At 39.6% G+C, this 118325-nt stretch overlaps 1 protein-coding gene and 1 long non-coding RNA gene across 2 annotated transcripts in view; one reads left to right on the top strand and one right to left on the bottom strand.

The window, feature by feature from the left end:
- LOC122564048 (protein ABHD15-like) overlaps positions 1-886 on the bottom strand; it is a 40083-nt gene extending 39197 nt beyond the window's left edge. The window contains exon 1 of the mRNA XM_043718521.1: positions 89-886. Coding sequence (XP_043574456.1) covers positions 89-541 — 453 coding nt within the window. The 5' untranslated portion in view covers positions 542-886. The remainder of the gene's footprint in view (positions 1-88) is intronic.
- A 16313-nt stretch (positions 887-17199) lies between these two features.
- LOC122564049 lies at positions 17200-90361 on the top strand. Its single transcript, XR_006315804.1, has 6 exons — positions 17200-17616; positions 67534-67650; positions 70460-70508; positions 78824-79014; positions 80928-82699; positions 86811-90361. It is a non-coding gene; the product is annotated as an uncharacterized LOC122564049 (long non-coding RNA).
- Positions 90362-118325: the final 27964 nt, after the last annotated feature.

Raw genomic sequence — 118325 nt, forward strand, 5'->3', positions numbered from 1 at the left:
GAGAAGGGAGAGAGAGTGGGAGAGGGGAGGGAGAGAAGGGAGACAGCAAGGAGAGAAGGGATAACAATATTTTTAGCTGGAGTCTCACCTCGACCACGTTCCTGGTGATCTTGCCGAAGGAGTTGGGGATGACGAGGACGATGGGCGCCGGCGAGTTACTGGAGGCTCTTCTCCTGCCCGATGTGGCGGGCACTGCCCAGTCCAGTGCCACCAGCCCCTCGTCGGCCAACTGCAGGTAATCCCGGACGAAGTGGACGGCAGTGCCCGGCGGCCAGATCACATTCCAGACGGTCTGCAGGTGAGGCAGTTTGCTCCAGAGACAGCGGCACGGCGCCCCCGCGCTGAAGCTCAGGCAGCTCCTGAGCAGGTACTTGGCCAGGGCGGAGGGCTTGTGGACTAGCCTCGGCACATCACTGTCCCCCGGGCTCTGGGCTCCCTTCAGCAAACACCTCTTGGTCAAACTCCATCCGAAATACAGCCTGGCCACCAGGTACAGCACGGCCAGGAACACAATGCCCACTGTGGGAGTCCACCATGGCATTGCCAAGTGCCAACTGGCTGCCAAGCAGTTCCCCAAACGACAGCAAAACAAATCAAACGGCAATAACAACTCAGTGGGTCCGTTCCCCTCGTATTAGCACAGCAACTGCTAGGAGCTCTGAATGCTAGCTTTACAAAGCAGACTCTCTCAGTCACTGAAACGACTGAACTGTGAGACACTGTTTACTAATGTGCGCCGCTCTAAGTACATCAAAGACACTGAAAAGGATAAACCCTTTTACATGCCCTCTCCCCTCCACCTCCCCGTTCAGCCGTCAGAAAGGAAGTTGATGTGATCGCATCGTCTTCCTATTCAACGCTGAGCATCTCGTCCCTTCACATTTAAAAAAAAACCCTCTCGCCTTGTCGTCAAATCATCACATTCGCAGCTCCCAGGAGCTCTTACTCCCCCCTCCCCCGCCCCTTTACACACAGTCTTCACATACTTCGTATCAGCAAGCTTTAAAAAAAAACGCAACCGTTCAGGCTACCCCTGGTTATGTAACCTCTGACTGTGGTTCAGCGTTTTAAGGAGGCAAATATTAATTCTGCGGCTAAAACCTATGACAGTACCAGATCCTCAGTGCTTCACATTCTCCTCCTCATCGGGATAGGGAAGTCTGTCTTTTGCTGAACTTTGGCATTTTGATTGAACCAAGCCCTGTTGGACAGACATTCCACTCCATCATCCTTTTGGCTGCCAGCTGTGATGAGAGTTACTTGGTCAGGTGCTGCCCTGTACAGAGCTTGACCCTATGGTTCTCATCCACAGAAAATAGTTCTGAGGTGGAGTCACTATCAGACATGTTAACTCTGATTTCTCTCCACCCATGCTGCCAGATCTGCTGAGCTTTTCCACCAGTTTTGTTTTTGTTTCTGATTTCCAGCATTCACAGTTATATCATTTTTAATTTTGTAACCTTATGACCTTGAGGAAAAATTATCATAAAATGGGATAACAAACGACACACACCAACACTGGTAATAAGTTTAAGAAGGCAAAGGCATCCATCTCTTAAATATCCTTGATCTCTTATATCCTGCTCCCTTATATACATTTACGTTCATGTCTTGGCAGTTGGTTGAAGACAAGATGAATGTGACTTCCAAGTGGCTGTTCATTACCATTTCTCCTCACATTCTCTGTGACCATATCTTTCTAAACCTCAGCAATCAAGAGAAGTCCATATGAAATTCCCTCTTCAGACTTTCAGCCATTTTCCTCCCACCACTTCATCTCAGCAAACCCTTTGTGTCCACATTGAAGCTGGTCCATGTCTCTCCTCCTGCAATGCTTCTAGACTGCCTCCCCATTTCTTCTCCAATTCCTAGTCAAGCCCATTTCCTCCAAGAAGCCAGCTGTTTCCTTTAATATAACTCCTGGCTGCTTACCATCCTCCTTCTCTACACAATGCTCATGGCCATTGTCAAGCTGTTACATTGAGCACTGCCCTATCTCTTTGATGGAACCAAAGGGTAATTGTGTTTATTTTTTTGTAGAGAGAAAGTATAAGAAATAGCTTACCCTTTGCACAATGATGTGATAGTTAATATGTGAGTCATTCAAAGAAAAAGGGCTAAAATACTGCAATTGCAACAGAAAGAGAGAGAAAGCAGTTCGAATGAGAGAATCCTTAATATGCAGAAAGCGAGTTACAAAGACTTTGTTTTCTATTTTTGCCTGAACAGTTCTATAGCTGAAAATGAGTAACCATTATTAATGTCTATTGTTGTTTTATATGATCAGGTAATGAAAGTTAATAAACTACACATCAAAAGGATGCAAACAATACATGTATAAACTTTTCTAAATGTTGATTAATACTTAGTAAGGAATAATGGGTTCTTATTTAACTGAATCAAACTGCTGTATCCACAAAGGCTTGAGTGATCTATGGATCATGTTTGAACCATGAAGTTAATGTATAACCTTTAATTTTGTTTCACCAGTTCATTATTTAAAAGTGTATATTATGTTTTTATAAAACGCAAGCAATGTTAATGGATGCATTGTGATGCTCTTATAAATTGGAATTTTTGTTGTGAAATAACTTCAGAACATATTTTTGCAGCAGAGCATAACAAGTATTATTTTTCAGATCAAAAAGCAAATTTGTCAGGTAAATCCAAATCTATTAATTATTAGGAAAAATATGTTTCTGTGCAAAGGTGACTGTACAGGAAATATTGTGTAAAGCAACATTATTGCCATTAGATGGACCCTAGGGTGTGATAATGAATTTGTTTGGGTGAAACCATGGCAATATTTCAAAATCATGGGATAAGCAGAAGTTTTATTGTTTGTGTGAAGTAGAGAATTTTGGAATATATGGTTTATTATCTGTGGCCCATAATTACATAACTCATGAGACCAGATTCATAGAGGCATTATTTATTTTACATGATACTGCTATCTAACAGATATTCATATGTCGCTTTTGAGATAAAATATATTTGAGGAATTAATGTCAGGAATTTAAGTAATTTTAGGTTGTCACAAATATAGGTTTTCTTGCATGTACAGCTTATAAGAGGCCGGGGCATAACAGACTTAGTAATGTCATGGAAAGTAATCCAAAACCAACAATATAAAAAAAGAATTTTTCAAAAATATGCTGTGGAAAAAGGATTGAAATAAACAGATGTTAAAGTTAAAAGCAAAAGCAACATACTGTGGATGCTGTAAATCTGAAATAGAAACAGAAAATGTTGGGAACATGCCTCTCTTACCTCCAGACAAAACTATTCCAATGCACTTCTGGCTGGCCTTCTACATTCTACTCTCCATAAACATGTTGTCCTCCAGAACACTGTTGACCATGTCCTTGTTTATGCCAAATCCCATTTGTCCTTTGCCCTGTACTTGCTGTCGTACACTAGATAATCAAGAAATGCCTTGATTCTAATGATCTCATCCTTGTTTTCAAGTTATTCCATGGTCTCACCTCTTATCTCTCAAATTTCCTCCACCTGTACAACCGTTACCCCAGAGATACCTGGCATCTTGAGCATCTCCAATCACTGTGTTATTGATAACTGTTCTATTCTGCTGAGGTCCTTGGTTGTGAAATTCTCTCTCTAAGTCTCCCTTCCTCTCTTTGATCATATTCCCCAGTACTACTGTAGGAGGCTTAGCGCCAAATTTTGCTTCATAACTCTCCTGTGAAGTTATTGGGATTAACTCGCTTGGAAAACCAAACTATTTGCTCGAGGTGCTACATGAACATATATTGTTGTTTTATAAACACTTATTAGATTAGGCAGTATATATGAACAGGGAATAAAGGTTAATTGATCATTTTGATGACATTCCAACAAATCTGAAAAGTTGTTTTTCTGAAAAAAGTAAAAACAGTCAAGTTTGCTCTAGTCTTGATGATGGCTTAGTGAAGGCATAATGGCTAGAAAAGAAAGACACCAGTCTGCAGCTCACATGTTTGGCAAAACAAATGATCTTTTTGAGGAGTCAGCATAAAATCTTTTTGCTGATATATTTTTGCGGATGATACAAAACCTGAAAACATTGTAAGCTGTGAATAGGACAGCAAGAAACTTCAAAAGAATATAGACAAGTCAGTGGAGTGGGCAGACAAATGGCAAGTGATGTTTAATGTGGAGAAATGTAAAGTGATGCATTTTGGCACAAAGAACATGTAAAACCAGTGTAAACTAAAGGGTGCACAGAAGCAGATACCTGGTTATTATAGTTAAGTTACTAAAGGTAGCAGGAAAGGTAAAGTGAGCAGTTAATAAACGATGCTGCATCCTCGGCTTTATTAATAGGGATGTTGAATAAAAGGGCGGGGAGGACGTGCTGAACCTGTATGAGACACTGATTAGACATTAGCTGGAGTATTGTGTACAATTTCAGGTGTCATAATTTAGGAAGGAAAGAATTTTATGAATGAATTGGTTAGAATCCAGCAGAGGTTTACAGAAATGATTCCAGATCTGGGAAACTACTGTTAGTTGATAGGAAGGAGAAGTTGAGACTGTTCATCTTGGAGAGGAGATTTGATCAAAGTTTTCAAAATCATCAGGGTGATAGGCAGAGTAAATGAGGAGAAACTGTTCTCTCACATCAAAGGATCAAGACTGAGAGGTCACAGATACAAGATAATTTGCCAAAGAGAAAATTGTAACTGGAAAAGCGCAGTTGGTCAGGCAGCATCTGAGGAACAAGAGAGTCAAAGATTTGAGCCTAAGCTCTTCATCATAAATGAGAGCTTATGCTTGAAACGTCGGTTCTCCTGCTCTTCGGATGCTGCCTGTCTGGCTGTGCTTTTCCAGCACTACACTTTTTTTGACTCTGATCTGCAGCATCTGCAGTCCTCACTTTCCCCTGTGGAATGTAACTGACTGGGAGTGAGATAGAGGCAGATTCAATTGAAGCATTTTGATTTTTTTAATTATCAGATAATTGTTTAAACAGAAGCAACAATCAGAGTTATGGAGAAAAAGCAGGAGAATGGCACAAAGACATAATGCTCATTTTGAGATGGTCTTCTTCTGCACAATAATAAAGCTGTGGTTCAGTGAGAGCACACCATGGACAGCTCAGATGGCTAACTCATTAGTTATACTTTATCCATTTTATATTTGTTTATTTTTTATAGAGTCAGAGTTATACAGCACTGAAACAGACCCTTCATTCCAACTCGTCCATGCCGATCAGATATCCAAACCTAATCTAGTCCCATCTGCCAGCACTTGGCCCATATCTCTCTCAACCCTTCTTATTCATATACCCATCCAGATGCCTTTAATGTTGTAATTGTACCAGCCTCCACCACTTCCCCTGGCAGCTCATTCCACCCTCTGTGCAAAAAGGTTGCTCTTTAGGGTCCTTTCAAATTTTTCCCCTCTCATAATAAACTTATGCCCTCAAGTTCCAGACTCCCGTGCCCCAGGGAAAACACCTTATCTATTTACCCTATCCATGCCCCTCATGATTTTATAAACATGTTTGTGTCAAAAGATTAGTCAAACAATTTTGTCCATATTACCTGAGATTTACAATTAGCTTCAATCCTAGGGGTTTTTTAAATGATCTGGGAAGACGGAAACAAATTTGATTTCAAACTTGAATTGCAATCAATGTAATCCTTACTGTTGTTGATATTCAATTGAGAGTATTAATCATTCCTGCTGGCTTATGAAAATATTCGTTTAACATGAAAATTTGGTCTTTCTGTCTATCTCCTACTTCAGTAAGGCAATGTAGAATGATTGGTGCTATTTCTTGCACTTTTTTCAGTTTAGTCCACTGCAAAGACCGTGCACAAGGGGCCTGGTGATGGGTGAAAATTGCAGTATGTCTCTGGAAGGAGTTCCTCAGCTTTGGGAAGAAGGGGCTGAGGAGGCAGTGACTGTCACATGGCAGACATCGGAGAATCTACTTTGTAGTTACCATAATTGTACACGTCTCCCTTCTTGGAGGCCACAATCACAGTGTACCCAACAAGCATCAACATGTGCTCTTCTTCTCTGATGAGGGATATGACATTGTGCAGCCATGGCAAGAGCATATCTTCACAATGTTTCAACAAGGATTCTATCTGCTCCAGAAGTTTTGTTGTATTTTAGCTGCTGGATGACCTTTTCAACAACTATACATGCCTTTTATGATCTCACAAAGGCCTTTAACTTTGTCAGTTGTCAAGTATATTCCTCAAATTTGGCTGCGTTCAGAAATTTGTCATCATTGTCTGCTTACTCCATGACCATGTGCAACAAGTGATCCTCACCAATGGCACCACCACAAGCCCTCCTAAGACATATACCATTGCACCAGTTCTCTTCTCCATTTGCCTTGCTGCAATTCTATATCTCTACAATAACAAATTACCTGCAGGCAGGGGATAATCTAAAGAATAGACAGAAAACTGTTCACACTGTGCTGCCTCCAATCCAAAGCCAAAACCACTCCAACTCTGTCTTAGAGCTTAAATACATAGAAACCTTTGTGCATGCATTCATTCAGAAATTGAACTCTGGGTCAGTGTAGATTCCTTCTTCAAAGCAATTGAGAAAATGAACCTTTACTAAACAGATGGAAAACTTAGGTCCTTTTCCAGCAGTTCCCACAGCAAAACCTTTCTTCCCATTGATTAAGATTAACAGTAAGATCCTGAAAAATATAGACCATTTTTCATACTTTGGGAGCTCATCTAACAGAGATTACAAAATCCATTATCATCTCTAAATGCCACCTCAGATTTTGGCCAACTGAGACAAAACTAAGATTGGGTTTTGCTGGGAAATAATGATCCCCTGCTTCTATGTGCTTTAGAGAATAAAAGGCAACCTACAGTTGGCACCTCAAAGCACCCTGGAAGCAAAGCCAACTGTACCTTCACAAGACACTCAAAATTCAGCATCACAAAAGGTATCCAACTGCAGCAGCATCTCCCAATCCAGTTTGGCCACATTTGAGGCATCAATCACTCAAAAACAGCTTGGCTGGACAGAACATGACTTTCATATACTTGACACCAGATTCATGAAGCACCTACTCTTCTTAGAGCTCATGGTCACTGGAGTATACTCCCAGAAGGATAGTGGAAATGTTTAGGGACATCCTCAGAGCATCTCTGAAGAGGTCAAAACGTGCCCTCTGACTCATAGGAAACCCTGTCTAATGACTAACCATATTGGAGTATGGTCATTTGAGTGGCACCAAATGTGTTGAGTAACCTCATCAGGAAAATGTATTGTAGTAATTGCAGACACCTCCAAACAACCCATCTACCCAACTCTTCAAATATCACTGTGCTCCATCACTTTGAAATGTTAAATTAATATTTTATTGTCAAGCATTTTACTGTTAATAATGTTCAGCTATATTTAGATTGATACATGTTTAATTCAATATTAACACTTTGTTCCAATAAATTATGGTCATATTCCATCCTTTCATATGTTTGAAAATGATTTTGTTGATTATCAAAATGAGAAATATCAATGCTAGGAAATGAGGGATTTTCCACATAAAACTCACAATATCAACATCAGCCACTGCTAGATCAGATTTGGTGAAAATTTGATCAAAAAATATTCACACTATTCAACCCAAAAATGTTTGTTTGTCTCAATCATTGACGAATAAGAACCTCCTGGGCATTAATATTCCACTATGATGTTTCCATTTCCAAAGTGATTATCGCTGTGCTTTTTTGAGTTGGATTGTCACTTTAGTGCTGTGTGTAGCTATTATGGACTTGCTTGCTTGTTAGGCTGCCAGCAGCATAAAGTAAAAATAAAGTAAGGTCATATATTTAATGGGATGGGAGGGGGGAGGGAGGAGGGGTTGTGGAGGTGGTGGAGGTGGTGGTGGTGGTCAATTGAATAGGTGTATTCAAGTAATGAAAAGATGAGGAAGATGGCAAATAATTAGGGAGACTAAGGGTTCAAATACATGATTGTTTGAAAGTGTGAGCACTGTTTTATAGAGTTATGAAAAAGGCTAATAGTATTTTGCATGGAATAAATGGAGACATAATGTACTAGAGAAAAGTAATGAGGATAACATTGGATTAGGCAACAATTCAACATATTTAGATCCGATGCAGTTTTGGGAGCTCCATTTCATTTATTACAAATGTCTTCAGGATAAAAAGACGAGTAGTATAAAGTACTTGAACGAATTCCACTGGAGCAGACGGGTTACAAGGCAATTTAACAGCGATTTTTAAATAAAGACTTTTAACAGGATATATAGAAAAGGAAGCATTTTTAAAATTTGCAGTATATAGTTCCTTAACTAATGACATCTGAAAACTCTTCTGGCCAATTCATTACTTTTGAAATATCAATACATCAACAAACATTAACACAAAATCTGTATATTACAACATCCAGAAAAAACACAAAATTAATGTTTAAAACAAAATCAAAGAACTACAGATGCTTAATTATCTGAAACAAAAACAGAAATTGTTGGAGGAACTCAGCAGTTCTGGCAGCATCTCTGGAGGGAATGCAGAGTTAACGTTTTGGGTCCAGAGAAGCTTCTTCAGAATGAATGAAGATAAATGGACAGTTACTTTATTTAGTTGCATTATGGATGCCGAAAGGGCTACAGGGAGAACTGATCTTCTCTGAATATCATTATAATATTTTTATATCCCACTGAAAATTCAGTAAAGAAGGACCTTAATTAATACCTTTTCTGAAATATGGCATCTCTGGCAAGGTAGCACGCAATACTGTATCAAAGTGTCAGCCAAGATTATGCAGTTAATCCTGGTTCAAAGGTGAGAGTGACACCATGAAGCCAGGATATGACTGGGAAATTCCTTAAAGAGATAACACAATGATTTTGACAGATTTGTGGCAGAGACGTACATGCAAAAATGAAGTTCCTTAACACAACAGGTATGGCAATAGTTTAGGAACTGATCCAAGCTTTTTTGACAAGTTCACAATGATGGGTCATCAATGTGATATTGTCTTCAAGAAAGTGATGAAATGAATGTAAGAGATTTTATTTTTACACAGAGTGGGGAGCAGAAGATGGATTTTTTTTTCCAAAGGGAATGGTTAAGACAAAAGTAATTGCATCTTAAGGAAACAGCACATAAATATTTACAGCAGAGAAGTTATTGAGTGAAGCGGAAAAATCAGGGGACTGGTTCAGTTTAGGATTGATCTAGTTAAGAATCGGAACAGACATGTTTGGGATGGACTAAGTTAAAAATCACACAACACTACGTTGTAGTCCAACATGTTTATTGGAAAATACAAGCTTTCGGAGCGCTGCTTCTTTATCATGATTTGGAGATGCCGGTGTTGGACTGGGGTGTACAAAGTTAAAAATCACACAACACCAGGTTATAGTCCAACTCGGTGTTGTGTGATTTTTAACTTTGCTTCTTTATCAGGTAGCTACCTGACTAAGGAGCAGTGCTCCGAAAGCTTGTACTTTCAAATAAACCTGTTGGACTGTAACCTGGTGTTGTGTGATTTTTAACTTGGTCCAGCTCAATTCAACACCGGCACCTCTACATCATTTTTGGGATGAACAGTTGACTTTAGATCCATGATTCCCTGGCCTTCCAGCGCTGAAAGTTTTTTTTGCTAGAATAAGTGATTGATATTGATTACTATGATAATCAACAATTCCAATTTCATTATATAGAGTGGTCAAAGATGTTTCTTCTGGGGGAGCACAAACAGCCTGAGCGTATGGTCCATATTAGTATTTACAGCAAAGATAGAAAGGTGGGGATGTGGTCCTGCAATTGGAATTTAGTGTGGTTGGTATAAAATTGATAAGCAGGAGTCTAAAGTAGTAATCTCTGGATTACTCCCAGTGTCACATGCAAGTGAGTACAGAAATAGGAAGATAAAGACAAGTAAATGTGTGACTGGAATGATGGCATGGTAGGGGGAGGGCTTTAGATCCTTGGTAGACTGGGACTAGCTGTGGGGGAGATGGCACCTGCACAATCTAGATGACATCCTTGTGAAGTATTTTGCTAGTGCTATTAGGGAGACTTTAAACTTATTCAGTAGAGATGTGGGAACCAGGAAAGAATATTAGAAGGTAATACTAGTCGGATGAAATGCACAGAGAGGCAAATGGCACTAAAGTAGAGAATAGTAATTTAATGGGTGAAGTTAAATTAAAGAGGAAGAAATTAAAGCTAAATCATACTGTATACATATGAAAACACAGAGTACATTTAATAAGATTAGGGAGTTACAGGCACGATTTTCTTGTAGGATTATGATGTTGTAGTGATAACAGTGACCTGACTTAAGGAAGGCTGGATCTGGGTGTTTAGTATTCCTGGTTAGAAGGTATTCAGAAAAGATTCGAAAGGAAGAAAAAGAGGGTGGAGCCATTAAGTGGGAGTATTGCATTACTGGAAAAAAAGAATGTTTTAGAGAACATAAGGAAAGAATCAATTCAGCTTGAGCTGAGGAATAGGAAGGCTGCAATTTCATTGTTCAGTGTAATATATACACCACCAGCTTGTGGGAAGAATAGAGAAAAACAAATCAAGAAAATTAATGAGACTATAATAGTCTATAAACATTATAGACTAATTATGATGGAGAACTTTATATATTCAAGTATAAACTGAGATAGTGGTAGTGTAAGATACAGCGAGGGACAAGTGTTCCAAGATGTGTACAGGAGAATTTTCTATGCATCCAGTTCAACAAGAAAGGAGGACTGAGAGACCTGGATCTTTGAATGAGGTGGGCTAAGTGGTACAACTGACAGAGAAATAGCATTTAGGGGACAGTGATTACTATATTACAAGGTTTAAGATGATGGTAGAAAATGACGTTGGTCAATCCAGAGTTAACTGGCAGAAAGCACACTTCAATGGGGAAAGATTGGGATGGACTGGACAGACTGCAACCAAAGCTTAATGAGAGAAACAGTAGCTGAACAATTAACTACCTTCAAAGATGACATGGGTTTGGAATTGTTGAGGTATGTTCCCTCAAAAAGAAAATTCAGGACAAACAAATTCACACCTCCATTTCTGACAGAGAAAATAGAAAATAAGTTAAAAGAAGAAAGTATGCTCAGGACGGTGTCAGGTTGGAAATACTGTTGATAACCAAATTGAATATAAAATTTTCAGAAGGAAAGTGAAAAAGCAAATATGAATAGCAAAGAGGGAATTTTGGAAAAAAAGCATTCCCAAAGTCTCCTCTGAGTACATAAATCGTAAACATATGGCAAAAGGAGGAGTAGAGCCAATTAAATATCAAAAGAGGCATGGTTGAGGTGTTAAATTAATTCTTTGTAGCTTTGTAAATTAATTAATTTGTCATCCATATTGGATGGGGAAACTCAGTCACTGGAAGGGTTTTAAATTAACGAGGAAGGTGTATAGAATAGGTTGCCAGTAACTAAAGTTGACAAGCCACTGGCACTAGATGAGATGCATGCAGAGATATTAAAGGAAGTGAAAATAGTAATTGCAGAGGCACTGGTAATCATCTTTCAGACTTCTCTGGATTTGGGAATGGTGCTGAAAGATCAGAGAAGTGCAAACATTATACCCTTGTTCAAACAGAGTTGTAAATAGAGTTGCAGCAGTTAGAGATCTCTGTGATGGGAATGCTTCAAGAAATAATTACTCATTATCAAATTAATAATCACGAAAAGATGTAGCTTATTTGGAAGACTCAGCATAGATTTGTTAAGGAATAAACATGTCTAACTAACTTGCTGAGGTTTTTAAAGATGTGGTAGAGACAGTTGATGATGGCAAGGCTGTTGATTTGATGTATGTGGACTTCAAGAAGATATTCAGTATAGTGCTACACAAAAGATTTGTGAGGAAACTAATAGGTTATGGAATAAAAAAAGTATCAACATGGATACAAAATTGGCTGGTGAGTTGGAAATACAGAGGAATGCGTAATGGGTATTTTCAGGCTGGGAGAAAGTTTGTCATGGAAATTCCCAGATGTTAATATTTGTTACTTTATCTAGATTTTGCTGTGCATGGGACAGTTGCAAAGTTTGTGGATGACTGCAAGCTTCAGAAAAGGTTAAACACTGACGAAGGCAGTGTAGAATTTCAAAAAGACATTGGCACATTGGTGGAGTTGGCAGATGGGTGGTAGATGAAGTTCAATCCAGGCAAGTGTAAAGTGATGTTCTTTGGAACAAAGAACATGGAAAGACCATATAAAACACAGTACTATACTAAATGGTGGACAGGAGCAGAGAGCTGTATGTGTACATAAATCATTAGACTGTCAAGACAAGTAGAGAGAGCTGTTAACAAGGCATATACATATTTAAGCTTCATAAAAAGGGGCAAAATTTAGATAAACAAGGAGGATATGATGAATTTACATAAAACATTAGTTAGACCTCAGTTGGAATATTACATACAGTCTCAGCAGTAATTTTAGGAAAGATGTGAATGAATTGAGAAAGTACAGAAAAGGTTTAGAAAAATATTCCTGGGAGGAAATATTTCAGTTAAAAGGATTGATTTTAGAATTGGGATAATTTTCCTTGGAGAGGAGACCACTGATAGGTGATTTGACAGAAGTTTTCAAAATCATGAGGCATCTGGACAGATCGTATTTGGAGAAATTGTTCCCATTTACAAATGGATGGAGAACCAAAAGGCACTGTTTTAGAGTTTTGCAAAAAGAAAATGCACCTCTTTTTCACACAGCGAGTAGCTAGGACATGAGGTAGTAGTTGGAAATTCACTGCTTGGAATTGTGGTGGAAGCAGTTTCAATTGAAGGATATGGGGTGTATACTTAAATTGAAACAATGTACAGGGTTATAGGGAAAAGGTAAGAGAGTTGTCACAAAGTTGAAACACCCTGAGGGCCAGTGCAGACCCAATGGGCCAAGTGGACTCCTGCATTGTAACAATTCTGTGATATCATGTGTTCATCTGGATCATCAAAGGAAAATGGACAGACATTGGTCTTTATTCATCTAGTAATTTCTACATTCCTGTGACACAATAGACTGAAAGACCTCCTTCTGTGCATCAGCACTAGAAGTTCTATTGTGACAAACCAAACATTTTGGCCTAATGCCATCACAGTCAGCAAACAGAGACTTTTATCCAAGTTGCTAACACAGGATTCGAAGCCAGTTCCCAGGGTTACTAATCCAGTGCATCATCCCACCATCAAAATTATCATATTTTATTATAGTAGCATACCATCTTAGCAATTGTTCAGTTTGATTGTGGGTGAATCCTGGAAAAATCACTTCTATTGATCTAATGTTTAAATCTGTGTGTAATGTCACAACATTTGCCTACATTTTTATGCATACTTACATGCATCTACATTTGTCCATTTTATTGTGGTTCTGTAGTTCCATTTTTCTATTACTCATAATGCATTTACATCAAATTTGACTAGAAGTTGCTACAGGCAACAAAAGAAACATGACAAAACAGTTCAATTTAGTTATTCTGCCATTTTGTCTATTTTCTTATTGTTACTAAGAGTGATATTGACAATTAAATAGGATTTACCATAAGTAAATGAATTGGAATGGTTTAAAAGATTGAGTTCCATGAAACTGCAGGGTAATATCTTATTGATTTGATGCAGTGATGCTTATTTAATTCTTTCAATCGAAACATAAAACTGAAATGTGCTTTCCCTGTTGTGTCAACTCGGAGAAAGTGTGGACAGGAGATCAGAGTCAGGTAGCATCCGAGGAGCAGGAGAATCAACGTTTCAGGCATAAACCTTCATCAGGAATGACTCACTCCTGATGAAGGGTTTATGCCTGAAATGTCGATTCTCCTGCTCCTTGGATGCTGCTGGACCTGCTGTGCTTTTCCAGCGAAACACTCTTAACTCTTTCCATGTTGTGTGTTTGATCCGTATCACCAGCTATGGCTTTCTTATCTGTAAAGTAAATGTACTTGTGTAATAATTTTCCCAAAATTATTTTCTGTAAATAGATGAAATTGGCGAATGTTAATTGGTGAATGTAAAATGAAACAAAATATAAATGTAAATGTGTCCAACCTGCAACCTTTGCCACTTACCTGAGCAGTTGTTGGGACCCTGGTTTGCTCCCTTCCTCATCGAAAGAGAAAGTGTTGTCCTCAATGACTCCTATGTTTCCTAAAAATAATTTGTGTAAAATATCAAACGTTATATGCCAGATAAATTGATTCCAGGCATATACTTTTCCAGTTATAGTTTGATTTCTATTCATATTCACAGAGTTTGACTACACTGATTATTTGTGCCCCCACCCCCCACCCTTACACCCAGTCAGGCGCTCTCTAAACATTTAGTCATTAACTATTCCCTAGTTCCATTCAGTCTTGGGCATCCTGGCCAGACATTACTAGATGAAAGCGATTTGCACATCAATTTTTAGTGGACTAGGGCCAGATTTTGTCATGACTTCCCAGATAGTCACCAAATCGACCTTTATCAAGAAGGTCCTGTTTCCACACTGTTAGTAATCTAATCTAATCTAATCAAGGTAGATCTTTGGAACTTCCAATGCAGACTTTGAGCAGAACACAAGAACATCTTGTAAATTCTGTCTTAGAAAATCTGATGGATTAAAGTTTTCATGTTGTTTCTGGGAGCTGACTATAACATTTATGCATTCTTGATCCCTAGGTTTCAGGGCAGAACAAAATGGATAGACATCATGTGTATAAGTTTGAGTGACAACTCATGGAACCTATGCAATTAATTCATAGTTCAATATCTCATGATAATCTCTCATATAGTTTGAAAAATAATGACATAGTATATGTCAATAACAAACACAACAATCACTGGAAAAGCTCAGTGGGACCGGCAGCCTTTGTGAAGAAAAATTAGAGTTAATGTTTTGGGTCCGGTGACCCTTCTTTAGACATCATCTATGTGTTGTGACAAAGAATGATATTAATGTTCATTATATTGCTGTGTCTGTGAGAAAACTGCATCCTATGTTATACAGAGAATAACAAATGACTGGCAATGAATGATAAGGCAGCAATGTAAACAAACTGTGTGGTTAATGTCATGAACCAGCTGAATCACTTAAAATAGTGCATACGGCACAGCTTTTAATTATAAATTTGAATAATATTTAATTAATGTTTTGTCTGTTTCTACTGCATCTTCTATTGGGTCAATCATATCAACAGCATTGACAAAAAAACAAAAATTGACTTATTGATCCAATTCCTCCTTCTCTAAGCAAAGCTGTTGAGCAACAATGAGAGACAGAGACTGGAGGAGGAGAGGAGCTGAAGTAGTTTGTTAAATCAGTACAAAACAGGAATTCTTGGTATTTGTCATAAAGATTATGGACTTTGAAATATTTGGTCCGCCCACGTAATGAGTTTTTTGGACCAAGTGTGTTATAGCACTATAAATAATAGCTTACTTCTTATTTTCATATTTAAATATTTACACATATTGTTGGTTTTCAGAGTTAGTTAAAAGTCATTTTCTATAGTTACTTAGGCTACAGGTGTGTACCAAAAGCATTTCCTCAGTCTGCTGAGAAAAGCCGTTGAAGAGAAACACTTTTTTTTAAAACCAACAAATATGATTATAAATATTAGCTTATTTTTGTATGAATTAGTCCAGTTGGTTTGATCTGGTTCTTTCCCTTATCAGTTAATAATAACCATGATGGATGCAGTAAAACATTTATGGGAGACAGTTAGGTATCTGGCATATGCGTTAAACCATATTTAAGCATCTTCAAATCTTCTACATCAGTACAAAGTGCATACTATTTCTCCACTGACAAAAACACTTAATTAGTCCAAAGAGATTAGATGCAGGTTGACAGAGCCAGGTTTTAGGGATCCCCAAATGTGCACAGTGGTGCTGATTTTGTTTAAAATGTTAAAGCTCTGCAGTTTAAAAGTATAAAGCTACTAAAAGTACAAAGTTTCCATATACTTACATTTGAAGCTGAGTAGGTAGAAGCCAATTCCTAGGAAAGTGCTGCATTTGTAGCATCTTCAGATTGGCTAAGTCACTTATCAACAATGTCATTAGTGTACTGTAGACATGCCAATTTCTCAACTATCATTAGCAGATTTGTCATTTTGGTGTTGCATCAAGATCAAAGAAATCTGAGTCAAACCTACCCCTCCCATAAGGAGTCACAAGATGACTTCAGTGTTCACTGAATGTAAAACTGAAATGATGGCTGGTGAACATGACAGTTCATTGTAATATTATGAAAATATTCCTAATCATGGCATGGAAATATATCATATCCTACAGAGTGATGGCTTTAACAGTTGATGGTATGGATTTTATGTAGTAGCTGTTTACCTCTCACTGAAGCACAATAATGATTTTCATTAATCTCAATTCGTAAAACTGCATATTTTCATATTTAGCCTCCATGTAATAGAATCAAGTTTCCATTTGTTTACATCAGCAATGTCAGTGTAATCAATGCAGTTTTAGCTGAAAGAGAGCAAAATATTTTAGGTTGTTGGTAATGACTGGCTTATGCTCGAAGTCAGTTATATTTGTGTTTTTATTTAACCTATTTTTCTAATCAACCTTTTCAGAGATGTTATTACAGATCTGTTGAGCAGGTGGGACTTGAACCCACTCTTGGTCTATGGGGTAGCGTCACTACCTTTGTGCCACTAGAGGGCTCTATATTTGTGTCTTGCACTACATCAAAATTCATTTCACCTGGTTCAGATCTTGACTACAAAATGGGCCATTTCCCCAGATCAAACTGTGAGTATCCACAAATTATATTTATTAGGGAAGGCTCTTCAAATTCTGTTTATTGTCGTAGATGCATAGGGATTAGCAGGCATTTTTAGGAAGTGCTTTTCATTTTAAAAGAATTTAAGTTAGTGAGAAACACATTAGTAAAACCTATGTAGCTATGAAATGGGCTAGTTTTTTAAAAATGGTTTTAGATTACTTACACACAGATGCATACCCTTATTTAAAAGGCTTCTATTAAGCACTAAATCCATTTTCAGCTTATTAAGAAAACTATGATTGGTTACCTCCCTTAAATATGTCAAAATATATTTCTTTATTGAACAGAAAAAAGCAGTTGTCTGGTTGCCATGTTTAGATCCTCCTGACCTTGGGCAAATCAGTGGCTCCCAGACTTGTCAATCATTGACAGTCTGGAAAAAAAAATCTCATTCATTACTGACAGTAGACTTTAGCCAATACAAAATTGACTGAGGATCATTTCTGTAATTGAGCATCCTCGCAGATGAACAGAACATAATGATCCTGGTTCATCTCCCTAATGATGTTCTCAGCCTCATAACATAATGCATCATAATCTAACATTAACATTTGCAGCTGCTCCTGACTGCACCAGACTGATTTTGAATACTACTTTAAAGACCTGTGTTTTCACTGTCCAGTTCAACTTCCTCTTGCAGTTCTGAAAGGTCTTCTTAGTGGATGAGCAGCCAACAACCTGTATTGCCCAGGTTGTTTCTGACTTTATAGATGTTGAGGTAAGGAAATTGATCTGCCAACAAACCCATTTACTTCACCGACCAGCTCTGGAAACTACCCTGGCAACGGTGAAATGAGATCCTGTAATAGTTGGCTCCTTTCAGGCTGAGGTCCAAGGAAGGAGGTATGTGACCTGCGGGACTAATCAGGGATGGAGTGGAAAATCTGCATGGGGCATGTGGTGTCTTGCCCAGCAATTAAATTGGGGAGCTAGGCATGCAATGACTGTCTAGTGTACTCTGTAAATAAGTGTTATTAGTTGCATTAAATCATTGTGTTTTCTAAGTTATCAGGCAGAGCCAAGCTTTGAAGCTATTATATTGACAATGAGGTAGAAGTCAGCAGCTCAAATTGCTTAAAAAAAGACCAGACAAGTCCAGCCTACAAATAAGATAACAGTCAAATGCCTCTTTTCAGAACATTAAAGCTGTTTAATCTAGCAACAGAAGGTTGGATATAGTATGTTGAATGCTTCAAAATCTTGTCATGCTAATGAATTAGAAGGGGAGAAGAAACAGGGATTTGTCCAACTGCATGTGGCACAAACATATAGTCTGATCTGAAACTTAACGTTCCCTGATGGCCTGGATAACAAAACAATCATAGATACTGTAGAATTACTCAAAGGGCACTCCCACCCTAAGCTCCTGGTAATTTGATTTATTATTGTCAAATATGCAAGAGTACAGAAAAAGGTTCTGTATTGCATGCAGTACTGCAGATCATAACATACAAAGACATTGGATGATTGAACAGAGCGAGGAATACAAAGTTATGGCTGCAATGAAGGTGTACAAAAAGCAAGATTAACATTAGATTTGAAATTTGAGAAGCCCATTCAGAAGTTTAATAACAGCTGAGAAGAAGATTATCTTGAATCTGTCGGTATGTGTGTTTAAGCTTCTCTATCTTCTGCCCAACAGAAGAGGTTGGAAGATATTATAACAGGGTGGAAGGGGTCTTTGATGATGTTGGCTGCCTCTCCATGGCAACGAGAAATGTAGAATGAGTCAATGGATGGAAGGTTGGCTTGTGTGATGGTATGGGCTGTGTTCACAACTCTGTAGTTTCTTATGTTTGTTGCCAGAGCAGTTGTTGCTGTATCAAGCTGTGATGCATCCAGATAGAATACCTTCTGTGGTGCATTTGTAAATGTTGGTGCAGGTCTTTATGTACATACTGAATTTCCTTAGCTTCCTGAGGTGGAAGTGGAATTGTTGTGCCTTCTTGATTGTTGCATTGATGCAGGTGGTCCAGGGCAGATTGTTGGTGATTGTCACTGCTAGGAACTTGACATTCTCAGCAACCTCCACCTCAGCTCCATTGATGTAGAAGGGAGCATGACCCCCTTTTGCTTCCTGAAGTCAATGATCAGTTTTGTTGACATTGAGGGAGAGATTTGCACCATGTCATCAAGCATTTTAACTCTTTCCTATATTCTGTCTTGTCATTGTTTGATATCTGGCCTACAATGGTCATTGATTTGTAGGGGGAGTTTGGATGAAATTTGGCAACACAGTCATCGGTGTACGGGGAGTACAATAGGGGACTGAGTACATATCCTTTCAGGATGCCGGTGTTGAGGATTGACATGGAGGAGGTGCTGTCTGATTGCGATTTGTGAGTCAGGAAATTGAGATCCAGGTGCAGAGGGTGGAGTAGAGACCTAGATCTTGAAGTTTGGAGATTAGTTTAGTTATGATTTTAGCATTGAAAGCAGAGTTGTAATCAATAAGTGGAAGCCTGACATAGTTTTACAACATTACAAGTTTAATTTGAACAGGAGAGCCTCAGGAGAGACTATTGCAGCCTTTGTAAAGATTTTTAGAGAGATTGAAAAGCCTTATGATTTTGAGTCTGCATTCAACGACATGCTAAGAGATCATTTAGTAATTGTCAATAATAAGGAAGCCACACAAAAGAAATTTTGACAAAATTAGAAATAGATCTTTAAAAAAAGTCCCTATGGAAAGCATGGAGAAAGGGCACCCAGGAGTACAAAATGCTCTGAGCAGTGCAATCCAGTTAGGGTAGGAAACCGCAAACAGGAGTGGCACCTGGAGTGAAGATGCTGGTCCAGCAAGGAAATGAATATGGGAATTGGAAGAGCAAGAAATATAAAAGATTAAATCAACAAGCTTGGATACAGCCTGTGTGCACAAAGTGTTTTAAATTCAGGAAGCCCCCAGCAGAAAAGGACACTTGAGGCATAAGTGCAAGTATAAGCAAAGCCTACCCAGCACAAGTAAATCGACAGGATCAGTCCCATATAGAAACTGGTTCTGAGGTGAAGTGGACAGTTATGTCTGTCAACAATGTAAAAATGAGAAATCTCACCCTGATCACAGTGGAGCCATTGGTAAACAGAAAGTTTTTATGAATGGAACAGACATTGGAGTTTCTACTATCATTGTGGAGGAGTAACCAGTATCTTCCCCTGAGGTTGAGGACCACTGGGTCCAGACTGATGACATATATGGAGAAGATATTAAGAGAACGGGTACAACACTGGCTCCAGTGACTAATCTGCTCAACTGCCTTTAGTCATGGTGGCTGATCAGAGACTGCGTTTAATAGAGCAGGACTGGCAGCAAGAAATCAAATCAGATTGGCTAAAGATTCTCAACATCTAAGAAGGATCGTATCAGTATACCCACTTGCCTTTTGGAGTTTCATCAGCATGTGCTATATTCTAAACCACCATGAAGAGTTTACGACGTGACTTGCTGGGTGTTATTGTATTGGTAACAGGTCAGATGGTAGAAGAACACTTGTTGAATTTGGAAGAAGTATTAAAGAGATTCCAAGATGTAGGAGCGTGCTTCAAGACAGAGAATTGCACCTTCCAGTCTAAAGAGGTGGTTTTCTTGGACTGTTGTGTGGATGCACTGGGGTACCCCATGGAGCACAATATGAATGCAATCAAGGATACTGGCCAGACTGATATCCACAGGAACCTTGGAAATAGAGGAAGTGAAGGAATGATACAAAGTTCATTATGAAATAAATCCAACAGTAACAATCTCATTAGACATACCTCAGTCAGTTGAACTACATCACTATAAGACAAAAGAGACTTACAGTTTAAAAGACATTTGGATAAGTACGTGAATAAGAAAGACTTGGAAGGATGTAGGCCAAGCACAGGGCAGGTGGAATTAGTTTGTTTGGGATTATAGTCGGTGTGGACTGCTTGGACTGAAGGGTCTGTTTTTGTACTACTGTATGACTCTATCATTCCTGTGGGAGGCATATTCTCAATTATTTAGACCCAAGGACTGGAATTCTATGAACAACCCCTTACCCCGCTCCACCTCTTTGGCTCTTCATCTTGCTCCTCCTTAAAGAAGCTTCTGAGGAATGTCTTTGGTCCCGTGTCAGGTTTCACTTGGTTATACTTCTGTTAAACACCGAGGGATGATTTACTATACTATGTGATTTCCATTTAGTGTTGTTGATTCTATAAATCCTCTAACTCATGTTGAAATAATTTTGCCAATCAAAATTTTAGACATCAAAATGCATGATATTTGAGACACCAGATTGCAAAGAAAATAGTAAGTAAGAAATTGATGTTTGTGTTTGTTTTTAATGGTTTCAAGGTTTAGTGTTTAATTATTAAAAGATTGGAGATCACAATGTGCTAATCCACCACATCGCATTCAAACAATTACTGAACATCACTGTCTGCACTGGTCAGTCAGGATCCTGTCATGCTGGCAGGATCAGACATATTGAGCTGTTTAGCTTAATTTTGGCATCTAAGCCAGAACTCATGCGTCAAACTGCTGTGCAATCTCATGCGAATTACATGTTCTTTCATCTGTTAATTGAACAGCGAAAACTCAATTCGTGTGCCAAAGTTCAACCAACCGAGTTCTGGGAATATTTCAGTAATGCTGCATCAAATGTAAATATACTTATTTACCCAGAGGATTCTGATCTCTCAAACTGACCATGTATAAAAACTATATTTGTAACATTTTAATTAGTTTACCTTGCTACTTGAAATCGGATAAGATCATAACATATTGAACCTTTTCATATATCAACATAATCAATGAACATCATTAGCTTGCTTTGTAATTCCTATTTATCCCCCAAAATTAAAAAGAAATTGCCTCTCATCTCTGCAGAACAATACAAAAGAAAATGATATCAAAACTAGAAATTTATAAAACAAGCAAGTAAATGTTAAATGTGGACGCAGCTTTTTAGTAAGTAATATTTTTATGCCGCAGAGCACAATCATTGTAATTCAAATGGACCCAAACCTATCTCTAAATATAATGTTTAATACTGTATTAGTATTGGAAAGTAACACAGTATTTAATCCACCAATACTTCTCTACTGCCCCATTTTTATAGAGGTTGGGCTGATTCTGAGGATGCAGCAAAATAACATTTAACCTGCGTTTGTTTCCAGAGCTTGAAATAATGAGTGGTAAATGTAGTACTTCTCATGAAAGACAATATTAGATAGGAGTTTTTGTTATTATCCCCTCAAAAATAATTTCTCAGATAATAATCAGCTTCCAGGTGAGCTGTGAATATATTATTACCCTCAAGGCTGGTAATTCAAACAACAGGTACACTTATTGGTTGTTGGGGAAATGGAGACAGTGGGGATTCAGGGATGAGGTTGAGGGGTAGTGAGAGGGATATGGGCAGTTAGGGAGATAAGTGGGAAAGGATGTTGGGGTAGTGAGAATGGGGTGAATGCAGAGGGAAAAGGAGGTACCAGAAAAGTGAGCACACCTTACATTATGATGACCAGTGGGATTAACTTGTATTTCATTGTTTAGAAGGACGAGGAGTGATATGATTAAGGCAGCTAAAATGTTAAGAAGTCTTTAAGAAACTAGTCTGAAGAAATTATTTGCTCTGAGGGAATTGAAAACAAGGAGGCCATAACTTTAAAATGTAGGCTAGGAAAGAGCAGTGGAATTTTGAAATATAAACAGCGTTAAATTATTGGAATTACCAGGATTCAGATTAACAAATATTTTGTGAAGTATGGATTAAATGTTAGTAAATAATGAGTTGATGTACAAATCACCCACAATCTATGAGTGATGAAGCAGGCTTAATGGGCTAAATAGCCAACACACTTTTTCTTATGGTAGAAGAAAGGGGGAGGAGATTGAAAATATTGGTAAAAGAATATAAAAAGGTCAGGAAGGAGTGACAATAACAGAAGGGGGTGACAGAAAAAGCATCATCATAGGATCATAGGGTCCAGAACAGGCACTCCGGCCCATCAAGTCCAAACCACCAAAACTACACTAAATCTATGCTTGTCCCACCTTCCAGCATTAGGCCCATTGCCTTGAATGTTATCAAAGTATTTTTTAAAGTTTGTGAGGTTGCCTGCCTCAGGTCAGAGGCAGAACAGAAGGGATGAGTAGGGCTAGGAACAGGAAGAGTAGAGGAAATGGAGGAGATTGGAAGGACAATCCACAGCTGAAGTATTTCCATTAATTAGTTTTGAAAGGCAGTGATGTGGCAATTCAGGTTGCCATCACCAAAAATGTGTGCACAATATAATTAGGGAGAAGGTTTTCTCACTCAATTTTAACTTAAAACATGTGAATGCTTCATGACTATTTAAGGATAAAAACATTACTTGATGCTTGGAGTCTGATTGGGACTGGGGAAATGGGGGAGTGCTCTATAGCCAGGACAATGTAAGCAACACATCTGTAGCACACAAGTTGAACTCATAACAAGACTTTTGGCTTCTCTTGTTAGTAAAATGGTTTCACTCAGATTGTGTTATCTGGTGTGATAGGGATGCAATCACATTATACTGATCCAGTATCCATTTCTGTACATGTTTAGTTATTGCATGTTTGGTAAAAGAAGAATTGTCATTTTTGCACTAACCCATACCTAAAGATGATGGGGTACCCACTGTTTAAGTTTTGATCATTTAGGATAACTTATGTCCTAAGACCTGAATGATTGGAAGGAATAAATCAATTCTGATAGAATCCTTCTTAATGTCTCAAGAGCAATGAAGAGTGCTGCCACAGGATACACCAGCTTTCCAATGAAATGAGAGCAATTTGCCATTTTGTGCAGTGGGAAAACTTTGGAGTTCAGCAAAACATGGTTAACTGCTCCCTTTCCTGATTGACTTGGCCCTTGAAAATTGTGCAAACATTAGTTCTTCCATTGTTAACACAGAGATAAGCCAAACATACAGCTACGCACTGGTTTGAGTACAACTTTTATCTTTGTCCAGGACTAAAGAAACATTTTACAGTGATGTATAGACTGTGCCAGTGATCAGTCTTACCTAACATGAAGTCATACATAATAAATTTAGTCTAACTACTCCACCAATTGACATGTCAAAAATGTTGAGTTTAGAATTGTGATTTAGCTGTCATCCAATAAATGGATGAGTTTTGGTCAAATTCGGGTTGGTTGAGCATTTTGACCCTTCGAATTATATGGGGATTTTCCCAAGCTCCTATTGTATATGGTGGATTCAGAGATATCCCTTCCTCAGCTGCTGAAATTCTCAATCATGCTTTTGTTACTTCCAGCGTTCTAACTTTCCATTCTTTTCCTGGAGGTTTCCATTGGTCCATTGTTGTTTCTGTCAAGGCACTGAGAGAACGTCAACAGAATTTCAAGATCATTAAATATGAGTGGCAATAATTTCCATCATTAACAGATGTTTAACAATAGGAAAAGAAAATGTTTGCTTTGTACTAATAGTGGAGTTAAAGGAGCTGATCCAAGGCACTTTTTTTTTACGGAAGATTTGAAGGTGAGGACAGAGGTGTTAACACAGAAAGACATGAGGAATTCCAGAGGTATTTGAAGACTCCACTATCAAACATGAAGTGAAGGGAGGGATTTTGGATTTTAGGCCTTGGCCAAGAGAAAACCACATATTGACACTTGCAGGGGGAGAAAATTGTGAAAATAAGTAGGGATTTGCAAATAAGGTAAAAATTTGAGGTCAATGTGGATCAGTAAGGACAGAATGAGACTTAGGTGTAAACTAGAACTCTGGAAGTAGAATTGTGTGACAAATTGTAGAGTGTTTAGATGGGAAACAATTAAAGCAAACATTACAGTAGTGATGACTGGAATAACACATTGAAATGATTACCAAATGTTCTTCCTAAGCTGAATGGTTATGCAGCAGCCTGTAAATTCCTGCACATGCAGCACACTAATTGGCCTCTTTAAGTTACCTGATGTATCTTCAAGGCAAAAATGCTTAAAAAGGATCATACACATAATCAAATCAGAGAATACATTGATGAGCATACTGGTAATGATTAGATTGAGGTAAAAGTGTTGAGTAAATGGATGTATATCTTTATCCTTGGCATAACTACTGAACATGTAGCTAATGAAACTGTTATAATTGTGACATGATGGTGTTTGGGTCAGTCCAACTTCAGATAAGATTTCCTCTCCTGTTATCTTTTATCTAAAATTGTGTTCAATTAAGCCAATTAATGCTCACTCAGATGAGTGGCTACGACATGTTGGCAATAGGGATAAGACTCACCAGAGAAAAAGTGTCAAACAACATTATTCAAGGTTAATCTAGATACCAATACACAATGGAAAAAAACATGATGGAAAAGCATATATTAAGGAACATTGTTGAACGAAGAAATGGTTCTGAAAGAGCTGATGTTAAAGTTACACAATATACAATCCAATTTGATATGTTACACCGTCTTTAGATGGACAATCTGACAGACTTGCACAAGATTCCAATGGGTCAAAGGTGACATTCCTGTCTCCTGCATTATAGGTAATTATGTCTAACTAGTCAATATAAATAGAACCTTATGTTATCATGCAGTAAGCTATCTTTTGTTGTATACGACCAATCCCTCCTCTTGTTCAGACTAAACAGTGGTATATCCTTTACAATTGATAAGTAAACAGGCCCTGAGACTCAGCATAGAGAACAGAGCTGAGAACTTTGATGACACAGTTGTAGGATCCCTACCCCTGGGCCAAAAGGCCTGGGATCAGAGGTTTGTCATAATAAGTCCATACAAGTTGACTAAAGATTGGTGGCAGCACTACAGCAACTGTTTGGTACAACAAATACAGTAACTAGTGTCTGGAAAAGGCCTATGATAACCATGTGATGTGTCCAAGCACTTTGGGTGATCAATTGGCATCCAGGTGAGCTACGAATCCTATCTTGGCCCACCCATAGCCTTATGCAGAACTATAGATGGGCCAACTAGTGGCAGAACTGCTATAGATGGTACACTATTGAAAATGTGGTGTGGCACAAACAGGGAAACTGCACAAAAGATGTTGGGCATTATTTTACTTCTCAAAACAGCATGAAGAAGCACTACTTTGGGGAAAAGGCTCTGCCCACACCACAGAAAGCTAACTGCCTTCCATCCTTTGACTCCATCGATACTTCCCACCGATTTAGAAAAGCACAACATTATTAAAGACCCCTCCCACCCTGTTTATATTCTCTTTCACCCTCTTCTGTCAGGCAGACGATATCAAAGTTTGAATACACGTACAAATAGATTCAACAACAGCTCCTTCCCAGCTGCTGTCAGACTTTTGAACAAACCTCTCAAATGTGAATTCTGATCTCTCTCTCTGCACCTTCTCCGCAGCTGTAACACTGTATTGTACAATCAGTTCTGGTACCCTGACGCACTTCATATGATGCGATCTGCCTGTGTATAGTATGCAAGACAACAATTTTCACTCTGCCTCTGTACATGTGATAACAATAAATCAAACTCCAACTCAGTGTTCCTTGTTCATCATAGAAACTCCTATTAAGAGCAAACAAGACATTTGTTTTCAAAAGCACATCTGTGCAGTAGTATTTCACTGTTGGATAAATTATGGATGTGGATGGTTATTATTGGAGCATGGAAATCATTGCTAATGGCTACCATACACAATTTTAAGTGAGACATAGAGGCAGAAATTATTATTTTGTCAGATAGCCTTAGATGACCAAATGAAGTCACCCTACAACCTCATCCATTAAATTATCTATAGCGGGAAGAACCAGCTTCTCAGTAAAAGGCTAGTTTTAAGCAACATTATGATACAGATATAAACAGATTGTTTAAGCACCATATGACCACCCATATTTATTGTTCAGTGCGAAAGCTTTCACAGGCCTCAGTCTCATCCTTAAGGCAGACAAAGTTTATCAGTCAGACACCGACAAGTGAGTTTAAACAACAGATCCTCTGACTTTTTAACAGATCCAGGGAAGTTCCATGTAGCACATCAAAAAAAAAGGCACCTGCATCTTCCAACTGTTGGTTTACACACAGGAAGGTCCTGAACCCAATAGCATTAAGAGGAGACTGAGATAATGTGCTGGAAAGGCATTTCTAAAGTCATACAGCTGACTACATGATGCTAGTTCCTAAACTGAACAACTCCATTAAAAATTGTGTCAATTTAATACATTTAATCAAGGCAGTGCATTAATACCTCAAAATGCATCTGAAAACAAGAACTTGACTAGACTCACAAACAAAAGTCAGACGTTCTTCACCAAGCTAGATGTGACTAGTGGCTTTTTGGCAACTTTCCTTGGACATGGACCCTAAAATGTTTGTAAGAGCCATGCACAAGTACCACAGGAGGGACAGTATAGGATAGGCAGCATCCAAGGAGCAGGAAAATCGACGTTTCGGGCAAAGCTCTTCATCAGGAATGAGCGATGAAGGGCTTTTGCCAGAAAAGTTGATTTTCCTGCTTCTCGGATGCTGTCTGGCCTGTTGTGCTTTTCCAGCATCATTCTAATCTCCAGCATCTGCAGTACCCACTTTCGCTTCAGTGTAGGATAGGCCAAGCTCAAACCCTTTAGAGTGATGTAGAATTGGCTTCCATTGCAAAAAGGATCCCATGACTCCGGAGAGCACCATGTGAAGGGGCATTGTACCCACATGGCTGCATAAGCCAAGATCAGACCTTGTTTACACACAAAATGTATTGATCGATAGAACAGCAGGGCTTTAATTTTGTTTTAAAGGAGAAACAGGTAGCTAGATGGCTTTCACAATTCAATCCTCAGAAAGATATTGTTACAACACAGTCACCAAGGTCTGAAATAAATGTTGAGAAAGCCTCACAAAGCAGTTTTCCATGATCTTTCACAACCCCCAATAGAATTCCAAAACGTTTCAAGGACATTGGTGAAACCAGGGAGTAGGCTTTTTCTGTAAAGCACAGAGACTTTAACAAGTGAAACAGGCGGTATGCAGTGCAGGAGCCAAGATAATGCTTGAGGATAAAGAATAATTGGAATCATAATGTTATATCCGATCATAAGGACCTGGTATTTGGATCTGTAGGGCTTCTCAAAAGGTTACATTTCTTGCTATTCTCTATGTATAATGATGACCAATAAGGCTTGTTCACCCTGATGAGAATGGACATGTTCTTACAAATAGAGCAATGATAATCTAGTAAATATAGAGACTGGTGATGACGCTGACAAATTTGCACCAAAGGTAAAAAGGTGAAAGTAAGTAATACAAAATAATGGCTCTGTGGGAGTGGGTTGGCAGAGATACAGGAAGGAGACATTATACGTTTATGAACTATTAATACTGGAGACTGTCAAAGAATCATAGAATCACAGAGTTGTCACAGTGCAGAAAGAGACTATTCAGCCCAACATGTCTACATCAGATCTGACAGTCTCCAATGAACAATATGACTTTAAGCCATTCATCTGTCTTTTCCCCATATCTTTGCACATTGTTTTTATTCAAATTATCAGCTAATATCATATTGAATGGCCTCAATTGATTCTGACTCCAGTAGAACTTCAGGCAGTGCATTTTAGACCCAGGCAACTCATTGTGTGAAGACGTTATTTCATACATCAAATTTGCTATGTTTGCAAATCACATTAAATTCGCACCCTATCATTCTCATACTCCCTATCATTTAACAAACAATTTATCCCTCTCTACTCTATCCATACCCCTCATGAACTTGAAAATTTCCACCAGATCTGCTTTTAGTCTTCTGCTCTTCAAGGAGAACAGCCCCAACTTAGTCATAGATTAGAGAGTCTTACAACATGCAGACAGGTCATTCGGACCAACTCATCCATGCCAACCAAGTTTCCTAAACTGGATTCATCTCATTTGCCTGCATCTAGCCCATAGCCCTCTAAAGCTTTCCTATCCATATATCTGAGAGAAAGTGAATACTGCAGATGCTGGAAAATGAGATGAAAAGTTTGGTGCTGGAAAAGCACAGCAAGTCATGCAGCATCCGTGGAGCAAGAGAATGAACATTTTGGGCATAAGCCCTTCATAAGAATGTGGAGGGGAATGAGAGATAAATAGGGGGATGGAGGGTGGGGCTAGTGGGAAGGTAGGTGCAAAGGTGGATGCAGGTGGGAGGTGATTGTGATAGGTCGGTGGAAAGGTAGGACAGGTCAAGATGGCTGTGCCACATTGGAGAGTTGAATCTGGGATGAGGTATGTGGAGGGGAGTTATGGAAACTAGTGAAGTTGATATTGATGTCACGTAGTTGAAGGATCCCAAGGTAGAAAATGAGGTGTTCTTCCTCCAGTTGGCTGATGGCTTTGATTTGGTGGTGCAGGATTTGCGTGTCCTTGGGGGAGTAGGAGGGGACATTGAAGTGGTTGGCCACAGGGCAGTGGGATTGTTTGGTGTGTGTGTGTTCCAGACATGTTCCCTAAAATGCTACTCCTGGTTGGTGTCCTGTCTCCCCAATGTAGGGGAGACCACGTACCTGTCCAAATTTCTTTTAAATTTTGTAATTGTACCCATCTCTATCACTTCTTCTGGCAGGTCATTCCATATATGCACCATCATCTGTGTGAAAAGTTTACCCTCCTGTCCCTATTAAATCTTTCCCCTTTTACCTTAAACCTATGCTGTCTTGTTTTGGACTCCCCTATCCTGGGGAAAATACCTTGGCTACTCAGCTTATGTATTCCTCTCATGATTTTATAAACATCTACAAGGTCACCTACATCTACACACCCACACCCAGCCTCCTACTCTCCAGGCAACAAGTTCCCAGCCTATCCAGCCTCTCCCTATAACTCAAACCTTCCAGTCTCAGTGACATCCTTGAAAATCCTTTTTGCACCCTTTTCCATTTAATTAATATTCTTCCTATAGCAGGGTAACCAGAATTGTATGCAGTACTCCAAATGTGGTCTTACCAATGTCTTGCACAACCATAGCATAATGGCCCAATTCCTGTACTCAAGGCTCTGACCAATGAATTCAAATGCCAAATGTCTTCTTCACCATCCTGTCTACCTGTGATGCCACTTTCAAGGAACTATGTGCCTGCATCCATAGGTTTCTCTGTTTGATGATACACTCCAAGGCCCAACCATGAACTATAAGTCCTCCCCTGGTTTGTCTTAGCATAATGCAACACTTTGCTTTTATCTGAGTTAAAATCCATCTGCTATTCCTTGGCCAACTGTTCCAGTTGATCAAGATTCCATTCTACTTTTAGATAAGCTTCTTCAGCATCCACTAACCACCATTTCTTGTGTTATCTGCAAACTTACTAACCAAGCTTCCTATATTCTCATCTAAATTGTTCATATAAATCATGAACAACAGTGGACCTTGAACCAATCCTTGCAGCACACCACTGGTTACAGATGTCCAGTCTGAACAACAATTCTATACCACCATCCTCTGTCTCCTATTGTCAAGCCAATTTTGTAACCAATTGGCTAACTCTCCCTGGATCCCAAGTGATCTAATCTTATTAAACAGTCTACAATGTGGAACCTTGTTGAAAGCCTTGCTAAAGTCCATGTCGACAATGTCAACTACTCTGCCTTCATCTATCTTTGTGGTCACCTCTTCAAAAAAACACAATCAAATTTTTGAGACTTCCCCAATCTTGGATGTTATACCAAACCCCAGGAACTCCACTACAAACCATCCTTTAGCCCAAAAAAACATCCTGTTTCCTATCATTCAGCCAATTTTGTAACCATGCTGCTACTGTCCTTTTCATTTCATGAGCTATAACTGTATGGCAGTGTATCAGAAGGCATTCTGAAAATCTTGTATGTCACATCAATGGGCATTACCCTTACCCTTTCTGTTACTTCTTCAAAAAGCTTCAAGTTAGTCAAACACACAATTCCTTTAGAAATCCAACGGCAGTCATGATTTGGAAGTGCCGGTGTTGGACTGGGGTGTACAAAGTTAAAAATCACACAACACCAGGTTATAGTCCAACAGGTTTATTTGGAAGTACGAGCTTTTGGAGTGTTGCTCTGATGAACCACCTGATGAAAGACTAGCGCTCTGAAAGCTTGTGCTTCCAAATAAACCTGTTGGATTATAACCTGGTGTTGTGTGATTTTTAACTTTAGAAATCCATGTTGACTGTTCCTAAATAGCCCACCTTTTTTCAATGTGCTTCCTAACTCTATTCCTCTAATTATTCCTTTAAGTTTTGTCACCACTGAAGTTAAACTGACTGGTCTGTAATTGTTCGGCTTGTCCTTACTACCTATTTTGAACAAGCTCTAAGGTGAGATATGTAAGTAGAAATGGATCGGAAGGGTCAGTACAAATGTTTTATCTTCTTACAGAAAGGACCATGGGGCCAATGTTTAATTGAAAAGAACCATGTTTAAACCAGTTATATTAATGAGTCTGAATAATGTGTTCCATGAAAGACTACAGAATGACTATGCTGGGTAGGTTAAAAAGATGCAACAATGCTAATTTCTGACCTTATCCCATTTACACTTGATAACCAGGCCAGGAAATAAATTGGCTAACTGACTTAAATGAACAGTTCCTAAAATATCATGTGCAGAAGGGAATTGATTTAGTCGATAACTGAAGAACTTGAGGCAAGTTAGAAACTGGAAAATAGCATGGCCTGCATGTAATCACATCAGAACAAGCTTTTGGCTTGGATGGTAGCAATTGGATCATAAATACTACAGTTGTTGGAGAAAGGACTGAAGGATATATGATTATAGATAAATGACTTATTAAGGATTGCTTATTGCAAATCAAATTGACAAAGCAAACCCTCAGTGAGGAGGCCAAAATTATGAGACCAAAAAAACCACTAAAACATTTGTTTATAAACTCATTAATTACGGACAACTGTAAGTCATAAAAATGTCAGTAAAGGATGTTAACAATTTTGTTTTAAAGTGATAAAGAAAAAAAACATTGTTAATTGCAGCAGAGCCACAAAAGTATATATTTCAAGATCAGACAAATCTTTAATGGAATGGGATTGGAATGGATAGAATAGACATGGACTGAGATGGCCAACTGTCTCATGGAATACAATGGTTCTTGTTGGTAGTGGTGTCTTCCTCTGCAGGGCAAGCAGACCAGTGCTTAATAACATAGACATGCAATTCATGAGATAAGTGACTGTCTGTGTGCACAATGTGTCCTTGCAACAGCATTGCAATGAAAAGTAATGGTGTACTTCAAAGTGCAGCATTAAAATGCAGACGCATACCGTAAATGAGTTAGAGATGTACCATAATGATGCAATGAGGCTAAAACATGTCAGCTGCCAACATCCATAGACATGTAGTGTGTGTAACCATTACCTATTGAGTGTTCCTTATGATGTTGGTGGGTAGGTGTCCAGGATGGAAATCCAGAGGAAGAAGAAGTGAACTAGAGGTTTCAGGTACCCAGTCTTCACATTAGGAATTCTCAGCATCTAGTTTTTATCTGGTGATTAGTAGAATAGGTGACTGCATAATAATGAAACAAAATTCTGTAATCATAAGGGTGATAGGCAGTGATAATACCCAAATAGGCCTCTTGCTGCTCACAAGCAAGAAGATTATATCAACACTTGGGACTTTGTTAAAAAATGCAACTTGTCAGTCTCAATGTTGAGAAAGGCCTCACTCAGTTTCTCAAATGATTCTGCCAAATTTCTTGCCGTTATTGTTGAGGGCCTAGTAAGATTTCACCCAGCTATTTTTCTGGAATCTCTCAAAGTCTCCTTGACAACATCAGTCACTCTTGTCTTGGATCAATCATCATTTGTCTTTTCAAATAAAGTTTCCAAAATAGGTTCACACAAAACCTATGACTGCTCAGAAAATGTAGTTCTCATTGCTGATCAAGTAAAATTCTGATGCAATTTATCAGGATAGCTTGGAATGGACACACACACAAACAACCTGCTGCAGTGATGTTGGCAGAAGAAGCAACTACCCATGAATCTGAGTCAACCCTACCCTAGTTCAAATGTTCTTTTTGCACATGGGATCAAAACCGGTAGATCTCAGTTCAGTTCAAAAAGTATATCCGTTTACCACAGTTCTGTGAATATCTGCATAGATAGAATTTCGGGAACCTATAAAGATTGGATTACTTTGGGATGTTATGAAATAGCAGATGTCTTGCATTAGCTTCACGCTGAAAACTGGGCAAAATCCAAATTCAGTCAAACTGACTGGAATCTATAACATATATGGAAGCCAGTTACAAATGTGTTGTGAAGAAGTGAAAATACTAAATGTCCACAGAGACTGTTGACCAGACGGCACGCAGTTGAACATTCCCAGGAAAGCAAGTAATGGAATACATGAGATTCAAATTAATGTTTCCTCAAGTTCTATTTATATGATACCAGAGGTCTACAGAGTTACATATGAATTTACACTATTCAAAGTAATTAATAGTCACATTGTAGAAGATTAAGTACCATGTTCATGTGTATTTTTTTACAATGTTCTCATGTCTAATTAAAGTGCCATTTTACTAATTGTTTCAATAGGCTCTGTATAGGGAAAATGACCTCTGAATGGCTCTTGCCCCTTCTTTTAATCTATGTCATACTGTAAAATCCCTACGGTCTTGGTGTTATAAATGACCTAACCACCAATTTAATCAACTATTTTTTGCATTTACTTTAAACCAAAAGCAGATTCAGAGACCCAAATTTCCATTGGTCCACACTTCGATCAGTTCCGTAAATAGAAAGCCATTATAAAATGGACTATATGGAGAAGGGAAGCATGTCTACTGTCGGCTGAAAAATGTAAAAGTGCTTTTAAACTGCTTAGTATTACAAAACATAATGTTGTTTCATCAATCTGCATTGAGAGGGTGTATGACTGACAGAGGCTTTTAATAGTGTCTTTTGAAAAAGGGAAATTTACATTGAGGAAATGAGTTAGAATGTATTTGAAATGTAAATTAGTTTCACAATAGCATGCATTGGAGAGTATTTATAGGCTAAAATCTCCTTTGTGTCATGGATACTTTACCTGATTATAAACCCTTAATGGAGAAAGTGAGGTCTGCAGATGCTGGAGATCAGAGCTGAAAATGTGTTGCTGGAACAGCGCAGCAGGTCAGACAGCATCCAGGGAACAGGAGAATCGACGTTTCGGGCATAAGCCTGAAGAAGGGCTTATGCCCGAAACGTCGATTCTCCTGTTCCCTGGATGCTGTCTGACCTGCTGCGCTGTTCCAGCAACACATTTTCAACTATAAACCCTTAATTACATGTTTTGGTTGTCACTTATTTAAATGGGCGTGTAGAGATCATTTTATAATATATATATATATATATATATATATATAATCAGAATGGGATAAATTGATGTAATACTATATAAGGGTTTTGTTAAATAAATATTTCTTAACACTTTCCTTGTGTCTGCTGTGGTTCACATTGTAGCATTATTGTCTCTGAGTCACTAGCTTCTATACATAAGGCCCTATCCAGGCTTGAGCCCAAAAATCAAGGCTGAAACTCGGTGCACTACTACACAGCTGGAACCTTTTGGTTAAGGTAATAAATCAGACTCCATCTGCCTGCTTAGTGGATGTAAAAAAAATCGCATGGCACTATTTCCATAAAACTATTGGATTGAGATCAATACTTATTATTAAATTTCATCTAAAAACAGGTTACCTGCTCATTACCACTTTGATGTGTATGGACGTTTGCTGTGCGCAACTGCATTTTCTGTATTGCAACACATATATAAATGTATTTCTTTGGATGTAAGATTGCTTTGAGTAATCTAGTGATCATGTAAAGTGCTATATAAATAAAATGTCCTTTCTTGTTGTTGGGATACAATTCAAATGCCCACAATACCTGAGACCATAGAGACTTTAGTAAGACTTAAAGTTAAGTTTATTCGTATCAATTATATCATCAGGACATGACTTTGCCATTTAATTTTGGACCAGTTCCTTTCTGACAAAAACATTTCTATTCCAAATTTAAGAGAAATTGAGATGAGCAAGTTGAAATTGCATCAAGAATACAGGAGAATCTTCCAACAATTTAAATCCCATATTTGCACTGTTTCTGTACAATTGGTATTGATGGTTGTGGGTAATCAGAGGAAATTAGGTTTTTAAAAAATACATTTACTTCTACAGCGAGAGAATTTTCTATCAATAGGCAGCAAACGCCCTACAATACATTTTTCAGCTGCACCAATAAAGATAAAACAAAAATCTTTGGATGTTGGATATCTGAAACAAAGAAAAACAAAGTGCTGGAAAAACTCAGCAGGTTTGGCAGGATCTGCGGAGAGAAAGAAAAGAGTTAACATTTTGAGTCCAGTGTTCTGATGAAGTTTTTTTTCTCTCACTCCACAAATGCTGCCAGACCTGCTGTATACATGCAACATTTTTTGTTTTATTTCATAATGACGTGTTATGGACCAGATAAAAACCCCTCACCATATTTTAAGAAGGTAGCTGAGACCCTAACTTATTTTAAATGTAGATATGAAGGGTTATGTTTCAGATGTGATGCAACTGGTCAAACTACTCAACATTAAACAAAACACAAATTATTTAAACACTATAGGTAAAATACAAACAAAAGAAAGAGGAATTTAGCATAACTTAACAATTACTAACAAACTGATCCCATGTAGTAATATCTTATAAACACACTCTTTGGCAAAAAAACCCAAATCAGACACAGATTTTCATATACAGTTCTTCAATCCAGAAGGGAAAAAACATCAAGAGAAAATTCAGAGAAAGTAGTAGCTAAGAGACATTCCCTGAAGCTCCAACACTTTTGAGACCCCAAAGATTTCCGCTTTAAACTAAAAAAAACTTCTCAAAACTCACTAAAAAAATAGAAAGGCTGGTCTGTGAGAGATGGCCATAACCAGGCTGCTTCCACTCCAACTTTTAAGAACCCATAAGGCCTCATAAATTGTTTACTTTCTTAGAGACAGCTTGCTACCTCTGTCTTATAATCTCTCTCTCTCAAAAAAACTGTACAAAATAATCTCTTAAAGTGACAGCATCACCACAGATGAGAAAGCTTAAGGTCTTGAGACATGGCTAATAATAAAAAGGTATGCTGTTAATTTATCATTTTCCTAAAAAGTTCAATCCTAAGTTACCTTACCCATTTATAGCAATCTCAGATACTGATCTTAGTTTGTAACCAGCAAGCAGTTAATGCTCAATTACTTTGACATAACTCAACTGCTTGTTATTTATTTGTCTGCTAGCCCACTGCATTAATTCTGTCTTACTCAGCATTTAAGTTTAAACTAAACTTGCAACAATTCAAAAATGAAAAAATAATATATTGCACTGACATTATCTATTATCCCTGAAACTGTCCATAAAATACTCATTCTTTGGTTTGTCATTTATATAAATTATTTGGATGAGAATATAGATGGCATGGTTAGTAAGTTTGTGGACAACACCAAAGTAGGCGGCATTGTAGACAGTGAAGAAGGCTTTCTAAAATTACAAAGGGATCTTGATAAGTAGGTCATTGGGCTGAAAAATGGCAGGTGGAGTTCAATCTGGATAAGTGCAAGGTATTACATTTTGATATATCAAGCAAGGGTAGGGCTTACACAATGATGGTAGGGCTTTGGGTAGCATTGTAAAACAGAGGGACCTAAGGATGCAGGTACACAATTCTTTGAAGCATCACAGGATGGTTAAAAAAGCATTTGACACGCTTGCCTTCATTGCTCAGTCCTTTGAGTATAGGAGTTGGAAATGATGTTGAAGTTGTACAGGACATTGGTGAGGCTTCTTCTGGAATACTGTGTCCAGTTCTAGTCATCCAGTTACAGGAAGGATTTTATCAAGCTGGAGAGGGTTCTGAAGAGATTTACCAGGATGATGCCAGATATGGAAGGTTTGAGTTATTTAAAAAAGACTGGATAAGCTGGGATTTTACTCACTAGGGTGTAGGAGATTGAGAGATGATCTGACAGAAGATTATAAAATAAGGAAAGGGATAGTTAGAGTTAATGGTAGTTGTCTTTTGTCTATGTTGGGGAATTTCAAGACTGGAGGCATATTTTTAAGGTGAGAAAAGACAGATTTACAAAAGGCATAAAAGGCAAATATTTTATACATAGGTTTGCATGTGGAATGAACTTCCTGATAAAATGGTGGATGTGGGTACAATTACAACATTTAAAAGACATTTGGATAGATACATGAATAGGAAAGGTTTGAAAGAATATAGGCCAGAAGTAGGCAGATGGGACTCGTTTAGTTTGGGATTATGTTCAGCATGGACTGGTTGGACTGAAGCGTCTGTTTCCATGCTGTATGACTCTATGATTCTATGACTTTGCTTAATATTTTCTTTGATAATTGGAGAAAAGATTCAGGGAATTGGTAGAAACTTTATTTTAGCATTCTAACCCCCATGACTCAACGTTTGTGGGTACAAATCCAAACACAGGAACTTGCGCATAAAATTAATCAGAATATAAACAAGGGAATTCTCCACAGTATCCTGATCAATAGTCACCCCTCAAACACCACCTACAATTAGATGACTATCAAATTGTTGTTTTGGTACCTGAATGCGAGTTGTCTCCTGCATTTTCTAAATTACGCATGTCAAAATTCAAAAGAAAAAGGTATCTCATTGGCTGCAAATTGCATGAGACAATCTGAGGCTGAAGAAGATGCTTATGAAAATGCAAACTTTTTTTGTCCTTTTTCTGTGGTAACAGCCAGATACAATGCACGTGGAATTAACATAGTTAACTATATATGCTACAATTGATGGAATATATTAAGTCTACATTTTTCAACTGTGTATGGATAGATTTTCCTTTTCACTGCATTTGAAAATTTGGCATTCCCCAATTACAGTAAAGAGGAAGAGATTTGAGATCTGTCATGACTGGTATCTGCTCTTTCCCTTGCACTGATCTCAGATTTCCTGTTGAGGTCAGATTTCTGGTTGATGTTAACCAGCACATGCTCATTGTTCTTATTTTGCTGAAGTGTGAGAGTGTTTTACCAGTCTCAAGTTGAGCATGCATTTTATAGGAGCTTGATCTATACATAATCTGTTCAGCCCATATATGCAGAAAAAAAGTAAAAGAATTGTTGGCTATCAAATCTTACATTCAAGGGGTTAGATGATAATAACCAAATTCATTTTACAAAGGAAGAACTTGCTTTTAACAACTCTTAATAGTCATTAGAAGGAAGAAAATTATGATCCTATCGTTCTGGGCTGATTCTGAACTAAATAAATATTTTCATCAAATTATGCAAGCAGTCTCTTAAGAAATGTGTTTTAAAAGTATGGCTTTTGTCAATTATGATGGTTAATTTGAAAGATTTGACATTAAAGGGCATAAATACCATTCATGCCTCCGGGTAGCACATTGTTCATTTTGTTTTGTATGTTATAATTTCTACTGGTTGCAAAACCTTGAAATAGAATTGTAACAAAAGTGTAAATGCTCTTTTCAACTGTATTCTGTCAAGATACAATAACACTTGTAGTTTTATACATGTAATGCACACATTTTAAGAACAATGATATATGCCTGCATCAGTCTTACATTATAAATCCTGCTTCATTCAACAGCTTAACTAAAGGTCAGGCAAGTTAACTTGGTTATTTCATCACCAGAACAACTTGTTCTGCTCTTCAGTATCAGGTCATGGATATTTTGCTTAGCTTTGCTAATGGTGGCATAGTGGCTCAGTGGTTAGCACTGCTGCCTAACAGTGCCAGGGACCTGGGTTTGATTCCCACCTTGAGTGACTGTCTGTCTGTGTAGAGTTTACACATTCTCCTGGTGTCTGCGTGGGTTTCTTCCTGGTGCTCTGGTTTCCTCCCACAATGCAAAGATGTGCAGGTCAGGTGAATTGGCCATGGGAAATTGCCCATCGTGTTAGATGCATTAGTCAGGGGTAAATGTAGGGGAATGCGTCTGTGTGAGTTGATCTTTGGAGGATTGGTGTAGACTTGTTGAGCCGAATGGCCTGTTTCCATACTGTAGGTAATCTAATCTTTACTGTAATGATGTAGACGAATTATCATTTTGTAAAACATAGCACTGATATGAGTGAATTATCTTTTAATTTACTTTATATTATGCTTTACAACAGCTTGCTATCTATACGGCGTCTTTTCATTTGACTTCTTTGAAAAAGAAAATCTAATTTATTTATTATAAATAGTGTCACTCATAAGATACCAGTGAAACAGTGTAATATATACAAACACAAATAATATTAAGTGTTATCAACAATGGTTGCAATGACATGTCAAGTGGGGAATTTTAACTGCTAGGGTGGGAGGGTTTCAGTGGATCTGTCAGGTCAGAAAAGCAAAAACTGCCAGCGTGTCAGGAACCCAACATTAAACCCTCTGCCTTCTGGATTTAACTTGAGCATATTTGGTTACATTCGAGGAATCCTGTGGGACAGACTGTTTTTTTGTTCTCAATGTGTGCTAATAGGCAGTTGAGTGCATTTTCTTTACCCTCAGTACTGGCTTTAATTGTCAGTGCAAGGATTTCACAGGCTTCCTGGAACTTAGTAGGTAGAGCAAGAATTGACAGACCTTGGATATTGACAGGCTGGAAAGCTTTATAAACTAAGAAATGCAAGCTGTTTTCTTCCCTTAGTGAGAGGCTTTTACTCACAGGATGTGTTCTAAGAGTCTGCCTTCACTACTTTGGAGGTGATTTCTGAGACTAATCCATTTTATTCCTGCTGCTTTGCAGGTGTTTTTTTTTTGCTTTTAATCCATACTTTCCAGCTGTCAGCCTTCTCAGCAGCATAGAGATAGCTTTTGCAGCTCGAACTAAGACCTCGATTGAGGAACAAAATGAAGAACAAAACCAACACCAGTTGCAACAGCAGCACCAATGGCAGGAAGAGGAGCAGCCTTCTCCTTCCTCACCTGTCACCCCAAAGGACAGAGGAAAAGAAAACAGAGTTGCAGCTTGCGGGAGGTGATACCTTCAACACAGGTTATGCTAGCCTCCTTCCTGCACCAGTCTATAAGGAACACTTACTGGTCTTGTGGAAAGTGAATTGAGATGGGTTGGACAAAGCTTTGACAAAGGGTCAGTTAGACTCTAAACGTCAGCTCTTTTCTCTCCTTACAGATGCTGCCAGATCCGCTGAGATTTTCCAGCATTTTCTCTTTTGGTTTGAGATGGGTTGGATTTTAGTCAATGTTCAGATCCCAACTCCAGACTGTGTTCTGGGTGAGGAACACATTTGGTGGGATCTTGAAGTTATTTTCAGGGGCGAGGGGAATTAAGAGGGGGTGTTTACAGGCCCCATCAGTGCAGAGGGAGAAACTAGTAATACTGGACTAATGAAAGATCAGTGTACTATCAGCAAGTTTTGAGAAGATTTGTAGCTCAGGTTGAGGTTCCAGATGTAGGTTTGCTCACTGAACTGGAATCCAGTTCAGCAAGTAAACCTACATACAGTGTACTATCAGTTTTCAGACCAGCAGATAAAACTGGTCCTGATACCTGTCATACAGGTCATTATAGAGACAGAAAAACTGTAGATGCTGGAATCCAAAGTAGACAGGTAGGAGGGGCTGGAAGAACACAGCAAGCCCGGCAGCATCAGGAGGTGCAGTCCTGAAGAAAGGTTACATCCAAAACATCGGCTTATGCACCTCCTAATGCTGCCTGGCTTGCTGTGTTCTTCCAGCCTCCTGCCTGTCTACTGTCTACAGGTCATTATGACAGAAATATTGCTCTTGTAGCCAGTTACATTGGTCAAGGTACTTGTCGCAATGTACCACACTGTAAATATGTATGAATTACACGTTACTGTCTCTGGTGCAGCCCAAATATATTCTTCATGTTTTCCCAGAGTCTAACAAACTATATATAAAAGTCTGTAATTGTGCTGCTGAGGGTATATATGGCAATATCAAATGCAACATCATTTAACAGTTTGAAAGAACTTTTATTGAGAATGCCTTCTCTTTACTTTCCTAATGTCTTTTTTTAAGCAACATCCTGTACTTTCTATACTCATCTAGGGCACGTACTGCTTTGAGTCTTTGATGCCTACTATATTCCTTTCTTGCTTCTAGCTTCCTTTCTTTTCCTTATCCAATACTCTATTTCTCTTGAAGTCCATGAACGTGATGTGCTTATTACCATCATGATTCTGCTTAAGTAAGGGGCAACATCAGCATTCTCTCATGCAACTCAATTATCCCAAATGGGAAATTACAGCAGCTTTAACCCTCTCCTCCCTTAATTCTTTGGGAAGACTCAATCTAGACATGGGATACACAACAAGTTTAATCAGTGGCCTTACGATTGACACACACTGGTATGTTGAATGCAAGCAATATGAGCTTTGCTTGGAGATAGTCCATGTTCCACATTTATCCCATAAAGTCATAATCATCAAATTTGCCAATGTTTTCTTGGAGTCATCAAAGCGGACACACTGCCAGGATGGTGAGACTGCAGTTTATATTTTTTAATGTTCTTCAGTGGTCATTATCCTGAATAACCCTACTATTGACTTTGACCATTATATCTGAGCAAAGTGAATATATGAGATTACATCACTGCAAATAATTAATTGGCCCAATTAAAAGGATTTAAACCCCAGTGTTATCACCTTCCAATTCCCAGTGGTTTATCTAACTGTGGAGTTCAATGCAGCAACAGGCAAAGTCAAGGAGAAATAACTTCACGTTCATACAGCCAGACTTTGAAAGTCCATATATGAAAGTATGTAAACTAGCCGGTCATTGAACAGTATAGATTGTTGTTGACCAATCAGAATGATGGCTAGGTGTAACTCTGGTCTTAAACTTCTTGTGGAGGTGAGTAAGGCACCAAAAGGTCATTGTCCTTATCTGCAGCCAGCACCAGTTTTTGGGGGCTCAGAGACGATAAAAGTCATTTTTTTCGAACTGCAGCCTTTATTGTATCTTGATGGACCCAGGCAAATGTGAGGGAAGATTGTATAAACTTCTTTTTGCCTCCCCTTGTAACATTTTAATCAAGGAGCAATAACTTTAGTCCTCCACTTAGCAGTTAATTTCAAAAGCCCATATTCAACATCTTTCTCCGTCTTTGTTCATTTCCGTGTGTTCAATGTGACTGTTGGCATCAACTCGCTGCAGAACAGCACTCATCATATCAGTTTAAAGGGTGATGGACAAGTCCAACCGCTGAGAGGGGCTATTGGTGTAACCTAGACCTTGGTCTGATTGGGAGAGGTGTATGCAGAAGGAAATCAAAAGATGCCACAAAGGAGACATGCCCAATGATGACTTTAGAAAGTCTAAAATGCAAAGTGGCTACGGCTGCCAGGTCTCTGCAGGGTAGATTGCCTGTGGGCCAGAGCTATGACCCTCAGGCTACTGCAGTGCTAGGGCATAATGATGGAATTAAAGGAGACACTGCTGCTCCTCCCATCAGCCTGGAGGCCACCTCGCAGGGACCTGTCAGCCATCTGGAAAATTCAAGAGGTTTACAGTTCATGCAGTCAATAGGTAGTGTGTTTTAATGGTTTCCCACCATTGATAAGTAAGTCGTGGACATTTCCCAGAAGCAGCTAGTAACACAAAAGAACTTCACACCTTTTCAGAATGAAATTTTAATCCTAAGAGAGTTCTTTGTCATCATTGTGCAGATAACATTTGTTTTTAATTCCTGCTGATAGCTAGTCAATATGAGTGAGTATTACATTTTATATGGCAATATCCACTTCAGGTAGCTGTGAGACCTGATCTCTCAATCACCAATGACATTCATACTGATACTCTGCTTGTCCCATCCTTCTCTGCAAATATCAGGTGGCAATGGCTGGAGGATTGCCCACAGTTCTCTGCTCTACATGGTGTCCCATGTTCTAAAGCCCTGCAAGGAGAGAGAGAAGAGAGTTGTGAGCATGAGAAATGAAATTACAATGAAATCGTAATGGGTGGAGGGTGACTAAGAGAGTTGGGTGTGACAAGTCAATACAATGAGGGTGAGTGGTGGTTGGTCAGGTGTGATCTGAAGCAATGCCTCAAAGAAAGGACCGAATGGAGCTACAAGGTGTTTTAGTTTGAGGAATGCCGTCTGGGCAAGTTTGCGTAGTTAGAGTGACAGAGTTTGCACTTCCTATCCTGATGAGCCATTGAACCTTTTGAAAGACTATCCAGGACCAAGGCAACACATTACTGCTGCTCACTTCCTTGGCCAATTCCAGCCATGCATATGTCACCTCCAGGACTCTCAATCACAGAAAACAGGATCTCCGTGTGGGCCCAGCTAGAAGAGCATCACTAGGAGCTAAGTCTCTCTTGACAGTTACAGAATGCTTCCATTCAGGGCCTCACTGGGTGCTTTAAATACTGAAGATTCAACAGTGATGTACAGTTTGTCATCACAAATTCTCCCCTTCATACCCCTACACCCTCTCTGATTTGTCCAGAGTTCCGCAATTAGGACACTAATTCCAATGTTCTATTTTAAAACAAAATCACTGACTAACCTACTACTCACACACCTTCAGATTCGGAAATGCCGGTGTTGGACTGGGGTGTACAAAGTTAAAAATCACACAACACCAGGTTATAATCCAACAGGTTTAATTGGAAGCACACTAGCTTTCGGAGCGATGCTCCTTCATCAGGTGACTACCACCTGGTGTTGTGATTTTTAACCTTTCAGATTCCTTACCCACTGCCAGCCTCCCTTATTGTGAGTGATCAACGTCATAATCTTCAGCCCAGAGTGTTCAGTGTCATCAGTGAGTGAAGCTGCAGGAGGTAGATGCCATTTTCCTTTCAATCCTCTCCGAGAATGCATATTTCCTTTTCTTTTGCTACAGACATGGCTGCTATGCTGGTGTCCTCCCACTTCTGAATTTGCAGTAAATCTAATCTTAATATCATTGTGTCATTTGAATGTACAGGAGTCTCAACTGTAAGAAAAATGAATGGAAGCAAATTGTGAGCAAAACTTGTGTTCAAACTTTGTTCCCATGACCTTGTCCGGCTGCCATGTTAAACATTTGAAAGCGTATTTGGACGATTATGAAATTTATAGAGCCCCGGATTTCAGAATTTAGACCCCATTTGCTTGACTTCCTCAGAAAGAAAACATTCAGAAAATGAATTTTCTATGAGAACAACAAATATAAGAAAAATGAATGACAATATATTTTCTCAGAGCTCAAATTGTGAAAACTCCTTAATAAGATCCTTGTTCAATGTGTTCGGAATCTGAAAGTTGAATATTAGTCTTAGGAAGGGTTAATACTGAGGAGTATTATAAGTACCAAGCAATATGTTGATACAATTTAGACTTATGGCAGAACCGCTTGGGATTTCAAAGAATCCCTACAGTGTGGAAGCAGGTCATTCAGCTTTTTGAGTCCATATCACCCCTCTGATGAGCATCCCACCTATATTTCACCCCCCAACCTATTCCTGTAACCCTGCATTTCCCAGGGCTAATACACCTAACCTGCAAATCCCTGGACATTATGGTCAATTTACCATGGACAATCCACATAACCTGCACAACTGCCTGTGAGAGGAAACCAGAGCACCCGGAGGATATAGCATCTCAGAGGAGTAAGATCAAACATCCAGCTCTTATATTGTTTCACTGTAGTCTGTAACTAATCACTAGCATTCAATAAACTAGTTCTTGTTCAATGTTAGGTGTCTCTTCTAGTTGTATCAATAATTGAGTTTCTGCACCACAACAGCTCAAGCAAGCCGAGTAGATTCCTACACTTAAAGATGATGCTGGAAGCCTACCACATGGTGAGATGCTAAAGATAGATCGCCGCACATAAGACATGGCTGTCAGTGGGACAAATTTTATTTAGTGCGCCTCATACAACATGGTAGCAGTGACAAACATCTTAAGATTTTCCAGTATCTTCAGACTCAGCTTTAAGTCACTTTACCATGCAGTTAGCAGCATGGAACAGCTAAGCAATTAACACCTTATAAATAAAATCTTCAAATTATGACTCAAGAAGGAAAAATCTAGAGTCCCATTTCTACAAAATAAAAGCCTTCAAAACAAGGAAAGTAAATAATTCAAGGAGAATTGAGGAGAAATAATATTGGTCAGAAAATTTCATTTCGGAGATAGACCAAATACAGTCCAAAATTAAGCATTTTTATGAGATGGAATTCTTTCCAAAATAGATACTAAATCAGAAGCTTAGCAATTTAATCCACTTCTGTATGTAATTGAGAATATAGTTGATGACATTTACCGATCAAAAAAGTGTAAAAGAAGCAACAGATAATTTTGAAGAAACACAAAAAAGTTTTGACAATTACTTTTATCTCAGAATAAATGCATTTTTTTAAAAGAACAGATTTAAAAGAAGAGTTCAACATTCAGGAGAATCCATTAATAATATAAATGATTTCTATGGTATTAATGAAAAAAATGTAGCAATACTGATTTAAAGTCTGAATTCATAAAAAAAGACTGTTATAGGAATTGCTGATGAGACTTGGCAGGATATATTACAATCCATAGAAGATCTGACTGTAGAGAAAGCTATTCAGGTGTTACAAAAGCAGAAGTCTGGTTCAATACAAATTAATCCTACGAGAAGAAGTCCAATTTGGCACAGAAGACCAACAGATTCCATTCAGTTCTTAAGATATAAAACAAATGATACATATGAAAAACCAGTGCAATGCGGAGGTCAGACAGGAAATACTAAAAGTCCTTGTCAGCACTGTGGAGCAAAGAAACCTCATGGACACAAGCTTTGAGATGCAAAGGTAGTTTATTAAAACTGAATGTTTTATCTGTCATACAATAGGTCATTCTCAAAAAATGTGCCAAGTGGGAGACAGTTTCAGAAAGGCAAGAAGTCAATGATCAAACTAAATGAATAGGTTATTGAGGTAGAGCAGTATAAAAGAGAAGAAAAATATAAACAATCCTTGGAGGAAATATGAAATGTACACTTTACATTTTGGTAAGCTGGTAGTAATGCTAATAGCCATCTCACTTAAATGTAGGCAATAAAACGAGTATCACTATAGAATCATTGACTACAAAAAACACCTTTGGCACATTGGGTCTGCATCAATAAAACTAGTCTAAATCTACACTAGTCACACTTTCCAGCACTGGAAGCAAGCCTACCACATGGTGAGATACAAAGGTAGATCGCCGCACATATGGCATGGCGGTCAGTGGGACAAATTTTATTTAGCACATTCATACAACATGGTGCACTTCCTTATCCTTGAATATTATGACTTTTCAAGTGCCCATTCAAATACTTTTTAAAAGTTGTGAGGTTTCCTATCTCAACTGTCCTCCCAGACAGTGCATACCAGATTCTCACAATCCTCTGGGTGAAAAGATTTTCTTCAAATCCCTTCTAATCCTCCTGCCCTTCACCTTCACCCGCTTGTTATTGACCTTTCAACTAAAGGGAACAGCTACTTCTTATCCAACTGCCTATGCCTCTCGTAATCTTATGCACCTCAACCAAGTCCCCACCTCATTCTTCTCTGCTCTAAATAAAATACTATATCATCAGATAGTGAGCCATTGTTAAGAAAATATGGTCTACAGCCAATAACCGTGCAACTACATGGTGCAACAGGCATAGCACTTTCAATTAAAGGGTTATTATGAGCTAACTCTCCATCATAGGTGTTGCCAAATAGCAGAAAACCTATACTTAATTCATAATGAAGAATTCACATTCATTGACACCCATGCCACAAGGACGCCCTCAAAATGTTGTTTGTTTCTTTTCCTGCATCTCAATGTACTCACTCGTTCTACAGTTGGGGTGGAGGAAGCCTGCTCAGACGGCTCAGACGTACAAAGGATCTTCTTACTGAGGGCAAGGAGACTTTCCTCAGCTTCAATTTCCAAGGATTGGAGGGAAGCAGGCAGGGTGGAAGTGAGGGCCTGGCCTGAAGTGCCGTGGCAGGTGATTCCTGAGAGGTCTGTGTGTGGTGCTTCCTTGGCTTTATCCCTCCTGTTCCCTATTTCTTTGTTGCCATGAGGGTGGAGTATAGGTGTTTGCGCCTCTCCAGCAGAACCTGAGTATTGACCTGGCTCTCACGGCAACTACCAACCTCTCCATGGAGGCAGACAGACAATCAGATATTTGAGGCATCTGGGTCTCCACAGTGTAGCTGCACTACTGCAGCCTCTGTACTCTGAGGGTCATTGCCTGCCGCATCCATGTCTGCTACTTCTGTTTCTCCCCGTGCATGTGGATAAACTCCTTGATTACCGACACCTTAGATTCCTCTTTCTTGTTGGAGGCCAAGGAGGTGCCTAGTCCCCGACAGTACTCAGAGTGACAGAGGCCTGGGGGGGCTTTCTTCCTCAGTCAGTTGCAGAGGTGTTGGAGTGAGATGCTGACCAGCTTGTGCTCCCAAACGTTCTAAGGCTAACATTCTACCAGGGTGCCAGTATCTGAGCTGTTGTGGGTTGCAGGAAGCAGCCTTCACAATGTTTTCACTGAGGTCTCGGTATTCATGTCCTCAAAGAGTTGACTTCTGGCAGAGCAACCCATTTCTCTATTGAGGTCATAGCCACCCCATTGGTACTTGCAAGACATGAGGGAGAGAAAGAATAATGGCCTGGCTCAGAGTGGTGTGCAGTGAATGACACTGAGAACAGTATTAATTTCTGTACCAAATAAAATAATAAAATTTCAAAAATAATGAACTGTGCTTATATCTGTCATGCTTGGTAATGAATAATGGAGTGGAATGCATAATGGTATTTACGTTGTTGGTGTGACATGGATGTCTCATCATCCCCTTGGATCTCAGTCTTCTACGAGGGAAAGGAATCTCTCTGCATAGGTAAGTGTTTGTGTCAGATTTCGGGTACTCCTTCAGTCTGTTCTTCTCTCCTATAGTGTGCTGTCTTCTCCTGTAATGAGAAAAAAAAGAAGGATTGAGTGAGATGAAACTGAGTGGTACATCTATTAATGCTGATGCAGGTGGTCTAAAGGTGGTGAGGAGTCCCAGGTGAGTGAGGCGGTAACGCAGAATCCCAGCAGGATTAGTGTTGTGGAGGGGAGCTGGGCGCAAACAAAAGCAATTAAGTGACCACGTAGCAGCCAATAGTAAGAATAGTCAGCACTAACCTTACTGTGAGATAGGTGCAGTAGCAGAGAATGAATGGGTGCGAGGGAGCAGAGAGAAGAGTATGGCACTTGCCCTGGCACAGTGGAAAAGTCATTGATCTTCTTGTGTCACTACCATCTATTCCTCCAGACTGTGGAGACCAAATTGACTGGAGTGGTGACCTTGGTTCAGGCTGCCAAGATCTGGTGGTGTGACTTCATCTGCTGGTCCTCAGGGAGGAGGGCATCCTCATTAGGACTATCTTATCCATCAGGGTACCTGTCTGAGAATCAGGTACCGATTTCATCTTCTCCAACATCTTCTTCTGCATGAATGTCCGTCAATGAGTAAGGCCACATCAGACTGTCAGCCATTGAGGCAGGATGGATATTTAATGAGGCAAATTGGTCCTATAAGGCTAGAGAACTCACTAAACCTTCCAGTAGGATGCCCTCAAAAACATGACCACACTGATTTTTGCCCCCCAAAATTTTTTTTGCCCCATTTGTGTCAATCTGCGTTATCAAAGACATGTTCCTTTCAACTTTTCATCAGTTCATCAAAATGTATCTTGTCTCGTTTCTCAGAAATTTCCTTGTCCTGTAATGTTTTCCTTTTTTCACATATATTGGTGAGTAGTTCAGCCTTACGTCCAACAGTAAGTTTGACTTCAGTCTGCAAAGTGAACCCATCTGGAACAGTGTTAAGAGCATTACAGCTGATCCGAGGTTGGAGAGAGATTGTTTTTCCTCAGCTTGGCAGAGGACGTTGCAAGGAATAAGGCAATCATTAATTGCCCATTTAAAGGCCTCTATTTGTAGCAGGTCAGGAACATTGTCCAGGGGCCTTCCCATCACAGATTTAATTGGAGCTTGAATAGCAGGCTCCATACCCCTGCTCTCCCATCTGATTAAAGGCCCTCTCTTCACCACCAAACACTCGGAGAAGAAAGCATTGTGTTCCACTGATTTTGTGGAATATTGTATGACCAATATATTCTGTTACTTTTCCTAATATACAGATAATAATAAAATCAGTTGAACAAGATATAATGAGAAGAATCATATGTAATTTTCAATCTTTTATCTCATTCATCCCATTGACTTTGCCATGAAACATAGAGTTTGAAAGAAACAATCAGTAAATAGGATACCACAGCACTTAGCATATTCAGGCACTGCTCTATTTTAATATGAATTGCTTAAACTTTCAAAATTGACAAAATGTAAGACATAGCAGAAGATAACCTTGTTTTATACATCATAGAATCCCTACAGTGTGGAAACAGGCCCTTCAGCCCAACAGGTCCACATCAACCCTTTGAAGAGTAACCCAGCCAGACCCATTCCCCTACTACTCTGCCTTTACCCCAGACAAATGCACCTAACCTTCACATCCCAAAACACTATGGGCAATTTAGCATGGCCAATTCACCTAACGTGCACATCTTTGGATTGTGGGAGGAAATCCACGCAGACACAGGGAGAACATGCAAACTTCACACAGACAGACACCTGAGGTGGGAATCAAACCTGGGGGCCTGGCGCTGTGAGGCTGCAGTGCTAACCACTGAGCCACTGTGCTGCTTTATATTCACACTATTCAAAAAAACTTGTTTCAAAATTATTGGTAAAAATCACACAACACCAGGTTATAGTCCAACAGGTCTATTTGGAATCACCAGCTTTCAAAGTGCTGCTTCTTCACAACCACCACTTTGAAAGCTAGTGATTCCAAATAGACCTGTTGGACAATAACCTGGTGTTGTCATTTTTAACCTTGTCCACCAGTCTAACACTGACATCTCCAAATTCAAAATTATACAACAGTTTGCAGATTATAACTTGGTCTCATGATAGGTTTGATGTTCTGAGGTTTTAATAGCAATCATAAATTTTTCAGATATTTTTGGAGTAAGGCACTCCCAGTGCTCTCTGTTCTGTGTGATGACAACATTTTAACTGCTTTCTGTTCATTATAAAAGTCCTCGATTTAGCAGTCCTGGTAAAATATAGCCATGAACTTTAAAGAAATTATTGTTTTCAGTCACACATTAAAGTTTCCTTTGTGCTGTCATATTGCGTCACATTAATAAATTCTGGGATTCTCAACTATTTTGTTTCAGAGGCATACTTCTCTTTTTAAAAAATATAGTGCAACTATTCAGTAAAACTATTACTTTCTGTATCAAATAAAGTACTAAAATTGCAAAAATAACGAACTGTGCTTATGTCTGTCATGCTTGGTAATTGGAACATTTCAAAGATTGGTTGGACAATACTACAGTGGTTGAGGTACATTTCCATGTTCTGTACAAATAAAACTAAAATTGAAATAGCTATCTTCATAATTGCTCAATTTTGTAGGTGCGTGGTAGTGTTACATTATTCACACAGCCAACATCTTTTCTTTTATTTGCTGATGGGATGTGGTCATCACTGACTGGCCAGCATTTATTTCCTGTCCCTAATTTCCCTTGAGAAGATGGTGATGAGCTGCCTTCTTCTACTGCCACAGTCCATGTGCTGTTGGTAGACTTTAGTGAAGGAATTCCAGGATTCTTGTCCCAGTTACAGTGAAGGAACAGTGATATATTTCCAAGTATGGATGGTGTGTGCCTTAGAGAGAACTTGTAAGTGGTGATTTTCTCATGTCTCTGCTGCCCTTGTCTTTCCAGATGGAAATGGTTGTGGGCTTGGAAGGTACTGTCTAATGATCTTTCTGCAGTGCATCTTGTAGATAATATACACTGCTGCTACTGAACATTGTGGTGAAGGGAATGGATGTTTGTGGATGTGGTTCCAATCAGGCGGGCTGCTTTCACTTGCTTATTCAGTGTTGTTAGAGCTGCACCCATCTAGGCAAGTGGGAAGTATTCCATCACAGTCCTGACTTGTGCCTTGTAGATTATGACTAGGCTTCGGAGAGTCAGAATGTCAATTACTCATCACAGCATTCCTAGGCTCTGACTTGCTTTTGTAGACACTGTTTATGTGGCGAGTCCAGTTAAGTTTCAGTTCAATGGTAACCATCCAGGATATTAACAGCAGGGGATTCAATGATGGTAATACCATTAAATGTCAAAGGGCAGTGGTTACATTGTCTCTTATTGGAGATAGTCATTGCCTGGCTTTTGTGTGGAGCGAATGTTTCCACTTATCAACCCAAGCCTGGATATTGTCCAGACCTTGTTGCACTTGAATATGGACTGCTTCAGTATCTGAGGAATCACAAATGGTACTTAACATTGTGCATTCATCAGCGATCATCCCCAGTTCTGACTTTATACTGGAGGGAAGCTCACCTGACAAAGCAGCTGATGATGATTGGGCATAAGACAATATCCTAAGGGACTTCTGCAGAGATGTCCTGGAGTTGAAATGACTTATGACTTCTGCAGAAAGTCTGCTGCCTGATTACCATTGATTCCAGTTTTGATGGGGATTCCTGGTTAAATATGATTGGTCAAAATGTGGCTTTGATGTCAAGGGCTGTCATTGTCACTTTACCTCTGGAATTCACTTTTTTTGTCCATGTTTGAACCAAGGCTGGAATAGATCAGGAGCTGGTGGATCCCAAATTGGGCTTCATTGAGCAGGTTATCACTGACCAGGTGCTACTTGATAGCACTGTTGATGAAACCACACTTTTCATCACCTTACTGATGATCGACAGTAGACTGATGGGTGGTAATTGGCGGGGTTGAATTTGGACTCCTTTTTGTGTACACGACATATCTGGGCAATTTTTCACATTTGTTGGTAGAGAGCAGTACTGGAATAGCTTGGCTAGAGGAATGGAAAGTTCTGGAGCACAAATCTTCAGTACTATTGCTGGCATATTGTCAAGGCCCTTTGCAGTATTCAATACTTCCAACTATTTCTTGATATCACATGGAGTGAATTGAATTGACTAAAGACTGGCATATGTGATGCTGGAGGAGACTTAGATAGATCATCCACTTGGCACTTCTAGCTGAAGATTGTTGTGAAAGATTCAGCTTTATCTTTTGCAAGATGCACTGGGATTTTCCATCATTAAGGATGGGGATATTTGTGGTGCCTCCTCCTCCAGTGAGCTGTTTAATTATCCACCACCATTCACAACTGGATGTGGCAGGACTGCAGAGGTTAGATGTGACCCGTATGTTGCAGGATTGCTTAGCTTTGTCTATCATTGCTGCTTATGTTACTTAGCATTTAAATGGTTCTGTGTGGTAGCTTCACCGCATTACAACTCATTTTTGGCCATAATGCTGCTCCCCCCAGTATGCCCTCCTGCACTTTCCATTGAATCAAGATTGACCCCTGGCTTGATGGAGATGGTTGAGTGGGGGTTATGCCAGGCCATGAGGTTGCAGATTGTGTACTACAGTTCTGCTGCTATTAATGGCTCACAGCACCTGATGGATCCCCAGTCTTGAGTTGCTAGATATATTCAAAGTCTGCCCCATGTAGGACAGTGACAGTGCCGCACCACATGATGGAGGGTGTTCTCAATGTGAAGGTGGGACTTCATCTCTACAAGGACTATGTGGTGGTCACTCTTACCAATACTGTCATCGACAAATGCATCTGCAGTCAGCAGATTGGCAAGGATGAGGTCAACATGTTTTTCCCTCTTGTTGGTTCTACACCATCTCCCGTGGACCCAGTCTAGCAGCTATGTCCTTTAGAGTCCAACCAGCTCAATCAGTAGTACTGCTGCTGAGTCACTCTTGGTGACATTGAAATCCCCCATCCAGAATACATTTGTGTCCTTGCCACCCTCAGTGCTTTCTCCAAGTGTTGTTCAACATTGAGAAGTACAGATTCATCAAACAAAGGGAGGTCAATATGTGGTAATCAGCAAGAGATTTCTTTGCCCATTTTTAACCTGAAACAATGAGACTTCTGGGGGCTGGGAGTCAATTTTGAGGACGCTCACGGCAACTCCCAGGTGATAGTGGTGTCTGAGACATTGTCAGTGAGGTATGATTCTGGAGTATAACCATGTCAGGCTGTGGCTTGACTAGTCTATGAGACAGCTCTCCCAATTTTGGCACTATCCTCCAGCTGTTCGTAAGGAGAACTTTGTGGGGTCAACAGGTGCTTTAAATTCTTTGCTGAAACTTTGCAGTGCTTGATACAACTGAATGGTTGCTTGGCCATTTCAGAGGACAGTTGAGAATCAGCCACGTTTGCTGTGGCTCCAGAGTCACATACAGGGCACACTAGGTGAGGATGATAGATTTCCTTCCCTGAAGGATATTAGTGAACCAGATGGGATTTCCTGATAATCAACAATCGTTTCTTGGTCATTCGTAAATTCTTAATTCCAGATGTTTGTTGAATTGAAATTCCACCGTCTACCGTGCTGGGATTTGATCTTGGATTCCCAGTACATAGGCTAAATTTCTGGATTAATAGTCCAGATTTAATAATACTACTAGGCCATTCTTAAGCCTGATGGTTGAACCTGATAAAGGAATCATATTGAATTAAAAGCCAAATACTGCAAATGTTGGATATCTGAAATTAAAACAATAGGAAATATTAAGAGAAGCGAAGTTAACATTTTGAGTTGAATATGACTCATATTTTGAAGTACAAAGGAGTTTCAGGGTGGAATCTTCCTGGTCCCATGAGAAAAGTCAATTATTTTAGTGTTGGATCATGACGTGGCAGTGACTATCTGTTTGAATCATTAACTACCTATTTTGAGTTGATTGAAAATGCTGCCAAGATCTTTCCTGCTGCAAATCGGTTCCCTGCAATAACAAGACTGACAGGTGTCTAAGGGGGCTCAGCAACAAGGCTTCTTATTCTAACTCCCCCTATCAGGGCTGCATTGATCAACTGGCTACAGAAAGTTTCTCCTCCACAGAATTGGCCTGTCAACTATGGCCAAAGTTCATTTTATTTTAAATCCCATTTTTGCTTACACATTGCTAATGGCTTATAACTTTCTCCTTGACCCTTGGGGTTGATGAATTCCTGGCTGTGTACTTCTGAATTAACTGGCAGTTAGTAGTTAGAAAACTCAATGTTTTCCAAATTTATCCAGGGAGCATAAATACAGTACATATTCTTAATTAGTTTGACATTTGCAACTGTATTGTCCCATTCCACGACTATGAATATTGCTATGCAGACATGTAAATAGGGAAAATATTATGACAGAATGCTGTCAGAATCTTTCACATATAACTTTTGCAATCTTTTGTTTAGTCATTTGCTTATTTTTTAAAAACAAATTTCAATCTCAGATTTCAATATTTTCAGCTCTTGATGGAACATTTGCTTTTACTTTTATGGTTTTGTTCCTTTGATAAACTGAGTTTGAATTGCATCATTGCTATCTGGCTACATTCCAGCCTTTCACTAGGTTTCTGTACATTGTGTTGCTTTAGTTGCACTTAACTAGAAAGGGAACATTGGGCATCTCTGGATAGCTTGTCATGATGCAAGAAGCTTCAGGTTATGATTCTTTATTGAGGCTGACTGATAGTGGTATAATGTCAGCGCATTAAAACTTAATGTGCAGGATACAGGCTGCTTGTCTCTCTGTATTGAATGACATTTAAGTATACTAAAGCTTAATGTGTTTTTGTATAAAATTCCTTTCCCATTTTAATAGAAGCACCAACTTATTTTTTCAAGCTGTATTGTTTTTCATTTTGCCTCAATATCCATTATGATTGTCAACAATAGACAAATGTTAACATGCTGTATTTGCAAATTTAACACCACAAAAACTGTAATGCAGTTCTGTGGTCAGATATAAAGTCAGCATTTGGCTGGAGCAAAGTTGGAGAATGAATTTCCTTCATCTCTTCTCTTTGCTGTTAACAATTTATGCTGCTTCAGTTCCACACAACAAGTTGGCTCATGTGGATGTATCAGCTACTCTCAGGGAGTCAACCTATGAAAGAGTAATGAGCCTGGAGAATAAGCAAGGCAAGCCTCTAGTAATGGTTCTCAGTACTAGGTCCACAGTGAAAAAATGCGGTGCTGGAAAAGCACAGCCAGTCAGGCAGCATCCAAGGAGCGGGAAAGTCGGACGTTTCGAGCATAAGCTCTTCATTGGGAATGTGGGTAGGAGTGCCCAATTGGGCTGAGAGATAAATGGGAGGGGGGTAGGGCTAGGGGAGAGGTAGCTAGGAATGCGATATGTGGATGAAGGTGGGGGTGATGGTGATAGGTCGGAGTAGAGGGTAGAGCAGATATGTGCGAACAAAGATGGACAGGCAGAACAGTTAAAGATGGCAGTGCCAAGTTGGAGGGTTGGATCTTGGATAAGGTGGGGGAGGGGAGATGAGGAAACTGCTGAAATCAACATTGATTCCGTGTAGTTGGCAGAAGATGAGTTGTTCTTTCTGCTCCTCAGAACCTATCGCCAACACCCTCCCATCTTCATCCACCTATCACATTCCTAGCTACATTCCCCCCACCCCAACCCCTCCCATTTATCTCTCAGCCCTATTGAGCACTCCTACCCACATTCCTGATGAAGAGCTTATGCTCAAAATGTCGACCCTGCTGCTCCTTCGCATGTTGCCTGACCGAATGTGCTTTTCCAGCGCCACATTTTTTTACTCTTGCCTCCAGCATCAGCAGTCCTCACTTTCTCGTAGTACTAAGTCCACAGACATACAAGTAACCTCATTCTTTGACTATTTAGGGCATACACATATTTTATTTTTTGTTTACTTACATCAATTTAATTAATTTTCAAATAGAATGACTATACGCAAAGCCTACCCTGCATTACTTGATATCTACCTCATTTGTAATTGCAAATCTGATAACAACAAGAAGTTTTTCTTTGACTATGGAAGGTGGGTATTACTTGAAAGTAAGGTCCCCAGTTCATCATGTTTTCCTCAGGATCAATACACTCTGTCTATAATGAGCAACAGTTTCCAACTACTGACACTTGACCGGAAAGAGAAATTGCAAGTTTGAAAATATCCAGAATGTGGAAATGTGTTGCTGGAAAAGCGCAGCAGGTCACGCAGCATCCAGGGAACAGGAGAATCGACGTTTCGGGCATGATTCCTGAAGAAGGGCTTATGCTCAAAATGTCGATTCTCCTGTTCCCTGGATGCTGCCTGACCTGCTGCGCTTTTCCAGCAACACATTTTCAGCTCTGATCTCCAGCATCTGCAGACCTCACTTTCTCCTCAATATCCAGAATGTCACATGGGAACAGCTCCTCAATTTTCCGTTGGGATTCTCTTTTGTCCCTTAAGTGTACTTTTTATGAACTGCTCGACAAAAGAGGAACATATAGTGTGCAACACACTGGATTACCGCCTGAGCCACAAGCTAATTGGCACAGGTTCAATAAGATGAAGCAAGTAAATGCATGGCTCAAAGTTTGGTGAGAGAGAAATGGGTTTGAATTCATGGGACATTGGCACCAGTACTAGGGGAAAAAGGGACCTGTTCTGATGGATTGGTCTTCATCTGAACTGTGCTGGGGCTAGAGACCTAGCGAATCGCATAACTAGAGCTGTAGATAGAGCTTTAAACTAAATGGTGATGGGGGTGGGGGGTGAAGGGTTCACTTACAGGGGAAATTAGAAAACCCAAATTAAAGGAGGGGGTAAGAGTACAGAACTCAAGAGAGGTTATCAAAATCTTTAGCACAGACATAAATACGACTGAATGTTTGGAAAGGGTTAGCGATCAAACTTCAAGCACACTGGACAAATGAACAACAATGAGAAGCAGGACCGTTAATACAGGACTGAAGGTGTTACATCTGAATGCACGCAGTAGAACGAATAAGGTAAATGAGCTTGTGGCACAGATCAAAATTGGCAGGTTTGACGTGGTAGGCATCATGGAGGTGTGGCTGCATGGGAATCAGGATTGGGAGCTGAATATTCAAGGATATACATCTTATCAAAAAGCTAGGCAGGTGGGCAGAGGGAGTGGGATTGTCTTCATAGAAAGAAATGAAATTAGCCAATAGTAAGAAACAAAGTAGGATCAGATGGTGTAGAATCTGTGTGGGTAGAATTGAGGAACTGCAAAGGTAAAGAAACCATAACTGGAGTCACGTATAGGCCTAGCAGGAAAGATAATGAAACAGCAATGGCAGGAGTTTCTGGGAGTAATTCAGGAGACACAGCAGAGATTCATCCTGAGGGAAAAGAAACATGGTAAGGGAGGATGAGGCAAGCATGGCTGACTAATGAAGTCGGGGATAGCATAAAAGCAAAATAAAAAGCACATAATGTGGCAAAGGGCAGTGGGAAACCAGAGGATTGGGAAGCTTACAAAGACCAACAGTGGACAACAGAAAAAAAATAAGGAGGGAGAAGATTAAGTATGAGGGTAAGCTAGCCAGTAATATAAAGGAAGACTGTAAGAGTTTCTTTAGATATGTAAAAGGCAAAAGAAAAACAAAAGTGGACATTCAGCTGCTGGAAAATGATGCTGGAGAGATAGTGGTGGGGAACAAGGAAATGGCCGAGGAACTGAATAATTATTTCACATCGGTTTTCACGGTGGAAGACACGAGTAATATCCCAAAATTTCAAGAGAGTGAGGGGGCAGAGTTGTGTATATTGGCCATCACTTGAGAAGGTGCTAGAAAAACTGAATGACCTGAAGGTGGGTAAATTACCTGGAGCAGATGGACTACATCCCAGAGTTCTAAGGGCGATAGCTGAAAAGACAGTGTAGGTGTTAGTGGTGATCTTTTAGGAATCGGTAGAATCAGGAAGGGTCCCAGAGGACCGGAAAATCATTAACATGACACCCCTGTTTAAAAAGGGAGTAAAGCAAAAGACAGAAAACTACAGACTGATGAGCCTAACTTTGGTCATGGGTAAGATCCTGGAATCCATTGTGAACAATGAGATTTCTGAATACTTGGTAGTGTATGGTAAAATAGCACAAAGTCAGCTTGGTTTCATCAAGGGGAGGGCATGTCTGACAAATATTCTAGAATTCTTTGAGGAAGTAATGAGCAGGTTAGACCAAGGAGAGCCAATGGATGTTATCTACCTGGATTTCAAGAAGGTCTTTGACAAGGTACCGCACAGGAAGCTACTGAGTAAGGGGTCTAGATCAGAGTGGTGCTGGAAAAACACAGCAGGTCAGTCAGCATCCAAGGAGCAGGAAAATCAATGTTTCAGGCAAATGCCCTTCATCAGGAATGAAGGGCTACTGAGTAAGATAAGGACCCATGGTGTTAGAGGCAAGGTGCTAGCAAAGGACAGAAGCATGGCTGTCTGGCAGGAAGTAGAGAGTGGGGATAAAAGGGTGCTTCTCAGCTGATGACAAATAGTGTTTTGCAAAGCTCTGTATTGGGACCACAACTTTTCAATTTATACATTAACAATCTGAGGGCATTCTAGCTAAGTTTGCAGATGATAAAAAGATAGATTGAGGGACAGGTAGCATTGAGGAGGAGGGGAGGCTGCAGAAGGATTTGGACAAGTTAGAAGAGTGGGAAAAGAAGTGGCAGATGGAGTACAATGTGGGAAAGTGTGGGGTCATGCACTTTGTTAGGAAGAATAGAAACATTTACAAAATACCCTGCAAGACCTGTAACAAATGTGACATTGGACAAACAGGCAGAAACTAGACACCAGGATACATGAACATCAACTAGCCACAAAAAGATGTGACCCATTCTCACTAGTATCTTTACAAACAGATGAGAAGGACACCACTTCAACTGGGACAATACATCCATCCTAGGGCATGCCAAACAGAGACATGTGTGAGAATTCCTAGAAGCATGGCATTCCAAACGGAACTCTATCAACAAAGACATTGACTTGAATCCCATTTACCACCTTCTGAGAAAAAGAACAGTAAATGACATCACCACAGGAAATGACATCACCAACCCAAAGAAGCCTAAACACATAAATAAAAAGTGGGCCATACCACTAGTGCTTCATCCAGAGGCTTGCTGATGATGTTACCTAGTTTGATGATGAAATGTCTGAAACCGAACCTTCCAGATCAAGGAGCAAACCTAAATCCAGAATAGAAACATGGACTATTTTCTAAATGAGGAGAAAATTCAGAAGTCTTAAGTGCAAAGAGATTTGGGAGTTCTAGTCCAGGATTCTCTCAAGGTAAGCTTGTTGGTTGAGTCAGTGGTTAGGAAGGCAAATGCAATGATGGCACTTATTTTGAGAAGACATGAACATAAAAGCAGGGATATACTTCTGAGGCTTTATAAGACTCTGATCAGACCACATATGGAGTATTGTGTGCAGTTTTGAGCCCCATATCTTGGAAAGGATGCACTGGCCTTGGAGCATGTTTAAAGGAGATTCATGAGAATGGTCCCAGGAATGAATAGCTTAACATGTGAGGAATGTTTGAGGACTCTGGGTTTGTATTTGATGGAGTTTAGAAGGATGAATGGCCTGGACAGTGTAGAAGATGTTTCCTTTAGTGGGAGAGACTAGGACCCAAGAGCACAGCCTTAGAGTAAAGGGAAGATGTTTTAGAATGGAGATAAGGAGAAACTTCTTCAGCCAGAGAGTGGTGAATCTATAGAATTCATTGCCTCAGAAGGTGGTGGAGGCCAGGTTATTGAATATATTTAAGACTGAGATTGAATAAATTCTTGAGTATCAAGGATTATGGGGAGAAAGAGCATCTAGATATTTGAATTTTAGGCCTGTGTATTCACTGGTGTGTGTTACTCACCCAGGGAATGGGGGTGGTTAAGTCTGGGATGTGAACCCCAGGAGCTGGGCAAATTAGACAACACCACTTGGTGTAGAGTTGGACCCTGATTGGTCCCCCAACTGGGGAAAGCTTGGCAGGCTTCATTTCCAGTCAGGCAAGAAGCTCACAGCCAGGTAACCCAATTTTCAACCCAGTGTTCTGATCCTCGCTCTGAAGGGGCTGAGAGCTGGGACAAGCGATGCATCTGATCTGCTAACACAGGGAATCCCATCTAGAGGTGGAGTGTGTTTCTAATACCAGCTTACAGTTCAATCTCTAACCTTTGGGGTCTTTTTTTAATGAGAGAATGGTCTGATGTACAGGGAGCATTGAGCTGAGGTCTAAGCATTCCTCCACCTCCTGGCCCATAAGCAGTTCTGTGAAGGTAAATACCTTCTCCCCATATTACTTACTCTGGAAATACAGGCTCATCCCTGCAAAGTCAAACCAACCTCTGTAGAGACTGTAATGAGGTCAGCCAGGTGGACCTCATAGAATATGAGTTCGCTGTTTGTGGGGCTCTCAATTTGGTCCAATTAGGGAGTTCTGGCTGGCAGATGTAAACAGGAGTGTGTGAGGTTCTGTTCACTCTGACAGCTGGTTCTGAGGAAGCCAGATTAGTGTCAAGTACTATGCATGAGTAAATAAAGAGTGACTTGGCAATAAGATACAGGCCTCTGTGGATTTATTATAATCGCCTTCTACACTGTTACAAATCTGTGATTCCATGATCCATAATTGGAGGTCTGATAATTGCTGAAGGGTCAGCAGTTCAAAGTTTTCAAACAGTTTTTCTGAAGTTTGGAACATACTCAATACGGGGCAGCATAGTGGCACAGTGGTCAGCACTGCTGCCTCACAGTGCCAGGCACCCGGGTTTGAGTCCAGACTTGTCTGGGTGGGTTTCCTCCGGGGTGCTCTGGTTTCCTCCCAAACATGTGCAGGTTAGGCGAATTAGCCATGCTAAATTCCCCATAGTGTTCAGGGATATGTAGGTTAGGTGCATTAGTCAGGGGTAAATATAGAGTAATGTGGTCTGGGTCTTGGTGGGTTACGCTTCAGAGGGTCGGTGTGGACTTGTTGGGCTGAATGGCCTGTTTTCACACTATAGGGATTCTATGACTGGTTCAATACTTCTGCTAACTCCATTGAACTCAGTCCCTGCAACGTTTGATGTTTTGCAGTCCTCCACAGGATCATTTCTTCCTTTGAGCATTCCTGCACTATTTTTGGTTCATATTAAAGCCACTGGACTTGCAACTCTTTCCAGTTGGCAAGATGTTAAAAATATGCAGTCAGCTCCTCAACAGCATGACAAAAATTCATGGTCAATCCTTCGTCCAAGTCCTTTGAACAAGAAGTGAATTTGCACCAAATTTCTTCTGCCAGTGGAGCCAGGCATTTCAAAGTCTGTCTCTTTGGCAGATGTAATTAAAATGCAATTGGTTTGGTCAATTAATTTTATCTTAGAAACTTCAAGAATTGAAGCTCTATGTTTTAGTATATTAACTGCTGAGACTAATGCTAACCATAATCATACTTCATTCCTGGCATATAAGTAAATGTTAACAAAACAGATAATCATTTTTCTTTTGCTAGGAGCTTGTCCAATTCCAGTTCTTCATTAATCATTAACTGGTGATAAAGAGCAATTGCTAGAACATTGGCTTGCACCATTGACACACTGATGACATTAATCAGTATAACAGAAAACTCAAGCTCACAACATTCTTGCTGGGAATCTCTGGTGTTCTTCCAATTGACAGTTATTTGTGAAAGATCGGAGGAAAGTTGAGGTATAGAGTTATAGTCAATTTAGAGAATCCTCAAAGAAATTCCTGCTATCTAGTTCATTTTGCTTTTGTCAGTAATTGATCATCAGTGGTACAATATCACTTGTGATACAATATTTGCTTTGGACCCAACTTCAATGTCTAACAATATAAAACAGAGGTGCAAGGATATTCTCAACTCCAATTATCTTTGTACAAACCAATAGTTTTGTTCCTTTTTTCTCCTCTCATTTGTTCCCAATTTTCACTCTTCCTTTCTGGAACATACTGAACCTCTGCTGGAGTTTAACTCTTAGAGTGCCAACTTGTACATGGAGAAATTCATCCATAAAAGCATAACAAATAGGAGCAGAATTAGACCACATGGCCCATCGAGTCTGCTCCACCATTTGATCATGGCTGATATGTTTCTTGATCCCATTCTCCTGCCTTCACCCTATAACCTTTGATCCCCTTACCAATCAAGAACCTATCTATCTCTGTCTTAAATAAACTCAATGACTCGGGTACCACAGTCTCTGCAGCAATGAGTTCCACAGATTAACCATTTTCTCGTTGAAGAAATTCTTCCTCATCTTCATTCTAAAGGATCTCCCTTTCACCCTGAAGCTGTGCCATTGGATCCTAGTCTCTCCTATTAGTGGAAACATCTTCTTGATGTCCACTGTACCCAGGCCTCTCAGAATCATCTATGCTATCATCTATATTAGCTTTGACAGATTGCCTGGATTTTACTATGAAATGAAGGCTGGTTTTAGTGCTGGTGAGGCATAAACTGAAACATGGTTTATCACAATTACCCCAACAAGATAATTACCACCAATGTTTTCCACCACCAGTTGGAACTGCTGTCCACATACCCTATATAATAGAGGCAGATGACTATAGCCAATGTTCTAACGCCATTCCTCTCTTCAAGAAAGGAAATAGGGAAATCCCCGGCAATTACAGACCAGTCAGTCTCACGTCTGTCGTCTGCAAGGTGTTAGAAAGGTTTCTAAGGGATAGGGTTTATGACCATCTGGAAGAGCAAGGCTTGATTAAATGCAGTCAGCACAGCTTTGTGAGGGGCAGGTCATGCCTCACAAATCTTATTGAGTTCTTTGAGGATGTTACTAGACAAGTTGATGAGGGTCGGGTGGTGGATGTGGCGTATATGGAATTCAGCAAGGCATTTGATAAGGTTCCCCATGGTAGGCTTGTTCAGAAGGTCCGGAGGATTGGGATACAGGGAAATTTAGCTGTCTGGATACAGAATTGGCTGGTCGACAGAAGACAGTGAATGGTAGTGGAAGGAAAGTATTCTGCCTGGAAGTCAGTGGTGAGTGGTGTTCCACAGGGCTCTGTTCTTGGGCCTCTACTCCTTGTGATTTTTATTAATGACTTGGATGAGGAGATTGAAGGATGGGTTAGCAAGTTTGCAGACGTCACAAAGGTTGGAGGTGTCGTTGGCAGTATAGAGGACTGTTGTAGGCTGCAGCATGACATTGACAGGATGCAGAGATGGGCTGAGAGGTGGCAGATGGAGTTCAACCTGGATAAATGTGAAGTGATGCATTTTGGAAGGTCGAACTTGAAAGTTGAGTACAGGATTAAAGATAGGATTCTTAGCAGTGTGGAGGAACAGTGGGATCTTGGTGTGCAGGTACATAGATCCCTTAAAATTGCCACCCAAGTGTACAGGGTTGTTAAGAAAGCATATGGTGTTTTGGCTTTCATTAACAGGGGATTGAGTTTAAAAGCCATGAGATCTTGTTGCAGCTCTATAAAACTTTGGTTAGACCGCACTTGGAATACTGTGTCCAGTTCTGTTTGCCCTATTATAGGAAAGATGTGGATGCTTTGGAGAGGGTTTAGAGGAGGTTTACCTGCCTGGAATGGAGGGCTTCTCTTACGAAGAGAGGTTGACTGAGCTCGGGCTTTTTTCATTGGAAAAAAGAAGGAAGAGAGGACCTAATTGAGGTGTACAAGATAATGAGAGGCATAGATAGAGTTGATAGCCAGAGACTTTTCCCAGGGCAGAAATTGCTAACACGAGGGGTCATAGTTTTAAGCTGTGTGGCGGAAAGTATAGAGGGGATGTCAGAGGCGGGTTCTTTACGCAGAGAGTTGTGGAAGCATGGAATGCGTTGCCAGCAGCAGTTGTGGAAGCGAGGTCATTGGGGATATTTAAGAGGCTGCTGGACATGCATATGGTCACAGAAATTTGAGGGTTCATACATTAGGTTTACCTTACTTGAGGATCAATGGTCGGCACAACATCATGGGCTGAAGGGCCTGTTCTGTCCCGTACTGTTCTATGTTCTCTATGTTCTATTTTCCTAAATTTCTGACCTAAAGAATGCCATGTTAAAATGTTGATATGAACAGCACTGCATCCATGTCGCTAGTGTATTATTCATGATTCATGTTGCTGTAACTGATCACATGATAGACATCAGTAAGAGGGAAGTCAGCAGTCTAGATGCACTGATGAAGAGACTTCTCCAGAGCTATATTGGATAATCCACTGTCTTCAGATAGTGTTACACAACGAGTGCTACAGGACATAAGGAGTTGAAGAGCTGGCTTTGAGCTGAGCAGCCTCATAGATATTGCATGTTGACATCCACAGCCTGTGATATTTTCAACCAATACCTCTAATAGCATGATTGGGTTAAACTACAAGGTGAAACATGGCAGCTGCCACCCCCCACCACCACCCCCTCAAATAGGCATCCCTCTATCTACCCACTCAGGGCCCTCAATTCACATGGAGAAAGGAAGGCCATTCACAAATCTTCCCACCATGACCTATTCAGGGTGGAAGTTGGTAAGCAGCAGAATTCCCATCCCTCTCCCTCCTGCCTAATTAAGTACCCTCTTGCCACAGAGAAAGGCACAAAATTGTACCAAGAGTCTCTTGCAAGTCCCCTTACTGCATGTTAGTTTAAGAGAAATAGGCTCTAACAGTATACATGCTTTAGTTAAATCAGCTAAGTGCTTTGCTTAAGTTCACAATCCGACTTGCAATCCCAGGTTCAGTTGACTCCACCATTTGAAAGGAGTCAATTTTTGCAGCTTTTTGGGATTGTCACGTGCTTGGCATGATGTCTTTTGTGTATCATCACTCACTTCATATTCCTTGCCAAAGAGGACAGTATGAATGAGGGAAGTTAGAGAAACTAACTGATGAAAATAGGGAAAAAGATCAAACCACAAGTTAACAAAAGCTTGAAAAATTGAACCCTTTCAGATGGTGGAGTCAGCTGAGCCTGGGATTGCAAACTGGACCATGACCTTAAAAAAAAAAGGTCTATGCTTTAAAACATACTTTACAATAAATTGCATTTTTGTAGATTGTAGATTATTGTGTAAATAGTTTCAGGATGGCTCAATGTTATTCATACCAACAGATTGATTTTGAACTTTGGCTGTTATTATATTGGTAAACATACCAGACAATTTTCACACAGAACAGTCTCACAAACAATAAGTGAATACATAATAAGAGAACCTGGATTTGGTGGGTGTTGGCTCAAAGAGGAATGTTGACCAGAACAACAAAGAATATACCTATTCAGGCAGCCAGCTGATTGAGCTGGCATGTCTAATAAGGGTATAATGTTTCATTTGAACACCTCCAACAGTGCAGCACACAATAAGATATTGAAAGTATTGAACTGCATAGAGATAATGCGCTGAAAGGTCACAGTAGAGAACCTTCTGATTTAGAGAGAAAAGCGAAGATATCACTTCATTTTCATTTGTTTTTGTGTTGTGGGTGATGCTGGCAATTCCGCAGTTACCTTGAAAAGGTGATGGTGTGTTTTCTCCCAGAAATGCTGCTGTTTTTATGTTGATGATGCCTTTATGATGAAACTAGATAGGATATACAAAGAATTTGACTCAGCAACAATGAGAAAACAATGGTTTTCATCAAAGTCAAGATGTTGTGGGCTCTAGAGAAATTTAGATGTGATGGTGTTTCAATTGCATCAGTGATCCTGTCCTCCTCAGTGGTGGGGGTCAAAGCAATGGGAGGCACTGACCAAGTAATCTAAGTTGCCATAGTGCCCTCTGTATACAACTGCAGAAACAGTGCACTGATGACGGGAGTGGGTAGCAAGTCTAGTGACAGCGATACCAATTCAACAAATTCTAATAACACAAAGCAGCAATTACTTCGCTTCAAATAGTTACACAAATGTCATTTTCTGATAGTGTGTCAGACTACCTACTCATTAAATGTTTTGAAATCCTGTCATATAATCACAAATTAATCTTCTTAGCACTTCGCTTGTTGCTTTTTATTAGCTTAAAAAAGGATTATTAAACGCTGGATATTTCTGTATAATTTTGTTGTGTAGAGATTAACATTTCAATACTCTATAGTGAAATCTTTTTTTTGTTATTGACACAATTACATGCGTGTCTGGTATGCAGCTCAGGCTCTCTGATATTCTCTTTTGTAACCATGGCAGCCTGAGCTAACCAAGCCAGTTCAACTTTGCTTCAAAGCGGTGAATGAATAAGATCTATTTGATTGGTTTTCCTTGCAACTATCTATAAAACTGAAAGTCCTGCATGTGGCACATGTAGGACAAAAATGTCAGTATAACTTAGGAACTACTCACAGGGTGTAAAATATTCCTGAGGGCCTGATTGTTCAAAATGCTCCTTGCAAACATTTGTTTCTGCTATTTCTATTCTATTTCTATTATTAAAATTCACCAACAGATTGCCATGTAAGAATCAATTAAAAAACAGATAATGATTTTTTTAAAAATTGTAATGTTTTAAGTTGGTGGCAGTTGGGGGCTGTGCATAGATATGAAGCTTCTGGAGCAGTGGGTGACCAAGCATTAGCATGAGCTTGGCTACATCAGTTGTGACCTGGGGCTTTCGATGTCTCAGTTATCTCCAACATCACAATCCTCCTGGCACAGCTTGATGTCTGGTCATCACAGAACAGTGACTCACTACGCAGGAGATGAAATTCGCTGTGTTGGAGCCATTGCCACGAAGTGATGACTTTGGACCAGGATTCCTCTCCACTTGAGCAGGCTGGATCAGCTCATATGGGCAGCTTCTCCCTCCTGCAGTTGTCTGCTTCAGACAAAATACAGGCTTGTAAGGGTTATCATATGTATTTTCCAATGGACTGTGTCCACCCTCCCAAAGCTGGAATGTTCCCACAACTCTACATTTTGCCTCATCTCCATTCTCCCCAACTCTTCAATTCAGCATTTATGATGAAGAGACATTTTTGGAAAGCATAAACAAATTACCTTTCCATTGTAGTAGCAATCCTAGAGATGATCATGAAGAGCACATATTCTATTCTTCCAAATCTTTTTTTTTAGTTGTGAATGTTAATGTCATTTGTAGTCTAAGAAGTTATAGAAAAGATTTTGAATGAGCGATATCTCGTACTATGATGATGTCAGGGATCACATGCTAAGGACTACTTGCCCAGCTTTAATGGAGAAAGGCACGTTTCATATGCCACATATGAACATTTAAAAGCTGGTAATAAAACTGTTACTATATAAATACAGAAGCGTCAGCATTTTTATGGATTAGATGGAAGTTTAGGGGCATCAGCCTTGGATCCAAGTCTTACCAGAATAATTGGCTAGTTGCAAAGATGGCCAACAAAATGGCACCTATGCATGCACATACACATGCAATAATGTCAGTTACTAGTGAAATATGACCCTCAGCCAGAATGTAATTGCACATGCATGGTCGATAGTACATATACAAGAATAGATGTATAGTTTAATTTCTAATGCTGTGCATGGAATGTGAATCATTCAGATGCTATCAGAGCTCATTTGGATGCAGATTTGGTGAATGCTGTTCCACTGCTTTGTAGTGGTGTGGCCCTGCATACCTGTGCTTTTATGCATGCACATTGGCTGCACATCCTAGTGGTGGCATTGATAATAAATGCAGCAAACGTTACAACATGGAGGTCTGAAACAAAAACAGCAGTTGCTGGGAAAGCTCAGCAGATCTGGCAGCATCTATGCAGAGAAATCAAAGTTAATGTTTTGGGTCTGGTGACCCTTCTTCAGAAGTGGTCAGCATGGAATCTGAAGATTTTATATTTAGATGTCATTTACAACATAACAACACTGGTAAAGTTTGCTAAAGAAAGCTGTTAACAAGAGCAATGACATTTTTTCTTTCAATCACAGAACCTACTGAAAAGAAGAAAACAAAAACCGACCTGAAGAGCAAAAGACAGAAAACAAAAAATTACCAGGATTGTTCCCACTCCAGATTGAGTTGGTGAGCCAGATGTTGAGGACTGGGTAAGAAAATTCAAATAGGCTTAAATAACAGAAAGACTGAAGTAATTGTACAAAGCTTGGAAAATGGCACAGAATACCTAGGCTGAATCATTTTATCCCAACAGAGCAATGAGACAAAATGGGCTGAATGAGACATAAAGGTGACAGTTTAGAATATGTTTTATGAAACCAACAGTTTAAAGTACCACAAACAATGACAGTTTGGAATATTGCTGGGAATGTGGAGGAAAAGTTAAGTAGTATTTACAGCCCTTTTGAGTGCAGAACAATTCTAACTATTAAAACAAAATTAAAAAATCTAAGTTATAGTGAAGCTCAGAGACAATGAAAAAGGTCTATTACTGAAAAACACTTTACAGAAGTAAACAGACAAAACTAGCAACGTTAATAAAGAACAATAAATTTAAACGTTTCTCAGCTAGAAGCTTTGAACAGAGCAATGGATCAAATCTGACACAATATTGGGCATGTTGAAGAAAGAATTTCTTAAAATATAAAATTGTTTCAAGACTAGACAATAAATGTGAAGCATCACATTAGCATATTTATTTATTCTTTCAGAGAAACAGCAGATGAAATGAGTGCAGGCAAAGGAATTAAGGAAGAACTGGACAAATTTGAGGATATTTGAAGGCCTTTGATAATCACTGCAATCTCAAAACAAATATGTAAATAAGACTTTGTAAAGATCCAAGCCTACCAAAAAATCTAGCAACCAGACAGTTAATAGAATATTGCATCAATGATTTATATATGTTGAGGCAAGTGACTACAGAGATTTGAAAACCAAATTGATTAGATACATCATTGCTGTTGAAATAGCTGATGAATCTCCATCAGATTAATCAGTCATCAATATATTTCCTATGGTGCAAATTAGTGAAAAACACCATAGAAATGAGACACCCAAAGGTAAAGTGTAAGATGCTGTAAACTCCTAGTGCTATAATTCAAAAAAGGCTTTATAGGTGAAATCAGTGTTCTGCAAGTAATGGAGAATGCTTCCCACATTCAAAAAAATGTGCCAAAATAAATGTCTAATCGTTAAAATTTCTAAAGGCATAGTCTTCAAAATATAACTGTCAAAGAAGTACAGAAATCTTTAGTGGAAGACAAGCCAAAATACTTACAAGAAGTATGAGAACATAATAAGGGAGAGACACCTCCTGACAGATTAAATTTGTGAAGTTAGAGCTTTGATGGAAGATGGAACAGTATTTAAATGTAAATACTAAAATGAATGTGTGTTAATAATAACCTGAACAAAGCACTGGGGGGAGGGAGTTTAAAAAGGTTTCAAAGGATTAATATATGAATGACATCACCCAATGTGATAATGTCAAAGATCACATGGTACAGACACCTTGCCAAACCTTTGTTAGAGAAGGTATAGGTCAAGTATCTTGTATAAATTAACAGTTGCTTTTCCTATCTGCTGCAATATCTGGATTCTTGTAAAGCTCCACAAATTCTTTGCCCATTCCCAACCCCATGTCCACATTGGGCTGGTTTTTATGATGTCCAATTCTGCTCCCCTATGGTCTGGGTCGAGATTCTTCTCATGTCTTCCATTCCACACAAACCAGCAGAGGTTCTTAAGTCCTCTTTTTTTATTCATTGGTAACAATGGCAAAAAAATGTTTACGTTAATGGGACAATCCTCTGATTTGTGTTGCCTATGAATGCATTCCAATCCTGTATCAGTGTGTGAAATCTAAATCATTCAAGAGACAGTGTTAAAATAGTTTATTTTTCAATGTATGCTAGATTTCTCAGTCCTCAAACTCTAGCCCACTCCTTTCCTCAAATGCTCCAAATTCTGACATTTTGTAATACTATATATCCCACAATCCCATGCCACTACATACCAAAATCCCATTTTTTCATTTTTCCCCTTCCATTTGCACTGTCAGATACTAGTATTTCTGGCCCTAACTGCTGCCAGGTTTCAGTAACTCCTCAAGAGCTGAAAACTACTCATAAAGGACTAACACCAGAATTTTACATTCCCTCCCAACTGTCCCAGATCACTAATCATTAGTTTTAGCTTCAAAAGTATATCATGAGGCACTTTTTGCCATCTGTTTTTCATCTTATCACCATCCAACACTGTTACCCAATTCCATTAATAATATATTCATGACTATCTTCATTATTTCTATTCAGGATATTAACAAGGTTAAGATTGAATGCATCTGGAAAGGAACATATATGATAGTCAGTGAGAGAGATTGGAAAACATACAAGAATGTAGGAGAGATAAAGCTACATGAGTTTAACTAAGACAAAGTAAATGCATTGCACATCGAGTGTATCAATAAGGAAAACAATTGTTGAAAAACAATTTAACTATAAAAGGAATGTTAAATTCAGAGATCTTGAAAAATGCTCCTTCTCTGAATCTACGGTGATAAGTTTATTCTCCCAATTTATCGAAGCTTGCAATAATACAACTTACATCACCTGAACACATTTGCACTATCACAATGCTGCTCCTTTGTTCTTACATGCTAGTGGTTCTTACTTGGTTGGCACTTAAATGTATTCATCAGTGCAATTAGCCAAACGTTACTCTATGAACTCATTCTTCAAGTTACCTTTGTCAATTTGATTTCTTCAATAATATTAAGATTAAGATGGCCCATGATGATTTCAGTACTTTTTGCATAAACTCCAATGTATTCTAGACTTATGCTCCATTCATCAATGTAGCTACTATTAGAAGATTTATAGTTATCTTCCATCAGTGGCTTCTTTCTCTTGCTATTGCTAAACTCTACACATAAAGATTCTTCATTTAACCTTCCAGGTCAACACCACTTCCTATTCTGAACCAATCCCATCTTTTATTAACAAAGGTAATTCACTTTATCTTCATTTCTTCATATCCTCTCAATTGTTCTTGAATATTCAATTTTTACTGTTTGTTAACTTGCAACCATGTCTCTGTAATGGATATCATACTATACACATTTATCAATATTTGTGCCAACAATTCGTCTATCTTTAATTTGTTTTATTCACCTTTTCTTTCTTCTGTGACCCTACTGGCTAGCACATTCTAGTGTTTGTATGCTTTGTCCCTTTCTGTCACTCCCTGGTTAATTTAATCAATATCATTTTTGTGTTCAACTGTCTTGTCTTTTATCTTTAACTTGCCAAACATTTCCTCAGCTGATCCATCTTGTAAAAAAAATGTGTAAAGTAATCACTTTACACATCAAAGCTACATGTGATGTTGCACGAATACCATTTTGGTTAATAACTGCTCCAACGTACAGCTCTGAGACTTGAAATGACTATGTATTGACACAAGAATCTTTAAGATATATATTAAATGAGCAGTGAGCAATTATCAATTTTATACACAGCCTTTACGACAGTTCGTTTAGTTTTACTTCAGTCCCTTTACTTCCATTTGTCCTATGTTGTTGACCATGCAGCTGCTCTATTCACTCAGAACATGCCAATCTTGATTAGGGATTCAAAAATCTTACCTACAATATTCAATTCTATCTTCACTTCTTTATTCTAGATGCAGCTTTTGTCTAAGCGAAGAGATTTAGGACAATCTGAAAACAACTACCCCCCTCTCAGAGCTCAATATTATGGTGGCAAATAGCCAAGGTAGCGCAGGAAAGTTATGTCAGAACTTTCTTCTCTCTGTACCTGGAAAAATCTCACAGAGATTGTGACTTTTAAAAGATGGCACCTTATTTAGAGAACCTACCTAATGTGAGATCATCAACCAAAGCCAGCCTAAACAAGCGAGCATTTACAGTATTATTGGTGAATGTTAGGAACACAGTGTAGTGTTGTCAGACCTTAAGAGAGAACTGATCAGATTAGCACTTTAACTATCTTCATTAGAATTGTGGAGTCTGTTCTTTCCAATATGTTCTGCTCCAAGTTTGCTATCAAACATATAAAGTTGCCTTATTTTCATCTCAGTTGCAGAGAAACTATTTGGGTATTTCTAAAATTTCCAAGCAAGTTTTAGATTTTCAAACATTCTGCATTTTTAGTCATTACCTTTAAGGATGAAAATAAAGCCTGTTCTTGTTTTCAATGGCTATTGTTCACCTATGAATTTTTACTCTGTGCCTCAATGTGCTACTTTACTGCAAGTTAGGGGAATTTGGAAAGATATGTTCCCAAAAAAACCTGACCCTGTATTCAGTTGACATCCATAATTATACAATTTCAAGATGAAGTTATTAAATGGTAATTGTGAGAAGATGGATTCATTTTCGTCCCATTATTTAAGGGCACTGAGGCCAACTGTTGTGCCTCCTATTGAAACAATTGAAGTTGTACACAGGCAGGGGTCAAACTGGATCCTCATGGAACATGATGGTTTTGCTGTTCAGTGAACTGTCAGCTTGTGACTTGCTTTTCTTTACTTCTCCTTATGCTAATTCTATGCAAACAGAATAAAATGTCATAAGTAGGTAACCAAATTCCCTTACAACTCTGGTGAAGTCGTTCCTGGTTGCAAAGTGGGCATCAGGAACATCTATAGTTTGGATGCTTGCAGATCTTAGCTCTCCAAAGTGGTGTCCATGGTATCCAGGCATATTTGTGACATATAATGCATTTGACACATTCTTGACCTATGTATTGGTGATAGTCATAGAGTCATAGAGATGTACAGCATCTCTATGGTCCAACCCATCCATGCCGACCAGATATCCCAACCCAATCTAGTCCCAATCTTGCCAGCACCCGGTCCATATACCTCCAAACCCTTCCTATTCATATACCTATCCAGAGTCATAGAGATGTACAGCATGGAAACAGACCCTTTGGTCCAACCCGTCCATGCCGACCAGATATCCCAACCCAATCTAGTCCCAATCTTGCCAGCACCTGGTCCATATACCTCCAAACCCTTCCTATTCATATACCTATCCAAATGCCTCTTAAATATTGCAATCAGACCAGCCTCCACCACATCCTCTGGCAGCTCATTCCATACATGTGCCACCCTCTGCGTGAAAAAGTTGCCCCTTAGGTCTCTTTTATATCTTTCCCTTCTCACCCTAAACCTATGCCCTCTAGTTCTGGACTCCCTGACCCCAGGAAAAAGACTTTGTCTATTTATCCTATCCATGCCCCTCATAATTTTGTAAACCTCTAAGGTCACCCCTCAGCCTCCGACACTCCAGGGAAAACAGCCCCAGCCTGTTCAGCCTCTCCCTATAGCTCAAATCCTCCATACCAGTAAATCTTTTCTGAACCCTTTCAAATTTCACAACATCTTTCCGATAGCAAGGAGACCAGAATTGCACGCAATATTCCAACAGTGGCCTAACCAAGGTGTGCACAAAAAGAACATACAAAGATTTGACTGCCCTGAATGATTCTGTTTTATCAACCAATGTGTATCCACTGCTGCCATTTTCCAGCTCGATGATTCAGGTAACACCATCTCTTACCCTGCCATGGTCAAACATGATATCAAGCATTAGGAAGGGATACCCACCAGTGCTGTATAAAGGGATCATCAAATACTAACAGGTTAGTAGCTGTTTGATTTCATCAGGCTGCTGACACAATTCTTCATGTATTTAGTACTCCAAAGATCTGCGGAGAGAAACGTTGCAAGTGCTGAAGTACAATCTGCTGACTTCAAAATATTTGAACAGTCCAGTTTCTCATTGGTACACTTCTCATTGGCAAACCTTCCATTCAGAAAGATCATTGTCACAATCTGCATGGAGACTGATAACTTCAAAAAGTTAATTTTGAGTTTCCAGTTTGTAGTGATTAGAATCTGGTGGATCTCATTAACGATGCAAAGCTTGATTGGGATTATTAACCTGTGCCAATCAGGGAGCTCTGGCTGAAGGATAAAAACAGGGGATGGGCCCGGGTGTCCTTGGAGAAGGAGCGCGCGGTGTCCACCAGAAAAAAGTATAAACAGGAGATTAGTTTGATTTAGTCCCTACCCTCCCCTTCACTGTTTTGATCACACAGCATTGCCCTTTGTGAAGGGCAGTGCTTGTCACTGGCCACTCGGGTGTTTGCCTATCTTAAGAGTTGGAGCAGTGTGAGAGTGTGTTTCTCCGTGCAAAAAAAAGAAAAAAAAAAGAAAAACAGGGGATTCAGAATCTCCCCACTTCAGGGACTAACTCTGAGCTGGCTGGTTACAACCAGTGTACTGTACACATGTAAATAAAGGATGACTTGGTGATAAGAAACCAGTCTCTGTGCAGTTATTTCAAGTTGCTAGCTGAAATATTGACATAGTATGTTCTCACACTTTAGCATACATATTGCAACAGGCAGCTTAAAAGCCACATTGACTATGAAGTGTTTCGTAGGAAACATTCTTTAAATGGTGGGATGAATTTTTAACACAACTGAAAAATCCACTATCAGGTATACATTAAATCCAATTCTCCCACAACCAGTCCAACATGATTCTTAGCTCCCAAAAGTTTATTTCTGTTTTTTCCTTTCCTAGTTGAGTAGCCTTTAGGCAAAAACTGTCCCTCATGGTGAAAGATTTCCTGGAGGTTTTTTTTCTCCAACTCAACTGAGGCAATTTCATTTGTGAATTTGGTCTTTAAATCCAAAAGCTAGCTTCCATCCTCATTCAATTCCCTAAACCAGCCTCTAGTTAATTTCTCTCCCTTGGATGCTGCTACTTGTCTGTGAATATCAAACTCACCTTAGAAACCTTTCAAGGTCCATCTCTATGGAAACATGAATCCTTTGAGCCTTGCATCCAGGTAAATATGCTGCAAGGGTTTTTTGTGAGTGTACATCTCTCTTTTATCTTGGAAGTAAATGGACAGTGTAAAGCACACAGTTTATAACTAACCATTCACAAAACATTCCAGAACTTTGGAAACTAGCACTTAACATAGAGCTACTGCTATTGTCTGCAATTGTAAATATTTTACATCTTCCTCCTAGCAAATGAAGTACATGTGCACAGTACACTGACTGTGACCAGCCAGCTCAGAGTTAGTCCCTCAAGTGGGGAGATTCTGAATCCCCTGTTTAACCTTTAAGAGCTATGTCACCCAAGTCTGTTGTTAGGTAGACTTCAAAACCAGTCACATGACTGTTTTCATTTCTCACATTTTCCTAAATGAACATTCCAAGCATCAGAACCTCAGAAAAATTATACTTATAGTGCAGAGCATTATAATTGTGGTACTGCAGAACAGAATAATTTACTGGAAGCAGGGAGATGGGCTTTTAGTAGGAGGTCACATCCACCTGCTCTAAGCCAGCTTTTATTTAAGATGGGAGCAAAGATAGGAAAAAAAGGCAAAATAAATATCCAAACATATGAGGAATCTATAATGTTTAAAGACTAGTCAAACTTTGAATTATTGCTGTTAAAGATAAGGGAATAAGTGTAAAAGAGAAATTACCAAAACAAATTAAAAAAATAATAAGTGCACTTTCAAGTAGTTTGTATCTAAAAGATGAAGCATCCCTTAATTTATTCTGTTCCAATGGAGCATATGCTCCATTTTTTCAAGTTTTTCTTCCTCTTTTGAACTTTGTCATACCGATTGCCTGGTAAATCTGCACTGTGCCTTTTATTTTGCTTTAATGTCCATCTGATAATTACAATGTCAGCGTTGTGGTAATATATAGACTGTCATTTTCAAATTTCATCATTGTTATTAATACTTGGAATTTTCATTGACTGAAATAGTTTAACAGGGAAAAAAAAATGACATAATGGCCACTAAAATCAGTTGACCATGCAGGTTAGCTAAGCTTTATGAAATCAATGTGGAATAAATGAGATTGTCTGAACCAAAATTAATGTTTTTAGTAAAAGATAGCAAAACAAGTCCACCCAATCGTGCATGAAAAATCCCACATCTCTAACTGTGATTTACAACTTTTGTGATAAGATTCACGAATTGGAGATGAAGGTGCACCTGCAATTAACAATCTTGGAAATCATTAACTCAGACATTGAAATACACACGCCAGCTGCATTTTATGGGACTCTTTTTGGCAGAGCAGGGAAAATGTGTTTGTGATAGCAGAACTAGAGAAATCTCTCTCTGATTCTTAAGGAATAAAGCACTCAATGATGACATAAATTGGAGAGACGCATCCAGACATAAATCAAAGAACTGTGGATACTGGAGATCTGAATCAAAAACAGAAATTGCAGAAGGAACTCAGCAGGTCTGGCAGCATCAGTAGGGAGAAAGTAAAGTTAATGTTTCAAGTCAAGTGTCTCTCCAAGCTCTCACATCCAATCCTTACTTTGTCATCAAACCTGACAATAAGACGGGTGCTGTTGTCTAGCGTACTGACCTCAACATCAGGGAGGCTGAGTGCCAGTTCTCAGAAATCCTCCGATCTCCCCGTGGAACTGCCCCCACCATCAAGCATCAGGCTATTGTATCCACAACTGTCACTAACCTCATCTCATCTGGGGATCACCTCCAACACTCCCAGTTCATAGTCCACAACCCCATTCAGCATGCTTCAACTTGCTCCCCAAAATCCACAAAGAAGATTGCCTCGGCAGAGCCATTGTTTCTGCCTGGTCTTGTCCCACAGAACTTATTTCTTCCTTCCTTGACTCCAAATTTTTATCTCCTTGTCCAATCCCTTCCCACTTCCCTCCATGATTCTTCTGATGCTACACATCAGTTTCAGAATTTTCAGTTTGCAATCTTCAGCCACCTCTTCTTTACTATGGATCCTGTAGACATCCATCCCCCATCAGAATTGTCTCAACAGTTTCTTCTTCTTCCTGGAAAGAAGCCTGAACCATTTACATCCACCACCACCATTCTCCACCTGGCCAAGTGCTTTGAACAATTTCTCCTTCAACTCCTCTCACTTTCTTCAGGTCAAAGGGGTGGCCATAGATATCTGCATGGGGCCCAGTTATGCCTGTCTCTTTGTGAGGTGTACACAGTGTTCTTTGTTCTAGTCTTACCTGGCCATTCTTTCTCCGGTACATCTATGACATCTTCAGCGCTGTTTTCCTCTCTCATCCAGAATTTGAAAAGTTTATCAATTTTGCTTCCAATTTCCACCCTGCTATCATCTTCACCTAGTCCATCTCTGTCTCCTCCTTTCCTTTCCTCAACATGTTTCCATTTCTGAGAACTGCGTCTCATTTTCTGCTCTGGACTCCATAGTCTCTCGGACTCAACATCGAGTTCAAAGCATTAGTGCTTGATTCTGTCCTTCCATGCATACACCTACCCGCACACGTGATCCTGATATGACATATGTTTAGCACCAACTACCCATTTTCTCCTACTTTCAGCTGTCTATCACTTATTGAGCTCCTCTTCTGTCCAGGCCTGCTATCAGTCATTCCTGTTTGCACACCCTCCTTTATATCGTCTGTCTGGGTTCCATTTGCATCTACACACTCTCCCTTATCACAGTCCCCCCTCACTCAGCCCCCCCCCCCCAATCTTCAGCATAAATAATACCTTTTTCTAGCTGGTATCAGTTCTGATGAAGAGACACTGCACTTAAAGTGTTAACCCTCCTTTCTCCGCAGATGTGTTGCCAGACCACCGGTGTTTTGTCAGAAATTTCTGTTTTTATTTGCAACATATCTAGAGACTGAGAACTTAAGGAGATCTAAAACATTGTTACTGCTGAGAATACAAAACATAAATTAAAAAACGTGATTTCAATTTAAATTATTACACCTCAAGGACACTGTATATTCCTTTAATCTTGCTTTTGTACTGGACTCAAAACATTCTTAACCTTGTATCTGTCTGTATCTATGCTTGACGTCATATTTTTATTATTTTTCTTGAGCTTAATAGATAATAAAATTTCTCTTTCTTTACTCAAGAAAACCTTGTGATTGGCTCTTTACTGATAATCTGGACAATGGGCAACTATATTTTTTATATCAGAAAGCAATATATCCTCATGCTAAGGGGAAGATGAAAGTTTCCCATTTTCAATTAGTGTTTTGGTGAGGAAGAATCATGATGCCTAGTCTGCCATAACTTAGAGCAACTTTTCTCATGCAGACTTCAATACTTCACTTCATTAATTATGCAACTGGGGAGTCATGTAGCCACAGAAGCTGAAATTCTTGCCACTAACAGGACCTGCCAGGACACATGCCTCCAACACCATATTTAAAGCCCAGATGCACACAACATTAGATGCTACAATCTAAGAACATGTCCCCACACTGTGATGCACATAACTCAACACAACCCAGAGTAAAAGAAAGCTCATCCACCATTTTGCCAACAGGGAGACTGACAATACTTTGCATAACCATGCTTTTATGTGAACAACACTGAGCTTAAAAGCAATGTACATGTAATGTGCTACGGCCTGTTTTGCATGCATCATACCAACTTAAACTATCTTGTGATTGATAGTACTGAATCAGTGGTGAATCCACACATCTCTGCAGGAAAATGTCCCTTTACATAACAATATATCAAGGGAGTGCACTGCTATTCAAGACTGGGAGATGTACATTGGGCAGCTCACATGTCTGCTTCCCCCCATTGAGTATTGGACTGCAGAGAGAAATTGCATAAAGTCTGCCTCTGTCAGGTTAATCTGTCCTACAGATGCTCAAGCAGTTTAGAGCAACTTAGCAGTCTCCATGCACTCTGAAACATTGAAGGTTAACCAATGATGGAAGTATTAAAAGAATCATCTCAACCTGCAGTCGATAGTGCCCTGCATCTCAGGTCAGCCAGTGGTGGTAGAGAGTCCTAGGGTCTGCGCTGTTAGATTCTCCTCATCATCAGGGAAGGATATGAACAGCTGTGCTCTGGATGTACTTGTAGGTCAAAGATTGGGAGATGCCCATTGATGCCCATTTAATCCTTGAAATGTGTTGCTGGCAGTAAAATTCAGGGCAGCTATGAGCTTGACAGCCACCAGAATGAGGACAGTCACCCATTCTTTTGAGTACAAGTCTTGTTCCAGCAGATGACATAGTTCAGTGATGATTGGCTGGGACATCCTTAATCAGCGCCTGCACTGTCTTTCAGACAGTTTAATAAAATGACAGCAAGGTCTGTAAATGTAGAGTCGCACAATTCTTCTCCACCTCAATGCACCTTAAGCTGCTGTTTCTCCCTTTGGTGGTGTGCAGCAGCCTCTGAAGATTACTGTTTTTGCTAATGAGTCAGTAATCACTGTCTCCTCCTATGTTGTCTTGTTTTTGCAGTAGCACCAAGGCCACAAGGAATCCAACCATGGTGATCTCCATGAGAGATACATTCAGGAAGATAATTTTATTGAAGAAACTCCTGAGGCCCTCACATCCATCACAATGAAGATTCATGTTATGCCCTGGAACAGTGTAGCATGGAGGCTTCCCAAGACAGTCATTGCCATGCTTCCAAAAGGAGCTCTGAAGTATGTCACCTTACTCAAATATATGTTGCACAATTAAAATCTTAGCGCTGCATCAGGTGGAGATTTCTGCCAATAGGTCTCCATACTTGCCCTGTCCCCTCCCAAAGCAAAGGCTCACTTCCACATTACAGACCATACGCTTGCATATTTACAGTTTAATGTACAAATCTGGCAGCTGTGAGGCATTATCTTCCCATGCTAGATATGGAATTTGTCTGTGAAAATCAAAATTCAGGTTCTGCTTATAAACGCCTTGTTCTCATTCTAGTTGCATTAGCTGTCAAGACAAGGAGGTAATTAGTGTGCACAATATAATGGCCATCTTTGCTTGAAGCCATAATTTATAATATGCCATCTTTGACAATATATGAGCTGCCACTGAAATATAAATTGAAGCCAAATGGGTGGCATCTCAGTGGAGATATGATTACTACAATTGCTCAAAGCAGGACCTCCAAGTTGAAGAGTTTACACTGATCCAAAAGAAAAAGGCAGTAACTTATTCCACTCAGTTTGCAAGTGGTGTCAGTAGTACTGTGCAGTTGACTTTTGAATCAACATGACAAGGTTCCAACTTCAATCAGTATGAGTGACTTTCAGGCTGTGCCTGTGATGCACTAATTCACCTCTCCCCGCCTTCCCTTTTCCCTCCCCATCTCGTGTTCCCTTTTGTGTACCTGTCCCTGTATACTCTATGACCTTTCAGCCTCCCCCACCATTTCCAGAGCCCATGGAGTGTGTAAACTGCTAGCACAGGTGTGATGTTGCCATTTCACTGTGCCACACAGCAACATGTCAATCTCCTGACTGTTCAATACTCCCTACTTCTCTGTCCATGCTAAAAAGCAATGTATGTCAAACAAAGACTGTCAACCTGGAACTGAGCTCTAAGGACACTGTGCACTAAAAATGCAACATGAGCTACCCAGAGGCTGGCCATTCTAAGTAAGTGCTGAAGTTAGTGAGTGTGCGCTATGAAAGCAATGTTGAGTCTACAAGAGCTGAAGCGTCCAAGTAAGCGCAAAGTGGATGAGAGCTATGCAATGCATGATGTATTTATGCGTTCTTGCACACAGAGGGACCTGGCAGAAACGTTTCAGTCAAAAGGGGCCCATGTGCTCCAACATAATGTGTTGAAGGGATGAAATGATGCAAGAGTTGTTCTAAGGGAAGGCATGATGATGTGCTGGTGGTTTGTCAGTGCTGACTTGAACAGATGAAGGTTCACAGACTTGGAAGCATGGACCATGTAAGGTCATTGTTGTAAAAAGGTGCTTGCACAATGGCTGGGACAAGCATTTGGTGAACTGCAGCTGCATGCCCTGTTCTGATTTACATGTTGAGAATTTGCACCATCTAGTTCACCATCTAGGGGAAGAGAATTGGAATGAACATATAAATAAGTTGAGTCAGATAAATAAGGTTAGAATAGGATTGTCTGAAGTTCAGAAGCCACCATTTACGTCTTGAGTGAAAAAATGAGAAAATGTTTTCTCAAGAACTTGATTTGTTTCACTCTCACTATACTTTCCTAACTTTCTTTCATTGTACAATGGGGAGGGCAGCCCTCCAGTCCATCTAATGTTGCATTCAACCAAGACGCTTGTACAGAAGGGAGTCAATTCACCTCTCCTAAACCTGGCAATGAAATACTTCAAAATGCAATAAGTTAATATCATGTAGAACCATTATTAAACAAGACTTGAAAGAGAATAATATGCTGTGATCCATACCTATATATCTTTACATAGCCATCAAGGGAGTGTATAAAATGAAGAATAGTCTTAATAAAGACCCAAGCCTTAATACATTATTCCTCACAGTTCGGCTGTACAATCTACTTTTTAATGATAACTTAAAAGAAAACCAACTTTGTTCAGTTTACTGTTCTGTTTTGTTTGTTATGTTACCAGTAGGTTGTCGGCCCTGTCATCTGCCCACACTCCTCCTCAACTACATGATCAAACATGGGTATGAGTCTAATGAGAATGAACAAATCACAGCAAAAATTAAGGTTAACTGCATCTAATTAACCTACCAATTAAGACTTGAATAATCACTGAAAAATTGTGCATGGAAAACAAATGAGTGGACAATTGAACACCTTTGGTATTAAAGAGAGTTTTGTGTGAGGCAAGACTAGCAGTGTGTTTAAGACAAAGATCAGCCTAACATAACAGAATATTGAAAATTGAATACAGCACCATGATTAATGACCTCGTAAGGATAATACCATAATTTTATCATTACCATCCCAAATGTCTCATTACTATCCTACTGAGCAGCTCCAGCTGTTTTAATAACATCATTCCAAAACCTAATGATATTAGATTGCTATGCTTGAGGTTGGAACAATTTTTTTTTCTCTACACTATTAGAAGTAGTTACTGCCCCATGGAGGAGGTTGGAAAGGTGGCTGCTGCAATATGGTAATCCAATATGATGACAGTTTGTGAATTGATTGTAACTTTTGCAGTTGTTCAACATATAAACAGTTATGATTTGGAGATGCCGCTATTGGACTGGGGTGTACAAAGTTAAAGATCACACAATGCAGGTTATAGTCAACCACCTGATGAAGGAGCAGCGCTCCGAAAGCTAGTGCTTCCAATAAAACCTGTTGTACTATAGCCTGGTGTTGTGTGATTTTTAAACATTAAAACAGAGCTGTTTAAAGCCCTACAGTACTATTGGATAATATTTGGTTATAGTCAGGATTCATTTTTGTTTACAAGTTAGTACTGCAATTCCTCACTCAAACTATTTTTAGTTTATTTTATACTTGCATCACTATGAATTCAGAGAAGAATGCTAAAGTATCTGTAATAAACTGCAGTCACCTTCTGGATATATTTGTACATCCCAATAATACTGTAAATGAGAAATGTCACTTCTGATTTGAAATGATTTACTGTTTTGGCAGAGGTGGTTTATTCTATCCCATATGTTTACATGGTCATCTAATCTCCATGGAATCATAATTAATTTTCATCACGCTGGTGTACTATAAATTAGGCACATGTAAGAGATTAAATTCAGTAGCAATTTTACAAGTTAGTTAAGTAGCAAATGGATGCTTGTTCTAATAAATGGTTGTTATCAGCAATTTGATCAGACTTTTCCATTCATGTGTTGAGCCTAAACAATCATATTGTGTTTAGGCTACTATTACTCTGATCATTCTGCAGCCAGGCAAAACGTGCAATGGAAAGTCAGGGCCAATAGAACTCAAGATTCAGATTATAATCTCACTCACAAATCCAACAAATCTAAAAGGTTGAAAACAGGCTGTGTTGCTGTGTTGATAAGACATGCCTGTTTGATAGTCTACCTTAAAAGAATGTAATAATGGTTATAATTATTGTTTAACATCACTTGAACTTGGTTGGATGTACTAAACATATACTGACAGGTTGTCAACTGTGAGTTAAACTCAATTTCGCAGTGCAGTGTAGCTATTTTCTAAGCAACCTTTTCAGAGATGTTGTTACACAGTTCTAGAGTAGATGGGATTTGAACATTGTCAACTCTATTCACTCAGTTACTGATGGATCACTTAACACACAATATATTTCAAGCTGGCTCTGCGACCATGCGAGAGGTCATGTAAGTCCTTCAACATGGTATTGAAGGTCATAGTGAAGGAACCACAAAGGAGAAGGGATGTCCTATTCTCACGAAGCAGGTAAGGAAACCAACTAGCTCTTCTTTCTCTCACTGTTGCAGCAAGTGTTCTCCAACAGACCAAGGAGGGCCCTTAGCAACATCAAAACCAAATAACTTCCTCTGGTACCTTCTGTAAATTGGTTAGCTCAATTAGCTGGACAACTGGTTTGTCATACTGAGTAACACCAATAGCATGAGCTCAATTCACATATCAGATTAAGTCACTATGAACCCTCCTTCTCAAACTCTCCTCTCTCCTCACCTGAGACACAATAACCCTCAGATTACACCTCTCTCTAATGGAGAGCAACCCAATGGTCAGGTAGGATTATGGTGAGCTGAAAATGTGTTGCTGGAAAAGTGCAGCAGGTCAGGCAGCCTGAAGAAGGGCTCATGCCCAAAACGTCGATTCTCCTGCTCCTTGGATGCTGCCTGACCTGCTGCGCTTTTCCAGCAACACATTTTCAGCTCTGATCTCCAGCATCTGCAGTCCTCACTTTCTCCTAGGATTATGGTGACACTACTTTCTGTAGAATAGTGCAATTATTTTATTTTTAAGTGAAATCCTCAGAAATTTTGACAATAAAACTAAATAGATTATTCGTGAAGTATGCAACAAGTGTTATAGCAAGTCTCCCAATGTATTTCAAATTTATTCTTCAAACCACCAGCAACAGGTAAAATGTAGAAGATGATATGTCTCTAAGTAGAACTCCAAATACTTTGCAAGAACTTGTTTGTTCCCAATGATATTAGGTAAGGATGATGGACTATTATCCAGTGAAGTGCTATACATTGTCCTAAATGAGTTCTAATATGGAACATGAGGAGCAATCAGTCCTGAAGCAATTTCCCAGGTAATTATTCCTAAAGCAAGTTTTAATTCTTTATAAAGTAAATTATGAAGTATGTAAACCATTGAGGCTCAAACACTGATACTTGCAAAGCCCATTACTTACAACTTACCAATCTAAAAATGGCATGTGTTTTTTTTAGATTAGATTAGATTACTTACAGTGTGGAAACAGGCTCTTCAGCCCAACAAGTCCACACCAACCCGCCAAAGCGCAACCCACCCAGACCCATTCACCCCATACTATGGTCAATTTTAGCTTGGCCAATTCACCTAACCTGCACATTTTTTTGGACTGTGGGAGGGGCCAATTCACCTAACCTGCACATTTTTTTGGACTGTGGGAGGAAACTAGAGCACCCGGAGAAAAACCACGCAGACACGGGGAGAATGTGCAAACTCCACACAGTCAGTTGCCTGAGGCGGGAATTGAACCCGGGTCTCTGGCGTTGTGAGGCAGCAGTGCTAACCACTGTGCCACCGTGCTGGTGTTTTCTGTTTTCTCTCTGTTAATCCATTTTCACTCCATGTTATAAAAGCAAAATACAGCAGATGCATGAGATCTGAAATTAAATTAGAAAGTGCTGGATAAACTCAATATTCCTGTTCATTAGCATAAAATCCACCATGGCTTCATCTCCCTTCAGTTCCAAAGAACAACTTTAATAGACTTGAAATGTTAACTTTGTTTTCTCTTTGCTAAACAATCCTCACTCCATGATAATATTTTCACCCCAATCCCATCACTATGTAATATTCTCAAGCACACATTATGAATTGCTTCTGGAAAATCAAAATACAATATATCCTTAGGTTCTTCCTTATCTACTCTGCTAGTTGCAATCTCCACCCAAACTTGACTTTCTGAGCTAAGATTCTTTCTCTGTACTTATCCCATGCTTTACTACCAGGTGAACAAGTTTCTATTTAGTCCATCTCCTGTTAAGGTCAAGTATCCTGGAACATTTAACTTCCACCCTTGGTCACATTGCAACCAAGCTTCCATAATGACTTTTAACTTAACCTAATTTCTTTCAATGTATGCTATTATTTATCTGCTTTGTTGCAAACATTTCATATTTGTAGATATAGTGTTTTAGATATAATTATTCCTAGTTTTCCTTAATGTGACCTTGGTCATTGATGACCTAAGATCTTGTTAAAGTGATAGTTCTTGTAGTAAGGAACATTATTTTTTCCTGAAAACTGAAAATGCTCCAATATTTCTTAATTAGTTGCCTTACTTGATTCAATCTGTACTCTCTAGATGTGCGCAAGAACCTGGGGTTGTCCATTAACGGTTTTTGCCCCAAATTTATCTCAAAAATGCTAAAATTATTCATGAGGAGAAAGTTATCGGGAAATAGCAACAGAATAGAATTGTACCTACATGTTTTTGGGAACCAGAATGCTTTGTCCGCCCCGTGGTATGCTATTCTCTATCATTTGAGATTGATGCAGAGGGTATACCTGCTGGACTTTAACATAACAAATCCCAAGCAGCCATCAGATTAGATATTAACAACAACATACATTGAGAAAAATATTTATTTTTAATAATTAATCCTTTTGAAAATATTAGCTAACATATTCCCAGCAAGAGGTAATTTCACAAACTGCACCTTGCTCAGATTCTAATTTTCTCATCTATTTTCGACAGTTAAGAGAATAGCACTGATTGTTTGTTTGAATTTCAAGCTTGATGAAAGTGTGTACTTTGCCTGTCATGTTAATTATTATTTACCTGGTTGATGTTACTGGCTTTTTCATATGCCTTTTAGTTTCTTCAGTAATTTCATAATTTTCATGATGAGTATTATTTCAGACCAAAACCACTGGATGTTGTAACCCACCTGGAATTCAAGAGTTATCACAACGGTGGTGGGGTGTGAGGGTGGGGGATTCATGAAGGAAGAATTTGAGTTGGGACTCCAATCTGGCAGATTATGGCCCATTTAAACTGCACATAAAATCCTCATTGGGAGGTGGCTTCTTCAATGCAGTGTACATCTCAGCCGCCCTCCACTACCCTCCCCTTTACATGCACCTGTAGCATGTAAGTGGCATTTTGGAGAAAGTTTCGTTCCTGGAACATTTTCAAGGTACATTCATTTTAAATCCAGTAGAACCCACTTTTCTGGACAACAGTGTTGGACAGCTGTGCCTGTGTCACCATAATAAGTATGAGAAACAGCCTCTTAATATAACCTACTCCATCCTGGGGTTTGTTGTAGGAACACTGCAGTGGGCAAAACCTCTGTACACCATACAGCAGGTCAGTTCAGACAAGTTGGGAGATGAGGGATGGTTAGTGACTGTTGAAATAACGACTGTTGAAAACATCCCATGAAGTGTCAGATTGACATTGGTGCATCATGCAACATCGCGGCATTCACAAGCTGGTGTGAGTCGGTACAACATGGCAATCCAAAGTGAAGCCCTTTAAAGTAAGTTTAAGGCAATATGATTGCACCATGCCCTGCCAAAAGGACATTGTGAGTCCATTGCAACATAACAAACAAGGATCTGGAGTTCTAAATCTGTAGATGTCAAGCACATGACACTCATCTTAGCCAGAGTAAGTCTAAAGCTTGATCTGGTAACCCTCAATGTCCCTCAGAAGACATTTTCAATATCACAGTGCAATAAACCATTTCAGCAAGTTGACAGGGTCTGCTGGCATTGCCTTCTCTGGTAGTTCACCCAAAAGAGGACAGTCCTACTCTGTACCCTCCAGGTCCTTGTCTACAAAACCGGATACCACTTTTGCTTTCTCGTCCATGCCCAGAGCGAATGTCTATGAATGTGCAGTGCAGCGCTGGACTGCCTATGCTTGACCAAGTGAGTAAAGGTCTTTAAAAGATAGCATCAGTGCCAGGATTTCAGGATTATAAGCTCATAAACATAGACATTTATAGATTGGAAGGAGGTTGTTTGGCCCATCATGTCCACACTTGTCAACAAAGATCTGGCAATACTACATTATCCAGCTTTTGGCCCATGGTCCTGGAGGCCACACAAGTGAATATATGAATACTGTTTAAACATTACAAGAGTTTCTGTTTCAAATACCCTTTCAAGTATACAGTGAGTTCCAGACTTCCACTTCCACTGGGTTAAAAAAAATTCTCAATAACTCCCCTCTTATTTTTCTACCTCTTTGCTTAAATCTGTGCTCCTGGTTATTGATCCCTCTACTAATGGAAAAAGTGTTGTCCTATCTGCTCTATATGCACATCTCATAATCTTATACATTTCCATCATGTCTCCTCTCCAGCTTTGCTGACCCAAGGAAAACAACACCAGTCTAAACAAAGTTTGCTCATTGCTCAGATCTTCAAAGCGAGTCCTTCCAGCTGCAGCAAGTAGGAGAATTGGACTAGCAGCCAATGATCGGGGTGCCATAGAAGCATGCTTGGTCGTTTAGTCCTAGGCCTTGCAGAAAGAAACTGTCCAGGAAACTGAATGAAAATGACACTGCCAAAATATAGTAAGATTCAGTCCCATGTGTGCAAAGCGAATGCAAATACTGAGGAAGAGAACAAACTGTTAATGCATGAGAAGGGTCATGCATACATTTTGTAACTTGGGTAGTGAAAAATGTACCTGATAATGCAGTTTTTTGCTTGATTTTTATATAAAAGGGGAATGTTTGGATTGAAATGTAATTATGTGCAAACATACTTCCTAGCCTGCTACAATCACGTGGCCTTTACCATGAGGCATACATGTTGTAAACAGACATCTTAAATTCTCTTTAATAAACACCCCATGCTGAACACAGTGCTGCTTTGATCTACCTGTTGTTGTACTCCAAAACATCTTGAGCTTCCTCCTTTAAAAAGTCTCACAAAATTAAGTACCATTCAGGAAATCAACAGGGAAGAGGCAGACTCTCCCTGGGATCAAATTCTCTGAAGCCAAAAGTCCTGAAAGCTAAGGATTGTCAACCAATCAGAGATGAGCATCTCTTCACTGAGCAGTGGTGCCACCAGGAAGGCAACAACTGCTGCTGGCACTGCACCCACCTGAGACCTAAAATCCTGAATGGATCCAGGTGAACGATGACAGAAGAAACACTGTGGAATGGGGATCTGGTGTAAAGCCTACCCATGTTTAAAAGACACAAAATCACTGACAAGGGATAAACAGAATGAAAAAGCCTGCTCCAGCATTTAGACACAATGACGGACAAGTAAATAAAACAGAATTAAACGTCTGCTTCAGCACTTAAGTGAAGCACGATGGTAACTTTGAACAGGCTACTCCAAGGTGAACAGGAGGCCCTACATAAACAGCCATCTGAGAAAATTTAGTAAGAGGATGTCTAAAAATAGCCACAAGTTCATTAAACCATGACAAGTGATTAATTCCGGCCTCATTAATGAACGGATGTTGTCCCATTAGGTGAACAGTGCCCATTAGAACGGGGGGTGTAAATCTCATTCAGCCTAAATCATGCAACTGTGAAAACAATAGCTGAAGTTATTTTGTAGGAATCAAGTGTTTCTTTGAAGTTATTCACAATGTTAAGAAATAGGTTCTAGTTAAAGATTCTTTAGATAATCACAGATATAGATTTCAATATAATTATTGATACACATATATAACCAAAATATAATAGAAGCATTAGGGGAAAAGCATTCAAACATTGATGTGAAAGATAATTAGTCTCAGGAAATGCTTTCCTCATCTCCAAAAAAATGTCTGGTACATCCTGAATGAAATAAATTGTTCACAGAAAGTGCTAACAGTAAAAGTACCTGTAAAACTTTAATTTATAACTAACCTTATAATATGAATTAATGCTATAAATCTTATGGCAGTTGATTAGAACCAACTGTCTTTTGTATTTTTTATATATATATAATTAGGACAGTGGAAAATACAAGAGGAGTAACAGAACTTGATGGAGATAGCAAATGAATACAAGGGACTACAAGGGGCTAGAAGTCCTTAGAGATCCTCATGGATGATTTTGGGATAGTGTAGGGGGACGAGCTGAGAAAAATCCACAGGTCGGTGCAATATTGAGAGCCGAAGAGCCTGTTCTGCGCTGTATTGTTCTATGCTCTATGTTCTATAAGAAAGTCTGCAACTGGTCCAAAGGAGTATAACCAGTGACTTTGGAATGCAAGTTAATAGAATAGATGTATAGATAGATCCCAAGGCCTGGAAATTGCCATGTCTGTTAAACACCATGAGATCATGGGAACCTGGTACTGTCCTTAGGAGTGCCCGTCATTGATTGTATTTTACAGGATTGGATGTATAGAATAAGGGGAAGGACACATTGACCATGTTGTATGTGATTATTGTAACACAAAATGTGTAAAAATGCAGTATTTAACTGTAAATACCAGAGAGTGTCTTTGATCTTTCTTCTCAGCTGAAGATTAATAGAATGACTGGGTTCTCATGTCAAGGCCAAATTGGGGGAAGGTCTTTGGTCGTCTCCCTGCATTAGCCAGTTGTTGCTTGTATAGGAATAAAGTCTGCCACATGCCGGATTGCTGCCTGCCTCCTGAGTCTTTGTCCCCGATCGGGGGGTTTCGCTCCGTCAAGGGGGAATGATGGTCATTGGCATAGACAAGGGTTTCTGTCAATGTGGCCCCCTTGGACTTAAGCAGCATACTTTTGGAAATATAAACAGACCCAAACCCAGAGTACAGTCCAAAACCATCCTCACTCCCATATGATAGAAACTCTTTTTCTTTGTGATCTCTACTGGCATTCATTGCCCACTAAAGAGCTCACAGGCAAGAAAGTCATCTATGGACCTTCGCACCACTGACTTAACTGTAGTTGAGACAGGAAAGTAGCAAAGAAACAAAGGCAGGAGTAATTTTAACTTTGTGATATGCTGTAAAATTGCTGATATTAGTTGATTGTCCCTTGTATATCTTGTCTGATTTTCCTTGACCTCAATGGAAGGGTACATTTTCAGTTAATCACTGTGAAATAATGCAGTGAGTCACAGTATGTTCAGGAAATCACTGGCCATGTTCCATCCCTAACCAAATAAAGGGACTCTGTTGAAAAGGCTGCAATCCAAACTGAATTGTACTGGAGAAGTACATTTCTTGTTACATCTGGAAATGTCACAGCTGCCTGTTCTCTATTCTTATTCTTTATTGGGATTTCAGACAGTCAGTTTTATTAAAGGAATCTGCATAGTGTACTGACTTCACTTTCTTTTCGTTTCCATTTGGCTCATCCACAATTTATGAAAATGTATGAGGTGGGAGTTGAAAAGGCAAAGAGGTTAAGTTTGTTTTGTTCATCTACACTCTTTAGGTTCCACTTGGTTACAACATAGTGTAGCTCCAATGTGAAACTACCAGATCCAATCACAATTTTAAAAATGCAGAAAAACTGCAACCAAATGTACATGCATTGGATTTCATTTTCCAGTACCTCCTTAGGGCCTCGGTTAATGGATTAATACTAACTTTTGGGCAAAATAAGTACAATTGTGCTGGGAAGGTGAGCTCCAAAATTGAGGTGAAAGGCTGTTAATCTTGTCATCATGGGTTTGCAGACAGTCATAAGTGAGGACAGTTTCTTACTTAGTGTGCTGCCTAATCTCAAGTTTCCAAAGGATTTTGTGGCAAAACGAACATAATTTTTAGTGATATATCTAAATGTCTTTGAATAAGTTAGAAAATGTCTACTCATTGTCTACCAAGTGATCCATGTTTTCTGATTTTGAAAGCAGAGCATTTGAAAGCAATTCCAATGGACAACTGACCCCAATATTTACAGTGCGTTGTTTTCAGTGGCTGGAAGACATTGATATAGGAAACTCTGAAATACATCACAACTTATTTCTCCAAGTCTGCCTGACAGCCTTACCATCAGAGGAGCAGAGGAGCAGGCAGGGAGGCAGGAAAGAGGTCATATAGGAGTTATCTGCTGTGTCTGTAGATTATAGTATCGTGAGTGAGATGTTGAGGAGGGTGGCAAAATGTGGTCAATGGGGGATGGCAAAATGGTGGCCTTGGATGCACAATTGTGGTCGGTGGGAGGGCAAAATGATGGGCAGGGGAAAGAGGTAGTGGCCTTGAAAGGTGTGCTTTTTCTTCATTTGCTTAGGGATGTAGATATTGTTGGGTAGATCAGCATTTATTGTCACTCTCTAATTACCCTGGAGGAAGTGATGATGAGCTGCAGTCCTGAGCTGCTACTGAAGGGACACTCACAGTGCTGTTAGGAGGTGACTCCCAGGATTTTGACTCAGTGACAGTGAAGGAACGGTGATATAGTTCCAAGTCAGGATGAACTATGGCTTGGAGGGGGTGTAGTGGTGTTCCCACATATCTTGTTTTTGTAAATGGTAGTGGTCATGGATTTGAAAGGTGCTATTGAAGAAATTTTACTGTGTTACTACAGTGCATCTTCTGATGGTATACACTGCTGTCACTGTGCATCAGTGGTGGAGAGAGTGAATATTGAAAAAGAGTACATGGGACACCAAGAAAGTGGGCTGCCTTTTCCTGGATTCTGTCAAGTTTCTTTAGTGATTTCTGATATTTTTGTATCAAGGTATTCCAGCCTATTCCTTCCTGTGTCTTGTGAATGGTGGGCAGACTTTGGGGAAAAACGAGGTGACTGACTCACTGCAAAATTTCTATACTCTTACCTACTCTTGCAACCACAGTACTTATATGACTGACTCCATTCAATCTTGGTTCAAAGGTATTTCCCAGAATGCCAGTAGTGGGAGGATTCATTGATGGTAATGCCATTGATCATTAAGGGCTATGGTTAGATCTTGTCTCATTAGAAATGGTCTTGACTGGCATCTGTGTGGAGCAAATGTTACTTGCCACTTATCAGCCCAAGCCTGGATGTGGTTTGAACCTTACAGTACATGCACACAGACAGCTTCAGTATTCAAGGAATCAATAGTGGTACTGAACGTTGTGCAATCATCAGTGAACAACCTCACTTTTGACTATATGAATGAGAGAAGGTCGCTAATGAAGGCACTGAAGAAGGTTGGACCTAGAATGCTGCCCCGAGGAACTCCTGCAGAGATGTCTTGTGGTTGAGCTGATTGACCTCCAACAACCACAGCCATCTTTCCTTGTGCTAAGTATGACCTTAATGGTCCCAGGAATGAAAAGCTTAACATATGAGAAACGTTTGATGACTCTGGGTCTATATTCAATGGAGCTTAAGGAATGAGGGGGGGTTCTAGATGAAACTTATAAAATACCGAATGGCCTGGACAGAGTAGATGCTGGGAAGATGTTTCCATTGGTAGGAGACACTAGGACCCAAGGGCATAGTCTTAGAGTAAAGAAAGACCTTTTAGAATGGAGATAAGGAGAAACTTCTTCAGCCATAGAGTGGTGAATCTTTGGAATTCATTGTTACAGAAGGCTGTGGAAGACAGGTCACTGAGAATATTTAAGATGGAGATAGATAGGTTCTTGATTGTCAAGTGGATCAAGGGTTACAGGGAGAAAGTGGGAAAACAGGGTTGAGAAACTTACCAGCCATGATTGAATGGTAGAGCAGACTTCAGCTGAATGGCCTAATTCCTGCTCCTATGTCTTATGGTCTCATGAGAGGAGAGTTTTCCCAATTCCCATTAACTCTGGTTTTTCTAAGATACACTCAGTCAATTTTGTTTTAATTTAATCATGGAATCTGCGTGTCACTGGCTGGGCCAGCATATATTTCCCATTTCTAATTACTCTTGCGAATCATAAAATCTGTATAGTGTGGAAGCAGGCCATTCGGTCCATCAAGTCCACACCCACCCACCGAACAGCATCCCACTCAGACCCATACCCCTACCCTATCCCTGTAACACTGCATTTCCCATGGCTAATACACGTTGCCTTCACATCCCTGTGACACTATGGGCAATTTGGCATGGCCAATTCACCAAAGCTGCATGTCTTTTGACTGCAGCAATTGGAGGAAACCCCACACAGACACGGGGTGGGGGGCGAATGTGTAAGCTCCACACAGACAGTTAATGGAGGGTAGAATCAAACCTGGGACCCTGGCCCTGTAAGGCAACAGTGCTAACCACTGAGCCTCCATGCCACCCCAAAGGACTTGGTGGTGAGCTGCCTCCTTGAAATGCACCAGTCCATATGCCATAGGTAGACACCCAATGCCATAAAATCTATGTTCTATGATTTTGTCCTAACATCAGTGAAGGAATGGTAATATATTTCCATGTCAGATGGTGAGTTCGGCTTTGATGTGATGGGAGCCATTCTCTCCTAGGTCTGCAGCACTTCTGCATCTATCATCTAACAGTTGAAGCTGGCTTGCAAAGAAAATCTGGATTCATTGAAAATAAATTGATGGATATTTTCTCCAAGGGTAAATTCTAAGCAGTTAAGAGGAATTAGCAAAATTATTTTGTGTGAACCATCAAAAAAGTGATATGATTGTCCTCACCATGACATTCACGTAGTTTTGAGGAAGCTGCTCTTAGATGAAAAACAGAATAAACATCACTGAACTTGTCTCTCTTTAATTGAATTTTCACTTATAAATATAAAAACAAGCAATCTAAACACAGTGAAGACAAAAATCTGCTGGCCAGCTCTTGGCCTTCATAGAAATTACACATCAATCTCTAATTTCAAGGTAAGTCGAACAGCTATCTTTCATTAATAACTATACTTCAAACCAGGTATTATTCATTAGCATAAATTATTGCATTACAAAGCCCTTTATAGAGGTCATAATTCCAATCAACAAAATACCTCAATCGAGCATTTGAAATGACTGTGCAAACAGTTTAGCCATTTGTGGTTCAAAGGATGTGATAGAGCTAACATTTGTATGAGAAATTTCACATCTGCTGCACTGACAGGATTCGTAGCTTCTTACACAGGACTAGGTTAGATTAACCTATGAGCTGTGAAAATAAGAGAAAACAGCAAGTTTGCAAGTGAGAGCTTAGGTATTAATGTAGTATTTGAATGCTGAAGGAGAAAAAATACTCAATAAATAAATAAGCCCCCTCGAGCAGGCACGATGATGGGGGATTGGTTAGGAGATTCGGGACAGAATCTTGGCATTTGGAATACTGTCTGCAATTAGGATAGGGCCTAACCAAGGCTGATGCAGGAATCCTGCCCACTGGTGCTGGAACATCAAGTGGGTTCATTAATAAGACACTTAAAGCCAATTGTTTCTGAGCCCAGTGGAATTTACTGGTGGCTCAGGGATTTAATGGGAGTTGCCCAGCTTTTCCTGCACTTCTCAAAAACCAGCCATCAAAACTATATCAAATTGCAAAGGCATCATGGGGTTCAATTGTTCACGGATACTTAGTGCTGGATTGTGGGACGTGACATCTGATGTGGTGTCCACTGAAAGCTACCCATTCTTGTCTCTGAATCCCCTTCTCCCCCTGTCCAGACAGCCCCCCCCCCCCTTCTCCACTGCTCTCATTCCACCCTTACCTATAATCAGGGGTCTAAAGTCTGATTAGGTCATCAGAACATTACTGATAGCAGTGACCACCCCTAATGAAGATGTTGGTAGTGGTAAAATTCAGTTGGTAGCTGATTAACAGCTCTCATGGTGAGGGTGGGATTTCTGCCCCAAACCTGAACCCCAGATCCTAAACCCTGTGGGAGGCCCAACGCAGTACAAACGAGCTCCTAATCAGAACATGCCCCCAATGAAATAGGACAGGGTTTGCATCAGTTCTCTAACTGGAGGGTAAGAGTAAACCCATCACAAGTACAAAATTCCAGCCACTGATAAGCAACAGCAAAAAAAAAGCACTCACATTTAGAGTCAAATATTCCAAAATAACTACGAACAAATGAGGAGGTTGTGAATTAGTGTATTAAGCATACCGAAAGAAACTAGCATAAAAATCTCATCAGAGAATCAACAGGGAACTACATTCAGTTCTGCTATTTTCTGATCAGATTTTGGTAGACAGAAATGTATCAATCTCTATTTTAAATATGCTTAAAGACTGCAGTTTCCAAAGCCCCTGTGGTTGAGAATCCAAAGATTAACTCAGAGTACAAAAGTCTTTTTCTCATCTCCATTCCAAATAGCCATCCATCTTCTTCTTAAATTGTACCCTCTGGTTCTAGGTTCAAGGTTCTAGATGGAGAAATATCTTAGCTGCATCTAGCTTACCTATCCCTTTAAGTATTTTGTAAGTTTAAATGAGATCACCTCTCATTCATCCAAGCTCTAAAGAATGCAGGCCTAATTTACCCAATCATTTTTCATAGGACAGTCCACCATCCAAGGAACAAGTCTAGTGAACCTTTATTGCACTCCCCTCTGTGCCAATAATATCTTTCCTGTGATAGGGAGACCAAAATTGCACACAATGCTTCAGATGGGGTATAACTGTATTTTGGTACAATTGAAGAAAGACTGCCATTCCTTACCTAAGCTTTCTTGCAATAAAGGCTAATATTCAACCTGGAATAAAGGCTAATATTTGGAAGGCTAATATTCAATTAGCCTTCCAAATAGCTTACTGTAACTACATGTTAGCCTTCACAAAGGTAACACAAGTCCCTTTGCACATTTACATTTTCTGACCTCTCACCATTTTAGAACTAGTCTGTACGTCTATTCTTCCTATTGAAATGGATAACCTGCCATTTATTTCAAACGTGCTGGGCATCTGGTTCGGAGTGCCTGGAGCATGCACCAAAACTTAGGCAGAGCACATTGCCAGGGTGAGATGGAAATTGAGCAGATGGGAGCACTGCTCCCTCTCCATTGCAGGTAAAGACTGGTTATCAGGTGTGAGTTACTCTCAGTGTTGTCGTGCGTGGTGCAGTTCTGGCACATTTTCAGACTCCATTTGAGGTCAAAGTCGGTAGAGAATCAATGGGTCAAATGGCCTCTATCCAAAATATAGGGCTTCTATGTTTCCATGCTTCTATTCTATCTATTGTGTTCTTGCCCACTCAATTAATCTGTCCAATTCCTTCTGAAGCAAGTTTACATGTTCCTGCCAACTGTACTTAGCTTTGGATCATCCATAAATTTAGAAATATGATATTTATTCCCCACAAATTTTTTCAGCCTGCCTTCCCTTCGACTTTGGTGTTACTTTTGGAGGTGAGACCAGTGATATCATGCTTCGTCATAACATCCATTAATTCTGCCCAGGATATGTCCAATTGAAAATCTGTGTCGGCACAAGGAAGGCCTAACTATCAAACACCTGCAAGCAGTAACCTCCATCCTGAAGGCTTCAAGAGTTCAACAGATTTCGATCCTTAATAATTCTGCTCTCAGTAGGTGTGAAATCTGGTTGGTCTATGAGATTGAACAGAGAGAGAATTTTCAAACTGAAGAGAGGGGTTGTTGAAGTGATGAGATGAGAAACCATCTAGCTTCCTTCTGATGAGTTTGTGTTCATTTTAACACCCGCCTCTGTTCTAGATGCTTTATATTTGCATGTTCCTGATTGCAGAAGGAAGCGCAAGCCATTGGAGCTATTGCAAGAGAGGATTTTGGGCTGGCTATGATGTCCTGAAGGAATTGTTCCTGGTACTGTGTGTTTGTATATTTGGTAACAATATAATGTGAAGATTTCTCCTTGAAGTAGCTACTTTCTGGCTGCCACTTGATACATAACATTAAGGTAAGTTGTCGCCGTGAGACAAGATGATTGGAGAAGGCAACCAGGGAAGGAACATCTAACGTTTTATTGTTGGGATCAAGAGCCCTTCCATTCCTAATCGAGGGGAAATATTTTTAGAAGAGTCTTAGCTTTATAGATCTTTTTCAGATATTGCTCCTTTTCTCAAAAATATTAGCTTGGCAGAAAACCTGTAATGACACTTCGACATGGGTATGGTGTTCAGATTGCAGTTGCATGCCAATGATGTCCTTGAACCTGATCTGCATCTGTAAAGATGGATCCCACAGTTTTCCAATGGATATCCTGCTCACTGACTAAAAGAAGCTGGTTACTAGTGACATCCACGGAACAACAGCCTGTTTAAAAAGGGCATTGTAACTGTCCATCAGAGCAATTTACACCAATTGTCCTCCTTCAAATAATTCAGCAGAGTTTGAGTCATTTATTGCCACAAAACCTACACAGAAGTTAAGATGGAAGAAGAAAGCTATACATAAGTTAAGATGAGATTTTCAGGATTTGGTCTGTTGAAATAACAGTTTGAAGTTGTGAAGTTAGTTTAATGTTTGCTGAGCTGACTGAAGATCTGGGAAAACCATAAGATGAGCCAAAAGCATCACCGTCACAAGTTCAGACTTGTCCAATGAAAAGTTAAATCAGGAACAGCAATCTTGCTTTAGGAGGTGCATCCTATTTTATGTAAGCCTTGTAAGTTTTGGTTATACCAAATATCATGTTGTTGGGCAGTCTAATCATGAGATGATTTAAAGAGCAGCCTGTCCTTCATATTAAGATCAGCTCCAGAATTAACGTAGCCTCGTCCAATGGCCACATTCTTGTCTATGTCTCACTCTAAGACTTTGAACATATAGGGCCTTATTTTATTCTCCAGATGTGGGAGAATTTTGAATGAGCTAAAATCTCATTTATCATATCAGCTGTTACTTCAGTTCAGCCTGTAGGGGTATTGTACAGTTTGTGGTATGATCTTTGACATAAAGTATCAAAACAAGACCTGTCCATCCGCTCAAGTACACGCTAATGATTTAATTACACTTTAGAAAAAACAGGGGCATCCTGGCCAACGTTCATTACTCAACAACACAGCCAAAAGAGAATGGCTGTTCATTTATTCTATTGTTGTTTTTGGACCATACTGCATGCAAACAGTGACTGCAAATCGTTACTAAGACATTGTTGTATAGCGCATCGGGATATCCTGAGAATATAACAGTGCATATATTAGTGTTGTTTATACCTACATTCAGCCTGAATGGTTATATTGCAGTTCAGTGAAAACTTTGATGCAGATATTTTATGACCTGACAATTTAATGTAAATGCTTTATCAACACAATTAATTGTGCTTACTTATTGGGATTATTCACTAAACAGGAATCTGATGGAATGTATTAAACCTGTGGCATAATTTCCTTAAATGGAAAGATTTCTAAGATATGAATTGTTTCCAGCTGGAAATCAGGTCAGAATTTAGTTATTGGATGTCGATAGAAAAAACAGTTTGTGATTCTCCATTCTTATTCACGTTGACAGAGTTGATCTTTGATAGGTTGAATTATTTTCATTTTAAGTGCCATAAATATTCATGGTTTGTCCTGTCTAAACTATGCTTACTTTCTGGATCAGCCTACCACTTCACTCTCTTTGCACTTTGAACTATTGTAGAAAGACCCATCATAATGAATAATGCACATTTAAAAATTGGTGAAGGTTCATTGTTTTAAAAGAAGAATGTTTTTAACTCCCTTGCCCAAACACTCAAGAGAAAAGTTTAATTCTTAGAAAAGAGAAAGGAAGGCCCAAACTGCATGACTGTACCTACCTCCAGCTTTACGAGGGAGGGTGAACAACATATTCTCAAGGGGCAGGTCAATATTATAGACCCAGTAGCTAAGGAGAGGTGAGGGTTGCTGCATTACACAAGTAAGTACTTTTCCATTTCTGATTGTGGACCAAAAGGAGTAGTAGTGTTTCCTCCCATCTCTAAACCTGTATGTTTGCCTGTAATAAATCCTTCTTCATGATATTAGTCTTATTTACTGCTACCAAAAGGGAAAGGTGCCCACACATAGATAGAAGACAGTTTGGTTTTGTGGAACAGAATAGTTTATTTTGTTGCATTTAATAGCTAGTTACTTCACATGTAAGTTACATATTAGCTCTTGTGAGACCTTATGTTAGACTCAAGACCAAGTATGCATTACTGTCGGGGACTTGGTTAGCTCAATTGGCTGGATGGCTAGTTTGCAATGCAGGGTAATGCCAATAGTGTATAGTATAATTGCTGTAGCAGCTAAGATCACCATGAAGGTCCATTTAATCCAATAAAGGATGATACATCTTCCTGGGTGAATCCAAACTCATTGGTTCAACATTTTTTCTTATTGTATCTTTATTTTCTAAGTATTATTTGATCTCTGGCTTTTACACATTCTCTGAAAATTTCCCAAGTTGCTTCGGTGTGATAAAGATGGAGATTGCTCTGTGCATTTTTTTCTTAGCTCCAAGAACAGTGAGTTCGAGCATCGATTTCCTTGGCCCATCTTGTGATGCTTTGGTGTTTTTGTTCCTTAGAAAGTATAACAAATCCAATGATCTTCTTGGGTGACTGTGTAGAGTTTGCACATTCTCCCAGTGTCTGCGTGGGTTTCCTCCAGATGCCCAAGTGTCCTCCCCCAGTCCAAAGATGTGCAGGTTAGGTAGATTGGCCATACTAAATTACCCATAGTCTCCAGGGATGTATACATTAGGTGAGTTAGCCATGGGAAATGCAGGGATAGAGTAGGTGCATGAGTCCAGTTGGGGGACTCTTCAGAGGGTCGATGTGGATGTAGTGGGCTGAATGGCCTGCTTCCACACTGTAGAGATTCCATGGTTCTAAATATTCTCACAATATACAAAGATCATTAATAAATTATCATATGTTCTCCTGGAAGGTATATTATTCTCCTAAATCATGCTTTTCCCATGGTAAGTTTGGTTCTAAAAGCAAAGTAATTATCAAATGCTCTAACAATATTGTCAACTATTGAGTAAACTCCAATTGCTAATGCATGTAAGTGACTGTTTTGAATAATCCTTCAAAGATGTTTGTTATAATCATGTTCCCAGACTGAGCAATAATCTTCTGGAAATCTCTGAAAACATAAACTCATCAAGACAGTCAATGCATCAAGAAACTTCTTGATGAGATTAAAATCCAAATTTGTGACTTATATGCTGCCACATATTGAACATACTTCAAAAAAACCTACACAGTAGAATTGCAAGTTAGAACAATCCTATAAGAAGATGACTGAATGACTTTACACTTCAGTTTTGGAACAGGTCATACCTCTCATTATGTGCAATGCAAGCCTTGGTGGTTAACTGTCTGTTCTCTAGAAAGCGTGCTCACATGATTCCCACAATATTGAACCCAAATACCTTATTAACTTAAAGCATTTTGAAGTAGCAGACAGTTAAAAGGTCAGAGCTGTTCCATATCACATTTACTAACAAAATCAATACCCACTGATGTTATTATTGGACAAGTCAATCCCAGACTTAAATCTAGGTTGATAGATTTTTTTTATTTTAATGGGGTAATTTTTCACTGAAACATGAACACACAAAGCTGCACATTCAGTTTTAACATTAAAACAGATGTTCATTGCATAATATAAATTAAGATAAAATAGAATGATTGAAGCTATTTACATTTAGCACACACTGAAAACCTTTGAAACACATGGTCAAAATATAATTTCATTCATTCAAAGAGCATCTCTTACACCAAAGAGCACTCCCTTCTCTGTCCCACATAGTGTTTAGCTTAGCTGTGACTTCAATTCTGATTGGTTATTCCTTGATTCATCAGATAACCGAGCTTAAACTTTCTTAGCTTTACATGAGCCCTTTAGGATTTTAATCATAAACTTCTAGCCTGGAACATCTAAACGTAACCTCTTTCTTCACAGGCCTAAGCTTTGTCCCTTTCTCAGGAGGAAGCGTTTTTCATATCCAGCTTCATCCAAACCTTCTGCAAAATTGCCAAATTGAAACACAAAAGCTGTTTTCCCTAAACCTCAAGAAGCAATTCAGGATCTGAAAGCCAAATGCATTAACCTGTTTACTTCACTTTTTTTTATAAACTCTTGCAATGTCGACAACACCCCATTACTCGACAGAAAGTCTCTCTCCAATAATGTTTTAAAATAAATCACCATGAGGATATTGCCAGGGTTGGAGGAACCAAGCAATAGGGAGAGGTTGAATGGGGCTGGAACTGTTTTCCCTGGAGCATCAGAGGCTGACGGGTGACCTTATAGAGATTTATAAAGTCATGAGGGGCATGGATAGGATAAATAGACAAAGGCTCTTCCCTGGGCTTGGGGAGTGGAGAACTAGGGGACATAGGTTTAGGGTGAGAGGGGAAAGATATAAAAGAGACCTAAGGGGCAACTCTTTCACACAGAGGTTGGTATGTGTATGGAATGAGCTGCCAAAGGAAGTGGTGGGGGCTAGTACAATTGCAACATTTAAAAGGCATCTGGATGGGTATACGAATAGGAAGGATTTGGAGGGATATGGGCCAAGTGCTGGCAGGTGGGACTACATTGGGTTGGGATACCTGGTCAGCATGGAGTTGGACCGAAAGGTCTGTTTTCATGCTGAACATCTCGATGACTCTATAACTACAGAAATACTTACAAGTTAGTCATTAAACTCCTTCATCGCATTATCCTCCGCTACTTCCACCACCTACAAATGGACCCCACCACCAGAGATATATTTCCCTCCACACCCGTATTAGCATTCCAGAGAGACCATTCGCTCCGCGGCTCCCACGTCAAGTCCACGTCCCCACCAGCCTACATCCCACACCTGGCACCTTTCCCTGCCACCGCAGAAAGTACAAAATCTGTGCCCACATCACTCCCCTCACCTCCATCAAAGGCCCCAAAGGATCCTTCCACATCCAACAGAAATTTACCCATAACTCTACCAATGTCATCTACTACATCTGTTGCACCCGCTGTGGTCTCCTCTACATCGGGGAGACAGGATGGCTTCTTACGGATTGTTTCAGAGAACATCCGCACCCACCAACCCCACCACCCCGTGAATGAACACTTCAACTTCCCTTCCACTCCTTCAAGGATGTGCAAGTCCTGGGCCTCCTCCACCACCAAACTGTCACCACCCAATGCCTGGAAGAAGAACGCCTCATATTCTGCCTTGGGACTGAGCAACCACAGAGGATAAATGTGGATTTCAACAGTTTTTTCATTTCCCCTCCCCGCACATTATCCCAGTCCCAAGCCTCCAACTTGGCACTGCCATCCTGACCTGTCCATCAACTTTCCCATCTTATCTGCTCCACACCTCCCGAACTACCATCTTCCCCCTGACCTTCATCTAGCTATCGCTTTCTCAGCTACCTTCCCCCCAACACTAATTTCTGCTAATTAGTTTTGAAAAGTTTCTAAATGGCTTAGAATTGTTCACCTATTTCTACTGAAAAATTATTTTCAAGCATTTAAAGATTGTTGAAATGCTTTTAAAATCTTTCATTTTTTATTTTTTTCTGAAATGACAGAAAAGAATATATATGTGTGTACTTGCCTGTATTCTTAGTGGGTTTCTGCTCTTTTTTAACAATATGAACAATTTGCACACTTTCTGTTCTTTCTATATAAGATTCTGTCTTACTAAACTTTTAAAACAACTTAGATATCATGCTGCTTTTGTTCCATTAAACCTATTTTCAGTTGCACAACCAAAATCAGGTTTTACTTAAAAACAGTGATTTTTAATAAATTCTTCTTCTGCCTTTGACTTTTTCAATTTAAGTAGTTGAGTTATACTTCTGACTGAACAAATTTTTAATGAGTATCCTTTCTTTAAAGATTTTATCACAATCTTTTCTGGCAATTTTAAATTATCATAATGATGCCCTTTTATAAATTTTCTTTTAGCCTTCTAATATAATACGATATAGGCCTCTCAGTATATATTTATTTCTTTAATTCAAGAACATTCATTCATTCTCACTTTTCCTCAAAGACACCTAGCATTCTTCAAGTGTCCAATATCATTTTAACCTGGATTTATAATTTGGAATTTTCTCTTTGACACTTCTGTGAGACACTCCATGTGCAGCATTAGGTCATCCATTGTTTTCATTATTTTGTACCGTTTTGAGCTTTTACAGTAGTTAGCTTAGCAGTACTATTATTCCTGAAGCCACTTTTTACGACTGGCTGCTTCTACAGAAGGTGACTATCCTGTGTGCTTTAAAACTGTTGAATATTTAAAGAAACCTTCACAGTTTTCTTACTGAAGTTTTGCTATAGACCTGAATTTAACAATAAAAAAAGTTTATTATGCAAAATCAAAGAAGGTACAATAGAATAAACTAAGCTCTTTACATTTAACACAATTTGAAGTATTTCAAAATGCACAGTAAAATTACAATCCCATCATTTTAGTGTACTCAAACACCAGTGAATGTTAACTTGCTTCCTGATCATATCTATGACTTTGATTTAATTATTTCATTGAATTTTCAATCTTGAAATTTTTATGGACTTTTTCTTGATTAGTCACACAACTGAGTTTATACTTTCTCAGCTTCAGATAATACTATCAGAGTTCAAACCATAGAACAATAAAATGGCTACAATGTGAAAGCAAGCTATTTGGGCCATCGAACAGCATCCACCCTGTAACCCTGCATTTCCTGTGGCTAATCCACCTAACCTACACATCCCTGAATACAATGGACAATTTAGCATGGCTAATCCACCTAAACTGATTGAGAGTCATAGAGATTTATAGCATGGAACAGGCCCTTCAGTTCAACTCATCCATGCCGACCAGGTATCCTAAATTAATCGAGTTCCATTTGACAGCATTTGGCCCATATCCCTCTAAACCCTTCTTATTCATGTGCACATTCAGATGCCTTTTAAATGTTATATTTATACCAGCCTCCACCACTTCCTCTGGCAGCTCATTTCATATATGCACCACCGTTTGCGTGGAAAATTGCAACTTAGATCCCTTTTAAATCATTCCCCTCTCACATGAACCCTATTTCCTTTAGTTCTGGACTCCCTCACCCCAGGGAAAAGATCTTATCTATTTACCCTATTCATGCCCTTGAGATTTTATATATTTCTATAAGATCACTTCTTAACCTTCAACGGTCCAGAGAAAACAGATCTGCAAACTTACGAAATATAGCTCCTATATTCACATCCAAATTGTTTATATAAATGATGAAAAGCAGTGGACCCAGCATCAATCCTTGTATGACACCACTGGTCACAGGCCTCCAGTCTGAAAAGCAACCGTCCACACCACCCTCTGTCTTCAACTTTCAAGCCAGTTCTGTATCCAAATGGCTAGTTCTCCCTGTATTTCATGTGATCTAACCTTGCAAATGAGGAACCTTGTTGAATGCTTTACTGAAGGCTACATAGACTACGTCCACCATTCTGCCCTCATCAATCCTCTTCATTACTTCTTCAAAAAACTCAATCAAGTTAGTGAGACATAATTTCCCACGCACAAAGCCATGTTGACTATCCCTAATTAGTCCCTGCCTGTCCAAATACATGTAAATCCTGTCCCTCAGGATTCCCTCCAACAAAATGCCCATCACCGACGTCAGACTCACCAGTCTATTGTTCCCTGGCTTGTCCTTACCACCTTTCTTAAACAGTGGCACCACATTAGCCAACCTCCAGTCTTCCGGCACCTCAACTGTGACCTTTGATGATACAAATATCTCATCAAGGGCCCGGAATCACTTCCCTAGTTTTCCATAGAGTTCTAGGGTATACTGATCAGGTCCTGGGAATTTATCCCCCTTTATGCATTTCAAGACATCCAGCACCTCCTCCTCTGTAATATGGACACATTTCAAGATGTCACCATCTATTTCCCCACATTCCATACTTTCCATGTTCTTCTCCACAGTAAACTCATGCAAAATACTCATTTAGTGTCTCCCCCATCTCCTGCGGTTCTACGTATAGGCTGCGTTGCTGATCTTTGAGGGGTCCTATTCTCTCCTTAGTTAATCTTTTGTCCCTAATGTATTCATAAAATCCCTTTGGATTCTCCTTAACCCTATTTGCCAAAGTTATCTCATGTACCCTTTTTGCCCTCCTGATTTCCCTCTTAAGTATACTCCTACTGTCTTTATACTCCTCTAAGGATTCACTCGATTTCTGCTGTCTGTACCTGACATATGCTTCATTCTTGTTCTTGACCAAAACCTTAATTTCTCTAGACATCCAGCATTCCCTACACCTACCAGCTTTGCCTTTCACCCTAACAGGAATATATTGTCTCTGGACTCTTGTTAACTCATTTTGAAGGCTTCCCATTTTCCAGCTGTCCCTTTACCTGTGACCATCCGCACCCAATCAACTTTTGAGCGTTCTTGCCTAATAGCTGTCAAAATTGGCCTTCCTCCAGTTTAGAACTTTGACTTTTAGATCCTATCTATCTTTTTCCATCACTACTTTAAAACTGATAGAATTAAGGTCACTGGCTCCAAAATGCTCCCCCACTGACACTTCAGTCACTTGCTCTGCCTTATTTCCCAAGGGTACATGATCTTTGGACTATGGGAAGAAACCAGAACACCCAGAGAAAACCCACACAGACATGGGGAGAATGTGCAAACTCCACACAAATGGTCACCTGAGGGTGGAGTTGAACCTGGATCTCTGGCACTGTGAGCCACCATGCCACCCCGAAATCAAGTACTCTAGTTCAGAACTTCCAAAATAATATGTTTACATCGAGTAAAACCATTTCCTACTGTTCTGAATTTTTTTTTCTTCAGAAGAAAATGTGCTTTTACATCTAACTCCAGTCAGGATGTCTACACACTGAAAACAAAAGCTTTACAAGCTCTGTGGTTTTCCCTAAGTGAAAAAAAAACTGGAATCTTTTAACTAAAAGCAAGCTAATGACATTCAATGTTTACTCTATTCAATCATAAAACTGTCCCAATGCAAACAAATTCCTATCATCACCCTAAGCACTTCCTATCTCGTAACTGTTAAAAAAATTGCTCCAAAAACACTCACATGTTGATCATGAAAACCTCTCATATCTACAAAGCAAAATCCAAATGCCGTAACTCCAAAATCCAAACTCCAAAATAAATGATATTCATGAACACAGAGGGTGGTAGACAAAGTTCAGAAGCCAGGATGGCTGAAGTTCCATGCACACATGAAACAACAGCAGAAGCAGCAGTGTGAACTATCTATAAGATGTACTGCAGAAATTCACCAAAGATCTTTAGACGTCACGTTCCAGACCTGCAGCTTCTTCCATCTGGAATGACAAGTGCAGCATATGCACTGGAACACTACCACTGCCACATTCCCCTCCAAACCACTCAGCATCCTGACTTGGGTCAGGATCTTGGAATTCCTTTCCTTATGGTATTGTGGGTCAACCTACAGCATGCAGACTGCCATGGTTCAAGAAAGCAGCAGACTACCACCTTCTCAAAGGCAACTAGGGATGAATAACAAATATAGGCCCATCCAGCAACACCAATAGCTCATAGGTAAATGGATTTTAAAAATTGCTATTTGTTAAATAAAAGCAAAACAAAATATTTCAAGCTGGATTTCAGTCTGAGATCTGAACCTTTCCAGTAATAATAGCTGGGATCTGGAATGTAATACCTTCCATGATCTCCACCACCCAACAGTCTCTACCCTATACCTGTTTCGGATGGTATTCTAACACTTCTTGTCTCTCTTGTTCTGTCTCTCTCTCTCGCTCTCTCTCTCTCTCTCTCTCTCTCACACACACACACATACACACACACACATCAGATTTGTTTTTCAAATCTGATGATACATTTGTTGCTAGCTACATTGCTGGTTGATCTGGAAAAGACAGCAGACTCACAATGGACCATGTCACCTGCTGAACATTTATTATAGCTAAAGAAAATTCTATTCATTTTATGACTCCTTCTGTATTTCTGAAAAATGAATGTTGAAAAGACAAATTAGGTTTTAATTCCAATGTCTAGAGCATGAATCAAAAGTATTAAACTACTTAAGTTCATCTTACATTGACAAATGGCTGATTTCTTGCTTCTGTCTTCTGCAGCCAGGATAGAAGTGTGAACGAATACTCATTGATGGGAGCATTGTGTATTTATAATTCTACGATTATAATTCATTAGATGGTCTCATTTGTCAGGTATGTCAAAAATGGAGCAAATACGCAGAAATCAGTATACACAATCAGGGCCAAAGCAAAGTACATAATTTATGTTTTATTTTTCCTTTAATTTATGAAAATTAAAATTGGAAAGTTTTACATTATCATTCATGCATACTTGGCATGATACGTACAAGAAATTGCAATCATGGAATGTTTTCAGTTTTTAATGTATTATTTTGTAATGCAATAAAAACTCTCAGATCTCTTTGAGAGTTCTTTATTAAATCTTCGTTAAAGTGTGTAAAAAGTGACTGTATTCCACTGTTTCTTTAAACATTTTGACTATATCTATGCTGTCAGAAAGTCAGTTATTAATGCAGAAAATGTGTGAACCTCTCTTCTGAATGTGAAGAGCTATGCTAATGACTGGCAGAGTGACTCAGCAGAAATTTCAGGGAATCAGTACAAAAGATCAAGGAAACTCATGCCTCCCTTAAAAATTCACTTATAAGTAAACATTTCTGATCCTTTGTGCTGCAAATTGGCATCAAGTTGTATTTATGCCATCATTGCGATGCAAGCTTCCAGGAAGTTGCTCAGTCTGAATAATAATTTACCTTCTCTAATGTGGAGGCAGCTCTGAAAATGTGTTGCTGGAAAAGCGCAGCAGGTCAGGCAGCATCCAGGGAACAGGAGAATCGACGTTTCGGGCATAAGAAGGGCTTATGCCCGAAACGTCGATTCTCCTGTTCCCTGGATGCTGCCTGACCTGCTGCGCTTTTCCAGCAACACATTTTCAGTTCTGATCTCCAGCATCTGCAGACCTCACTTTCTCCTAATGTGGAGGCAACATATTAAGGTTCTTCAGGCATGGGACATGAAATGCTCAAATAAACAATGACTATGAAGCAGTTCTTCATTAGCTGACCTTGGTATATACCTTAATGAGACTCTTGAAGCTGTGCGCATAAAGCGTGTTTATCTGGATAGTTAATAATGTAAGTGCAGAGCAGGGTGCTTTCTGATGGCTCTGTATCCCTCAATCAGCATCACCCACTATAAACCATTCAGGCAATTCTCATATTTGCTGCTACCTGGACCTTACTACATGTAATTTGGCTTCTGTGCTTTTCCACAATAGCAGCTGCACAATAAAGTAATTCATTGGTTAAAAAGCAGTTTGAAAACTTCTAGCAATGTGTCATGGCACAGTAGAATTGCAGGTCTTTTGTTTGACTGGTAGCGCTTTACATTTCAGATTACGTTTGATGCCATACTTGAATGACAGGGAATCAGTGTCTTCATAAACAATTCTCACATTGATATAACGAAGACATTCTTGTAGCTGAATTTCATCCTTCACAACATCCATTAATAATTTCAATTCATTTGGGGACAAATGTTGTTGCAAGCAATGGCACACATGAGAGTTTGACTACAATTGGTTTTCTGTTAAATAACTGTCAACTCTGGAGGGAGGTTACTTATAGCACAACACACAATACAGTTAATTTGTTGTTCTGTGTTGCATCTCTGGTCTAACATTTTTTGATGTATTTTATGATGCTTATAAGCACAAAAGTGTATCTACATTAGAATCAAGTTGCAGAGCTTATAGTATAATCCAGCTCCCTTGTGTTGAAATATTTTATCACATTATCCGACCAAGCTAATCAATTTAATACATCACATTCCATCCACTTGCATCTCCCCAAGACATTCATCTGCTTGTATATAAAAATATTCACACAATTCCTCAGAACTCACTTCTTGAATATTTCCAACTTACTATAGGTGTTGAGTCATTTTGCCCATATAATATGTCTTGGGCAAAGATGTTTTCTATTCCTCTTGCCAAGTTCCTGATTGTGAATTATTTCCAGAATTTTGCATCCTTGTTTAGAAAGAAAAGATAAATTTACATTAATATTGTGTCTTTCATATTTCCAAGTGTCTCAATGAACTTTAGGGCCAATAACTTACTTTTCTAAGTGTGACTACTTTTTAAATAAAAGAAAGTGAGGACTGCAGATGCTGGAGATCAGACTCGAAAATTGTGGTGCTGGAAAAGCACACCTAGTCAGGCAGCATCCAAGGAGCATGAGAGTCAATGTTTCGAGCACAAGCTCTTCATCAGGAAGAGTTCATGCTTGAAACGTTGACTCTCCTGCTCCTTGGATGCTGCCTGACCGGCTGTACTTTTCTAGCACCACGCTTTTCAACTACTTTTTAAATAGACCAATTTTCAGATAGAGAGGCCCCATAAAAAGTGAAATTGCATGTTCACTCAGTTACATGTTAATTATATTGGTTGAGGGAGGAAAGTTAACTAAGACTCTTCATCTTGAAGTGTTCTAATTGATCAGTTGGGGAGTAGCAAATAATATCCTAGTCTAGGGCATCATTCTGGATGCATCCGTCTGGATTTAAGTACTCTGGCTGAAACTTGTGCCATTCCCTCGGGCAGAGTGCGGCATAAAATTGGGTACCATGCCAGAGATGTCATTCCCAGAACCAATGCACTTGCTCCTAACCCTTCCACAGTTTTACCAGTGGCAAGTCAGGCCAATTAACAGCTACCTCCCACTACTGCTGCAATGTTATCTTCAACAGGTGAACACCATGTCTATGTCTCTAACCCACCAGATTTCACTGTAGGTGGGCTGGTTGCCAGAAAGTGGGAAGGAGTCCTTCGTTTACAGGACCCCTTCCAGCACATTAGATTACGTTACAGTGTGGAAACAGGCCCTTCAGCCCAACAAGTCCACACCGACCCCGCCAAAGCACAACCCACCCATACCCCTACATTTACCCCTTACCTAACACTACGGGCAATTTAGCACGGCCAATTCACCTGACCTGCACATCTTTGGACGGTGGGAGGAAACTGGAGCACCCGGAGATAACCCACGCAGACACGGAGAGAACGTGTAAACTCCACACAGTCAGTCGCCTAAGGCAGGAATTGAACCCGGGTCTCAGGCGCTGTGAGGCAGCTTTGCTAACCACTGTGTCACTGTGCCACCCGAGGTATTACTCTTACCCACAGTGTCCTCCAATCTTCCCCACACACATTGAACCCACACAACCTTCATCCTGGTCTGTCAACCTAGTTGCAATGAGACCCCAGATGTACCTTAAAGTCTGGGCTCCATCACACATTTTCCTCTGGTACAGTTCCAGTATCAGCAGTGGCCACATCTCCCAGTGGCAATGCTGGGACAAGAAAGCTGACATCCATTTGACTGGTCGGCAGTGGTGATGTGCTGTTGGGAATGGAAGGTCTAACTGAAGCTGATTAACAGATTTGGATGTGAGCATAAGAGGTATAGTTAGTAAGTTTGCAGATGGCACTAAAATTGGCGGTGTAATTGACAGCAAAGAAGGTTATCTCAGATTACAACGGGATCTTGATCAGATGGGCCAATGGGCTGAGAAGTGGCAGATGAACTTTAATTTAGATAAACGTGAGGTGCTGCATTTTTGGAAAGCAAATCATAGCAGGACTTATACACTTAATGGTAAGGTCCTAGGGAGTGTTGCTGAACAAAGAGACCTTGGAGTGCAGGTTCATAACTCCGTGGAAGTAGAGTCGCAGGTAGACAGGATAATGAAGAAGGCATTTGGTATGATTTTCTTTATTGGTCAGCGTATTGAGTACAGGAGTTGGGAGGTCATGTTCAGGACATTGATTAGGCCACTTTTGGAATATTGCATGCAATTCTGGTCTCCATCCTATTGGAAGGATATTGTGAAACTTGAAAGGGTTCAGAAAATATTTACAAGAATGTTGCCAAGGTTGGTGGATTTGAGCTATAGGGAGAGGTTGAATAGGCTAGGGCTGTTTTCCCTGGAGCGTTGAAGGTTGAGGGGTGATCTTCTGGAGGTTTATAAAAAGTCATGAGGGGCATGGATAGAATAAATAGACAAAGTCTCTACCCTGGGGTGGGGAGTCCAGAACTAGAGGGCATAGGTTTAGGGTGAGAGGGGAAAGATATAAAAGAGACCTAAGAGGCAACATTTTCACGCAGAGGGTAGTGCATGTGTGGAATTGGCTGCCAGAGAAAGTGGTGGAGGCTAGTACAATTGCAACATTTAAAAGGCATCTGGATGGGTGTATGAATAGGAAGGATTTGGAGGGATATGGGCCGGGTGCTGGCGGGTGGGACTAGATTGGGTTGGGATATCTCGTCGGCATGGACAAGTTGGACCAAAGGTCTGTTTCCGTGCTGTGCATCTCTATGACTTTAAGACTCTATAACAACTTGCCAGCCATTGAATGGTCATATGGGATGAGCTGACTAAGCAAGAATGAGCTGCCACCATGCCCTCGCTCACACTGAGGGTGTGGATGTGGGGGGTGTTGGTCGGGATTGGTATCTCTCCCCAGATTGAAAATTGCTTTTCAGGGGAGTGATTCAATCTGTGACCTTCTTACTCAGATACAACAAAACCAACAACAACTGTCAGCAAGAAGCTAATGGTCAGCTGCTTTGGGCATTTCTTTGACAGCACAGATTTTGTTTCTTTGAGGAGTTTCCAGGAAGATTGATTTTGCAAATTCATTCAGTCCAAGTGAATACAACTTAACATAGTCTTCATTAAATTGCATTTGAATAATCGTTTCTTGGCAGTTAGATGGTATGTTAGTTGCCCAGACCATTTCTGCAGTGGAAAATGTAAAAGACATCAACAACTTTACCTTCACCAAGTCATCTCTAATTTCTCAAGATATTGTAATTGGACTAGTTTAAGCTGGTGAACAAATTATTTTTCGTAAGTGCCACATATTTGTGCTTTGCAGGCATATATTGAAAATATTTGTTGAGGCTTTTGACACTTGAGAGTGACTGCCAGATTCTCCCTATCAATTCCATAAACTTGAATATGAAACATAACTGTATGCAGTATGTCTCTAAATCATGGCTTGCAGCTTTATTTTAAAGAAACAAGGCTGAATTCTGTGAATGTTGTACTTATTCCATATGGGTCTGTACAGGTTGTTTTGGAATAACATATTGGCTATAATGTGATTGACGAATTGTAGATGCTGTTTGGATAATGCGAAGTTTCTGATGAACAGGTATAGTGACTTTCTGTAGCGATCTTCTGCAGCGCTATTTTCTATAGCGGTTTTTCATAGCACTTTTTTTAATAGCGTGAGGGTGCAGAGGAAGACAACTGTTGCGTTACAGCAGTATGAGCTGTATTTGACATTTCTTTTCATATTAGGTAAATTTGGAAGCTAGTCAATTGGACAAGGTTCAATTGAAAAGTATATGAAAGATAATCACAAGTATCTCACAAATGAGTGAACAATTTTTTTTTGTTCTTTCCCAGTATGCGGGCATCACTGACAAGGCCAACATTTATTGCCTATCCCTTTTTGCCCTTGAGAAGGTGATGGTGACCTGCATTCTTGAATCATTGCCATCCATCTGACGTAGCTCATTCACAGTATTATTAGGAAGGAAGTTCCAGAATTTAACCCAAAGACAGTGGAGGAATGGAGATATCATTCCAAGTCAAGATGGTGTGTGACTTGGAAAGGAATTGCAAGTGATAGTATTCCTATGTATCTGCTGCTTTATCCTTTCTAGCTGGTCGAGCTCACACCTATTAAAGTCGGTTGAAATAGCTTTGGTGAGTTGCTGCAGTATAACTTTTAAATGATTCACACTGCTGGCACTTCGCATCAGTGTAGGAAGGAATGAATGTGGAAGTTCATGAACGTGGTGTCAATCAAGCAGACTGCTTTGCCTTGGATAGTGTCAAGCTTCTTAAGTCTTATTAAGAGTTGCATTCATCCAGACAAGCGGAGAGCATTCCATTACACTCTTTACTTATGCCTTATACTAATTAAATACTTCATGTTGTAAATTGAGGTACAAATGATTTATCCTGTGATGTAAAAATTCAAAAATGTAGACTTAACTTTCTAAAACGTGAGTGGCTATTAGAAACAATTCAAAGCCATGTTCTCTTTGAACTATTTTAACATTGCCAACACTTGTGTCCGATTAAGTTTCCAACATGACTTTCAATTCATCAACACAGAATTATGTAGTAAACAAACCATTTTAACAATCTCAGACAAAATATCCTTGTCTATCCTGCATCTATACATAAACATTAACTAACCATTCATAGAGTTATAAAGATGTACACAGAAACAGACCTATCAGTCCAACTCGTCCATGCCAACTAGATATCCCAACCCAATCTAGTCCCACCCACCAGCACCCGGCCCATATCCCTCCAAACCCTTCCGATTCATATATCCGTTCCAGACGCCTTTTAAATGTTACAAATGTACGAGCCTCCACCACTCCCTCTGGCAGCCGATTCCACACACGCACCACTGTCTGCATGAAGAAGTTGCCTCTTAGATCTCTTTTATATCTTTCCCATCCCTAAACCTATGCCCTCTAGTTTTGAACTCCCCCATCCCAGGGAAAAGACCTTGTCTATTTATCCTATCCAAGCCCCTCATGATTTTATAAACCTCCAGAAGATCACCCCTCAGCCTCCAATGCTTCAGGGAAAACAGCACCAGTCTATTCAACCTCTCCCTATAGCTCAAATCCTCCAACCCTGACAACATCCTTGTAGATATTTTCTGAACCCTTTCAAGTTTCACAATATCCTTCCAATAGGATGGAGACCAGAATTGCACGCAATATTCCAAAAGTGGCCTAACCAATGCCCTGTACAGCCGCAACATGGCCTCCCAACTCCTGTACTCAATACACTGATCAATAAAGGAAAGCATACCAAAAGCCTTCTTCACTATCCTTTCTACCTGTGACTGTACTTTCCAGGAGCTATGAACCTTCACTCCAAGGTCTCCCTAGGACCTTACCATTAAGTATATAAGGCCTACTAAGATTTGCTTTCCTAAAATGCAGTACCTTGTATTTATCTAAATTAAAGTTCATCTGCCACTCCTCGGCCCATTGGCTCATCTGATCACGATCCTGTTGTAATCCAAAGTAACCTTCTTTGCTGTCCATTACACCTCCAATTTTGGTGTCATCTGTAAACTTACTAACTATACCTCTTAAGCTCACAACCAAATCATTTGTATAAATGACAAAAAGTAGCAGACCCGGCACCGAACCTTGTGGCACTCTACTGGTCACAGGCCTCCAGTCTGAAAAACAACCTTCCAACACCACCCTCTGTCTTCTACCTTTGAGCCAGTTCTGTATCCAAATGGCTACTTCTCCCTGTATTCCATGAGATCTAACCTTGCTAACTGCATTCAAACAGAAAACAGTTCTTTCTTTGATTTCAAGTTCCTTTTTTACACAACACTTTTGGATTATTATGAAGGAACTTACAGTGCTATTTACCAAACCTGTGATTCTCATCACAATGACATTCATTGCTAAAATGCAGTTGGATATTTCATTTGTTCCTTTCACTGTTGTAAAGATGCACACTTTAGAAAATTTCTTTTTTTGGGGGGTTGTGCTAATTGCACAAGTTCTTAGCTGTAGTGTATTGAAAATCTGTACGTTATCCACTTCAGATTACCATACACTTGCACCAGCAGAGAGAGTTTACATAGGAACATAGTAATGTAAGCCATTCAGGTCCTGGAGTCTATTCCACCATTCAATTAGATTATGACTGATCTGTGCCCTAGCTCCTTTTACCTGCCTTTGGCCCATTTCTCTTAATACTTTTGCTGAACATCTCTCTCAGATATAAAATTCACAAATGATCCAGCATCCACTGCTATTTGTGAAAGAGAGTTCCAAATCTCTACTGTCCTTTGTGTGTAGAAGTTCTTCCTAACATCTCTACTGGATGTTCTGGTCCTAATCCACAACCAGTGGAAATAATTTATCTTTATCTACCCTGTCTTTTCCCGTTAATATCTTGAAAACTTTGATCAGATTACACCTTATCCTTATAAATTCTAGAGAAAACAGGTTTAATTTGTGTAATCTCTCTTTATAACTTAATCAATGAAGTCCGAGTATCAATTTTGTAAACCTATGTTATACCCCCTCCAAAGTCAATATATCCTCCCTGTGGTTCAAAAAATCTTGGGACTGAATTTTCCAGCCTTTCAAGATGATCAGGTGCCAATTACCTCACCCTGTTCTTGGTGCTTGTCATGTTTTTAGCCATTTCAAGTTCAGGGACAATCAGACTGACTGGAACTTCCCAGCTGGTCTCCAGTTTTGGCAGGAGCAGCTTAGCCTGGAGCTAGGCCAAAGGCCTGTGGTTCAGCAGTTCCAGACCGACCTACTGCCCCTCTTTGTCTACCTGGCTACAGTTAAAAATCACACAACACCAGGTTGTCTAACAGGTTTATTTGGAAGTACAAGCTTTCAGAGTGCTGTTCCTTTTGTCAGGTAGCTAGCTACCTGATGAGGGAGCAGCCGTCTGAAAGCTTGCACCTCCAAATAAAACCCTTGAGCTATAACCTGTTTCTGTGTGATTTTTAACTTTGTCCACACCAGTACAAAGCGGCACCTCCACATCATGCCTGGCTACAGACACAAGGCAAAGTTCCAATGTTTGTGTTAGTGGATGACATGCTAGTTTTATTCTGAATGACGTTGAGATTTCTGTGTGTTGTTGGTGCTGCACTCACCTGAGCAGTCGGAAGTAGACTATTACACTCCTCTCATATGTCTTACAGACACGATTTGAGGAGTCAGGAAATGAGTTCCTTGCTGCAGGAATCACAGATTTTAAGATACTTTTGTAGACAGATGGTTTATGTGGCTGGTCCAGATAGAATTCTAGTCAATGGATTCGGTGATAGAAATGCCATTCAATGTCTCGAGAGATGGTTAGATCTCTGTTATTGAAATTGATCATTGCTTAATATTTGTGGCATTACATTAAAATCCTAGTAACTGAGAGGGTGGCATGGTGGCTCAGTGGTTAGCACTGCTGCCTCACAGAAGCATAGACCCAGGTTTAATTCCAGCCTTGGGTGACTGTCTGTGTGGAGTTTGCATATTCTCTCCATGTCTGTGTGGGTTTCCTCCCACAGTCCAAAGATGTGCAGGTCAGGTGAATCAGCCATTCTAAATTGCCCATAGTGTTAGGTGCATTAGTCAAAAGGGTCTGGGTGGGTTACTCTTTGGAGGGTTGGTGTGGACTTGTTGGGCCAAAGGGCCTGTTTCCACACTGTAGGGAATCTAATCCAAAAAAAATTAAGAAACTGTGTAGACAGATAATTGATGCAAAGAATATTCTCACAGGATTTTAGAACAGAGGATCTTTGTACCTCATGTATGGAACGTAACCATGTTTTAGTGATGTTACTAATTGTTCAAATCTTAATAATTCATTATAATTTGATTTATGTATGTCATCTATTCAGTAAAAATGTTTCCTGATCACTGGCTGATTGATTCACTTTCCTATGTTGTGAAAAGCCTTGATTCATGGTTATTTTAGTCGTATGTTTACATTAGAAATTATCCTTGTCCTACTGATCTTTTAGATTATTTTGTTAGTCTGATTTTGCAGGATGACTCAACAACACTAAGTTGGATTTTTATACTCCTTTTATACTACAGGTTAGACTTCCAAAATTCAACATCCTCACGACTAAGTCGGTGCCAGATTTTGGATTTTGGCCAATAAAATCAGATAGTCAATTCAAGGCCAGATTCAGTGAATAGGAGATGCAAGACTGGGTTAGATGAAGTTAAAGATTATTCAGGTCAACTCAACATGCATGAAATAGACCAAAGGGCCTCATTCTGTAAACAAGCTGCAAAATCTCAGAGGGATGTTGGGATGGAAGAGGTTACAGAGATAAGGTGCAGCAAAAACACTGGAAGAATTTTAAAACAAAGATGGCAATTTTGACAATTGATCATTATTTAACCATTAAATCAGTGTCCAAAGCGCAGGAGTGAAAGGCAAACTTGACTTGGCATAAGATTGGCAACAGAATTTTGTCAGATTAATTTTATAGGGCACAGAAAGCTAAATATGAAAAGAACAAAGGAAAACAATTAAAAATGGCCTGTAAATTTGTAAATTTATTTGCTAAATTACTTATTCACTTCTATACGCAACTTAGCTCCTGGTAATCTTAAATTCGTATGTGCTACTAAAACAGGGCCAATCAGGTAGAACCATGCGTGAAGTCATGAAGTAGTTTCGCTTCATTTGCTTCATCTGTCCACAAATTGGCAGATCCACAAGAAAAGTTGCAGCATTGAATGGGAGGAGATCCAGCTTAACAGAGACCAACAGTCTTTTCAAAACAAAATATGCTGGAAACGTTAAGCAGGACAGACAGTATCTGTGGAAAGCATTGGCAAGTTAGTACTCCAGCTATGGGATGATCATCAGAACTGAAAAATGTTACAACAAATAGAAGTTAACTAGAAAGAATAAAGAAAAAAACAAGGAGGAAAGTAAATGAGAGAAGAGAAAACATGATCTACCATGGGCTTGAGTGAAAAATAGATGATATTTAAAACATTTATAAGAATAGAAGGTACTAGTGAAGGCAAATTAAAGGAGAATGTAGCCTAAAACGCTGACAAAGTAGAGCAATCTCTTTAGTTTTGTTTCAGAAAGGTTGAACAGAACCTTAACAGGCTCTGAGAGATGTGAGCTGTGGCAAAGTGTGTGGCCAAATCAGGTGAGATATTCAGCAAACTCCATCTTGATGCCATGAGGATTTTGTCAAATCTCATACATTTTTCCGATACACCATGGCAAGATTCTCAATAGGCAGCAGCAAGTTTCCAAGTGTCAATCATTATTGCTAGTTAAGTGCCTTGTTAACAGCCCAAACTGCCATTGATTGCAATCTTTCCAAACTTGCCATACACACCTGCCATTGGGAAAAAAATCAACATGGAAACCAGAATGGGTTTTTGGCAGGTTCAACTCACTGCTTGCTCCAAAGATTTTCCATATCAGATACTAGGCATGAACAGCTCAGACACACTCCATGGGCACTGGCCACATGAACTCCACGTCCATAGACATTGGTATCCAATATGTGCCAGCCTCATTGAACCTTCATAGCACATTTTCGATCCGCATGCAGGACACATCTGCACTTCAATGCTTCATCTCAGGCTGCACTAGCAATGGTCATTGTAATGCTGCAGCAAGGACACTGTGTGCTCAGAAACATGTTCCCGGACTAGACCAGGATGTAACAAACACTGGAGGCTGGGCTTTCCTTCAGCGATAGGAAACAAAGGGCAGGTTACCTCAAGAGGGGAGTATTCACTGCCCTGGGATGTTCAAGGGGAAGATCTCTCGATTGTCATTGACACAAGCTTTCTGTCTAATTCAAGGAGGTGGCTATGCTCTTGAAATTTAATCTTCAGTCAGAGATCTTCCAGCATGAGATGAGCGGTGGATTATGAGAGGATACTTCAGCATAAAGGTCCCATTCCTCCACTTTTTGTTTACATTCTTGAGAGAGAACTCAAGTAACATCAACATGATTATTCAACCCCGCCCCCCAATCCCCCACAGATGTTGTCAAACTTGCTGAGGTCTCCCAGCATTTTCTGTTTTAATTTCAGATTTCCAGACACCTGTGTATTTTTCTGGAAGACTGGAGTCTGGAGATGTGAAAACTATGACTGAGTTTTTAATCAACAGTTAGACTAAGGTAAAGTTGAAAGTGAGTGATGTGAAGTTGCAGGTGGCAGTCTTTATGATGGAAAGGCACCTCAGCTTGGTTCAAACAGGACAGAAGTTCAAAACAGGGAGAAAGTGAGGACTGCAGATGCTAGAGATCAGACCTTAAAAATGTGTTGCTGGAAAAGCGCAGCAGGTCAGGCAGCATCAAAGGAACAGGACAATCGACATTTCGGGCATAAGCCCTTCTTCAGGAATGAGGAGGGTATGCCAAGCAGGCTAAGATAAAAGGTAGGGAGGAGGGACTTGGGGGAGGAGCGTTGGGAATACGATAGGTGGAAGGAGGTTAAGGTGAGGGTGATAGGCC

Source organism: Chiloscyllium plagiosum, chromosome 28 (assembly GCF_004010195.1).
Source record: "Chiloscyllium plagiosum isolate BGI_BamShark_2017 chromosome 28, ASM401019v2, whole genome shotgun sequence".
In the NCBI taxonomy this organism is placed as follows: domain Eukaryota; kingdom Metazoa; phylum Chordata; class Chondrichthyes; order Orectolobiformes; family Hemiscylliidae; genus Chiloscyllium; species Chiloscyllium plagiosum.